Here is a 140,467-nt window from a genome sequence, read left to right as displayed (position 1 = left end):
TGAACTGAACTGACTGAGATGGGCACTGGATGCTAGGAACTCAACTCTCTTGCAACTATGCTTGTTGCCACCTCTGCCTTAGGTATTTGACATCATATCCCCAAAGCAAGAAGACTAGGCTGCCAGCAGCACCAGTAAAACAATACCTGGTGCAGAGCTTTGCATTTGCTACTGAGTGGATGTCTCATGTAGGTTCTCCTGACTGGTGCAGCCCGAGTCACACACCTGGCCCCAGCTACAAGGGGAACTAAAAACCCCAGTTCTCTGGGTTCTGCCATGGGAACTCCAACAAGCCTTAGAACAGTATTCAACAGGCATCAATCTGTCAGACAACCTGACAAATGTACCTGGAAGCTCAAATCCTGGAGCATGGCTGCTGTCCAGAGCCCAGGCTCCACCCTGCATTCCTGCTCCAAGTTCCCAGGAGGGGAACCTGATTGGCTGACATTGGATGGGATGCTTTCCCCAGGCTCGACCTGCCCGGCCAGGGCTGTGGGGTCAGCCAGTGCTCCTGGGGTGCAGCCGCCTGAGTCACCCAGTGTCTGAGCCTCTGCCAGGGGTGATCTCAGACTGCCTCATGCTGGAAATTCACATCCTCCTGGGGCATCTCTTAGTCACTGAGTGACCATACGAGGAGTAGGCATCCTGCTGCCTCCTCCCCGATAAAGACAGTCCCCAAGGTGAGACCTACACTGTACACAGTGTCTCTGGGACTTGTGCTCTGCTCCCTTCTCTTCCCCATCCACTTCCTGGCGCCCTTACTGATTTTTTCCTGGGGACGCTTCCTAATGCTTTCCTAACACTTTTACACAAACCCTCATCTCAGGGTCTGCTTCTGCTGAGCCCAGACTGAGACAGACAAACATGGCTGCCAAAGGTCAACAGTGGGAAAGAAGGAGCAATGAGAAAGCCCTGAAGTGTCCACCTGCCTCCTGATTTGACCCTTTCCAGTCAACCCTGGTTCTGCTTTCTCTCTCTCTTCCCAGTTTTGCTGCATAGTTTGCCAGATCTTAGTTTCCCAACCAGGGATTGTACCTGCCCCCTCAGCAGTGAAAGCACGGAGTTCTAACCACTGGACCACCAGAGAATTCCCCCATCCCGGCTCTGAAAGTGAGGGCATAATCTCCAAACATCTGCCCCAGCCCTGCCCTAGTCCAGGACCAGAGCTGGGGCTCACAACCAACTCTCTTAAAGACACACACATCTTCTCGTAATCCTGGGGTGAGAACATACCAGCCCATACGCTGTGACTTCCAGAACCTTCTTTTCCACTTTTTGAATGTCAAGAGCACATATGCCCATCTCTTGTCTTTGAGTACAAATCTCCTCCTCTATAATTTATCAAAGATGAATGACAGCAGCTCCGAAGTCGCTTGTCAGGTCCCTCCAGGAAGACAGGACATAATTCACCAGGCTCAGAGCCCCGAGTTCATTACAGCTGCTGTGCCTGGCTCCCCTGCCTCCTCACCTGCCCTTGACTTCAATCACCTCTTTGCAATGCTTTTCCCATCCTCTCCAGTGGAAGACCACTTTCCCCTCTGGAGAAGAAGGAGGTAAAACAGTAATTAAGCAGCACTGCCCTCACTTTGTCTTCAGCCCCGAACATTAAATCATTTTCTCTAAGCAATGCCTGCCCTTAATCTTTGCATGCTCAACAAAGATAAATAGGATTCTTCCTTAGAGTTCATAACTCTTAGCTCATTCAAGGCATCAGACTTCCTACCTTGGTTCTTACAGATGGGGATGCACTGGTGAATTCAGCTTAGCTTATGTCATTCATTCAGGGCCCTTTTGCACAAACCTAACCTCCATGGCCACATCTGAATCCCAGGCCAACTGTTTGGGGACCCAGCCTGCTGCTTGTTTTGCTGACAGCTGTTCCTCCTTCTTTATTCTTTGTCATCTCCCTCCTTAGGAGCCTGACTAAAGAGTTCCCAGTCATCTTCCTTGGTCCATACTTTCAATATTCTTTGCTTTTATTCCTGAGGGCAGAGCTCATGAAATCACCCTCTTCCATCACTTTGAGAGGGGCCCACATGACCTGTCCCCAGGAAACACTCTTTCCTGCAAGTTTGGCCCCCAGGCAATTGCCTTTAGGGTCCTCCGAATGCTTGAGATGCTCTAGCCCTAGTGACCCTCCCTGGTTCCCAGCTTCTGCCTTAAATGTCCCCCTATTTCCTGCTACTATTTTTCTTTCCTTTTTTTTTTTTTTTTTTTTTTTTTTTGCCACACCAAGTCTTAGTTGCAGCATGTGGAAACTTAGCTCCCCAACCAAGGATCGAACCTGTGCTCCCTCCGATGGAAATGCAGAACCTTAACCACTGGACCACCAGGGAAGTATTTTTCCTTCCATTTTTGTACTATTCTCTTTTAAACCTAGACCCTACGAGATTGGGGGCTTCCCAGCTGGCTCAGTGGTAAAGAATTCACCTGCAAATGTAAAAGATGCAGGAGACTAGAGTTCAATCCCTGGGTCGGTGAGTTTGATCCCTGGGTCAGGTAGGTCCCCTGGACTAGAGTAGGGAATGGCCAGTATTTTTGCCTGGAAGAGTCAGTGGACAAAGGGGCCTGGCAGGCTGCAGTCCACGGACTTGCAAAGAGTCATGACTAAGCAACTGAGCACACACAAACACTAAGAGATTCACCTCCTTCTTTGGCTAAAGTCCCTTTTTCCTCTTCAGCTGGATCAATGCCATTTTAAAACAACAATGATGCCAGGAAGCGTAAATGAGAATCTAATGAAAATAGTTAGTTGCAGGAAGTGGGTAGAAATGCAGTGGAAGCGGTAAGGATGAGACAGCCACATTTATACCTTTCTATGTATTTTTTATTTTACAATCATTTAGATGTTTTACTTGTTTCAAAAATTAAAATTAAATCAACAGCTAGCTCTGTATTAAGACATACGGGAGAAAAACAAACAAATTATTTTGGACACTATTTCCTGACTATACATATTTAGTGGATATAATCTAAAGAAAAAGAACTACACAGACACCTCAGACCTGATTTGATAGGTCTGCTGTTAGTAGTATTTCAGCTGTAGTAACTCTAAAATGACTTGCTTGTATTTTAGGATAGAGAAAATAAGTAAATATATTGACATTGCTTAGAAGCGGCTCTTATTGTGAGAGAAAGGAAGCATCAATATGGAATGTGAGGAGGGGAGGAAGAGCCTGTGGTGTTGGATTTGATTGGAAATATCAAAGTGAATTCAAGATTTGTTTTATTTGAAAAGAGCATTTCTTAGCTCTGTCCACTGAAAACAGCTAGAAGTAACAATACTCCAACAATAATGAGCATACCAAGTCGCCAGATTTTGGTTATTAAATACCATTCTCCATTAAAAGGAGGCAGGCAGGGTCCCTTGGAGAAATGACTTAATTCAATTCTGCAGCAGAGAAAGTACAAGGTGAGCCCAGGATATCAGATTATACTAAAAATCAAGAAAGTGCTTAAATTCTAATTTAAGATGTGTCACAGGAACACAAGAACCAATCTGAAGGGGCTCCCACTGGCCAAATTTGGGACAATTTGAGCTTTAATATTTGTAATGAATTATGACACATTGAATCTTTTTTTTTTAGGTCCTTGAGTTCATGGTGACATTCAAAAGAGTAGAGAAACTCTACAGAAGAAAGTCTGTTAATGAAGTAGAAGGAATGATAGAATTAGGGAAATTACCATGTACCATATTACAATGTACTAATCCCCTCCACTAAGGATAATCAGTGTACTCTCTTACAATTAGGTAAGAATTGGTAGGATATTCAGACAATCCAAGTTTAATCCACCCAGATTACTTATTAATTAGACAGGTACAATGGAGAAATATGGTGGCCACCCCTTGACCAAAGGATCATCTAAGCATGACGAAGAGCAGGTTCAACTGGCATGAAATGGCCCCAATGTGCTACAGTGGGGAGCACGCCTCACCAGTGCAGTGTTCTTACCCAAGTTTTTGCCTGAATTCAATCAGAGGCAACAATCGCAGAGACCCAGACTGTGGAAAACTCCACAATAGAAATTATGTGGATTCTTCAAAAATGTCCACGTCAAGAAAGACCAGAAAGTTGAAGGAAACTAATTCTCTATTAGAAAAAGAGCATGATCTTAAAGAAAGGATTTCCCTTTGGGCAGAAAAGCCCAGAGGCAAAAGATCAAAGAAGAGAGAGAACGAGGGAAGGAAGACAGTCTTTTACAGAGAGCCAGGTCACACTCGCTCACACCAGGGCTTTTTAGGTACAGGTGCTACAACTGTGCTGTACCCACCGTATCTCAGGAAACCCACCCAACGGCCCCCACCACACATAAGGCAAGTACTACTTCCCTCCTCATTTTATGCCATGAAATATGAGGCTCAGTTAATCTTTTGTTGATTAACTCGTCCAGCACTACACAGCTTCACCCCTAGTAATCCAGGACCAAACTCCACAGCCTTAACCACTGTGCTGTCCCTTACCGCCTACATGGGGGGTTGAAGGTAAGGGAAGAAGAGCTGATATTTATCAAGCAGCTGCAAACATAATATCTTGTCGACTTCTCTCTACAGCCCCATGAAGTAGGTCTCATCTCCTTCTATTAAGGAAGCTCAGCAAATGGACTCTGAGATAAAGTTGATTCTGTTCCCTCATGTTGTTCAAGCCTAAAAGGTGCCAGCGTCTGCAATGGGTTCTCTGTGTGAATAGCACCCAGAATCTGCTGAGGCCCAGACATCTCCTCCCTGGGAGCTGCGCAATGCAGGACCGGAAGTGACGTGTCGAGGGTTACGTGTCCAGGATGTGATAGCCTCAGGATGTGATAGCCTCAGGATTTGAAACCAAGGACTCTCCGACCCGAGCCGTCTTCCCCTGCACTGCCTCCGTGGGAAAGCCCTGCTGCCCCTCATCCTCCAAGGCAGCCAGACATCTCCTGCCAAGGATCAGAGCCCCACTTTGTGCCGGGAGAGCGGTGTGAGAGGCCCGAGCTCTTCCACGCGGGTCTCTGCTGCAGAGGCAGAGGCTTCCGGAAGTAACTCCTGGCCTTGTCAGCGGCGCCTTAGCCAAGCTTCTCATGGTGGCGGCTGCTCAGTGTGATTTCAGAGGATGGGAAACACACACAATCTCAAAATGACCTCTTCCCCCACTGGCTCACCTCAGCCAGGGAAGTTTCCCCCGCTTTGGTCCAGTGGAGATCTATGTAGTTGCTATTGTTTTTTAGTATACACATGGCCCCTCCGGAAAGCTGGGAATTAACCACTGGGGGTCTGGGACAAAGAGATCAGCTGTGCTGGGGGAGGGAGAGGGAGGCAGGAAGCTGAGTCATGTCAGAGAAGAGGCAGCCTTGGTGGAGGAGTCGGGGCGGGGGGGGGCAGGGGGGGCGGCGGGGCGGGGGGCGTCTCTGGAAAAGACAAAAGAAACTAATCACAAACAGGGAAGGACTCAAAAAGGCCACCCTCTGCTCTCCCACACTGTGGTCTGGTGCAGTGATTGAGTGTGAAAGCAAACAACCAGGGCTGAAACCACAGCGGTGTCATTGCTGACTATGTGGTCTTGGGAAACTTACTCAATGTCACTATCTTCATTTGCTGTGTGCTTTGCTGTGCTCAATCATGTCTCACTCTTTTGCAACCCCACAAGGCTCTTGTGTCCATGGAATTTTCCAGTCAAGAACACTGAAATGGGTTGCTATTTCCTACTCCAGGGGAATCTTCCTGACCCAGGGATCGAACTTGTGTCTCTTGAGTCTCCTGCATTGGCAGCTGGATCCTTTACCACTGCACCACCAGGGAAGCCCACAACAACTTTGGAGATGTTTGGAAATCCAGGGAACAAACCCGGAACCTCACATGCCCCAGTCATTATCTCCATTTATTTATCCTTAAACAGAGATAATGACAGTACCATCTTACAGGGTTTTCTGGAGGCTTCAATGAGGTAATCCATGTGAAGTGTTTAACCACAGTTCCCAGCCCTGAATAAAGGCACAGTAAATGTTTAATATTATTATTAATGTTTAAGCCTGTAGCCTGTCTCCACCACCAGTATCTCCAGCCGTGAGCTTCCTTTGGAGTCTGCCAAAGGTCCTAGGGTTCACTGATGCTCTTGGTGTGAATTGCTTGTAAACTGCAACTGCAGGAAAATAAGAAATGTCTATAAATTGATTGTGAAGAGATCTCAAGATCCATTGTCAAGTGGAAAAAAAGCAGAGCACAAAAGAATACAGGGAAAGTGAAAAAAAGTAATATACTCCCCTATGTAGTTAATATGCTTAGAATTAACTCTGAAAGAAAACTCGAGAAATTGTAATATTTTCTCTAAGGAAGCAAAACCAAGGGGCCAAAAGACAAGACAGTCACTGAGTTGTCTTTTATACATTTTGAATTTTAAACTGTTAAAAATGTATAGACTTTTCTTTAAGAGCACTGGACTTGGAATCGAACAGACCTATGTTCAAAACCCAAAGCCACTGGTTGTGATGTTGGGCAGGTCACTTCGATCTCTGAGCCTTGGTTTCCACATATGTAAAACAAGGGTAAGACTCACAACTGTATGGCAGAGTTATTGTGAGAACTCACCGAGACTGTGCTAAAGAACAACCAAATAAACAAAAACATGTGGAAGTGGCTCCAACTAAGATGGCTTTCGATCACATAAGCTGAATCTGAATGCATTTCCTCCCATGTGCCTAGGAGAGCACTGTAGACTAGATTAAGGACAGTAGATGGAATAAAAGATGTAAAAGTGTAGGAAGTGTCTCTCCTACAAGATCTAGAGGACGGTAGGTCCCTTCACGCATGTGTGCTATTCACAGCAGTGGGCCATCTCCAACACCAGTCACTGGAGCCTAAGGGTCCTGTGACATAAACAGAGATGCATAGCACCATTTTACAAGCTCCACTATCCCATGGAGCTGCATAGGGAGTTTCATGTTATTATTCAAGCAGACAGGGAGAGAGAGGCAGCCTGTCAAAACTGAGAGTGCGTTGGTTCTAGGGAACAAAACAGAACAAGTTCTGGCTGGTCATCTAATCATACTGAGCCTCAGCTTCTGCACCCACAGAATGGAAATTATCCCAATACCTACTTTGCAGGATGTTAACTGAATTAGATACAAAATGCCAGGCTGGATGAAGCACAAGCTGGCATCAAGATTGCTGAAGTCAATTGTTGAGAAATATCAACAACTTCAGATATACAGATGATACCACTCTAGTGGCAAAAAAGTGAAGAGGAACATAAGAGACTTGATAAAGGTAAAGGAGGAGAGTTGAAAAGCTGACTTAAAACTCAACATTCAGAAAACTAAGGTCATGGTATACGGTCCCATCATTTCATGGCAAATTGATGGGGAAAAAGTGGAAACAGTGACAGATTTTATTTTCTTGGGCTCCAAAATCACTGCAGATGGTGACTGTAGCCATAAAATTAAAAGACACTTACTCCTTGAAAGAAAAGCTATGACAAACCTAGACAGCATATTAAAAATCAGAGACATCACTTTGCCAACAAAGGTTTGTATATTCAAAGCTATGGTTTTCCAGTAGTCATGTACGGATGTGAGGGTTGGACCTTAAAGAAGGCTGAGCACCAAAGAACTGATGCTTTTGAACTGTGGTGCCGGAGAAGACTCTTGAGAGTCCCTGGTACTGCAAGGAGATCAAGCCAGTCAATCCTAAAGGAAATCAACGCTGAGTATTCACTGGAAGGACTGATGCTGAAGCTGAAGCTCCAATACATTGGCCACCTGCTGCAAAGAGTTGACTCACTGGCTCACTGGAAAAGACCCTGATGCTGGGAAAGATTGAAGGCAAAAGGAGAAAGGGGTGGCAGAGGATGAAATGGTAGATAGCATCACCGACTCAATGTACATGAACAAACTCCCGGAGATGGTAAAGGACAGGAGAGCCTCGCATGCTGCAGTCCATGGGGTTACAAAGATTCGGACACAACCTAGCAACTGAAAAACAAAGTGACTTAGAGATTTAAGCACCATGACAAAAACATGGTTGCAGTTCAATCAAAAAGTGAAAGTGAAAGTTGCATCCAACTCTCCATGGACTGTACATGGACTGTACTCCAGGCCAGAATACTGGAGTGGGTAGCCTTTCCTTTCGCCAAGCGATCTTCCCAACCCAGGGATTGAACCCAGGTCTCCCGCTTTGCAGGTGGATTCTTTACCTGCTGAGCCACAAGGGAAGCCCAAGAATACTGAAGTGGGTAGCCTATCCCTTCTCCAGGGGATCTTCCCAACCCAGGGATCAAACCAGGGTCTCCTGCGTTGCAGGCAGATTCTTTACCAACTGAACTATCAGGGAAGCCCTGAAATCCCACCGTTATTTGTGTGGGATTTTTTTTAACTTTTTATTTTACGTTAGAGTATAGCCAATTAACAATGCTGTGGCAGTTTCAGGTGGACAGCAAAGGGACTCAGCCATACATATGCATGTTTCCATCCTCTCTCAAACTCTTCTGCCATCCAGGCTGCCACATAACATTGAACAGAGTTCCCTGTGCTATACACTAGGTCCTTGTTGGTTATTCATTTTAAATATAGTGGTGTTACATTTCAATCCCAAACTCCCTAACTACCCTTCTCCCCATCCATCCCCCCTGGCAACCATAAATTCATTCTCTAAGTCTGTGAGTCTGTTTCTGTTTCGTACATAAGTTCATTTGTACCATTTCTTTTTAGATTGTGCAAATAAGGGATTTGTGTGGGATTATTATTAGGAAGGTTTGTGTTCATAGGCACCAGAAATGGGCCTAAGCAACTCAAAGAATCTTTGCCTTCAAAGAGCTCACAGTCTAATGAGAATAAGAGAGAGAGAAAAGAATAGGTGTCGATATGCGTATAGTCATCTCTCTCCATCCAATTTCCCCTTAAATAAAGTTCTAGTTTGCACGTGTGTATTTCTATATGTGATGGTCTCATAAGTGCCATGTGAGTTGCTCCCATTGGCCATGATTTTGAAATAAGAGGGTGAGGGTAAGGAGCGGTGAAAGGTGGTGAGGCAAGCGCAAAACAGACAAGAGGTTTTGCAAAGATACTTGGGAAGATAAAGGAAGGTTGGGATGAGTCAGACAGGGCCTCTGAGGAGCTACCCTTATAGGGCATCTGTGAGGAGGAGGTACAAAGGGGTGTGTGATCAGGGACCCTGGCATAGGCTTGTCACAGGGCATCGTCTTGAGAAGGGGGGCTGACAAGTGTAGCCCCAGTGGGCTGAGTATGTCACATGCAAGTTCTCCTTTTTTTTTCTTTCTTATGAACCTTATTATTATAGAAGCTGAGTCAGCAACCCTGAGTCATAAAGTCAAAAGACAGTAACAGTAGGGTACTGATAATACAGAACACCGCTCACGTGTTCTGCTGGGAATGATATCATTTCATCTTTGAGACAATCCAGAGAGCACATACTATTTCTATCATCCCCATTCTACAGATGGGGAAACAGCCTCGGGGAAACTGAGTTATCTTCCCTATCCAAGGTCCCACAGCTGCCCAGTGGAGAAGCCCGGATTCGGAGCCATGTCTATCTGTTGACAAGACTCCTGCTCTTCCTCCCCGCACTGTAGGTTTTTAACATACTCCTGCTGTGAACAAAAAGGTACTTAGATGTGGCGATGGTGGTCTATACATGTGATAAATGAGCCTAGAATTATGCCCAAAGACATACCCCAAAAATGAGCACCTGCAAAAGCCAGTGAAATCTGAGTAAGGTCTGTTATCTAATCCACCTGTTGACTGTATTGTGCCAATGGTATTTTTCTAATTTTCATGATTCCTGATAATGAGTAACATGCCAGCACTGTGGGGAGTGGGTGATGAGTTTATTGTAGTTTCTGGATTCTTTCTGCAACTTCAGATAAGTCTATGATTTGTTAACAGTGAAAATTTGAAGAAAAAAAAAATGTGTGTATGAACATCCTGGGACTTCCCTAGTGGTCCAGTGGTTAAGACTTCTCCTTCGAAGGGAGGGAGTGTGGGTTCGATCCCTGGTCAGGAAGCTAAGATCCCACATGCCTTGAGGCCACAAAACCAAAACACAAAAGGGGAGCAATATTGTAACGAAGTCAATAAAGACCATTTAAAAATGGTCCACATCAAAAAAAAAAAAATCTTTTAAAAAAAGAAAGGAAAGAAATATCCTGTTGAAAATATAGGGCCGGGGTGGGGGTAGGGAGATTCTAAATAATTACTAGCAAGGAAAGAACAGCCCAAGAATTTTAAGAGTGCAGTAGTTTTGACACCATGCAGACAAAGTTTGAAAAAAAAAAAAAAAGAGTGCAGTAGTGGCCCTGATTCTAAACACAAGTATAAAACACGACAGCTCTCCCTTGACTGAGCAGACTCTTTTATTTTACGGTAACTTTATTTTAGGGTAATCCAAGTTTTCCCATCTTACCTGTCTACACAGGGGCTCACGTTTACATATGTCACCCATGTTTCGCCAGCTTTCGCCCCTACCTGCTCTTTCAGAGCTTCTGCTCCAACCCACATCTCACCCGGTTACCGCTGGGGACTTCGGAAGGCTCTCCCACGAGCCCACTGCTCTGGCACTGGCCTTTGCTGCCCTCATCCCATCTGCAGGTGCCTTCTGCCCTCAGACACTCCAGAGAAGAGCCTCATCAGGGCCCCCCTCGCAGGTGGAGGTCACCAGGGCCAAGGCTCAAGAAGCTGCCTCCTGGGCTTCCCTGGTGTGTAAAGCGACTAAGCGCGTGCACCACCGCTGATGAGCCTGTGCTCTGGAGCCACAAGTACTGAACCCCGTGCCACAACTGCTGAAGCCCACACACCCTAGCATCCTTGCTCCACAAGAGGAGCCAAGGCAGTGAGAAGCCTGGGAACCACAGCTAGAGAGTAGCCCCTGCTCACCACGACTAGAGAAAAGCCCATGCAGCGATGAAGACCCAGCACGGCCAAAAATAAAAATAAACAAAATTATTCTTAAAAAAAAAGAAGAAGGAGAAAAAGAAGAAGTTACCTCCTGATACCGGCAAACCCAACTAAATCCACTGGTCTCCCGTAGCCTGAAGCCTCTCAGTGGTCCATGTGGCAGGTGCGCAGATGCCCGCTCCAGGCCAGGCTTGGTCACCTGGGCCCTAGCACAGGGCAGCCCGGGTCCAACAGAGCCCTTGCGAAAAACTGCTCCTGAATTCTCCACTGAGAGACTCAGAGATAAATGCAAAGATCTGACACCCAAATAGTGTCAAAGAGCTAGCATTTACTACGTTCCAGGCCCCATGCCAACCAGTTCATGTGGGTAAACTCATTTAATTCTGACAGATAGGTAGGCTGCTGTGACAAAGACATTCAACAATAACTCAGTGGCTTAGAAACGTTAGAAGTTTATTTCTCCTTCATGTAACAGCTGAGGGAGTTTTCCTGGTCAGCGGGATGCTCTGTTTCAGGCAGAGAGTCAGTGACCCTGGCTCTTTCCATCATGTTTCTCTGTCGTCCCCCAAGATGGGGTCCTTGTCCTCCCAGGGGAAGCTGGGTCACCATCGGGTGTGTCTGCAGCCAGCGGGGAAGAGAAAGGGGGTGTGGGGGAGGCATGCTGATTCCCCAAAGGCCCCAGGCCTGGGAGTCTCCTGCCGCAGCCCCTACTCACAGTCTGCTGGTGAGAACTTTGTCACCTGGCCTCACCTAACTGCAGGGAGGCTGAGGAGTGTATGCCCAGTGCAATTCTTTCACCTCAAAGAAGAGGGAAACGTGTTCTGAGCGACAGCTGTCAACCACCTCATCTCAGTGACACTCAGAGATGCTCATGTGGAGAAACGTTCACCCCTGGTAACAGCCATCCCATCTGACAAACTACTTTTAGCCATTGAGGTGGAGCTGGATCCCCTTCAGAGAAAATGTGTGTTTTGTGTGTTTTATTAACAAAGATCTAATGGTGATGCAAGACTTAACCCAGAAGTATAGCTCTAACGGGAGGTGGGGATTTGGGCAGACTTTTTTGAGCAGTATTATAATCCAGGTTTTAGAATGAAGAGGCTTGGGTTTGAGTCCAGGACTTTCACTGAGGAAAGTCACTGGGAACTTCCCTGGCGGTCATGTGGTTAAGACTCGCACTTCCACTGCAGGGGGCGTGGGTTCGATCCCTGGTCAGGGAACTAAGATCTCACATGCCACTTGGCATGGCCAAATAAATAATAAATACATTTTTTAAAAAAGAAAAGAAAATCACTGAACCTCTCAGCCCTCAGTTCTCTGTAGAAGACAATCCAGGAATACCACAGATGTCACACAGCTATTAAGCTGAGAGGTACTGTCACGCATCTGGGATTATTTTTGGTCGGAGGGGACCTGTGCATTCTACCACGAAAGCTGCCCTTGGGAAACCCTGTCCAAGCTCTGGGCTTCAGGTGAGTAGATTTCCAAAGGGGAGCCTGGAGAAATGTGGCAGGAACGCCTCTGCCTGTGTGTGTGAGTGTGTGAGTGTGTGTGTGAGTGTGTGTGTATGAGAATGTGTGTGAGTGTGTGTGAGTGTGTGAGTGAGTGTGTGGGGGAGAGTGTGTGTGTGAATGAGTGTGAGTGTGTGGGGGAGAGTGTGAGTGTGTGGGAGAGTGTGTGTATGAGAATGTGTGTGAGTGTGTGTGTATGAGTGTATGTGAGTGTGAGTGTGTGTGTGAGTGTGTGTGTATGAGAATGTGTGTGAGTGTGTGTGAGTGTGTGAATGAGTGTGTGGGGGAGAGTGTGTGTGTGAATGAGTGTGAGTGTGTGGGGGAGAGTGTGAGTGTGTGGGAGAGTGTGTGTATGAGAATGTGTGTGAGTGTGTGTGTATGAGTGTATGTGAGTGTGAGTGTGTGTGTGAGTGTGTGAGAGTGTGTGTGTGTGAGTGTGTATGTGTGTGACTGTGTGAGTGTGTGTGAGTGTGTGTATGTGTGAGCGAGAGTGTGTGACTGTGTGAGTGAATGTGTGAGGGTGTGTGTATGAGAATGTGTGAGTGTGTGTGTGTGTGTGTGTGTGCACATGCATGCATGCTGCTTCAGTCACCTGGGCAGCTAGTCGTTTATCCACATGGATGACTTCATTTTTGATTGAGTTAACAAGTACTTATTGAACACAGTTTCCTGAAAGCCTGCTGTAAATTGGATGCTATACAGGAACCCTATAAATTTTTACAACCCTGCATTCTTCAAGAATTGGAATAGTACAAGCGATAACTGAGGAAGAAGGGGAGGACACAGCAGACACTAGAGAAGCAACAGTCTTCTTGCTTCCAAGCGCCAATGAGTGTGTTCACAATGAGACAAACCAATCCACTATACAAGTTTCTAAAATATATAATCTGTTTAGTCGGAGCTGATGCTTATTACAACAGCTCCCATTCGGTGAGAGCTTACTGGGTGCCAGACACAAAGCTGAGTGTTTTCAAGACACGATCTCATTCAGCCCTGACAAGCCTGCAGACTGGAGTTCTTACTGTGGCACTGCCCTTAGCCCCATTTCACAGGTGCAGAAATGGAGGCAGACAGACGTTAATCACCTCACTCAAGGGCACACAACTTGTAAACGGCAGGCTCAGGTCGTATTGCCAGGCTTCCAAGATTGGGCCTCAAGGGAATGGAACCACATTCTGCTTTGATAAAATTTGATCAATGTAAAGGCTCATCAAGGGAGAGAAACAAAGACTGCAGTAAAGAGAGCACCTGATCTGCTCCCAGGGATGGAATCCATCATCTCTGTCTAGCTTGGCCCAGAAAGAAGAGGCAGTCGTGGGAAGAAAGGACGATACAGGCACACAGAAAAGGAGAGCTTCCGGAAACTGAAACTTCCCAAGGGCTCAGGTGTGGTGCTGAAAGTGGTCTGCTTCTGCCATCTAGCCACATGTGGCCTCTTCAGCCAGAACTCAAGAGGACCCAAGCAAGACATGAAGGTTTTCCTGGCAGATCTTCAAGATGACCAGTGCCACTGAACGCCCTTCTCTGTCACACTCTCTCCTTACATTTTTCTTGAATTCCCAGGGGCAGGATGGCCAGCTACCCCCCCTGGATCAAGTGTTAGACTCTTTGCTATTTCCATCTCCCTCTTTACCTAACTAAGGAATTTTCTTAAAATCCCATTGATACTCACTTCAGATTATTGTAATTTTCAGATGGCACCTTTCCTAGTAAATAAAGGAGATGTTTTCCAAATAAGGAAAGCAAATCAATTCCCACTTGAGGGTTGAAGCTTATATAAAGTACACTCCTGTCCTCAGGCTAACGTCTTTATGACTTTACCACACTAACCAGTTAGTATTGATGACAGATTTTTTCTGGCCAACAGCCATAACATTCTACCTACAAGAAACTAGCATTGATTAGAACAAAGCCAGTGTGAGAAAGAGTACCTGAAGATAGGAAAATAAATGAAGGATTCTAAGCACATGATAAGTAGCCAAATATGTGCTGAGTAGATGAATAAACATACCTGTGTAAGGCTTTAAAAAGGATGAACGAGGATGATAGTTCTCATAAAAGAATGTTCCCTGGCTTTTGAATATCAAAGACCAATAAATTTATTTGTTTTGTTTTTTTAAATTGGTAAGGGGAAAATCAACATAGGATCACTACCTTTTTATTTTGCCAGGTAAGGACATTTTAATAAAACTATCATCTCCACTATTATCCTTTCATGAGATAATAGGCCCTTTGACACCAGCAAAGTAAAAAGGATATGAACACAGAATAAAAGGCAGTCTTTACAGAGAAAAAATCATGGGCACTTTGGATAGGGGTCCTAGCTGTACATGATAGAGTCTCCCTCGAGCTAGTTTAAGTGGAAAGCAATAGATTATGGAGTCTAGAGAGTCCATGGAATCATTGGAAGGGCTGAAGGAATAGACTATAAGTAGGACTTCTAGTCCTAAGTCCCCAAACCCCATCACAGCATCAGGCCACTGGGAGAGCTGCCAAGTCAGGAAGGTGTAGCCACAGCTGCTGGTTCCCGGACCAGTTCCACTCCTCAAAATAATCACCACCCTTTTGCTCCATCAACACCCTACATTATATTATTCAACACCAAGTCAAAGCCCCACCTGAGTTCAGCTGATTGGCAGAACTTAAGCATATCTAAATGACTTCCCTTTTGCTCAGTGAATCTGTAATAAATCTGCCTACAATGCAGGAGACCTGGGTTCAATCCCTGGGTCAGGAAGATCCCCTGGAGAAAGTAACGGCAACCCACTCCAGTATTCTTGCCTGGAGAATTCCATGGACGAGGAGCCTAGCCGGCTACAGTCCGTGGAGTTGCAAAGAGTGGAGCATGGCTGAGCAACTAACATTCACATACAAGCACATCTAGATCCCTATTTGCCAGCGAATGTGGGAAGTGTAAGTTTAGTTTTCAGCCTCTGCACTACAGGAAGGCAAGTGGGGCTGGAGAAGGTGCTGAGTAGATCAGTTCCCTCTTGCTGGCGAACTTTTGCTGCATGCTCATGAACCGTGTCCAGTCTGATCCTGGATTGTGCAGGAATCAGAGAGATGCCCCGAGGGATGTGTGCAGTTGTGCTTTATTGAGAAGATTCTGCAAGTCAGGGAATAAGGCTAACACCTGTTGAGGGCATGATTCTTTTCATGAGGAGAGTTTGCTCCCTGGAGCCAAAGCATTAACCACACCCTGGCTATTGTGGACACCTGTCAGATTCACAGTTTCCATCAACTTTGAGTAGCTTTTTCCGTATTTGGGGATATCTGCATACAAGGAGTGCCTTCTTCCCAAGAGGAAAGTCAGAATTCAAATTTCCAAGGTCCTTTGTAGCTAGGATTCACCATGTGATCTGGGCTCTGACTCCCTGATGCCCCCCCCCCCCACACACACACACATATACACACACACACTTGAGATCTGATTCAGAAATGGGTAGCAAGAAAAAGTGGGCAATGCATGGAGCTTCCACTTTTGCTGACATGGATGGCAACAGAAGCCTCAGCTTTCAGAGGTGATGGTAAGATCTGGTTCCTGACTCAGAAGTAGAAGTGGTGGCAGAAGTAGTTGCATAAAGTTGAAATTCTGCTCTCTAGCACTCAGTAGCAGCAGCCACAGTAATATCAGTTTCCTCCCCTTGGGCTGACGCTTCCGCACAGTTTAGGGCAACAGTCTGGAGGCTTCACTTCAATTATATTTCTAAGTCCTTCAACTGATTGTTTACTCTTCAGGTTAATGCCCCATCTGTAATCCCCAGTAAGAGTGGATTCTGTTGTTGGCAACTGAGAACCAATCTGATGTGCTGGAGATGGTGAGCCAGGAATACCTGACTGTGAATCCATCCCTCAGTACCACACTGCCATCTGAGGCATCCTTACAGCACAGAGTGTCTGCCTAGACCTCATCTCCTACTGCCCTCTTGAGTCAAGTGCAAGAGAGATAGAAGGCAAGTGCTCGTCTCTGACTCCCACCGTCCCAGGAGCTTCTAACAAACAAAGAGTACTCTTCTTCATTGATTTTTTTATAACCAACACTTTGTACAGGGCAGGTGTTCAAAAAATGTTTGATGAATTAATGAATAGGCAAGTATACTATAAAGTTATGCCCAGATGGATCCATAATCCAGATCTTCACTGTCCATCACAGCACCCACTAGCCAGAGCCCTAGAGCCTACGAAGCCCTTAAAATGTGAATAGTGCAGCTGAGGAACTGAATTTTCATTTTAATTGTTTGAAAATTTTTAGTTCATACCTTATTTCATTTTTGGAAAACTTTCAGCTCACTTAACTTATATATGTAAATGCACTTTTTCAGCTGTAATTTTATGAAAGCTAAATACAGATCATATATTTCCGATGAAAATGTAGTACATTTTATATAAAATATACACCAGTCTCCAAATACTTTATGAAAACAGAATGCAAAATATACTATTAATAATTTTCATATTGATTACACATGGAAATTATACTATCCTAGATATATTAGGTTAAATGAAGTGAAGTGAAAGTCACTCAGTTGTGTCTGACTCTTTGTGACTCCATGGACTGTAGCCCACCAGGCTCCTCTGCCCATAGGATTCTCCAGGCAAGAATACTGAAGTCGGTTGCCATTCCCTTTTCCCGGGGATCTTCCCGACCCAAAGATTGAACCCAGGTGTCCTGCATTGCAGTCACATTGTTTACCATATGAGCTACCAGGGAAGACCAGGTTTAACAAAATATACTATTACAACCTGACTTCATCAGGTTTTTTTTTTACATTTTTTGATATGACTACTAGAAAATGAAAGCTTCACAGTATGTGGCTTTCACAGTGTTCTGAGGGACATCTTGAATCTGACCTTGGCATGAATGTCATTCCGCAGGCAGACAGGGAGCCAATGATGCGTGTTACCTCTGGGCACTGCAGCCTCTCACCCTGCAGACCTGGACCTGACCTTTACTGTTCATTCCCCTCCTGACTCTTAACCCAGCAGGTGAAAGTTCAGGCATGGGCTTCTACAACATGCATAAGAGAAGTCACATTTTGCTAAAAATTTGCTATTTTTAGAGACCAGAGAGGTAAGCTACCTGGGAAAGGGCCAGAGATAAGGCCACAAGTGGTGACCAACCGCTCTACTTAAAGGCAATACACAAAGAAAAATCCCCAAGTGGATATTCCCTGGGCCTCCCATGTGCCATTCAGCACAGGACCATAAAATCCAAAGAGGCCCTTGGAGAGCCTTGAACATGGTTGCTTCATCCCAGTGTAGAGACTGAAGCCAGAGAAGGAAGAGCCAAGCTAATTAGCACTAGAATTGCTAAGTGTCCCAACGCCATCGGAACATGCCTTCTCTTGGCTTTAGGTACTGGTAAATATGTGCCAACTGGGTTTGATTTGAGAAAGGAAAGATCCACCCTACAGGCATCAGGCAGCTTGCCACCTACCTCAAGATTTCCAAGACTCGTTTTCCCAGCACTGTGAGCCCATCCTGATGGATTAAGGCTGCGGCCAGAAGGCAGCCTCTCCCATCCTAGAACCACCCTTCCCCACGTCCCCCATGGCTTTTATTCACAATTCCACAAGACCTAAAACCCCTAAGTGATTTGTTCCAGTGTAGGGAGTAACACAAAGATGACTTCGGCTGGTGTGGAAAACAAAGGGAAACAATAGGAGCTAAGAGGGAAAGTGTACCAGACTCCAGGTGAGAAAGATGCTCTTAGTAGTCAATCCTGAGCCAAATGAAGAGGGAGAAGGCCAAGGTACCAGCCTGGAGTAGCTGGCAGCCCCCAGTGGGGTGGGAGGACTAACAGGATGGATGGGGTTAGGGGAGGAGGAAGGGGGAGGCAGTGGGAGGGTCCCACCCTGAAGGCTTGCTTCTAACAGAATGGAAAGCGAACCTCCCTAATCTACCTTTCTGGACCCAGACGACATCCATACTAGCAGTACAATCTATAAAACATGTCTCTCCAGCCTGCTCCCGTCGGTACAGCCTTACCACATAAAATCATTCATATCCACATCTGAATTTACCAATCTGAGCAAAATACAGTTAGTAACAAAGAAAGGCAATTTTCATATTTTATTATACAATATTGTTCATCATAGAAAAAGCTTTAATATTTTTTAATTAAATACACAAGCAAATTGTTAGTGTTGCCAGAGAGATCATTTGCCTGCTCTTGAAAAATTTAACAACACCTATTTGCCAACAAAAGAACTGCTTGAATAGAGTCAAATCCTTTGTTCTCCTTTCAGGACCCAGCCTACTGATTTATTTTCTATACAGCGTCTAACACACAGTAGGTGCTGAATAAATAGTTGACTAAATGGGATGTTCTTTAATCCCTATCCTCTCTCTCCTCATCCTAAACTGGATCCTGACTCACACAATAAAGGACTTTCCTGGTGGCTCAGACAGTGAAGAATCCGATTGTAATGTGGGAGATCTGGGTTCGATCCCTGAGTCTGGAAGATCCCGTGGAAAAGAGAATGGCAGGATTCTGGCGTGGAAAGTTCCATGGACATAGGAGCCTGGTGGCCTACAGTCCATAGGGTTGCAAAGAGTCAGACACACGACCGAGTGACTAACACTTTCTTCTTTCACAAGATAAAATCCCTACCCATCCATTCCTAGGGTAGTCTGGTGTCTTTCAGTAGCCTTGATACTTAACCATGGTTTAGAGACACTTGCCTGAGGGGAATGACTGTGGGTTTCAGAGAGAAGAAGAAACACACAAGAGCAACCATGGGAGTGACAGATTCAGGGATGGAGACGCTGCAGGGCCAGTGACAGCAACAGGAGGCCAGAGAGACTTAAAATGCACAGTTCGAGATAAAGAGATTAAAAGGTTGGGCAACAATAATAATCTTGAAAGTTTCTGTCCAGTTTTGATGTTTCATGACAGAGATAATGGCAGAGAAAGAGGAAGACAAGGCAAGAATGAGAGGAAAGAGACGAAGTCAGGGGAGACAGGCGGATCAGCAGCTGTGACTGCCCATCTCTAGATTTGGCCTTGAACTCTGGTCCTGCCCTGCCTCACACTCACCGTGCTGGGCTCCTTGAGGCCTCTGCACCCCGTGAGCATTTGGCTCCTACTGTAAGTCCAGTCATCTCCCCGCCTTTCTCCACCTGAAGATCTCTGAGCCACTCTGCAAACCATCTCTCCAACATCCTCCACAAGGCTTTCTCACTGCTCCAGCCCATACTCAGCGCCCTCCCTTCCCAACTCCTTATGCTGGTACAATTCATATGACATTCATATCCCTAACAACAGGGCAAGTGCTGGGAGTTTGCCCTCTGCTCCTACATCTGCTCCTACAAGAGGGCATCTTGGTTTCCTCAAGAGGGGTTTCAGTACAGTTCAGTTCATTTCAGCAGCTCAGTCGTGTCCGACTCTTTGCGACCCCATGGACTGCAGCACGCCAGGCCTCCCCGTCCATCACCAACTCCTGGAGTTCACCCAAACTCATGTCCATTGAGTCGGTGATGCCATTCAACCATCTCATCCTCTGTCGTCCCCTTCTCCTCCTGGGCTTCAATCTTTCCCAGAGGGGTTTTGCAAGAGTCCAAACCCGACCTCATTTATTCCAGGAGTTCCCATGATACCCAGTCCAATGCTGAGTATCATTTAAGTGCTCGGGGAATTCTCTGCGAACTAACCAGTCCCCAAGGAGTGCCGACAGGGCAGTCTAACAGCCAACTGGTCTATTAAACAGCTTCCCGGAGGCCCGCCAGGCTGGGGCCATCTCCTGGGCTCCTGCGCCCCCTGCCGGCCAGGAAGGGCTCTGCACACAGGATGAAGCGGGCGCGAAGGGTGGTCCGGAAAGGCGGGGGCTCACAGTGGCGTCCAGCCTCGCTGTGGCCCCGGGGGAACCACCCGAGGGTCCTGATGAGGTCGGTGAGTTCAGCCATGAAGAGCAGCTGTTTTGCTTCCTGGGGGTCGGGGCACATCATCCACGGCCTCCCGGGGGACAGAGCCACACCCTGCGCCGTGGCGGGGCGCTCAGAGCTTCTCGTCCAGCTCCAGGCCCTGGTTCTCCTGGGCGCCCGCGCGCAGCCGGGGTGGGCTGCCGCTTTGCGGCCCGTTCAGGTAGTTCTGGATGACGGAGGCGCAGTCCAGCCGCTCCATGACGGTCATGAGGTAGTGCAGCTCCTGGAGGCTGCCATTCTGCTCCTCAAATAGCTCCAGGATGGCTGCCGCGGGGCTGCGCTGACAGGACATGAACCTGGCCGGGAGGTGGGTGAGGGGGGAGCGGTGAGAGGAGGGAGGGGACCCTGCGTCGAGATCCACCACCCACCTCCCCCCAGCTCTGGCCCTCATCCTGCTCCTGCCTGCTTCCGGGGCATTCTAGATGGTGGAAGGACCCAGGACTTTGAAATCAGAGATTGCCTGGGCCACATCTGAGATTGCCCGGGCCACATCTGAGATTGCACTGGCTCAAAGTCTGCTCCTCTCTAGGCTTCAGTTTCCTCTTTTTCTCACACTAGGGCTTGGATGAGAAGACCTCTGAGGATGCAGAATATCCAGCTGTGATATTGTTTGCCTTCTCTGCGCCCTACCCCCACCCCAAACACTCCCCACCCTCCCTCTCTCCCAGGCCACATCCTGCCCACCACCACAGAAATAGTTCTTCCTACCCATGACCTTCCCCTGCTCCAAAACCCCTCCAGAGTCTCTTTCACCTGCTAACCAAGCCCACTCTCCTGACTTCCCTGCCCACCCACCACTTGGCCTTGCTGTGTTTTTCTGACCTTTTCTCCCGGCTCCCATCCTGAACCTTCCTTCCCACCTTAAGCATACCAGACCCTCTGCCCCCCTCCCCTACAAGATGATCCCCTACTTCCCTACCACCTGAAGCCCTTGTTCCCACCTCAGGTGGAGGAGACCATTCTGCACCCCTTAGTCCAGACTCCCATTAGGTTTTATTATTCTTTTTTATTTAATTGAGATATATAGTTGACTCTTGAACATCACCACTTTGAGCTGTGTGAGTCCACTTACATGCAGATTTTTTCCAACTGTAAATATTACAGTGCTACATGGTCCCTGGTTGGTTGAATCTGTGGAGGCTGAACTGTGGACGTGGAGGGCAGCTGTAAGTTATACCAGGATTTCAACTACATGGAGGGTCACCCCTCTAACCTCCATGTTGTGCAGGTCAACTGTAATTAATGTAAGTCTTTATTATTCTTGCTTTAGCCATTTCATGCCTGTTTTCAACTTGCCTCACAATATTGGGTACATAAAAATAATGTCAAAGGAACACATCCCTTGATTTTTTTAAGCTCTCTGTATCCCTTAGTACAGAGTGACCTCCCTGGTGTTGGGACCATATTTTGTTCTTTCTGTATCCCAATGCTTAGTATAGTTTTTCCAGGACTTAGTAGGTCTTTGATAAATGTTTACTAAAAGAGTGGTTTTATTTTTTTGCTTTTGAGGGAGCATTTTTATTTATTTATTTATGCCACACCCTATGGCATGCAGAATCTTAATTCCCTAGCCAGGGGTTGAACCCACACCCCCTGCAGTGGAAGCACAGAGTCTTAACCACTGAACCACCAGGGAAGTCTTTTAAGTGGGTGATTTTAAAATCTACCTTGTTTTAAGGATCTAGCTCTCATCCTATCTCCTGGATATGGACTTTGACCACTGTTGTCATCTTCTGAGTGCTGAGGCTCAGCTCAGAATGGGTCTACTCATCTCTCTTCACAGAGACCATAGCTGCACTGCCTGTTTTGCCGATGTTTATTGAATTAACATGTGCCAGGCACTCAGCTACAGGCTTTACACACATTATCCTGTAGTCTTCCATTCTTCCCCGCAGGGCACAGCATGTCAAGCACTCAGTATGTACCAGCGACTTACATGTGAACTGATTCATTGTTAAATATTTACTGAGCCAATATTTATGTGCTGAACACTGGCCGTGAACCAGGCATCGCTCTAGGTACCAAGAATACGGTGATGAACAGAAAGATGTCCAACACCTTCCTGCGGAGTCCCTTTGACTTCCCCTGGTCCTCTCCCCTGGCTTTCTCCTCTCTCACCTGTCATGTCCTCTTCTCTTTGAAGCCATGAGAACAAGGACAGGTTGGACCCAAACCAATGAGATCACTGCCAATGAAATCAATTCTCTTCTGGGAAGTAGGGTGGGGAGTAGCCATGCCCTGACTTTTAAGTCACTCTCTTGTGAATGGTCCAGTCTCCAAGGGGTCCTGAGAACCGCCCCCAGTCCACCCTCCGCTCCCACGCGCAGACCTTATCCGTCTTACCGGATTTTCATACCGCAGAGCCCCAGGTGGGAGGCCAGTCGCCGCCAGTCATTGCCAGTGATGCTGTTTGGCTCCAACAACATCTGCAGCTGCTCAAAGAGCTCTGGGGGCAGCCTGCGGTGGAGGAAAGGGTGTCCTTGAAGGGGAGGATGGAGAGACCCAGCCTGGTTCCGCAGACAGTTCAATGCCGTGCTCGCTCTGCAAGCCCAGGGACAGCAATCGCAAACATCCCCCATCCCGCACAGCAGCCCAGGCAACCCCCACCTCACCTATTGCAGGGGGGTGGCTGGGTGACGGGGGGTGGGGCTGCCCAGGATTCCTCCTCTGATGCCTGGAACCTGAGGATTTCCATGTACTTGGTCTCTAAGCCCTGAGCCAACAGGGGGACAGGGAACACACTTAGGGATCATGAGACGTCCCTTGAGCAAAAAGCCAGGGCACCCACCTCTGTTCCTCCCATCTCTCCTTCAGCCAGGAGACACAGCCCCACCTTAACCAATACCCTCTACCCTCTGCTTCCCCGACCCTGGAGCCTTCAGCCTTGAGTTTGCTCACTGAGCTCTTTGGGACCTGGGACATGAAGACCAAACAAAGTACATCCTAGGGCACCAGGAGAAGTGCTGAGTGGGGTCAAGGGCAGGGGAGGTCATCTGATAATAGAGACGCTGAACTCAGGCATACGTGCCCCCTTCCTCCATTGCTCCTCTCCTTGGTTCCTCCCCGAAGGATACCTCGAGGGGTATCTGCCTAGTCTCCAATAAGATGCCACATGATTCCCCAAAGATTCCCCAATCCTGATTTCTTCCTGTCTTCTTGCAGGAGGGCAGGATCTCTAACTTCCATCCCACCTACTCAAGCCCCTCCTCCTCCTGGGCCACTCTCCAGCTGAAGATACACAGCACCGTCTCCCAGAGGCAGACAATCTGTGCAGAAGGAAAGCATTTCTCTTTGATGCCCAAGTTCCTCCAGGTTGGAAGAAACCCCTAAAGCGTTCATGTAGGGTCTGGTTCTTTTACCCTCCTGCTGGATTCTCCCATGGATGGACAGGAAAGTCAAAGATGGAGCGTCACTTGGAGGCCAGACAGTCTCTGCCCCTGGAAGAATGCCCTCTTCACCTCTTGAATGTGTGATCAGAATCATACTTGCTGGGCACCAGACCCTGACCTACCTCGTCCACCACTCCCCCAGCCCTGCCCTTCGGCTGCAACTCACATCCTGGAAGGTGTGCATGGTGACAATGATCTCATTGGTCAGCGCCGAGCAGTCCTCGTTCTCATTGGCTACAAAAAAGGAGACGTAGCAGGTGAGGGAGGGACAGACCCAGGAGAGGAGAGCAGGACAGCAAAATAGACTTCCACAGAAAGACGGAACTCAGAAGCTGCTGTGCCGGCCACCCCATCCATCTCTGCGAAGATCTGCTGTGGCCCCTGTCTTTAAAGAGAAGGTCTGCACGCGTGGCCGAACGAGGCGCTGCAGGGCTCCAGGGTGACCAGGAGCGGAGCGGGGAGGGGAGGAGGGGGACACGGGGCTCCTGGGCTACCTGCTTTTCTCCGGAAGCAGAAGGAGCGGAAGGGGCACTTCCCGTGCCAGATGTGCAGGTGCGGCACCAGCTGACAACTGCTGTCGTCCACGTTCTCCCAACCTGCAGAGGGCAGCGGGCCTCAGGAGGGTGACCTTCGTGTAAGGTCACCCTGGGTCAGGCCCCGTGCAGAGCGCCGAGGGGAGGGGCAGGGCAGGAGCAAAGGCAGGAGGGTGACTCCAGTGGGTGGCAGGTCCCACGGGCTGGGCGGGGACCCTGTGAGGGCTCTTCCTTCTACCAGCACATGGACCTACCCCTCCGCCCTTCCACCTTCGCATCCAACCCCCACCCTCCCAGCCTCTAGAAGCGGCACGCATGCGCACCCTCCACACCCCACACAACAACACCCTTGGCCCCATCAACAATTCCCACAGCCAACCCACAAAGGAGCGGGGACAGAGAAGACTGGGCCTTCTCCTGTGACGTGGGCTTCAACCAAGCAGGACCATAGAAGCCTCCTCCTCCCTCCCTGCCCCTGCGAAGGCAGCACCTCTCCTCCCGCTGCACAGCAGCATCATCCGTCCTCCCACGGAAGGGCCAGGGCTGAGTGCAGCAGAGGAAGGAACTGAGCAAAGCCTGGGGCTCCGGGAGGCAGCAGGAGGAGCCAGAAGCCCCCCACCAGCCCCCCGAAGCTGCTGCATGCCCAGGAGCCTCAAAAAGAAACTTGAGGCACCCAGATTTCCACCTCAGGGGAGGCCTGGACCCCTCCCTCCACGGGGCTCCCCGATGCGCTGTCCCCCGGCCCGGCCTCCCTCACCCTCTGAGATGTATTTGAGTTTCAGGTATTGGTCCCCTCGGGCCCCGGTGAAGTCGAAGAGCTGGCAGGGCCCGCGCAGGCGCCCGCCGTGCGGCTGCTCGTTGGTCACGGCCCACTGCAGGGCGCAGGGCGTGTTGTTGAGGAAGTAGACGCGCAGCTGCAGGTGGGACTGCCCCGGGGCCAGCGGCGAGCAGAACACGGCCAGCTGCAGCCACTTTCGGGCTTCCCGGCCCGCCGGCGCCTCCAGCACACAGGTGTAGAGGCTGCGGAGAGAGATGGTGGCGGGGACCACATGCGATGGGGCCGGGCAGGCCAGGACACCAGCCCACCAGCCACCCAGCTCCCACTGCACCAGGGGCCTCTGGGGAGGAAAGGAGAACATTCCAGGCCATGTAGGGAAGAACTAGGGTGGAGGGGTTGACTAGAGGGATGGAATGTGTGTCATGTCAGTGAGTCCCGGGGTCAGTGTAGGAAAGATGGAAGGTGAGCTTAGGGCCACCATGCATGGCCCTGCTCTGGTCATGGGTGGCAAGGAGACTGGGAGGCAGAGGGTCCAAGATCCTGGAAGGACAGAGCTAAGGACAGACATGACGTGGGATGGAGTCTTAGAGAACTGGAGGGGAGCAACGTGCCCTAGACAGCGGGGGACAGTCCTGAACCAGGGCACAGGGAAGAGACAGACAATAATGGAGACAGAGGTGGAGGCGGGACAGGCCCCTCTAGACAGAGGACCGGGGTTGAGCCAGACCTTTCTAGACAGACAGAGGGATCATGGGGGGATGCACAGTCCTGGATGGGGTGGGAGCAAGATAAGCAGCCGTAGGCACTAGGACAGAGGGACTAGGGAATGACAGGGGGATACGGGCTTTGCAGGCCAGCTTGGACAGAATAAGGGGCAGTCCCCTCAGAGAGGTGAGGACAAGGCAGGCAGAGAGAGGGGACGGGAAGTCCAGGCCGACGGGCCGGCGCCCACCTGAAGTGGGAGAGGTGGATGCGACATTCATCTCGGGAAGTGTGGTCTCCCGGCCGCCCCAGCGGCTTCCAGGCCTTGGCGTCCAGCAGGGCGGTGTTGCTGCTATAGGTGCGGGCCTGGCTGGGCTGCTGGGCACAGTGCTTGAAGGTGAGGGTGCAGGGCTTCAGGAAGGAGGCCCCATGGGGGCCGCATGCCACCACGGGGCTCACCAGCCCCTGAGCCCGGGACAGCGAGGGGGCATCCGTCAGGTCCCACACCAAGGTCAGCGACACCCGCTCCTGGCGGCCCACAGACACAGCACCTGGGGAGGACGGAGCGCTGAGGGGGGCCTGGCAGGCAGGCACACCCCTGCCGCAGAGGAGGCCAGGCCAGAGCTGCAGAGGAGACGAGCCGGGAGCCCTGGAGAGAGGGCACCACAGGGCACATGGGGCTGGGGGCAGTGTGGAGGAGAACAAGAGGGTGGTGACTGACTTGGGATGAAACCACGAGCAAGTCATCCCCCTCCTCCAAGGGATGCTGCGAGCTCATTCAGGCCCTTGTGTGAATGTGCAAAGGGTGCTCTTCCTCCAGACACTTTACTTCCCTTTTTGGGAGAATTGTCATAACAGACTGTTCATTAGAACAAGGCCCTTTGCCTCCACCTGCCATGAAACTGTCATAAAGATGTGTAGTATATCCATCTTTGGAGTCAAGAAAGACTTACACGAAACATACAATTTTCAAAATTATGAAGGTGTCTCTGAATGGTGCTCCCTCGGGGTTGGCGCCCCTGTCTAATATGTAACACGAACAGCTATAGGCTGAGAAAGGAGCTGGGTGCTGTTACCTGGCGGAATGAGCAGGGAAATGCCCGTATCCTGGAGCATCAGGCAGCCTCCGCGGTGGTCCACCTCTCGAGCAGAAAACACCAACAGTTTGTGCATCAGCTGCCGGATGACAGTCTGGCCTTGGGTGGGCGTGTGCAGTTCCTGATAGAAGGTGGCCACCTCCTGCAGCGTGGCTGGCGGGCCTGCCCTGGAGGACTCATCTTCCGGTGGGGGAGTGGAATGGGACTCTGGCTCCTCTTGGTTCTCCAGCTTCCAGCAGGCCCCCAGCAGCCGGCGAGGACAGCGCCATCGAAGGCACTGGACCAGGAGCACGGCGCTCGCCACCGGAACTCCCACCAGCAGTAGGAACTGGGCGGGCTGGAAGGAACTCTCATAGGAGCACATCCGCCTGGTCCCCTGATGCTGCCGGTTGCCCTGCTCCCCTGTCCCAGCCGAAGCCAAGGGCCTAGGGTAAAGAGTCAGTGTCAGGTGAGCCTTTGGACACTAGGACCTGGCTTCTAAGTGGCTGCAATGAGGAGGGAGCAAACTGTCTTCATCCCAGCATACCCCATGCACCCCAGTCAGATCAATTTCCTTAACAGAACTTCACCTATCTCTTCCTCCCTCCCTCTGTCTCTCTCTTTCCCTCTGTCCCTCAAGAACCTGCTGTGACTCCCTGTGACCTAATTAATTTCACCTCTCACTCGACAGGAAGAGCTTAGGTTTGGAGTTAGAGGATGTGAGTTCACAAGCCACCTTGGTCATGTCACCTTGAGCTTGTCCTATTGTTTAATGCACCTCAGTTTCTACCTCTGTCTAAATAGCACCCCTGATCTCCGTGGGCCGACCGAGGAAAGTCTTAAAATAGAAAAGCAAGGACTTCGCTGGTGGTACAGTGGATAAGAATCTGCCTGCCAATACAGGGGACATGGGTTTGATCCCTGGTCCAAGAAGATCCTGAACCCAAGCTCTAGGGCCCTCAAGTTGCCACAAATGAGCCCTTGTGCCATACGCCTAGAGCCTGTGCTCAGAAACCAGAGAAGTCACCGCAGTGAGAAGCCTGTGCTCAGTGACTGGAGCGTCTCCCGCGCTCCACAGCTAGCGAGAGCCCAAGCACAGCAACGAAGACCCAGCACAGCCAAAAATAAATACATGAACAAATTAAAAATAAATAGAGCAGTGTGTCCAAAAAGGCATATATGTGCAAAAAAAAATTTTTTTTAATAGAAAATGAAGTCACAAAGGACTAGACATCCTCTGATCTCATTAACGTAGATAGCAAAACTAGATGAAGTGTAGATCTATATTTATGAGTGTATATATGTAACTGATGGGCTTCCCAGGTGGTAAAGAACCTGCCTGCCAATGCAGGAGACATAAGAGACACAAGTTTGATCCCTGGGTCGGGAAGATCCCCTGGAAGAGGGCATGGAAACCCACTCCAGGGCTCTTGCCTGAAGAACCCCATGGACAGAAGAGTGTAGCGGGCTACAGGCCATAGGGTCTCACAGAGTTGGACACGACTGAAGTGACTTAGCATGCACACATATAAGTGATAGAGAAAGGTCTGAAGCAGAGCTGTGTAATAAAAAATATAATGTGAGCCACAGATGTGCTTTTACACTTCCTAGAGTCTACATTAAAGTGAAAAGAACCAGGAGAAATTAATTTTTAATATATTTTATGTAACCCAATATATTCAAAATAATATCATGTTGACAGGTAATCAATGTAAATTTATTACAATATTTTACATTCTTTTTTCATTACAAGTCTTTGAAGTCCATGTGTATTTTACACTCACAGCACATTGCAATTGGTATTCTGTCTACTTCAAGGACTCAACGGCAACATGTTCTAGTGATTCCTGCCTTGGACATGCAAGTCTGGGAGGACACCCTCCAGACTATTCCTGTTGGTTGTCACTGAAAGAGATGAGAAATTGGGGGAGCTGGAAGGTGTGAGAGAGGACTTTCTATTTTCTTAAACTCTTTTTTCTGTAGTATTTGAACTTTTCACATTCAAGCATCTTTCTATTAATCTTGTAATTCTTTTTAAAAACTATTAAAAGTGAAAAAAAATAGCCTCTCAGACTGATGATGAGGATGGCATGAGATTATGTGAAAATCACTTTTAGATGATAAACCCTGTCCAAATATGTGTGTTTTATTTATGCCCCTCCTTCTGCTAGAAAGGTCAGAGGGTAACTCACAGGGATATATATATACATTCTACAAGAGTGACAAAAGTTAAAAGTGGAAGCGAAAAGAGAAAGAAAACCCAAAGTGAGGGTCTCCAGGTGAGGTCCACCAGGTTCCCAGGGTCAGATGGGGGCCTGCACTGTCCAGCAGAATCCTCCGAAAGATGCCAGCTCTTGGGACTTCCCTGGTGGTCCAGTGGTTAAGAATCTGCCTTGCACTGCACCGTGGGTTCGATCCCTTGTTGGGGAAACTAAAATCCCACATGCCACTGAGCAACTAGGCCTGCATGCCCCAACTGGAGAGTGTTGAGTGCCCCAAATACGGAGGCCACTTGCCACAACTAAGACATGATGCAGCCAAATAAACAAATAATTTTTTTTAAAGATGCCAGCTCTTCCCCAGGTCTTCTCCTCCAACTTATCCTCTTCCTCCCTTAATTTCCACCCTCAGCAAGACTGGGCTCTGTGCAGCTGGTTAAGTCTAACCTTTGGCCTTTGTTCCTGCTATTCTCTGCTTCACGCTGTCCTCCTCTGCCTCCTTCACTCGCCTGGACCATTCTTGCCTAGTAGTGCCCCCTGCCAGCCCCCACTCACCAGCCCTTAACTGTTGCACCCTCCCTGACCACTGTCCTCCCATCATACTAAGTAACTGTTTATTTTTTATTTTTTCTTGGCCACACCACATAGCATGTGGTATCTTAGTTCCCTGTCCAGGGATCAAATACGCGTCCCCTGCATTGAAAGCTCGGAGACTTAACCACTGGCCCACCAGGAAAGTCCATGCTGAGTAATTCTTGATCGCATGCTCTCCTGTGTGGATTTCCACTCAAACGAGCTATTTCTGAGCACCCACTGTGGCCCAGGCGTTGTCCTGACACAATGACATCTTACTCGGCTCTCAAGGAGCTTCTGAGAGCATGGGATTCATTTACTCTGAGGTTGAGTTCTGTGAGACACCACATCCTCCTTCTGAGTCCCCAGGGTCCCCATGGTTGACCCACTAGGATCTGCACTGGTGAATATTCCCCTCACTCACACCTCACGGCTCAGCCTGCAATGCGGAGACCTGGGTTCAATCCCTGGGTTGGGAAGATCCCCTGGAAAAGGGAAAGGCTGCCCACTCCAGTATTCTGGCCTGGAGAATTCTCAGGCCCTGGACTATACAGTCCATGGGGTCACAAAGAGTCAGACACAACTGAAAGACTTTCACTTTCACTTCACACCCCTAACCCCAACCTGAGGCCGCACCCCCAAGCACCTGCTCCACCCTTGCCCACCTTCTTTCTTCCTTCTCAAGACCCATGAAACCTAAGCCCCCTTCCCAGCTCCTCCTGGCCAGGGGCTAAAGCTCCCCTGCATCCTCAGGATGGAGCCCTGGGGCGGGATCTATTTTCCCATGTCTTCATTAAAAACATAGACAAGAAGGGAAGGCATGACATTGCTCCCTCAGCGCTAACATCTAACCCTTCAGACAGTGCCCCTGGCAGAGCACACAAGTGGAGTTAAGTGAGCTGGCGATGCCTGAATCTGGCGGAGATGGGGATCAGAGCCACAGGCTTCCCTTTACGTCCCGTTCAATCCTTGCAGTCCTTCCACAGTAAAGATAATTGGAATTATAACTGTAATAATAATAGCGAACATCCACAGAGCCAGGGTGTTACAGCGCTCTACGTGGCCCAGCTCATTTGATCCTCACAGCAGCTTTATGAGCTAGCTGTTATTTTTATCTCATTTCCCAGATAAGGAAGCCAAGTTTCCTCCCCCAGTGAGGGCAGAGGATGGATTATTAAGCTACAACTGAAGGCAGAAGGGAAGGATGAGCAAGGATGACAAGAGCTTCCAGAAACACTCCCTTTCTCTCCCTGCCCCTTCTTTTTCCCCGAGGTCTCTTCCTTTTCACTTCTGGAGGAATTGAAGTTGAAAGAGAAAGAAATGAAAATAAATAAAAGGAAAAACAAACATAAGGAACTATAGGCACATCCTTGGTGCCACAGCGAATGACACTCTCGCCTACCCCCTGCCCACCGAGGCACCAGCAGCAGGAGATGGGCCAGCTGTAGGGAAAGAAAGGAGGGGCTCACTCTGTTTCTATAGCAACAGCTATTCCAGGGCCTCCAAAGACCAGAGTCCAAATCCCCTCCACACCATTGGATGGTGCAGCAGAGTCCCCTTGTCCTACCTTCCAACCTGGAGGGCCTCTCACAGGAGCCCATTCATTACCTGGCCTGGAGCAGGTAACGCCTCCCTCCTCTCAGCTCCCTTTCTCCCAGGCTGACAGCTCTCCAGGCTGTGTTGGCCCTCACCCCATCCTTCTCTTTGCCTCCAGGAAGGGGAAGGGTCCCGAATACATAGCGTTAACAGCCTGGTACCTGCAGACTGGACCCTCCCAACCCCATGGCTGACCCTTTGGTACCCAGCTCTCCAGTATGTCCTGCCCCAGACTCTGGATCATCCTGGGTGGCACTTTCACAAGATGAGAGTCTTTTAGGATGCACCATCACCTGTCCCCAGGGAGTTGCTTCCTCCAGCACAAGGATCCAGGCTCCTGCTGCAAAGTTCTGCTCATATTCTTTAAGGAAACTCTCAACCATTCTCCCACATCACTGCTTCTTATTGGGTCTAGTGCTGAATGATCTCCAATTATACATGAAACGTGTATCAGGATATTGAGTCCCAGGCTAGGTCATGGGCTGCATTCACCGAGTACCTCCCCCGGTCCTCACCCCCACTAGGCTGTGACCCTCTGCCAAGCCTCTTCCTTCTCCCTCCTCCAGCACCGGGTCTCTACACCTGCCAGACTCACCTGAGCAGGCCTGGCTCCTCCCCGGGGCCCCAGGTGGCCCCATCTTAATGCTCAGACCACCCCCAGCCGCCCCGGGGGGTGCTCACCTTACCGTGTAGGTGACCCAGAGGCGGCCGCCTTGTCCAGGAACAGCAGCTCCTTCTCTGAGAAACAGAGAAGTCAGCCAGACTCGGTCACCAAGCCAGCAGACAAGTGGAGGTGGGCGGGGAATTCAGGCAGGAGTGGCCTGGCGCTTCCCGCTTCCCGGCAGAGTCCTGCCTCCCAGCCACCCCAAAGAGGGGTGGGGAGTCTGTCCTGTATGCTGGCAAAGTCCAGACGAGGTGAGGGAGGCTCCTAGAAGTCCATGAACTTACCCGTCTAGACCGGGAAGGGAGGGACAGAGGGAGACAACCTGGGCACAGGTGAGGCCTCCCTAGAGTGCCCTCTGCTGGTCAGTGGTTACTGCAGCAGGGCAAGGTAGGAGGAACCTTAACCAGGGCTTCTCAAACTGTAATGGGCACATGAACCGTCTGAGGGACCTTGTTAGAAAGCAGGTCCTGATCTCATTGGTCTAAGGTGGGGCCTGAGGTTCTATATCTTAGAAGCCCCCAGGTCATGGCACTGTGGGCCTGTCCAGGGAGCTTGGTAGTGGTTTAGTTGCTGAGTCATGCCCAACTCTTGTGACCCCATGGCCCACTAGGTTCCTCTGTCCATGGGATTTCCCAGGCAAGAATACTGGAGTGGGTTGCCACTTCCTTCTCCAGGGGAATCTTACCAACCTGGGGATCGAACCCACATCTCCTGCATTGCAGGTGGATTCTTTACTGCCGAGCTTAGACAAGACCTAGTTCTACCCACTTTCTGCACAGATATGACAGGGAAGACACTGGGCTAATGGCCCACGAGTTGCTGGTGGCATTGGGGCACAACCACATCCGCTCCCTACCGAGGGCTCTTTCCACTGCCTACAGGGTTGCTGCCACTCTGGATGTTTGCCAGCCTGGTCCTTCCTCTGTCACTCTGCCACTGGGATGAACGCTCCCTTCACAGAGGGATGTTTTTCCAGCCATCTGCTCCGTATCTTCAGCTCTAGGTAGAGCCCGATCAATCCAAAGTAGGTGTTTAATAAAGACTGGGACGAAAGACTGGGCCAGCTGAGAGGAAAGAGGAAGCATTTTTGGATCCAGACTGCCAACGTTGAACCTGGTGACCCACTTGCTGACTGTGTAATCATAGGTTAGTTGTTCAACCTTTCTGAGCCTCACTTCCTGGCCTGTCAAAGGCACATGATAATATTTACCTTGAGAGGGATAAGGACGGCCATTATTGAGCTAATAAATATAAAGTGCACACCACGGAATGGTTACGCAGAAGTGGTAACTTGTCGCCGTGGTCTGGCCTCCTGCAGCGCAGGTCTCTCCTCCAGCCCCACACTGATCATCACCCATAGAAAATGAGTAAGTGCTGCTGCTTTCATCCTAGTTAATGATTCTCTACCTTCTTGTCCCAAATTGCAACCCCTGCCCCTGCGCTGCCTTCCCTGGGAGGAGGGGATAAATACCTCCCAGGGGTGCCCAGGTCCCCAGAGAGGAGAGATGGGGTGAAGGAAGGGTGGAGAGTAGCCAACCTGGGGAGAGGACCTCCTGTCTAAAGCACAAGCAGGAAAGAGGTGCTCAGGACTTTGGGGGATGGAGAGGGGAGTGGTCAGTCTTTGGGGACAAAGCTCTGAGACACACAGAGCCATCAGATTCTCTGAGTCATCAGATTCCAGGGGCTTGTGAAACATCTGTCAAGTTCTATTCCAAGCCAGGATGGGCCATGCGAGCTAGCAGTCAATAACGAGGGGCTACGTCTTATGAGATCATTTCCAAAGCTTGTTTCACTGAGGACAGCCCCGGTTACATCTGAGGGTCCCTGCCACCCCTACGGACACAAAGCTGGTTCGTGTGATGCAGAGACCACGATGCCAGGCATCAGAAGCCTGGCAGCCTAGGGCTCAGCTGTCTCAGGAGGTTCGGGTTACACAGCACCAACACCTCAATAGTTCCATCAAGGGCGCGGGCCCCTCCAGAGACTGGGTCTAGTAGACAAGGGGACCCTCTGCTGAGAGGAACCCTTCCAGGCCATGCAGGCAGCAACCTGGACTCCCCAGCCAATGCCATCACCCTAGTCACTGGAGAGAGGCAGTTCAGCTGGGAGCCCTGCTCCACCCTTCTCCCCGTCCCCACCCTTCTCTGCCTTCCACCCATCGCACATCACTGGCACTCAGTCTGGGAGGTGTGCTGCCTGAGGCAAGGGGAACACAGGCCTGGAAATAAATAAGAAGGCACCAGCAGTTGGGGGAGAATAGGAAAAAAGCATTGGGGGTGGTGGGAGTAGGGAGACCTCCAATACTGCATAGAAAAATAGAAATGATAGAGAGACAGGAAAGCAGAAGGTGAAGAAACAGACAGTGAGAAGCAGAGAATAAATAGAAAGATGCACAGGCCAACAGGCTGGTCAGCCTGGTCCCCAGAACCTCCAGGACATGTTCATGGGCCCTTGACAGGAGAGGATGGTGTAGACTGTCACTCCAGACACTGAGGAAAATCACCTTTTTTCCACTTCAAATTCTGTCAATCATGGGGATGAGGCTGAAATCTCATGGGCAAATGAGAAGCATGATATTGGGTGGGGGATCTTGGTTGGAGGGGCTACCTGGGTGGCTCAGTGGTAAAGAATCCACCTGCAATGCAGAAGGCTCGGGTTCCAATTCTGGGTTGAGAAGATCCCCTGGAGAAGAGTGTGGCTACCCGCTCCAGCACTCTTGCCTGGGAAATCCCATGGACAGAGGAGCCTGGTGGGCTACAGTCCATGGGTTTACAAGAGTAAGGCACGACTTAGCAACTAAACAATAACTTTTGTTGGAGGACGGTCTGTGCCTCACCCCATTCACAAAGGAAGATGCGCGGAACAAAATACAAGTGAGCATGGCAGTGTTTTAATCAGAGACCAAGCGGTTGTTCCCTTGAGAGGTCAGGCCACAAGACATCTGGGTACGTGTGTTTGTGACCCCGACCCTCTGAAAGTGGAGAGGTGCAGGGGGAACCTCCCGCAGCCCCTCTGCGTAGATGAAAACTTCAGAGAAAGGAGCCCATAGTGTCACTCAGCTGAGTCTGAATTTGGGTGGGAGCTCTGGCAGAGTGGGCCCCTGGGGTTTTCCAGTCTGGTATAGAGAGATAAGCCTGGGGCAGAGGGGCTGGCTGGTTCTGGACTGGAAAGGAAGTCCAGGGTTCTCTGGCTCCTGTCTTCCAAACGTGGTTCTTCCAGGTTGGTTACCTTGGCTTGGTTGAGTTCAGTCTCAGACACTACCCTCCCTCAAGGGCCTGCTATGTACCTGGCCAAGTGCCATCCATTGTGGGAGGGAGAAAAGATGGGCGATCCTGGACCTGAGATCCAGGAGTCAGACACATACTGGGGGAGAGGAGTCTTTCACTGAAAAGGAGTTGTCAGTCCTAGACGGGACACTCTTGAGTGCCACATGAGTGGTGTGAAGAAAGTAAGTCCATGGAATGTGGAAAGGGGGGAAGCCAGGGTAGGCTCAGAGGAGGGGGCTGGGAGCAGACCCCAGGGGGTGTCCAGGACTAGACCTCCTATGAGAAGCTCAGGCCGGGGAAGAGTGTCAGGTAGGAGGAGACAGACAGGCAGATGCGGGGAAGGGACAAGGGGAAGGCTACCATCAGCGTGTTCTCTGCCTCCCCAGATCGCACCTCCTCCAGGAGAATGTGGCCTCAAGGGGCCATCTTCGTGGTCCTGCCCCTCCTGGGGCCCACCCTTGTCTGGCTGCTCATCCATCACTCGATGCCCGACTGGTGTGAAGCCTGAGAAAGCTGCCCTGGTGCCCACCCCAGAGTCTTGTTGCTGGTGTGTACAACCATCTACTCCATCATGGGCTGAGCACCCGCATCTCATGCCCTGGGCTGGGAGCAAGTCTCCCATCCCTGAATTGCCGCCGCACACTGATCTCTAAAGGGATGGAACCTCATCTTGCCTCTTTCGGGGTGTCTCCTCTGTACCCACCTAGGATTCCAGCCCACCCTCCCTTACCTCCCCCCTGCCCTCAAAGGATGCCTAGACCCACTTACCCCCCATTTCACCCCACAAAGGATTCCCTCTTGGCAATCACAAGACCCCATTTACCATGAATCAGCCTCCTCTGAGCGTTTCTGCCACCGTCTGTCCACAGCTATGGCTCCCACCTGGTGTGGAAGGACCTGGGAGGGGGCTTTGGACAGCCGCTGGCCGCTGCCCCTCGGTCTCTAGGCCATCAGCTGGTGTCCTGATCCTCGTGTTGGCAGCCCACACCTCGGCCAGGTAAGGCACCAGAGCTCAGCAGTGGGCAGGGGAGGGGGCGGGGAGGCCGCCCGCCTCCGAAGCAGGGAGCGCAGCACGGCCGGCAGGTGCCGGCAGGTAGCGGCGGGGCGGCGGGGCAGGCTGCCCTGAGCTTCCGCGGGGCGCACAGAACACCCGGAACTTGGCTCGCTGGCTCCAGGGTGCTGCAGAAAGGTCAAGCGCAATTCCCAGCAGCCCGCCTGACCGCCCTGCCCCTGCCCAGGCCCAGCTGCACCTGCTGCTGCTCTTCGGGCTGGTGATGCGCACGGCTCTGCTCTGGCATCCCCATCAACAAGCTGCCACCCTGCTGCTGCTGCCCTACCTGGCCTGGCGCACCGTGGCCGTTGCCATCACCCACCACCTGTGGAGGGACAGCCTTTGTCCGAGGACCATCCCTGGGCGGGGAGAGGAGTGACTGAGGCCGGGATCAGGGGAGAGGAGGGAGGCCGGGGTAGGGGCAGAGGAGACCACAGCCAGGCTGTGGAGGGGAGGGTGGTGGCCAGAGGTTGCTGAGCCCTGAAGGTGACTTGATCCAATGTGGCCACTGTCCTGGGTCCCCTGGTGCCACTTCCCATCAGGATTCAGAGACATGGGACAGGGAGGAAACAGTTCACAGTTAATACAAAGTAATAAGTCCTGTATTAATAAGAATTAGTTTAGTATTAATAGCATCAATGAATAAAATCCTAACTAACTTTCCAGGTATGACGTGACATGTGTGAGGTTCAGGATAGCTGGGTGGGAATGGACATGTCTCTGTGTGTGTGTGTGTGTGTGTGTGTGTGCGTGTGTATGCACACACACACATGAATGAAGGTGTGAATGCCCTGCCAAACCTCACTCAAAATTTGGGACTTAGATTTTTAATTATTTGAAAAACAAAGTTTCTGAAAAGCCACAGAAAGATAAAGTAAGAAAGGATACCAATTATCTTGTCGAACTATATATTGTTTATTTTATATTATGTATCATAATAGATAAATGTATATTATATACCACCTATAAAATAATATATTCTATATTATATTAATCTTAATTATTTTATTTTAATTTTTTATATTGGCATGTAGTTGATTAACAGTATTGTATTAGTTTTGAGTGTGCAGCAAAGTGGCTCACTTATATGTGTATCTACTCTTTCAATTTCTATAATTAATTTATTTTAATTAATCATATTAATTACACCTATAATATATAATAGTTATATGATACGTTATGCATTATATATGTCATACTAGTCTTTTTCAATTTCTATAATTAATCTTAATTATATTAATTACACTGATATTGAAAAAAGATGTAAGCCTCAGTGCTGACCAGTGAATTGAGGAGGAGTTTTTGTCCAGCCTTCTCTCTTATTTCCCTTTCTAAACCTTCCTAATGGCTTTTTTTAATTTTCCTCTCTTCCGTCCTCTTGCTTTCTTCTCCTGTTGTCTCAAGGCCCTAATGGTGGCAAGAAGTGACGGCCCCAGGGCTGCCTCCCTAAATCCTAAACAAGGCCAGCTGGAAGGCCCAGGTGCCTTGTGGAAGCAGCTTTTAAAAATATCAACCAGACTCTCTAGGGATGCGCCTGGGCATTGGTGTTTTTAAAACTGCCAGGACTTCCTCATGTGTAGCCCACCTGAGAACCACCACTGAGGGTGTTCCAGAGCCATCCGGAAGCTAATTAAAAATGCATAGGGACTTCCCTGGTGGTCCAGTGGTTAAGACTCCATGCTCCCAGTGCAGGGGGCATGGGTTCAACCCCTGGTCAGGGAAATAAGATCCCACATGCAGCCAAAAAAATAAATAAATAAAAATTCGTGTTCCTCGTACCCTACCCAAGACCTAAGAATCAGAACTTTGGGGGTGAGCTTAGGCACTTTGGATTTAACAAGCGCTCAGCGCTTCTCTCAGCTGCTCACTGAAATTAGAGAGCTCCAAGCACAGATGGTCTTTCAGGGCTCCCTTTGCTGTGACAACCTTTGATTCTGTGAGTTGAGTTCTGGGTCTGGGGCCAAATATACCCCTTGCGGGGGGTGGGGGGGGTGGGGAAGGACCACACAGGGGCAACAGCCAGAGGACATTACATTTGAGAAGGAGACGGGCTGTTCCTGGAACTCATCAAGGAAGGGCAAGCTAGAAGGGATCTCCTCCTCCCCGCCTCCTCTGGGCATGCTCTGCCCAGCGGGGCCCATGAGTCGCCTGTGTTCCACCTGCCCTTGTGGCCCCAGCCCCAGGGCGGCACAGGGCACAGGGAAGGTGTTCATTTATCTTTGACTGATTAACTGATTAAGTAAATGAACACATTGTCCCATTAAAAGATATTGCTGATCAACCCCCCACCAACACCTGCCCTGACACTGGGTCAACCGAAAAAGCCTCTCTTTGAGGGGAGGGAATGGCATTCATTGGAGAAGGGCATGGCAATCTACTCCAGTATTCTTGCCTGGAGAACCCCATGGATAGAGGAGCCTCACAGGCTATGGTCTATAGGGTCACAAAGAATCAGACACGACTAAAGCAACTTAGCACGAACAAGGGCATTCATAGCTGTTGAAACTTCTCAGGTGGTTCTAATGTGCAAGCAGATTGAGAATAGCTGCTGTGGGGGTGTTGCCTCTCAAAGTGCAGCCTAGTGACCTGGAGCCCTGGTGGATGACCTGGACTCCAGCCTTGCTCCAGACTCACGGAATCAGATCAACTTGAGGAATGGGGGCCCATAGATAGGGTGCAGTGGTTTGCAGTTCCGACCTTGGAGACAGATCAACTTGGGCTTGGAGACTGACTCTGTCATTCATTAACTGATAATCCAGTACAATTTACTTCATTGTCTATGCTTCATTTTCGTCATCTGTAATACGGGGACCTCAGAGAATCTGAGGAAAGAGTGAATGCATCTGGCACAGAGGAAGTGCTCAATCAATGTTAGCTGTCCTAAGAGGAGACCCCAGGAGGCCACCTGTTTAATGAGTGCCCATGGTTCTGACTCACATGGCAATGGAGATCCACTCTGCCCTGAGTCTCTAGAAGTACTTTCCAGACTTCCTAAGTGCCGAGAGGCTAAGTGACCTTCCCCACGGGTCTGTGGGCCAGCCTGACCGGTGCCACAGGCACAAAATGGTGAACGCTTTATTGCACACATTCACATGGATTTTGACTCCACCTCAAACAGATTTTTTTTAAAGCTGCTTTTAGTTGAACTGAAAACTCCATTGATCCAGGTAACTATTTAAATTTATAAATGATAAAGGACATGCTTAGGAGTCACACTGCATGGGTTCTTATCCAATTCAGCATATGGACCTTCCAGAGATATTTATCATTGTCTCTACCATCACCATCTCATGTAGGCATTATAGATACTTGCTACCAATTGTATTGATGTTGCCAACTAATTCTAGAAATTAAACTGGATCTCCAAGAAGATGCACCGTGCCGCTCATGTGACTCTGACTGCCCCAGAACAAGTGGACACCGCAAGCCCAGAGTTTTACATGCCCCTAGTTTTGGATATTGGTCCTAGAAGGAAGCTTGATTTGGGCAGTGTCCCAAGCCCTGGAATAGTCTGACTGCCTGGCAAGGCATGAGCCAAATAAAGGGCTTCCTGGCTTTGTGCAAAAACAGCCAGAAAGGGCAGGATCCCCAACCTCAAACTTATCCTCTGACCCCAAAATTGTTCCTTAATATCTCTCTCAGCAGTAGCTCCCTGGTTCCTGAGCGGGAGTTCTAATCCCCGCGCCCCCTCACCTCCCCACCTGCCTGGCCTCTCGCCCTTCCTCTACCCGGCCTTCCAGTTCTGAGACCAGCCTGGAATACACACTGCCCTTGGTCCCTCCTCTCTCATTACCTAGAGCTGTGCCTAAATAGAGTCAGAGCTGTTTCCTCCGTTTGCCAGATGTGTCCCGGGATTCCACCATCCGAGCCACGTGTGTGTGCTTCTGTGTCCTCGGGCAGTGTTTTTCCATTTGCCTCTGAGCGGACACATGGTGTCTGAATATGATTCACTCGGTGGGTGGGGGAGAGACAAGCCCTTCACCAATGTCTGGAGAGGTGGGGAGCAGCTCCTGGCGAAGTGGCAACCCCAGGAGGCAGGGCGACCTCTCACTCTGCTGTATCTTCATCCTGTCTTTGCTCCCCAGTCCCTTTCTCCTTCCTGCTTTTGCCAGTGTCTGCAGAATGGGGACACACAGCAGCAGGTGAGGTGGGCAGGCTGGTAGGTGTATGTCCGGTGGACAAACGTTGGTCCTGTCCTACGGGCAGGTAGAGGCGATGCTCTAGTGGAGGCGTAAAGCCCTCGAGTACAGTCACGACCAAGCCAGGGCTCCAAAGTCTTGCTTCCTTTGTGCTCCACCCATTCTATCTCCCGGGGTTCCCCTGTTTCAACGTCTTTCCCGAGTTCCCTTTTCTTGTAGCTTCAGAAAACAATCACAAGATATTTTTGTTTTAAAGCTTTCTTGCTGATCTTCATCAGTGATGAAGTTACCCGTCCAAACAAAGCCTGACTTTGGTGGGCATCCACTCAAATCTGGACTGCCCACCTCCACCCTCACGCAGAGTCTACCGAGGCCCCTTCCCCCAACCGAGCTTTCAAGGACCCCTCATAACAAAGGCCCCCTCTTCTAACCTGCAAGCTAGAAGAAGCCCTCTTTGTCACACCAGGAGCCACGGGGGTGTCTGATCAGCCTCGTTTGTCCCGCTGGTGTCTGTATCTCCGAGGTCCCCCCAGCCTGCCCGGAAATGACCTGGGCAGAGAAGCACCCAGGGAGCTCCTTCCCACTCCACCTGCACCTACTCCAGCACATTTCCAAGGGCTGAAAGTCTCCTCTGAGAAGTTGATTGTTAAGTTTATCGCTTTCTCCCAGTAGGTTCTTTGGCCCTGCAAACACCCCTTCAAAGGGGAATACTATTAGTCACCTAATGGGCATGATTCTAATCAGATCAAGCTCCTCAAAGACTCAAAGAGCCAGCCAGCCCTGGGGGCCGGGTGGTGCCGGGAGTGGCCGCTGGAATGGAAGACCAAGGTGACCAGGACTACAGTCCCAGTTGTCACCATTTTTCCCCGGGGCCGTGCGTCCTGCATGGCCAGCCAAGCACAGTGTCCTGCCCCGGAAAAGACTGGAAACTCCATTCCACCCTGCATGATTGGAGTTTCTCCTCCCTTCCCAGGGAGCCTCAGACTCTAGGAGCCCCGGGGCCCCCTCGCTGCACCCCGCCCAGGCTCTGGACACCCCTGTTGTTTATGTCAACAGAGTGGTTGCCAGCGGGCAGGCTCCTGCCCACCAGGGGGTGCCCGGTGCCCGCGGCCCGCTGTTTGTATTCCTCATCTCGGTGGTGACCGGGGGGCGGGCAGAGCTGGGCTGGGTCTCCGGGGCAACGCGTTGTTGGGGTGCCAGCTGTCCCTGCAGCCATTCCATCAGCGGGCTCCCGAGGTATCTGCTTTCACAGAGTGAGAATTTAAACCTTCCCCTGGCGAAGCAGCTATTTTCCATCGGCCCCCTCGAGGCCTCTCTACTCCCTTCCCGGTGAGGGCAGCTCGGCTTCTGGCCGAGACCCGAGGAAGAGCCATGCCTGACCCTGCCACCTCCTCCTCAGTACCTCCTAGGCCCTCGGAAGGTTTTCTGAAATGACCATGGGAAACAGGGCCGAGAGAGGCAGGCCCTGGGCCTCACCCAGCTCCTCCCAGACACAGAGGGGCTGGCTGGGTCCTAAGACAGTAGAATTCCCTTGTGGGTTCCCATTCCCACTCACCTGCTGTCTGCTGTCTCTATACCTATACCCCTTCACACACACACACCCCTCATACACAAGTTGCTCCCAGAGTTCAGTCTCCCTGCAAGAACACCTTCTCCCCTGGTCCCCTTCTTGCCCCTCCACCCTCAGAGCCTGGCCTCAGGGGTCCTGATAGCAGTCGGGACTGAAAGGTCAAGGACTGAAGACTCTAGAAGCCCAAAGCTCTGTTCTCACTAGCTGTGTGACTTTGGGCAAGTCACTTACCCTCTCTGATCTCAATTTCCCCCACCAATGAAATGAAGGAAATACTAGTACCTACCCCAACATCCTTATGAGGAGTAAATGAGTTCATTTATGTGACCTGCTTAGAACCCCATCAAGCCCCAGGGAGGGCTGGGCTGGTGTCAGTTCTCACATTACTGAATTCCAGGCAACATAACATAGTGGGAAAATCATGGACCTTGGAGGCTGACAGACTTGAGTTCAAGTCCCAGCACCCCACTGACACCACTGAAATAAATACTTGTCTCTCCTTTTCCTCCTCTACAGAAGCAGTTTATTGATAGAAACATACCCAAGAGTGCTAACACAGGGCAGTGGGCGGGTGCCCACACTAAAAAGAGGACAGTGGCAGCTGCAAGGGGAGGGGTCCAGCTCCTGGCACCCGACCCCCCAGATTAACTGCTGCATTCTGGGGCCAGCCAGGGAAACTGGACTAGCTTGCAAAGGAAAGCCAGGGACAAGGCAGGAATTTGGGCCCCTAGGAGATGCCATAAATAGCCAGAGGGAGTCAGAGGGCCTCCAGGGAAGGGGGTGGGGGGGAAGGAGCAGTGGGAAAGGAAACTGTCAGTCATCAGTCCAGGGAAATCCAGGGCACTCTCCCCAGTGTATGGATGTGGCAGGGGTGAAGGATAGCGTCTTCAGAGAGGAACACGCTGGGTCCTCTGCAGAGGACCACGTCTGTACCATCTCCCAACATCACTCAGAAAATTTCCACCACACTGTTCATCCCCACTCTACAGGTCTTCGGGAGCTGGCCCTGATTCCACATTTTCATCCCTTTGGCCATCCTGGAATACGAGCAATAACTCAGCCTGTGTCACAGGCGGGGACACTGAGGACCATCCAGAGATGCTAAGTAATTTGGCCAACATCATCACACAGCGAATCGAGGTCTGAGATGGGAATATAAACACGGATCTTTCCCCACTTCCAATCTAGGACATACATGTGTGTGTGCGTGTGTGCTAAGTCGGTTCAGACGTGTCCGACTCTTTGCAACCCTATGGACTGTAGCCCACCAGGTTCCTCTGTCCATGGGATTCTCCAAGCAAGCATACTGGAGTGGCTTGCCATGCCCTCCTCCAGGGGATCTTCCCAACCCAGGGATTGAACCTGTCTCTTAGGCCTCCTGTATTGACAGGCAGGTTCTTTACCACTAGTGCCACCTGGGAAGCCCCTAGGGCATACACTACAGCCAAAATATAAGATGATAGCTTATCAGGTGGTAAAGAATCCACCTGCAATGCCTGAGACCCCAGTTCGATTCCTGGGTTGGGAAGATCTGCTGGGAAAGGGATAGGCTACCCTCTCCAGTATTCTTGGGCTTTCCTTGTGGCTCAGCTGGTAAAGAATCCTCCTGCAGTGCTTGAGACCTGGGTTTGATCCCTGGGTTGGGAAGATTCCCTGGAGAAGGGTAAAGGCTACCCACTCCAGTGTTCTGGCCTGGAGAATTCATGAACTATACAGTCTATGGGGTCTCAAAGAGTCAAACACAACTGAGTGATTTTACTTTCACTTTCACCCTCAGGAAGGAAGTCTTTCCCACAAGAGAACAGCGAGCTGAAAGGATCCCCCTCCCCACTGCAAAACATTTTACTCTTCTTAGTCCAGTAGCTGCAGCCGGAAGTGGGAGATAATGCTTTAGAGATGCATCCATCAAAGCTAGCTGGGCATTGCCCTGAAAGTAGAATATAAGCTCAGAAGACCTGGACTTAAATCCTCATGTGATCTTATACAAATCACCTTTCTGAGCTGCAGGGCTCTAACCTGAAAAAGGAAGACAATAATACATACCCCTGTGAGACGGTTGTGAGGACCAAAGGTGATAATGAGAGCCTGAGTGCCCGAATGCCCCCCAAAGCTATTAAGACTGGGAGCTGCTCCTGGTGGGGCAGCACTCGAGTCCGTATTCTTAGTGTTTACTCCAGGAGTGTCTGGCTCTTAGAAGCCCTCAATAAATGCTGATCAAATGAAAAGACGAAGTAAACTCTTTGCATTTAAATGTTGGTTGTTTGTGAGATGCTAATTATAATAATAACATGTGTTTGTTATTTATCAGCTATCACTGCCTTTTCTTTGAGGACACAGGCACTACTACCACTATCCTGTGCCTTATATCCCTGGAAAAATGCCTGAAAAAAACAAATAACTTCTGGATAAGAATGCCAGAATTAGTAACAAGCCTAATAAGGAAGGTGACCATATAGTTTGTCTGTACTGGGGCACTTTGGGAGTGACCAGGGAGCCAGTAACAATTATACCTGGACAACAGATATAAACTATGACAGATCAAAATGCTTGGGCATCTTACTCATAGGGTGCCATGCTGCCCAGAACTCTCTGGAGGAGAGAGCCCCAAATCCTCCCAACCATGCTGACTCCTATTCTCTAATTAGACCATGGAAAGGGTCCCCTACCTTCTCATCACCACCCCCCACTAGCTCTGGGAGCTATGTTCAGACTAGTTCCCCAACATTCTTAGGCTCCTCATTTTCAGCCTCTTGGTGACTCTGACCCCCACCTTCTGTTGCCCTAGGAATATTTGCACTGCCCTAGACACAAAAACTCATGGCCCCAGCTCAGCACCCACCATGTGAAGAACAAAATTCATCCAGCCCCTCCTGAGACTGTTCCAGCTCAGGGGTTGCTCCAAGGGCCCCCGTCATCTCTCGTTAGTTTCAATAGGCTTCTACCCAGGCCTTCTGCTTCTGCTGTTTCTCACCTTCACTCTGTTCTCAGCAAAGCTGCCTGAGCGATCCCACAAACATATGTCAGACCACGTGACTCATCTGTTCAAAGACAGTGTCTTCCTATCTCACTCAGAGAAAAAGCCAAGGTCCTTAGAACAGCCCCTAAGGCCCCAGCGTACTTGTTAAGTCGCTAAGTTGTATCTGACTCTTTGCAACCCCAAGGACTGCAGTACACCAGGCTTCCCTGTCCTTCACTATCTCCTGGAGCTTGCTCAAATTCCTGTCCATTGAGTCGGTGATGCCAGCCTACTTAGCCTTTGTTTATCTCTCTGGCCTCACCTCCTAAGACTCCCAAGCCACACAAATGTCCCTGCTTGGTCTTCAAACACACCAGGAATGCTCCCACCTCAGGACCTTTGCACCTGCTCTTCTGCTCCTTGGAACACTTTCCCCTTAGATATCCCTAGGATTATGTCCCTCAGCTTTTTCAGATCTTTTCTTCATTATTTCCTTTTCAAAGTTCTTCTCTGGCCACCCTATAAAAAATGTGTCACTCTGTCCCCCTTCTCTGCCTTTTCTCCTTAGCACTACCAAACAGACCATGTATATTACTTACCCTCTGTATTGCCCAACCCTTGATAATACTGTATATTGTCAAGCTCCATGAGGGCAAAGATTTTCATTTGTTCTGTTCTTTGCCATGCCCCAGTAACTGAATCAGCCCTTGGCATATAATAGATGCTCAATAAATATTTATTAAACAAATAAAGGGCAAAATGAGAGGGAACACACACAGCAGTTGAATGTTTGACCTCAGGAATAAAAAGTCCTCGTTTTAATCCTGGTCCTGCCACTTTGGGGCTGATGACCCTAAACTGGGGCCTTAACCTTTCTGTGTAAAATGGGGATAATCCACATGACCTCCCAGGATGGTTGAGAGCATTAAGTCCGATTTCACACATAAAACACTAAACTCACTGCCTGGCCTATTTCCAAAACTCTAAGCTTAGTCAATGGCAAAATAGTTACTTCTGGAGGCTCCCAGTGGATGTGATGTTGCATTAGGTATCATTATAGGCAAATCAGCATGCACTCCCTTTGAGTAACAACTCAATGTCTTCCCCATTGGCAGTACTTATGCCCCTCACCCCATCTCAGGACCCTTCTTCCCTGAACCCAAGTCCCCCCAGTCAGGCTGGCCTGGGTCCCGTTCAACACAAGCCTTGTCCCGCTTAAACCTCTGAGAGAGCTCCCCTCCGAAAACTCACCCACCCTAGGTCCCTTCCGAAATCTCGCCAGGCGAGCTGGGTGGGGGGAAAAGAAAAGAAAAAAAGGTTAGGGAGGAAGAGAAAGAGAATGTGAAGACCTGTGTAACCCGGTGCAGGGGGCAGGGGTGCAGGCCAAGCCATCCCCACCTGCCAGCTTCCTGTCTCTGCTTCTGATAAATAGGGGACACCGATGGCCAGATTTTCCATTCCCCCCATCCCCGCACCCGCCGTCACTCAATTAAAAAAAGATAGAACGAGAGAAGCTGGGGGAGGGGCCTCTGGCTATAAAGCCTGCGGGCCAGGGGCTGAGCGCACTCGCCTGGCCTGCCCCATCCTCCTCCCGTCATCCCAGGCAGATTTAGCTGCTGACAGCTGCTTGGGACTCTGCCGCCAGGCCTTGGCCCAGACCTGCCGCCTCTCCCCTCTTTCTCATTGACTCCAGAGCCTCAGCCCCTCCATGGCTCAGAAAGAAGAGGCCGCGGCCGCGGCGGCCACGGCGGCCGCGGAGCCCGCCTCCCAGAATGGCGAGGACCTGGAGAACCTGGACGACCCCGAGAAGCTGAAGGAGCTGATTGAGCTGCCGCCCTTTGAGATCGTCACCGGGTGAGAGCTGGGCGTGGGCTGGGCTCCCCCTCCCCAGCACGAAGCAGCGGGGAGAGGCTGGGGGACTTGGGATGGGAATAGTAGGGGTCAGGGTCACCACCGACAGAGCGAGAGCGCACAGGTGTGCACCACTTGGGAGGCAGCAGCAGATCTCTCCGGGCTTCTCAGAGTGACAACTCCGATCAGCCGAGGTAGGGGCAACTCTGGGGAATTGAGGACCCTGAGACGGAAACCAGCCCTGGGGCTTCCTGGTGTTGGGGCGTCACCTGCCCCTCTGGGTAAAAGCAGTTTAGTCCCAGGGAATTTGGTGAGAACACGGGATATCGCCAGCACGTTTCAGTACAGTCCCAGAGTCCCTCCTCCTGCAACTTCTGTCCCTGCTTCTGAGTGGCCTCTCCTCTGCCCGTAGGCCTCCCTCTCTTTCTTTAGAGCTTCTCCCTGCAGTAACAGAGCCTAAGACAGGAAAGACAGATCCATCCTTTCCCAAGCTAGTGAGAAGCAGTCTGTTTTTCTTGCTGCATCATCTCTGAATCTCCCCAGGGGCTGAGATTCACATCGACCCCCAGGGAAAAAGAGAGGTTACAGGCCAGGTAACACAGGCCAGGGCCGGGGCTTCTGGACAGAGGAGGTGTTCCTTCACCCTCCACCACATCCTGGAGGAAGCAGGACCTAGAGCAGAGAATGCTGAGGCTCCAAACGGGGTCCCCCTGTCGTGTCTAGATTATGCCACCTCCAGGAATAAAACAAGGCAGTCATCCTCCTCTTCTCTCTCTGTCCCTTTGGCAGAAGATTCTGCTAAATTCCTAAATGAAGAATAAGAAGGGAATTTGTTGTTGTTTAGTCGTGAAGTCATGCCCGAGTCTTTGTGACCCCATGGACTGTAGCCCGCCCAGGCTCTTCTGTCCATGGGATTCTCCCGGCAAGAAGACTGGAGTGGGTTGCCATTTCCTCCTCCAGGGGATCTTCCCCACCCAGGGACTGAGTATGTGGGGACGTAAGGATTCCTTGGGAGTCTCCAGCAATGCCCACAGGCAGCGGAGGGGCCACAGGAAGAGAAATTCTGGGAAGAATGGAGGCTTGATGCCTTCAAGGGCAGAGGAGCCCTGGGAGGTGATTGGGACTTGCTGTTTGAAGCTGGGCAAGTGTTTTCTTCCAGTCCTGGCCTGGCTGCAATCTTTTCACTTGCAACCTTAGGAAGTTGTGTTAGTTGATTCCCAAGGTTCCTTCCGGCTGAGACATTTTCCGGTTTCTAAGAGGACCTGAAGGAAATGTATCCTAGTTCTTGAGGCAAGGCTTCAGGGAAGAGCCCCTGAACTTGCACTTCTCCGTGGCCAACCGAGTAACGTCACCCTCATCCCAGGATTAAAGGAGCAACAGGGCACAGATTAATATAGACACAGGGAGAGCCTAGGGCCGCCAGGCTGGGAGAGTCCTCCATTCCAGTGGCTTTTTATAGAAAGAGATCCTTTTTCTGACAGCTAAGTACGCCGGCCCATGCTGGCCTTGGTCTCCCTCTCACACACACAGGCACACCCACTTGTGCTGTGTCGTAATCTCCCCGGCACACGGGCAGGGTCAGTTCAGAAGAGAATTAGAATGTTTGCTGAGTTGAACATGCTTTGGGGGCTCAGGGTGGTGGGTTTTGAAAGATTAAATCCTCTGATGTCACAGACACGCGTCCGGGGCTTTCTGATGCCGGCACACTTTCACACGACTGAGCTCATTCCAGCCTCACCATGAGGCTGAGAGAGGAGCTATATCACGGCCACACCCCACACAGATGGGGAAACAGAGTCAGGGAGGTCCAGTCACGCTCCTAGGCCACAGAACCAGTAAGAGGCACGCTTTCTGACTCCAGCCTCGCGTCCGTCTCACTCGTCTCCCAAACAGGGCTCCCACCTGTCTCCATCCTCCAGGTGGTGAGGTGCACAGGCTTCCCTGAGCCAAGGCTCCCCAATGAGGCACAGGAGGGCCAGTTTCCGGACGCTCTGAGAGCGGTTCAGGAGGGAGGGGGAGCCCGTCGTATTTCCCGGCCACAAGGAACAGCTGTGGAGATCTGTCTCCCCGGCCCCTGCGGGTAAACAGACAACTTAAAATAGCCTCGAGGTGCGGCTGCGTCTGTGAGGGGACAGGCCCAGGGAAAGCTTTCCTCTCCTCCGCTCTCCAGGTGTCCTGGCATCCAAGGGCCATCAGAGCCTGGCCTCCCCGGGGGAGGGTCTCATCACACTGCTCCTGGAACAGGGCCCCACACTAGAGCAGCAGACAGCTTTTGAGCAAACAGTCTGAAGGAAGGGGGACTACCAGGTATGAATAAGGAGAAACGTGCCCACTTGTTGTGATTCTGGTTTGAATAGGGACTCGGGATAGAAAGCAGGGAATTCCCTGGTGGTCCAGGGGTTAGGGCTGGGCACTTTCCCTCCCAAGGGCCCAGGTTTAATCCATGGTCAGGGAACTAAGATCCTACAGGCTGCGCGACACGGTCAGAAAAAAAAAAAACAAAGCAGACTTAAGAACATTAAAAATGATGTGGTAGAAAATGCTAGCAAAAGGTCTATAGTAGCAGTGGTGTGCCCAGGCCTGTTCACGCCTCTCAGCTGAGAATCCATTGGATGCATCTCTTACCATGTCTGTGTTCACTGACTTCCTGTTGGTTTCTTGAAATCTCCATAGTGGGTGTGTAGACGGGAAAGCAGCAAATGTTAGAAATCAGGGCTTTTACCGGAAAAAAAAGGGACAGAAAGGGAGAGCCCTCTGAACAGGAATGGAAGAGCAGAGGAGGGATGTGCTTAAAAGGGTAAGACCTGAGGCCCAGAGAAGGCACCATCCATCAGTACCAGGTTTAATTTTCGAAAGTCGACCATTGTCCAAAGAGAGGTTAGATTACTCAATCTGTCTTTTGGATGAGGAAACCAAGCCTCGGAGAAATAATTTGCCCAAAGCTAGTGGATGAAGTCAGGTTTCCCAGATGGCGCTAATGGTAAAGAACCCGCCTGCCAATGCAGGAGATGCAAGAGACTTGGGTTCAATCCCTAGGTTGAGAAGATCCCCTGGAGGAGGGCATGGCAACCCACTCCAGTGTTCTTGCCTGGAGAATCCCCGTGGACTGAGGAGCCTGGAGGGCTACAGTTTATAGGGTCACAAAGAGTCAGACACGACAGAGCGACTAAGAACACAAACACGAAGTGGATGGAGTAGGATGTGAATCCCAAGACTGGCTGACTCCAAATCACCACACTGCATCCAGAAAAAGCCATAAAGAGAAATCTTGTATGCAAATTCAACAAAAAGTTTCTGAACAGGAGTCATTTTACTCACTGCCTGTTTTCCCCAGAAGTATTTAATCTCCATGATGACAAGGATTCTGCCTTTTAGGTGTTTTCTCCCCAGCACCAAGAGTGGTACCCAGCTCCTAACTGGTGCTCAATAATTATTTGTTGAATAAATGAGTGAACTCATGATTGAGTGCCTATTGTGTGGTAGGCTCTCTGTCAGACATCGGAGTAGGGAATTAATGGGGAGAGGGCTACTTTTTTGTAACTTTTTATTTTATATTGGAGGACTTCCCCTGTGGCTCAGATGGTAAAGACTCTGCCTGCAATGCAGGAGACCCAGGTTCAACCCCTGAATCAGAAAGATCCCCCTGCAGAAGGGAATGGCAACCCACTCTAGTATTCTTGCCTGGAGAATTCCATGGACAGAGGAGGCAGGTGGGCTACAGTCCATGGATTGCAAAAAGTCGGACACAACTGAACGACTGTCACCTCATAACTGATTAACGATGGTGTGATAGTTTCAGGTGGACGGCAAAGGGACTCAACCATACATACACCTGCATCCGTGGTCCCTCAACCCCACTCCCATCCAGGCTGCCACATAACACTGAGCAGCGTTCCCTGTGCTATCCTTGGTTATCCACTTTAAATATAGCATTGTGTACACATCGACCCCAAACTCCCTAACAGTCAGGGAGGGCTTCTTGATGGGAGAAGTTCTGGATATATTATTAATATATATACAAAGATCCAGCAGCACTAGGCTCACAAGAGAATTCCTCTGGTTCTCGCTTGCTTCTGAACTCAGCTTGCTTGAGGGAAGCTCTGGGCACCAAAATGGGCTGACTCCCCATCCCTCCATCCCAGCTGCAGCTCTGCCTGGCACCACCCCTTGCTGTGTGTTTGTCTTTATCTCTAGTTGTTGTGTATGATTTTACATGAAGCTGAACCTGCTATCAAAGGGGTTATTCTGGAACAGAGATAAATGACACAGGCAGTGAGTCTCCTTTCAGCCACTTCTTTAGCCACCAGTAGTTTACTCCACCCATGTGAGGAGAAAGAGAGAGAAGCAGGGTTCAGAGAAGGGCTGGGCCAGGAGTCCGGGGCCTTCAAGGCCACTATTAATGCCGTGGCTGCTTGCCCCTCACCTGGACTCCTGAGCAGGTTGCGAAGGCTTGTTTCATAAAGGACAGAAGATGGTCACCGACTCTGGTCTCTGAGTGTCAGGGGAAGGTGGAAGCTTATGTGCAGGATGGTGTTCCCCCGAGAAACAGAGCGGGCCCAGGGCTTGCGGAATCCCATCCAGAACTGCCAGTCAGGAGCCAGCAGCCCATCAAACACCTTCTTAGCTCTAGGAAGTTTGGCTGTTAGAACTCTGTTTCCCCATATTCCTCCTTCTGATGATGCCCACTATGTAGCATCCACTTCGAAAAGTGGTCTGAGAAAGGGGAAAGGAAACTCAGACTGGCAATTCTGCCTCTTTCAAGTAGGTCATGAAAAGGTCTAGTGAGCAAAGCGGAAATGAGTCATCACTCAATTACCTTTGAGTCAGTTTTCTGCTCCATGGATTATTCGGGGGACAAATGTCTAATCTCAGACAAGTTTCCACTGCCCTCCAAGTTGCTTGCCTTCACTGTCTAGATTTATGCTTAGGAAATGCAAATGCTTTTTAATGTGAAAGTGAGGGGGGGAAAGAAATACACACACACACACACACACACACACACATATATATTACATTGAGTCACATCTCTTCTCCCTCCATCAAGCAGAGAGTTGTCCCTCTTTTTCTAGATATAAGGATTCTTGGTTTCCTGCCTAGAGAACTACAATGTCCAGAAACCCAGGTCTAAGGAGATGAAGTGTGAATGGCCTTGTTTGCAGAAAGTATGAGGAAATGGTTCCTAAGGAGGTGCCAATGTTGGCAGGAGCGGGTAGGAGTTATGCTGTTGGTTTCTGTGCTTGAAGAAGGGACTGGGTCCAGGTGAAAAAATCTATCATCAGCATCTCTCTCCTGGCCACCACTCCAACATACACTCACATACACATACTCAATCACACACACAGACATACACACACACTCACACTTAAGCAGGAAAATATCTGCTGGGGTTGAGAGCAAAGGGCTATACGTAAATATGGTACTGGAGCATGTCATTCTACGAGAAAATAAAAGATGTGTGTGATTATCTACAAAATCACTGTCACTATTTCTGTCTCTCCACTAGTGGGCATAATGTTATTTAGTCGCTCTTTCATCTCCGACTCTTTTGCAACCCCATGGACTGCAGCCCACCAAGCTCCTCTGTCCATCGGCTTTTCCAGGCAAGAATACTGGAGTGAGTTGCCATTTCCTTCTCCAGGGGATCTTCCCAACCCAGGGATCAAACCCATGTCTCCTGCATTGGCAGGTGGATTCTTTACTATCGAGCCACCAGGGAAGCCGAGTGGGCATAATAGTGTTGACTTACTTCGTGATTCTATAGAATGACCCAAGATGACCACGTTGGCTAGCTCTCTGGATAAATTTCAGGCCACCTCTGTTCTCCTGGTGACCCTCCAGGACCTGGCTGTTTCAGTCTGTGAGAACCACAAAGAACCTCATTCAACCTGTATGCTCCTTCTAGAAAGACCAAGAATCCCACTGAGAAGCCAAGCAGGCTCGGTCTCTGAGCAAACCCAAAGAAAGACTGGGAGCCCAAACCTTCCATGACTTTCCTTTGCCCCTTGAATGCACTTCCCTTTCTGAGGTACCAGGTCCAGAAGGCCCTGCTGAGGGATAGGGCAGACCGTGAGGCTGCTGGCCCCAGGGGATGGAAACCGATATTTAGGGAGAGGTGAACGTTCTTCCTCTCCATTGGGCTTCCTGTTTCTCTGGGTCCTTTCCTCTTGCCTAAAGAAGAGGACAGACTGAGAGAAGCATCAGTTGTAGACCATCCAGCCAACATGCAACCTCACACTGGGCCACACATGTCTTCTCGGTTGGGCTCTACTCGGCAAAGTTGGAGCAATACTTTTCAGTTTCAGAAAGGAAACCTGAGGGACCACATAGGAAGCTACTGCTGAAGCCCCCAAGCCAACCAAGCAGCTATGAATCCTTCCAAAAACTTTACTGCAAATCCATCCTACAGGTGGCTCTTGATTGGACTTGGGGATGGTTGGGAGGGCGGGGTGCTGGGATTGGGGGTGGTCTGGCACTGATCAGAGAGGGGGGAAAAAAGGTTTCAGCAAGAAGGGTAGGCTCCGTGCTTCTCGGGAGGAAAAAAAGCCACTCGAGGAAGTGAAAGGATCATTTAGCAACTGGCTGAGTTGAGGAGTGGTCTTCTGGGGTGTGTTTAATGGGGGAGAGCTCAGTGTAAGTGACTTCCCAGCAGGGAATTAAAGAGGAGAGGTGAATCATCAGGCCATCCTTTCTCCCCAAATGTTAAGTAAATAATAAACACATTCAACCAGGGACAGAGGGACTTAGAGAGCTAAAGATAGTACTCGAAGGAATCCCAGGGCTGGGGCCCCAAACACATCCATCTCCACAGTGGAAACTTAACCTGACAGCAAGGGACATGGAAACCTGGGAGGAGAAAATTTGGTGATGGGGAAGGGGACGACTCAAGTTTACTCAGCTCTTTGGCACCTGCTACTTATCCCTAAGAAGCCAAGGCCCTGGGATACCAGGGATCCCCCTGCAGCCCAGGGAGTTGGGTGACCTCTCTGGCAGGAGGGAAGGGGTATGGAGAAGAAAGAGAAGAGCTACTAGTTGGGGATCTTCTGGGGCAACCACAGAGATCACCTTTTTTAAAGTTTTTTTGTTTTATTTTTGTCTGCACTGGGCTTCATCGATGCACGTGGGCTTTCTCTAGTTGTGGCAAGCAGGGCCTTCTCACTTCAGAGGCTTTTCTTGTTGTGGAGCACAGGATCTAGGGGGCGGGGCACAGTAGTCGCCTTATGAGGGCTTAGTTGCCCCTCGGCATGTGGAATCTTCCTGGAGCAGGGATCGAATGCGTGTCCTCTGCATCGGCAGGCTGATTCTTAACCACTAGACCATCAGGGAGATCTGAGATTACATTTTAAAAAAGAAAACAGTCAGCCTCTCCAGCTGGTACTCATCCCTTCCTCTCCTTCTGACCTTTTCAGTCTCTCTTCTTACAGCCTCTTCATTCTCTTTGGCCTTCAAACCTGCACAAATATTCCCTATTTTAGAAAAACATGCCCATACAAACAAGACAATCTTCAACACTGACGCTTGCTTCTTTAGTTTTTTTTTCTTACCTTATTCCTACCAAACTTTTTGAAACAACTGGCCTTTTTCTGCTGCTTTCATTTCCTAATCATCCACCTCCCCTGGAAGCCACTGGACATATTCATCACCAAGTCTGGTGTCCCAAGACACCAACTGGGCTTCCCAAATGTCAGAATTTTCCCCAGCTTCGCTCTCTCTGCCTAAAGTCACCCCTGTAACTCTTCCATGGACCTGTTTCATTATACTTTTCTTTCCTCAGGAACCTGTAACAATTCTCTATTGACTCCTGGTCAAGGCTAAACTTTCAAGAAACTTCACCGTGGGTCCTTACTCCACCTCCACCTCGTCATTTCCAGCCATCTTCTACTCTTCTCAGCTGTCTTATTTACATCTTTTCTTTCCAGCCAGAATCTAGCTGGTAGATCATAAGCATCTAAAGGACAGAGGCTAAGTCTTTTATGGTTTTGAACTGTGTCAATACCACACAAGTTAATTCATATCAAAGTACACTGAGGTAGCCTAACTTCAAAAATAAACCTTCCTGGACACTTACATGACAACCATTCTTTCACCTGAGGGAAAAGATGACATGAGAAAGTCCTTGGGAGAGCCTGGGACTGCACATTTTAGGCCACCCCTTACCTAAGATGCCCACTCCAGTACTCTTGCCTGGAAAATCCCATGGACGGAGGAGCCTGGTAGGCTGCAGTCCATGGGGTCGCTGAGTCAGACATGACTGAGCAACTCCACTTTCACTTTTCACTTTCATGCATTGGAGAAGGAAATGGCAACCCACTCCAGTGTTCTTGCCTGGCGAATCCCAGGGACGGCGGAGCCTGGTGGGCTGCCGTCTATGCGGTTGCACAGAGTCAGACACAACTGACACAACTTAGCAGCAGAGCAGCAGCAGTACCTAAAATGCAATATCTGAGTGACAGAGATTATGAAAGCGTGAAGTATTCTGCACAATCTTTGCCTTGCTCTGTCATAAGAATGTTTACATGCTTGCTACTTTGTAACACTATTTGGACACTGTTCAAACCTGGCTACTTATTTGAATCATCTGGAGCATTTTTTTTAATACCGATCCCCAGGCCTCCTCCAAATGTTCTGATTTACTTGGTGTGGGGCACCAGCAGGAACATTTGTAGCTCCTCCAGCAGATTCTAACGTACAGTCAGGTTAAAGAGTCACTGATTTAGAAATCTGAGTGTGTGCCATGTGTTGGGAGTGAAGGAGTGTTTGAAGATCTGTGCTAATGTGGTGTCCAGGATGCACACCTCACTCCAGATTGTCTCCTCTCCTTTAGATACGTTTGAGTTCCTTCATGCCTTTGTCACCACCATTAGCATATAGGCAAGGCCTGTTTCAGTAGACAGAATGAATCTGTCTCCGGGGGAATTGATCTTGGAAAGCCACCTACTCCAGGCGAGTCCTAAAATAAGAACTCATCACCCGATCTCCTTCCCTGTGCCTTTGTCTCCTTGACCCATAGGGAGCGACTGCCTGCCCACTACTTTAAGTTTCAGTTCCGGAACGTGGAGTACAGCTCTGGGAGGAACAAGACCTTCCTCTGCTATGTGGTGGAAGCACAGAACAAGGGAGGCCAAGTGCAGGCCTCTCGAGGGTACCTGGAGGACGAGCACGCTGCTGCCCACGCGGAAGAAGCCTTCTTCAACAGCATCATGCCGACCTTCGACCCCGCCCTGCGCTACTTGGTCACCTGGTACGTGTCCTCCAGCCCCTGCGCGGCCTGCGCGGACCGCATCGTCAAGACCCTCAACAAGACCAAGAACCTGCGCCTGCTCATCCTGGTGGGGCGGCTGTTCATGTGGGAGGAGCCCGAGGTCCAGGCGGCTCTCAGGAAGCTGAAGGAGGCCGGCTGCAGACTTCGCATCATGAAGCCCCAGGACTTCGAGTTCATCTGGCAGAATTTTGTGGAGCAAGAAGAGGGTGAATCCAAGGCCTTTGAGCCCTGGGAGGACATTCAGGAGAACTTCCTGTACTACGAGGAGAAGTTGGCAGACATCCTGAAGTAGGCAGCTAGGTTCAGCCTCACGTGAGTCTGTTCACTGTCAACTTGGATAGAAGGGCAGGTGGAATGAGTGGTCTCTCAGATTTTCCTTTGAAAAGATTTCATCTCTTCTTTTCTGGTTAGTGGTAACAACATTCTTAGATCCTGCCTTTTCTCTTTCCTCTGAATTCCTCTCCCTAAATCCTCTCTCCTACCCTTTTATATCAAACTGACTTTCTCCATAACTTAGAGTGCTCAAGGGTGATAGAAATCCAGAAGCTCTGATGAGACCGAATAACATTTTCATAAGATGAGGATGGTACAAGGACCTGTTGCGCATGCACACGTGTGTGTGTGTCTATGTGTCTGTGTACACGTGAGCGCACTCAGTTGCTTGGTCATGTCCAACTCTTTGTGACCCCATGGACTGTAGCCCAGGACCAGGATCCTCTGTGCATGGAATTTTCAGGTAAAAATACTGGAGCCAATTGCCATTTCCTACTCCAGGGGATCTTTCCAACACAGGGATCGAACCCTCAACAACTCTTGCATCTCCTGTATTTGGCAGGTGGATTCTTTACAACTACACCAGCTGGGATGCCCACAAGGACCTGCTACTGAACAGCAGATATTTCAGTCCTCTAACAAGTCCCCATGTCCACCTGTCCAAACTTACTAACTTTAGACACCTTCTAGACACTCTGCCCCCACCCCATCTACAATCTTACCATTGTTTTTCCTTTAATGCTGGTTTTTCATTCCTACATGGGCATATTGTCCCCCTCATTTTTGGTAATTTTGAATGTCCCTGAATGGATTTGTATTCAACTCTTTGTGGGGACGAGGGAGACTGAGAAATTCATGTTTTCAAACAAATGGTTCTGCTTTGAGGGAGACCAGGAATTGCTGTGTGAACGTACAATGCAAAAACACTTCTCTCATGTTAAGACCTCAGCAAAACTTGCACAAAAACTATGAGTTCAGGAATGGGGATAATAAAGCAGCAAGTTCTGCTATAAAGGAATGTTTTGGAAAAGGAAATGGCAACCCACTCCAGTACCCTTGCCTGGAAAATTCTATGGATGGAGAAGCCTGGTAGCCTACAGTCCATGGGGTCGCAAAGAGTCAGACACGACTGAGCGACTTTACTTCAATACTTCAAGGGTTAAAAAGATGTTTGCAAATTAGGCAACAGCTCAGAAGTAGCCTCCTAACAGGTATCAATATGGGATAGGAGAACTGGAAGTAAAGATTAGCTACTTAAGCAAACAATTAGGACACAATTAAGGTCAATTCGACCTCTTGCTGAGGGTAAATCAGACTCTTAGAGAAACAGGCCAATTGCCCTCAGGAAAGAGGGTACAGGATCTCCTACTGTCTCTTTTTGAATTTGGTTTGATGTAGTTTGCTTCCACAGAAGTGCTATGTATAACTAAGTCCCTTTACAAGACCTGAGTTACTGATCAAAACTTTCCATTACCAGAGAAAGGGTCTTCACACCCTCTTATCCAACTTTAATTCTGTAACACCTCACAGATTAGTAAAACATGAAAGCAGTATGCTTCCATGATGTTAAATTTATTTTTGGTGCCTCTCAGTCTTCATACTCTGAAGAGATGCTGCTTCATGGACATGTTCTGGAAACATCGATGTTCCAGAGCCTGATACTGGCAGGTCTGTGCACACAGGGTGTTGGATCGTCCTCCAGCTGAGCATCTGTCAATCCATCAAGTCACAGTTCTCAGCCATTTCTTACAAAAAAGCAAGACCTATTCACTGAATTCAGTGAGACCAGGGTCAGACAGTGCTGTGAGATACCTTGCTCACCTAAAATAAGACACCACTCAAGAGCGATGATGAGTAGTAATACAGATTTCTAAAGGTGACCTCTGAAAATACAGAAATTCCTTGAAGATTTTATTAGTGTAGAAACTAGCACCCATAAACCCTACATAAATTCTGTAGAATGATGACTGGCAGCCTAATTTTAACTCTAGTATACTTTCTTCTTAAACATTTTGTAGTCACAGGCCACTTTTTCCAGCTGCCAAACTAGCAAGACCTCAGAGATGAGTGTGTTTTACCTATTAAGTCAAATAATTAAATAGCTAAATCTGCTATAAAAATTAAGCATTTCAAGGATTAAAAAGCTTTTAACTTTGGATAATTGAGAGTTGCCTTTTACGCTGATCTAAATCAACATAAACAAACAGATAAATCAGCTTGAGAGAAAAGTCCACTTCTAAGTCAATTTTTTAATAAAATATTATCGAACAAGTTCCACATTCTAAGTCTCTTTCCATTAGTGTACATAATCGTATTATCTGGACCCATTAACATGCTTCCCTGTACTCTATTTGAGTTGCTCATATTCCTGAAGGGAGAGGTTAAAATGTACCAAATTAAAAAAAAAAAAAACTGGCATGAAATCAAGTTGTAATCTAAAAGCCCCAAAGAACTCTGCTTAATTAAAATACTCTCAAGCAATGAGCATTTGTTAAAGAAATGTGTCTCATAATATCTTCTTCCATCTTTTGAAAAAATGACAGAATAGGATTTAACCATACAGTTAAAGCAAGATAACATAGTTAAGCTTCCTAGTTGGCTCAGTGGTAAAGAAAACGCCCACCAAGCAGGAGATATGGGTTCAATCCCTGGGTCGGGAAGATCCCCTGGAGAAGCAAATGGTAACCCACTCCAGGATTCTTGCCTGGGAAATCCCATGGACAGAGCACCCTAGCTGGCTAGTCCATGGAGTTGCAAAGAATCAGACACGACTTAGTGACTTGATAGCAGCAGCGGCAACACAGTTGAAGATCTCTTCTGGGGCTCTCTCTGTGTGAACCACACCAAAATATGAATGAAACAAATCCAATCCTGAATAAAACAGAAACCACAGATGGCTATGGAGAAATTCAGGCATTCATTGAGAAAGGCACAAAGAAACCCTAACTCAAAAAGAAAACTCTTCTTTGTTTGGGGCCAGCAGGGCTCTCAGTAACATTGCTTTCTGTTTTCTCACAAAGGTCTGCCTGCTGCCACCAAGAGACAGCAATGACACGTGGTCATCTGGGATATGCCTGACTTCTTAATACCGCTTGGAGCTGGACGACATCCGACACCCACCAACCCTTCTGCCCAAGGCCCTCTGAGGACTCAAAATACTTATGCTGTAAATCACTTAAGCTGTGTCTCTCTAAGGCTGCTCTTGGGAAACAGGAAAGTGAGCCGTGAAGAGAAATGGCACCAGGCTCTGTGGGACTGAAGGTCCGTATTATTTCCCCAATTGGGCTTGGGGCAAACAGCCTCAGACCCAAAGTCTGAACAGATCTTTGAAACATGTCTAGAAATGCATCTCATGTTAAGTTGGGATTTTTTTTTTTTTTTAAACAGCAACATTAATAAAAGAGGTGGCGTGGTCTTTCTGTGACCAGGTTTTTTAAGGAAAAAATTTTTCTATAATTTAGAAATTATAGACAGCAAATCCCAGAAACAGGGATGTCCCAGGCTATGAACCAAGCCACATTATATAAAGTGGAAGAAGCTTAAACCGGAACTTGCCAGGGCTACACAGGATGTACCAACTCCCATGCAGACTTCACACCTTGGTCTTGACCTTCAGAAAATACTGTCTCAAGATTATTTGTAAATGAGTGTCTTTTCTCTCCTCTGAAAACAAGGAGTATGGCAGAGGATGAAACAAAAGGCACAGGAAACCTGTTCCTAAGGAATATAAACATCCCAATTGCCAATCCATAAGCAATTAGCCGCCTGATTAAAAGAGGAAAGGGCGAGAAGTAGGATCTAAATGTTTGGATACACTTAATGTAGGGGTAGTCTGTGCATCATACTTGATGGCGAGGGCAGGATGGTGTCAAAAGTCTCATTTCTTAAAACGCTTGTTTGAGTCCTATGTAGAAGCAAAATTTCACATGTGAATTTCTGGGTGTTCGCCAAACTCTAACTAGGTTTCCAGGAATAATGTGCCCATTCTGATTATCAGGTCATGCCTCCTTTCCCCAGGCTTCAAGTGTGATAAGTCATCGGAATTTGACCCCAAGACTATCTGCAAATGACAGGGCACTTTATCACATCCCTGTGGAATTCCACTTACAGCCAGACCTTCACAAGACTAGGTTTTGTTAATAGAAATGTGAACAAGGCTCATACTCCATGAAACAAATTAACCCTAATCCATTAAAATGTAGCAGAAGCCTGGAAAACCAATGTTTTGACCCAGTGGTAAGATGTATTTGCAGAGTTAAGCGAGATACTTTAATTCTAGTTTCCTCTTACCACCCCACTCTCCTTTTCAGTTTTGTACACTCTTTCTTCCCTTTCAACCTCACTGTCTGTGGACAGAAACAAAGCTACAAGAAAAGCCTTAGTCTAAAAGTCTGACAATGAACTTGCTCCCAGCACTGCCCCTACCCCAACAACATGAAGAACTTGTCTGTTACACATAGAGATACAAAAGAAGTCAAATACTTTTTGAAACTGCTGCCTCATATCAGGCTGCCAGGTGATAAGAACACAAGTCTAAAGTACAAAGATTACATTTAACCAGTGCTCTCCTGGTGTTTCCACAAGCCCCTTCTAAAATCCAATTCTTTTACACTTGGGAAAGCAGCAGGTCCTATGACAGACCAAGAATTCATTCTATGGAGAAAATCAATAGCAGGCCTGTCTGATCTCAATACCACAGTAAGAGAACAGAGGGTGGAAATAGTCTCCTAAGTTTTCCCCACACCTCTGATACTGAACCACTGGCTAAAATCTATGAGCCTTATTCTTCCACCATGAAAACCAAGAGTGGACAAAGTGCTGCTCTGAGCTTAGAAGGGGACAAATTTACTCTTTTCCATCCCAGCTGGATAGATATCAGAATCTTCTGGAGCTCAAAAACACAAAACTGGCAACTCTCCCCCACCCCCAATTAAATTCCTATTTAAGAGGGAGTGGACCTTTATTTTAAAGAGATTTGTATGCATTTTGTTGAGAACTGCAGATTAAGTCATTTATTAGTTCACACTAAGAACCTTGCCAGGTATTTCACATATGTTGTTCTATGTTTTATGACTGAATTCAGACAGGTGCAGTTACAGAAACTACATGGTGGCCAGGACAGAGGAAGCATTCGCCAGGAGGAGACTCTGAAAGCCTGCTTCCCCAGTGTCCTTGCCCGTTCTGACGTCTTCTCACCTGGCCCTCTTCCAACTGGGCCCTCTGACGCGTGAACCCTCCATTAGCCAACACAGACATGTACACAGAACCTCATTGGAGCACCCCCCCCCACAAAGATCTTTAGTTTTCCATTTTTGTCACCACAAATTCCTTGTAAACATAAAACTTTTGTAATTTAAACAAAAATCAAACTCATAATTCTCTCCTAGGATGAATTTGATGCCATAAGGATAATACCAAGTAGGTGCACAAATGACACAAGATGCAAAATTAATTGAAAACGGTCATCCTTCCTGAAATCTCTCTTAAAACAGAAGAGAAGTAAAAGCAATGCTGCCACCTAGTGGCAACCCAAACAAATCACATAGCATCCCCAGCAAAATAAGAGGTCCTAGGCCCAACATTTGGTCCCTTCCCCTTACCTTCCTGAAAAAGAAAAATTCCCAGCATCAAGCAACCCCTCCTCCAGAGTCTCATTCAATCCTGGGAATACAGCAACCCAGGTCTGGCCTGTGACACAGACTACTTCACAAGAAACGGTCCTCTGACCACTTTAAGGTCAGTTTGCTCAGTCCTGTGGCCCAGGTGATGCAGAAGGTAGACACATCCAAAATGCTCTTCTATTCAGAGTGTGTACACAGTAATTCTGATGTCTGTTGCCTCAAAGACCTCCTCAATTATTGCGGATACATTTTCCCATTGCAGACGATCAAGACCACATCCAATCCTGAAAAAGACAAAACATCTCCACTGGTTGTGATTGAGGAAAAGGCTCCTTCTGTCTTTCCCTAGGCTGCATCCACCCAAAGCCAAAGATAACATCTGGTTTCACACCTATAGGCAACCATGGTGGGAGTTTAGAAGTTAATTCCTATTGTGAGTCACCTAAGGCTGTTTCCTGAACAGCCCTAACATCCAATAGCTGTCACTTCTCTTTTGCCAAATAAAGTACCAATTCCCAGTTACCTCAGGGTACATTTAGAAATGTGTAACTGCCACAAGACAGAACAACTATTTCTACTAGTGAAAACAAGCGTGGGTGGATGGGAAAAAGTTGGTATTTTTAAAATGTGTTAGTCACTCAGTCATGTCTGATTCTTTGTGACCCCATGGACTATAACCTGCCAGGCTCCTCTGTCCATGGGGATTCTCCAGGTAAGAATATTGGAGTGGGTTGCCATGCCCTTCTCCAGAGGATCTTCCTGACCTAGGGATCGAATCTGGGTCTCCCGCACTGTAGACAGATTCTTTACCGACTGAGCCACCAGGGAAGCCCATTTTAAAAATAAACTTATGGTAACGGAATCTTAAGGAAGATAACTGGGAAATGCCAAGCTGATTGTATTCCAATCTTCCCAACACCCTGGTGAGAAACCTCAATCAGCCCACAAAACTCTTACTACCCGGCACCTTTCTTCCAAGATGTTACTTTACTGATCTTCAATATCCCCAGGGAAAAAAGAAAGGCTTAAAATTTATAATTTTATACTAATGAGTTAAGTACCTGAAAAAACTGTGATTAAAAAAAAAAACAGTTTCTGGTACATAAGTCATGAATATATTACAGACCAGTTTAAGACGAGGGACCAACTAGCCACATTTCTAACTCAGAGCTTGGAATAAACCTGCATGCATGGTCAGTACTGACTCAGAACTAGTCTGACAGGAAGAGAAGGGACCCCAAGCCTATTCCTGAAAAGGAAACAAAGAGGATACTGAACCCCCAACACATCAGTCCCTTAAGTTCCCAATATCTAGGGTCTAAGTCATTACATTAGCGACATATCCTCTGGCCACTATCCATGCTGAACATAAATAAGCATGCAGTTTACAAAGCAGTGATAAGCTACAACTTTGTTCACACAGAATGAACAGGTCTGGGACACCTGAAGTGGCCCAGAGAAAAATCACAATTGCTCAGTCTTGATTCTTTAGCTGTACTAGAGGATGCCTAGAATTCAACAAATAGTGGTGAACAATGGTTCCTCCCTACTAGGCAGGCTGAGGAAGATCTGTGTTTTCATCATCCTGATTCATTCAGCCCAAGCTAAAAGATGGGCATGCCTTGAGGGAAGATCTGACAACTGGTTTACTGATGATTTTTAAATGTTTTGATCTGTCCACCTTTAAGTCTACATTTTGGGTTAAGGAAAGCTTTTCAATCACTTGTCCTGGGTAGGACAGTAAGCCCCACAGTCAAGTCTTCACTCAGGGCCCCGGGTTTCCTTGCCTCGGCATGGAGAGTTCGGTGACTCCATTCCTCAGACAATGGGACTTCGTGGCCTCTAAACTCTTCCTCAAGTTTTCGTAAGTTGGCTTGTGTGATGCCCTTTTCTTTGTAATCTGAGTGCGAAGAATAAATTCAAATTTCCATTAGTCCAAAATGAGAGCCAAAGAAACATCATCATGTTCTCCCAACATCGTGATAATTAAAATAAGTACACTTTTATAGACTAGATAACAAATGTCATATGGTCTCTTCCAATTATGGGAATCCATTGAATAGAACCAGAGACCCAGACACTGCCGCATCTTTTCTTTTCCTAAGAAACCCAGATGAGCAGGTGTGCCTATTGTCTATTGTTTTTAAGCAGGCAGGTGAAAGCTCCTGTGCTACTTCCAAGAGATAAGCTATTATCTGTAACAAGGAAGAACTCACAGCACCTAAAAATTTCCTGTTAGGTTTATTTATTTAGAAACAGTGCTTGCTTTTTACTTCCCTATAAAAGAACAGAAAGAAACTGGTAGCATTCCAAACAAGATTTAAAGTCATAGTAGCCTTAAAAGACAGCATCCCCACTTTGTGTGCTACCCTAATCAAGCTTGTAGTGAGCTGGCTCTAAGTCATCCAGCAGCATCACCAAGAGGGTGCACTCCTTCACAGGTCAAAGACCATCGGGACAGTGGAAGAAATCCACATGGAGGAAGCAGGCAGGAGAGGAGCAGAGTATTAGCTGGCACTGCATTTGGTAAGGAAGATTGAGAGAAAACTCTTTAGAGCAATCCGTCTCTTGAGACTTTATTGTCTCTATTTCACTAGGACAATGAAGGAATTAAAGCAAGGGAAGCATCCCTAACTTTCGCACATCATGTAACAGGTCTCTGGTAAATATCACTACTTCTTCCCATGCAAGTTGGAATGCAGCCTCATGTTTTTAACCCAGTGCACCAAACAGCTACCACCTCTGGGTCTGAGTCAGCATGAGGTCAGCTTTTGACCATTTTTGGTTGTCTATAAAGAAACACTGTGATCAACACAAGTGCAGCACAGCCCATGTTTGCTAATACTTAAAACTTACTGCGAATTGGCCCCGTCTTACCAGGTAATATATATATCGTCCATCTCTCTTCAGAACAGCCACTTCTCCAGACTTTTTCTCTAAGAAAAACAGTTATTTAATAGTAAAAAAGAAAAACGAAAACACTGATCTTCATTCTTAGATTTTTAAAAGATCTTTATAGATCTGAGTCTACTTCAGAACTAGAATTAATTTTCAACACTGAAGAATCCTTTGATCCTTATCAGCCTTCCTAAACACCATGTTCCTTAACTTCCAGTTTTCCTGTTTTAGGAAATCATGTTTTCAATCACATTTTCCTCATACTCTGTCTTCAATCCTGCTGCGTTTTCAAATACCCTTTCCTATTCTCTTAAAAAATATTAATGTCTACTGCCCTGAAATGTTTTAGAATGTACAGCATTTTTTACTTGCCAAAAGTGTATTTAATAACTTAATCACTATCTTTTTACATACAAACAGCTAATGTGTTAAGCATTATGGGGAACACAGATGTATTAATATTAAAAACTTCTTATTTAACAGTTTCCAGTCAGAAGAATGTGTGGTGTTTTGAAACAAATATAACATAAAGCAGTAAAAAGTTGCTTTCTTTAGGCTGGGAGCGGAATCACCAGTGGAGACTGACTCAGTAAGCCCGCACTGTGGTCTAAGCAACTGTTTCAGAAGCTCCACCTGTGATTCTGGCACACATTCCTGCTTTACAATCACTGGGAGCAAGTGAGGTAAGTGTTTGTAAGGAAAAGTTCTAAACTCTTTGAAGTATAAGCACAGTATGGGCAAACAGAAAATCCTGAATGCCAGGCTAACAGCTGTGGACTTTGCTTAGCATGCCAGAGTTTTTAAAGGTTTCACACAAATGGAGTGATATTATTAAGAAAGGTTTACGAAAGAGGGAGAAAAAGTTTATTTATGAAAAAGTTTCATTTAAAACTTTTACAGGAACTCAGGTTTCGTGGGCCAATCCAAACTCTGTAGAGGAAAAACAATCTGCAGTGTTAAAAGGACTCGGTAGTTAGGAACCCGATCAGTGCATATATATCTTGTTTAAATTATTAAGCTTAACAGGAGCATCAAAAGATGGTCTAGTCAGGGCAGGTGAGTTCAACTGCTTTCAAAACTCACGTTGATTTAACAGTTCCTGCACCCCTCCAAATTTTTTCTTGAAGAGGACAGCTATCCCAGCGCCCATTCGACAGTCCTCACTGATACAGTGCACTAAAGAGTCTGTTTTGGGACATGCAAAAAGGTCGCCTTTCACATAAGTAATCTAAAATGTGCAAAGAGAAAGAAAACATTTATTAGATACAGAAAAATACTAAGCTACTTCTTTTCTTTTATTGTGCCCACCACAACCACTACCTCTCCCCGCTCATCCCTCCTTCATTTAAAAGACAAAATTTTCAGAATTTAACAAGTTATCTAAAGCGAATTAAAGCATGTGCAAAGTAAAGTAATGAGTGGGCGCTGCCTAAGACTGCATCAGCCTTTCTAAAATAAATCAACAGGAGAGAAAAAAAGACAATTCAATTACTAGTTTAATTAAAAAGCATTTGTGCTTTGACCTCAAGCATTCTGAATTTCAGTTCACCAGTAAGTTATTAGTTGTTACCCACTCGGCTTCCTTCTGAATCTTCATTAGGGCTGCCAGCCATGATACTGGGTCGCTATTTCTTCAGCTATAAAAAGGGGAAAGGAAGTCATGCTTAGGCAGCCACAATATATTACATTCAGACTTCCCTGACCACCCACGTACTAACTTTTCCATCCACCGTTTATCGCTGAATGTGACTTCTCTAGAAAGGAAAGCAAAAATCCTCTGGGCAAGGAGGGGAGGAATAATGGCTGGTTCAGACGCGGCCATGACCCGATTGCATTTCGCGCTTCCCACAAGCGGAAGAAAGGCAGTCCTAGGACCCGCCTCCTCCTTTTCCCGCGCCCGCGCCGAGCAAAGCTGATTTAGGACAGTCTTTTCTCTGAAAGATACAAAAGTACTTCCCCACTGGGTCTGGCCCAGGGACAAAAAGGTGGAGCTTGGCCACAGTCCCGCTAAGTCGCCAACTAGAGAGTGTACCGGTCAGGCGGACTGTACTGCCAAGGCGCGGGAAGGGGTGAGAGAGAAGGCGGCCCCTCAAGGAAGGCTCACTACCATCTTTTGCGGGGGGGAACTGAGGGAGAAAGTAAAGAGAGGCCTCCCATTCTCTGTCGCCTACCCTAGGGCTGATCAGCCAAGGCGTAGGGCCTGTCCCGGGATCCCGTGGGAGGAAGCGAGGAGGCTTGCTCAAAGCACCAACGTACCGCGGTTACCCTTCACCTGGAAAGGAGTTGGCCGTTACGAGGTCCCGCCCCGCGGGGAAGGGCTCTGGTAGGTGGGTAACAGCGGACGAACCCACGATACGAAGCCAATCCCACCACAGCCTTTAATTGCGCGCACCTAAGATGGCCGCCCACCATCCGGGGGCCGGGCGGAAACGAGCCCCTCTAGCTAGCTGGCCGAACCTGCACTCTTTGGTGATGGCCGCCGAACTTCCGGCGGTGAAGGCCGTAGAGCCCCCGACCGCCGCCGCCGCCCGGGCATGCGTAACGAGACAGCCGAATGCAAGTTGGGTAGAGCGGCGCCTGCGCATTAAGTCCCAGGGGGTGTGTCTCCAGGGGCCGCATAGAAAAGGGAGGGCAGTTGCCAAAGGAGTTACTTAGCGCCTGCGTGGTGCTAATGTTCAGGGCGGTGTTTGAGTGGAAGGGTCTGGCGCGCCTAGAAGGCGCCTGCGTATTCCTACGGTCGGGTGGGAACCAATCAGGAAAATGGGCGTGGCTGAGGCACACGCGTGCGCGGTGCTGCTTCTGCGGGGAGGTGGGGCGAGCCCAGAGCTCGGGGTAGGGGGCGTGGCCTAAGAGGCGCCTGCGCGGAGGCAGTTGGAGGGAGGCCCGATTCCCCTTTGTTCGACTTCGCCATTTTGCGAGGCAGCGGCAGTGGCGGCGGCAGCGGCGGCTGGAGCCTCTGATTGGGTTTCGGGGTCCGGTACTGGAGCCAATCAGCGCGGGCAGCGAACCGGGGGAGCGAGGCACGGTGAGTGTGAGGAGCCAATATCCAGCGGCCCAGAGCCGGCCCCAGCGCCCCGATTGGCGGGTCTCGCTGACCACTCAGGAGAGGCCCAGGCGCCTGTCGAGCCCCGGGAGTCGAGCTGAGCCTAGCCGAGCGGGGCCACCTGCTGCCCCGGACCGGAGCCTGCGAAGCTCTCCGGGGCACTCCCCACCGAGGCCTGCAGGGGGCCGCCCCGCGAGGGGATGGCGCCCTCGGGAGCAGGCATCTCGGGGCCCAGACCCGCGCAGGGTGCAAGGGCCAGTTGGGGATGCGTCGCCGTTCTCCCCGACCCTTTGGCCCAGTTTCTCGGACCCCAGATCCGGGGGTGTGGAGTTTGCCAGCCACAAGGCCCTTACGTTCAGGTATACACACACTCGGGCCTAGGCAGTGTCCTCCTGGTCTTTCTGGCCTCACAACTTAAACCTGCCCTTGCACTCAACACGCGGCGGCCCCCGGGACGGGAAGTCTCCACCCGCGGGGCCTGCGCACCCCTCTCCTCCGTGAGCGGGTTTGTCCTGTCTGCAGCCTTCCTAGGTGGGGAAGGAGGACCGGGGTAGACGCGCGCCGTGGCCACCGGGCCCCGCGTGCAGCGCGGAGAGGAGGCCGGCCCGCCCCCGCCTCGACACTCTGCGGGTCCGCCCCCGCCGTCCCTCTGCCGGGATGGGGGGGCGGGGAAGGGGTTCGTTAGTGCGCCCCCTCCTCTGACCCCGCTGCGCCCCTCCTCCTAACGCACTCCCAGGTCTCCGGTCCCGGCGCCGTTACCACCCCCTTTTGGCTCGTCATTTCCTCTCTTCCCCGCCCCGATCGCCGGGCAGAACCGCACACCTCCGTCCTGGAGCCCATCCAGGCAGTGTCCCTTCCTTGCCCGGGCTGTAAGCCTCTGTCCATTCGGTGCCTGGAACCTCGCTCTTGGAAGATTGCGAGCTCTGTGCATTCCTTTCCCCCGAGGCTGCACAATTTGCTTTCATTAGTCGTGTCTGTTGCTGCTCATCTCGTGGATTCTCGCCCCCTTAGGAATGTACAGTTTCTTTTCTTTCACGTTTCTGTGTCACTTCGAACATGTCAGACTTCACTCGTTAGCTTGATTCACAGCCATCTCTTGTTTTGGTTTTTCCCAGTATGTTGACGTTTTCTTGGATATTTATAGAAACTTAACAGTCTTCTGGGGTTTTCGTTAGGGTGAGAGATCATCTCCTTTGACAGCCAAGTATCGAACAGTTAGTGTGAACCAGGCGTCCATCTGCTGGGCGGAGAGTGATTAGAGGTCGATGAGAACCTTCCCAGCCTGGTGGAGATTGACAGGTGAGCAGGTAATTCATATCTCAGGGTTAGTGCTGTAACGGGGCCAAGTTCAATTCTGTGATGTGTGAGCTACCGACAGCCTCGGAGGAAGGCCAGCATTGCCACACTTTTAATTGGCCTCGAAGGATAATGGGATTTCTTTGGGTAGGAAAGAACGGAAGAGCGTTGTTCACAAAGAGAAGAGCATGTGCTGAGGCGCCAAACTTTGCTGTCTGTTAGGGTAAAGAAGAAAGTATAGGGCAGTGGGCATCTGTAACAGTTTAGTAGGTTGGGAAACGCAGTTGGTAAAACCACTTGTATATTTTGCTAAGGGATTTTTCGGAAGCAGTTATTTTGTGGAAATTTCAGAAGTCTAGAAGCAGATTTTTTATTTTTCAAGTTTGGAAAAATAAGTTACTGGTTTATGAGATTCTCCTCCACAGTAACAGCTGACTTTGGGTGGGAGGAAGGGAGATTTTTCTCCTATGACTTTAAAATTTTTTACTCAGGTGAAGCACAGTACAAGCAGTCCTTGTTACATACAGTCAGCCTTTAGTATATGAGGCCTATTTTTATAATCACATTTACTAAAGTCATAGAACTGGTAAGTTTCAGAAAGCTACTCTAGTGGTCTTTCCGCTACTAAAAAATTGGGGACAGTTTTGTTTTCATTTTTTGCCATGAGTTTTTTATTGTTGAAATCATTTACAAAATTGATTTGGAAAATATCTGATAGATGGGGCACTGTGATTTAGATTTTTTTTAGAATGTTTACATTTGCCTTTGGAGAGGATAAATACTTTGGGACTTAAAAATGGTAGTATGTGTCACTTTAAAACCAGCAAACATTTTTGCTAGACTTCTTTCTAATAGACAGTTATTGTCTAGTCACATTATTGCTAAACCCCTCTAGAAACTCTGCCTATTTGCAAACGAGCTTCCTTGCCTGAAATTTCAAGTACAGTAATCTGACCTTTAGCTTTCTCTTGACATGTGGCCTTTTAGCCTGCTGTTTTATATGTGGAAATTTTTCTTTGTTTTTATGCTATGTCTTCATTTGGAGCACTCCATTCCCTTCCACTTTGTCACATGTAAATCGTCCTTATGCTTAAGACCAGGTCAGATGCCACATTTTCTTCTGGAGACTTCATGTCTATCCCCAATTTCTGTCCTTCAAACTCTTTTGTTTGTTTTTTTCCGTTAGGGATTCAGTACAGATTTTTACTCCTTTACTAAATTTAAAGATTCTCTGAAGTTAAAAACTTATAGTTTTCCTTTTATTTCTAAAACCTTCAAGACAGTGTTTGACCGGTGGTCCATCATTAGTGGAGATTATGCAAATTAGGAACTGCAGTCCAGAAACCTTTTGGATGATGGGGATACAGGACAGCCCTTTGTTCTCTATAGTCTTCTATCAAACATAGATCAGGACCTGTTTGTTGAGTTGTGAAGTCAATTTAGTGGGCCAATTCTGGTAATTTTTTACAGTAGAATAGAGAATACCACCATTCATCTTAAGTTATACTTACAAAGATCAGTCATGAAACTTTTAGTTACTTTTTAAAATATATTCTAAGTGCATTTGTGATATGAAATGTGTTTCTTGCTGTGAACTGTCAAAAAGTTTAAAAACTGCTGTTCTAGTCTTTGCCTGGTAGTGATGGTCAAATATGATAATTCTGCAGGATTTTTCACTTGTTTATTAAGGTTGAGTTTCTGGTTGAGTTTAAATGTGTGTTGGTCCAAAACAAATGGATTTCTAAGTAGTTAGCTGCATTTCAGGTTCTGTACCTTGAAGTGAGGAGGAAGAAATTTTCTTGCTAACCAAAATAAATATATGTTCTTGCTGTCTTTGAGGAAAAGACATTCAAACTTTGAGTTAGGAACAAGAACTAGACAGACTAAATCCAGCTGACTTAATTCTGTCAGAATGTAAGCAGAAAAGCACTTGAAGAAAGACGATGTCAGATTATATTGCAGTTCTGCTAACTGAAGCTCAGTTCTGCTAACTGAAGTGGGAACATATGGCTTCACAGAAGCTGGTGGCGACCGTTCTTCACCATTAGCAGTCTAAATATCATGCGCCACGCTGAATCACTCCCTCATTAATATATGACAGGAAATTGCTGTTAAACTTGAGACCCCTTCTGTTTTGACCCATCAAAGTATAGTGGATTTAAATGTTTTTAAGTGGTAGCATTTGTCTTACAAGGATAAACTAGTTAAAAAGAAAACCTGCATGAGATTTTTATCAGTCATTTCTCTGCACTTCCAGTATGATGTAAATTTCTGGAAATTAGGGGTCAAGGAAAAAAATCTCACACAGGAAGGGGATTGGAGGTGGAGTGGGTTTTTAAAATACAGAGGACATTCCTTGTTTAGACATAAAGGATAATCATTTTAAGTGTATGTTTTGATGGCTTTTGATAAATTTATTCACAAATGCAACCACCACCATAATGAAAATATAAAACATTTTATCACCCCAGAAAGTTCCAGATGCTCTATCCCAGTCAACTTCTCTCTTCTCCTGTTTTCCATTTCCAGGAAACCACTGATCTGCCTTCTGTCTCTGGATTACTGTTACCTTCTCAGGGTTTCCTATAAATGAAATCACACTACTCATGACCTTTAATTTGTAATTTTATTAGCTTAGAAACATAAATGCATTGGGTGTATTGCAGTTAGAGACAAGATGGAATTTAGGAAAGACCATTCACTTCCCTGGAAGAGCCACTTAGTCTGACCGAAAATCTGGTTTTCTCAGAGATTTTGTTCCCAGAATCTCTGAGGAGCCAACTCAGTCAACCAGTTTAGAAGAGACGTATAAAAATCAGAAGGCCGATTTGTCAGTATGCAATGAGAAATAACTGTTAGGTTTTCTTGTGTTACTGATCATCCCTGCTTCCTGTTGGCTACTGTATATGTGAATCCAAATTATAGCTCGATGCGTGTTTGGTGAGCATTCTGTCAGAGCAAGGGTGGTGAGTTGAAGAGCCACATGACCATATATACCATCACACTCGGTGCCATAGTCATCCTGTCACTCATTTGTGGCTCTTATACTGTGTACCGATTTGGTTATAAGTAATAGACTTGATTGAGTTTTATTAGATTTTCCTCCAAACATTTAGTATAAAATTTTTAGTATACAGTAGAGTTTTATAATAAATACCTGTGTACCCGTCATCTAGAGTCTGCTCGTAATGTACTGTACTTGCCTCTAATTTTAGAGAGGAATCTGTATGTATCTATGTCTAAACTTCACCCATCAGTGCACTTATTCCTGAATATTTGGGCATTCACTAATACTGAGACACTTTACAATCATGGTGGGTAATTCATCTCATCTACCATGTGTGGATTTGTGAGGAGAGGTACATTGCTTTGCTGCTATGATGTGCAGCTCATGTAATTCAATGTAACTCAGATGTAACTGTCACTCAAATTTTAGAATTTATGGAGGCCTGGAAAAAGTTTGGATTCAGAGTTCTCATTATTATTTCAGTTTATCTAATCGTGTCCTTATTTCAAAAAGGAGCTTTCAGCTGTTAAAGTGTATGAGAAGAGTAAATTTGGGCCCTGACTTCATATTTAATGATATTTATTGTTGTTGTTCAGTCGCTAAGTCATTTCTGACTCTTTGCGACCCCATGAACTGCAGCATGCCAGGCTTCCCTGACCCTCACTATCTCCCTGAGTTTGCTCAGCTCCTGTCCAGTGATGTCAGTGATGCCATCCAACCATCTCATCGTCTGTTGCCACCTTCTCCTCTTGCCCTCAATCTTTCCCAGCATCAGTCTTTTCCAGTGAGTCATTTCTTCACATGAGGTGGCCAAAGTATTGGAGCTTCAGCTTTAGCACCAGTCCTTCCAGTGAATATTCAGGGTTGATCTTAAGGATTGACTGGTTGGATCTCCTTGCAGTCCAAGGGACTCTCAAGAATCTTCTCAAACACCACAATTCAAAAGCATCAATTCTTCAGTGCTCAGCCTGCCTTATGGTCCAACTCTCACATACATACATGACTACTGGAAAACCCATAACTGACTCTATGGACCTTTGTCGGCAAAGTGATGTCTCTGCTTTTTAATTCACTGTTTCGGTTTGTCATAGCTGTTATTCCCAGGAGCAGGTGTCTTTCAATTTTGTGGCTGCGGTCACTGTCCACAGTGATTGTGGAGCCCAAGAAAATGAAACATGACACTGTTCCATATTATCCCCGTCTGTTTGCTATAAAGTGGTAGGACTGGATGCCATGATCTTTCTTTTTTGAATGTTGAGTTTTAAGCCAGCTTTTTCACTCTCTTCTTTCACCTTTATCAAGAGGCTCTTTAGATCCTATTCACTTTCTGCCATTAACGTGGTATCATGGGCATATTGGAGATTGTTAATGTTTCTCCTGGCAATCTTGATTCCAGCTTGTGCTTCATCCAGTTGAGCATTTCATGTGATAAATACTCTGTATATAAGTTAAAGAAGCAGGGTGACAATACACAGCCTTGACATACTCCTTTCCTAATTTTGAACCAGTCTGTTTTTCCATGTCCAGTTCTAAATGTTGCTGCTTGTCCTGCACACAGGTTTCTCAGGAGGCAGGTAATGTGGTCTGGTATTCCTGTCTCATTAAGAATATTCCACAGTTGTGATCCAAACAAAGGCTCTAGCTTGGTTGATAAAGCAGAAGTAGATTTTTAGGGGGGGTAGGAATTCCCTTGCCTTTTTTTTTTCTTAATGATATTAAAAACTTACAAAATTTTTAATGTTTGAAGCAATTGTAGAGACAGTATCATTGTGATAAAATAATAAAGACAAAAGAATCCTTACTCTTTGGAGGCAGATGCTGAAGTATTTATGGAGCTATGGAGTAATAAGGTGTCTGGGATTTGCTTCAAAATAATGCAGTCCAAGGGGTCACAAAGAGTCAGACCCTCGACTTGGCGACTGAACAACAGCAATGCAGGGGGAGGGTGGATGGGAAAATGGATGAGATATATGTGAAATAAGATTAACCATGGGTTGAGAATTGTTGAAGTTGGGTGATTGCTATGGGGATTAGGTGGAACATTAGTGTTCTCACTATTGGGGGTTTATATATGAAAATTGTCATTTAAAAAAGTTAAAATTAATAAAGGGTGGGGTATTATTAGGTATTCAGATTCATGACTGAGGGGAATGTAGATTCTTTTCAAAGAAAATAATAGCCTTGATAACGTAAAATTTTTTTCTTATATCTAATCTGCAAAGAGCATTTATGCCGTTTCTGTAATTCCTTTTTATTTCTTGCTCTGGATTAAAACCCAAACTCCTAAACCTTCACTGTGTCTTTCTTACTTAACACTGATAAGCAATCTGTTGGACTTCAGAGCTGGGTAATTCTATACTAAATAATAAAACCTAAAATTATTGCATATCACATATAGTACAAATGTGTTACAAACTAAAGGCACAGTTCTCTAAAGTACATGTGCAGGCCTGAAAATCTGTGTTAAATGGGCTTTGTAAGAAAGTGATGCTGTAGCTTAATGAGAATTTCTAAGGTGCAAGCGTTGCTCTAGTAGTACCGAAAGGGAAAGCTGCTGATGAGAAATGACTAAGCATTTTTAAATGTTAAATGGCATTATCAAGATGCTCTTTAACATTAAATGTTAATGCATATCAACAATGAATTAAATATCTGGTGAGGCCTTAACTTTACTTTCTTTTCCTCCGTCTCTCATAGGAGTGTATCTTGCAGTCTTCTAGGATCTCCAGAGTGAAACTGACTGGACAGGATTCTGACTTGGACAGACCATGGAACAGTATACAGCAAACAGCAATAGTTCAACGGAGCAAATTGTTGTACAGGCTGGACAGATTCAGCAGCAGGTATGGAAGTAAAGCTGCTTTAAACATCCCAGCAGTGGAGGTGATGATAGCACTACTCAGTTCTGGATTCGGGAAGCATCAGATCTTATGGTGGGTCTGGTGACTTGTGCTGAAGTACTTTTTGAAGATTGGATTTATTGTGATTTCTCTGATTTTCTCTGTTCAGAAGTCTATCCAGTCCATGACTACTTAGAATTTGATTTCATGGGTGCCCGGTTTAGTAAACTGCCCCCTTTTATCTTAGTAGAAATCAAAAATACCTTGTCTGTTTTCAGATGGACCTTTAAAGGGTGATTTTGTTTTCCTGGATTAAATTTGGTTGTTTCTCTTATTGATTAAGCCATCTTGTGGTCTGGTAAGGCTTTGGCCACAATAGACAAACCAAGATAGCTTCTAAGAAATCCACTATTTAATTTGATCCATCACAGTGTTTATTTTGAAAAGCTCTAGTGTAATATGAGGATAGTAGGTATCCACACTGAGGGATAAGCACATATTAGAAAGGATTTCTGCTGCTGGTTTATTCTTAATTAAGATAGGTTGCCTTCTTGAATTTATACACAGATTACATTTCCTGATGATTTATACCTGGGTTTGTTTTAGGAAAACTTCGCTTGTTTTTTCTCGCTAGAAGAAAATAAATTCATTGTGCATTGATTTGGCCTGTAGGCGAAAATTGGAAATGTTTTGTTTCCAAAATGGGACCTAGATAATGTAGAAAAGTCATTAGTGGAGGGGTGGCGGGTGGACAGTGGGTGTTTTGATGGTGAGTTGTTATATCTAATGACCAAAGGAAGGAGCTACTTTTTATTAAGAGATTAATTGTCAAAATTCCTTTGCTGGCTTTTCCTTCCACACAACTACAACTTCTTTCAGCTGCCTTGATAGAAAGGGAGATTCCACAGAAGACCCTCCATTCATTCATACCAGTGCCCTAGTGAGTGAATTCTTGCTGTGTCTGAAGTTACTACTAGGGGTAATAAAAATTAAGTTGAGTCTATGAATACATTGTTTCTAAGGTAGTCCAACTGAGTAGTATTAATCCTAGTTTGGGGACATGAGAGCAGTGACCACATGAAGATGTCTTTGGCTCATAGTGATTGCTTTATTCTTCCTTTCTGGTGATTGCATTCAAGTTCCAGAAGTTCTTCATTTTAGCTTCTAGGCTGCTAAAACCTGATGAACTATTGTTCTTGTGAAATCATTTAAGGAAATAAAAAGAACATTAAAATAACTGCATGCAGAAGGATCAAATGCTTACTTTTGGAAGGAAGGGCTGCATTAAAAATTTTTTGTTAATGATGTCAGCTACATCGATGTTTTTGAGTCATGGAAGTGTATTTCAAGTTCTGCTCTGTAGACAAAAGGCCAATGTCTGTAATCTGTTAACCTTCAACAAAAAACTTCAGTATAGGGAGTCTCCAGTTTGAAAGTCCTGTGTAGGGTGGGGCTGTTGAAAGAAGACCCTTCCTCTCCCACAAGAGGTAAGGTGATCTCATGTCTTGAACTCTCCATTTCCTTCCTGACACATTTCAAGCTCTTCCTGTTCCTGTTCTCAGCAGCAGGGTGGTGTCACTGCTGTCCAGTTGCAGACTGAGGCCCAGGTGGCATCGGCCTCAGGCCAGCAAGTCCAGACCCTCCAGGTAGTGGTGCTCTCTCTGACTCTGTAAGCACTGCATGAATTTCTCTTTTCCTGGCTGGTGCTGTTTGTGGTAGGATCTCACGGAGGGACGCCAAAGCCAGCTGCATGACTTTGATGCTGCTAACTTGTCTTTGAGGCTTATAAGATACCAGTTTCCTAATGCTTTGTGCTTATCATGTAGTGATGCTGTATCAGTTTTCTGAAAAGTGCCATTTGGCTAGTATGTTTTTTGGGGAATACCTGAGAACAAATCAGTGAAGAAATTCTTACAAGTGGCATTAGAACCTATTTAGAGCTCAGATTCTGTAATAAGATTGCACAGTAAATTTTCTTGAACTTTGTATTATGATAATAGAGAAGAAAATGTATACATTTTACTAGGCTAGATTGTGCTTTATTAAAAGGACAACCCAGATATAAAATAATGATCGCATTTAACAAGATTGATCTACTCACTGAATCTTGTTAATCTCTGCTATCCTCTCACTACTTTTCTTGCAGAAGTAATGACCTTATTATTGAATCTGCAGAGATTGCCCCGTAGCTCTTGGTTGGACAAAAGTGAGATATGCTGTCTGTAAATCTTAGGTATTATAGCCACTATAAGAATTCCTACTTAAACAATGCAGTTTCTTAACATTAGGTATGACCAAGTTAAATACCTAAATTAGGGTTATATTTGGGCCAGTTCCTGTGTAAACAGAAGAAGCAAGAGTCTTTTCTGTATTAGGTTACTTTAACTAAAATGACCATATTTTTGAGAAATGGGCAAAGTTCAAGTAGCCTGCCTTTTTCCCTCCTCTGAATGGAAATGAGTAGGACCTAGAGTGTAGAACTGGCATCTCACTTCACTGTTAGTACTGCTGAGCAAGCAGCCTGCAGTGAACTGTCCCTTATTGAAGTCATTTCACTTTACCCTTTCAGCCCACCTCCCATACCTGCCACTCATAATGTTTGATAATATACAGCCAATTCTGAACATAAATTAACCTGAAATAAGCTGAGTTTGTAGGTACTCCCAAACTGTATTCAGATCTCAGAGTTCAGCAGCTTGATACTCATGTTTTTCATGCTTGCTTCATCTTATTGATAAATAAAAGAGTATTGTCATTAACCACTTGTGGAATGGGAATGTAACATGCTCTTAACTGTATGGCTTCTTGTCTGATGCATGTATCCTTGTATCATCATATGTTGTAAAAACAGCAGGTTCCTTGGAGTCTCAAATGGTTCATCATGTGTATATATAGCCTGTCAGCAAAAGGAAAAGTTAAGATGATGGATAGCCAGAAAATTACAAAAACAGTTGCCTTAAAACTTGTTTACTTCTTATGCAGATTTTACTTAAAGAAATGGAAGCACTTTATGGAGCTAATGGAAACCTTCTAGGGCTGTGATTATTTGTGGAGAATTTTAAATACTTCTTTCAGTTAGTCATGCAATAAATATTTTTAAAAATCTTTCCTAATAGAGCATGTAGAAGCATTAGTATAGCAAAGGGAATTTGATTTGGGATGGGGAAATGAGAGGAGAAAAGCAGAGCAGAATCAGACTGTAAAGTCTTTAAAAAGTAAAGTGGAATTTGTCAATGAACAGTTTAACAATAAACACAGAATTTGAATGTTCCTAAAGATTCCAATATGCTCATAGGGGTGGGGAGAGCTTAATATCTAATCTACTAATCTAGGACAGATTGATCTTTTAACTAATTACTTTATTTGAACATACTTTCACTGGCATTGAGAATGATTATCTCAGATAAACAAGTTTTCTTTTGATCTGTTACAAATTATTCCTCAAAACAAGGATAGAATCTGAAAATGAAAGTTTTGGATTTTCAGCTATTTTGTTGAACATTTCAATTCTCGTCTAAAGTGGTTTGGTTTTTGGCTTTCAGAATGCATTCAGATAGCTAGACATTTTTATATTGGGACTCAAGATGTTAGAGCACTTTCAGTGCCCTGGGTTTTAGAGTGATCCATTTACTCATTGGAGATTGAAAGTTGAGAGTTTTTTGGTACTTTGAAAATTTGTATAATTTTTATGTTTGTTAAAGCTAAAAGAACTATGCAGATACTGCAGGGTGCAGTGTGAGCAGTCCCACCGCAAAAATTGTAAATTGACCAGTATATTTCTAGGCATTTTTATTAATGGGCTCCTTAAACAACCACAGGACAAGAATTCTCAGTGGTGAGGTAGAGGGTAAAAGGTACGTGTTTCATTTATGCTTGAGAAACTGTAGGGAGGAAGGGTATTCTATATAAGCTTTTGGAGCTGCTTGATACCTCACCTGAAGTCATTGCCAGGTACAGTTTGATTTACTCCTTCCAAGTTATTTAGAATTTGCACTCCAACCACCATCCCCACCATCAGCCCTCCCTCTCATTGCCTACTCTCCGATCTTTACCCGAGACTATTCCTGGATATTGGACTAAAAAGGCAAATAGTCTTGATGATTTGATTAAATACTTATCATGAGTTTAGCCTGTATTTGATGATAAACACCTTGTATCTATTGAGACTTCCCAAAGACTCTGCTTATACCCCATTTTATCTGACTTTCAAGTATTCAGTTTGGCATTTAGTTACAGATACTGTATTTTTGAAGATGACTACTTGAGGATGAGAACCTGAAATTATTTTCTTAGTGTCTCTCCTACTTTTTCCTCCTCTAGCAAGACAGCAGAGTAGTTGCAATGATTGTCTTTAGGTAGAAACCATTTTGTGTCTTAAGTTATTTCATTGTTCTCATTTTACTTTATTCTAGGTCCAGGGGCAGCCATTAATGGTACAGGTCAGTGGAGGTCAGTTAATCACATCAACTGGCCAACCCATCATGGTCCAGGCTGTTCCTGGAGGACAAGGTCAAACCATCATGCAAGTACCTGTATCTGGGACACAGGGTTTGCAGCAGGTGAGTGGTATTAAAAAAAAGAAAAAAAGAATATTAGAATATCAGGATAGAAGTTTTAAGAAATAAGTTGTTACAAATTGAAAATTGATATTGTATTTAATTGCATCTTACCTTCCTTTTGCATTTAGTTGCGTTTAGTCAGTTTCCCACCTTTGTAGTGTCAGTGATAGAAAGCAGAGCTATAGAGAAATTGGACATCTCTGATAAGGACTAAGGTATTAGACATGATCTTGAATCAGTGTAAATAATATAAAAAGAGAGCTTGCTAAGTAATTTCAGTCATGTCCAGCTCTGCGACCCTACGGACTATAGCCCGCCAGACGACTCTGTCCATGGGATTCTCCAGGCATCAATACTGGGGTGTGTCTGTTACCAAAAGAGTGTGGAGGATCTGGCTGCTCAGTACTCAAAAGCCAATAAACAGGCCAGGTTGGTGAAAGAGAGACAGGGAAGTTTGCTTTGTTTCAGATGCTGGCACCTAGAGAGGGAAGGGTGGTAGACATCTGTCCAAAGGCCGACTTTCTCCCCACCTCCCCGCCAGTGGCAACCAGTGAGGCAAGAGCTTTTATAAACAGAAGGAGGGGGCTACATACAGGAACAGCACAGCCAGCTCTGACAGTCTCTTCAAATTGCTCTTCAGTGGCCTAACCAGCATCATCTTAGTTGTTTTAGGTGTAGTTAATCTTCAGTTCCAGGGTCTGTGTGTTCCCATTTCTTTGTGGCCATTTCTTGGAACTGTGGCAGCCAGTGTCCTGGGTGCAGTCTGGTCATAGTGTAGTTAACTTCTCCACCTGGTGTTTTAGTATCTGTAAGACAGCTCACAGGATATAGCTCAGGGTATTATCTGTAGACCTTGAGAAAGAACTAAAGGTCCTTGACTGTGCTTAATGACTGCATTAGTAGTAGTAGTAGTCTCTTTTGACTGTTTTCATTTGTTTCCACATTTCTCACTTCTGTGTTTAAATTTATTGTTTGACTAAAGTTTTCCACAGACAACAGGCAGGCAGAGGACGTGGTTAGGGGCATGGACTAGAGTCCTGTTCCATTTCAGGTTGCCATGCCCTCCTCTAGGGGATCTTCCCAACCCAGGGATCAAACCCACATCTCTTACATCTTCAGCATTGGCAGTCAGGACCTTTACTAGTGCCACCTGGGAAGCCCTTATAAAAAGAGCATATGGTTTAATAAAAGTCATCATCAGTGTGTCCTTTGTTGGCTCTTCTGGGCACGGAGGGGGGAAATTTATAGTCTGCTTTGGAGATTGTTTTGGGTCAGAAATGTTATGCTTTTCATTTCCTTCCATGTTATTTATACCTTATCTAGCAAGTGATGAAAGTATTTCAGCTCATGCCTATCACACACACTTCGAGCTATACTTAGAGCAAAATTTATAACCTTGAATATTTTAAAAGAACTGAAAATAAATAATAGTTTTTTTTTTTTTTTTTTAGGAAGTTAGGACAAGAAGAAAATGAGCAAAAGATATGTTAAAATTAATGAAGTAGAAGACTAACAAAAATGTAGAAAACTCAATAAAAGCTGATTCTTTAAACAGACATGTAAAGTAGTTAGGTAAATTCACTGGAAAGACTGATTCAGAAACCGAAAACAAAAGTAAAATTACAGGCATTTTTATCTTGTTGGCAGAAATTTAAAACACTGATTATATCCAGTGCTAGAATGGGTGTAAAGAAAATGAGGCACATTATTTTTGTTGATTTTCGAATTGTAAAGTCCTTTTGGAAGGTATATCGCTCTTGAATACTTAGGCCTTTTGATGTACCTGTCCCACTTCTGAGAATCTATTCTATAGGAAGAAAAGATAAATATGTAGGGAGAAATATACAAAGACATTTATTGCAGCATCGTACTAGCAAAAAAAAAAAAAAAAATTGTAACCTGAGTGTTTATTGGTAAAGAATCGATTGAATACATCATACTATATTCATAATGGTGTATTATGTCCTTGGACTTCCTCAGTGGCTCAGCAGTAAAGAATCTGTCTCTAATGTAGGAGATGCAGTAGATTCAAGTTCGATCCCTGGGTTGGGAAGATCCCCTGGAGAAGGGAATGGCTATCCACTCCAGTATTCTTGCCTGGAGAATCCCATGGACAGAGGAGCCTGGTGGGCTACAGTCCATGAGGGTCACAAAGAGTCAGACACGACTGAAGTGACTCAGCACACATTATGTCCTTGTTAAAAAGGATGAACTGCTGACTTTGAGGGAAGGGTTAATAATGAAGTTTTTTCAGTGAGAAATAATTTACAGAGAAGTATATGCTTAAGTCATCTCACCTTTGTATTAATAACTAATAACCAGATCCCACAGTGAGTGAGTGTGTGTGTGTGTGTGTATATATATATATATATATATATATATGTTTATGAACTTTTTACTAAAATTTTCTAAAGCTACTTACATCTTCTGTGATTTCATTAATATCTTCATTTTTCTGGAGTAATGTAATATGAAGTGAAGTGAAGTCACTCAGTCGTGTCCCTCTTTGCAACCCCATGGACTGTAGCCTACCAGGCTTCTCCATCCATGGGATTTTCCAGGCAAGAGTACTGGAGTGGGTTTCCATTTCCTTCTCCAGAGGATCTTCCCCACCCAGGGATCGAACCCAGGTCTCCCACATTATAGGCAGACGCTTTAGTGTCTAAGCCACCAGTTGAAAGAAAATTCAGCCATGCTCAATAATCAAACTTTGAAGTTTTGCGTGTTCCCTTGTAGTTTTGCGCACATCTCTTGGACGTAGTTGTACACAAGCATATAGTTTTATTGTTGTGTGTGTGGTGGTTTTGTTTTACTTCCTTTATTTTTAAATTCCTTCATAATAGTCAATTTGATGAATCAGAATTTCTAATACTATGTTCTTAGACATTTTGTTTGTTTTTTTTTCTTGTTTTTGCTTTTATAGGTAAGGTTACTATAAATGTATTTGAATTTTATAGTTTTATTTTTTCACTTGAATTTAATCTTAGGGGAATATTTCTGGGAGTGGAGGAATTGGTTGGGCAAAGGGTAAGGTCATTTTTAAGGCTATCAGCATATTTTTGCCAAGATAGAGTTGTAGTCAGAATCAAAAATAGTTTCTACATTTTTCCATGCATAAATGTATGAGTCTTTAAATATACTTCAGTGTGTGTACTTGCCTCAGTTTCACACTGCTATTTCATTTCTGTCCTTCCTCTCATTGCCTCCTCTCCAATCCCCCCACTTGGCATGCCCTCTTCTCTGTTGAATAGAAACGTGTGATACAGAGCTAGGAAGACTGTATCAGGAATGCAATGACCTGAATTCATTTGCAGGTCTGCCATTAAACAGACTTTTTGATCTTGGCCAACTTCTTTGATTGTTGGTTTTCTCATTTGAAAAATGCAGTTTATATCAGGTGATTGCTAGCGTTCATTTCAGCTGTAAATTCTGTGGATTTTGTAGGATTTCTCTTTTTGGGGGGCCTTTAAGAGAAAACATTGAAAAGGTTATCTTATTCCCCTCACTCCAAGAAGCACTGTAACTAATCAAACCATCTTGGAAAAATTATTTTCTGTTAATGTTGCATGACATGGCTCTAGGTATGATTCCATAGCCTCCCATAGAGCACTTAAAATTTCAATCCATTTTTATTAGAGGTTACTTTAGTGTGTGTGTGTTTTTTTAATAACCATGTCTTTTAGAAGTGTACTTCACCTTTTTCTGGATTGTACCTTCTGTTTTAGAATTCCAATGAAACCTATGCTCTCTCCTTAGATTAAGATCCATGGCTTGATACAGACAATGGAACTAAAGTAGAGAGCCAAAAAATAGATGTAGGAATATTGGAAATTGGTACATAACAAAAAATAGTATAAAGTATCAGTGAAGAAATGGTTCAAGAATGGTATCAAAAAGGAAAATTGATCTCTACCTCATACTGTATCAAAAACACTTGCTAGATATTTTACAGATCTAACTATAAAAAAAGCATACTTGCAAACTTTTATACTCTGTTCATAGGAATATTTTCTTTGTGACGTGGGAGGATTTTAAGAGAAGGATTCTTAAAAACCAAAAAAAAACCCAAGAAACAATTTTATAACTTTAAAAATTTGGTGTATGTCAAAATATATCATAAAAATAAAGGTAGAAGACATAATTTGGAGAAGATATTTTTAACATTTAATGGGGTTTGTGTCCAGAATACATTTTTAAAAATTCTCTATATGTGTTGATAATAAAGTAACAGTCGAATAGAAAAATGGGCAAAGAATATGAATAGATAGAAGAGGAAACCCTATTGACCAATAACAGGTATTCCTTGCTATCCAAAAACAGGTAGAAATAGATCCAGGTAACCAGATAAATTTCTTGTTTGTTTACCAACACTTTCTAATTTAATTTGTTAAATTTCAGTGTTGACTTCAGGGGTATCTAATATGGTAATACCCCTTTCTGTACAAAATCTTTTAAGGATTTTGTGTGTGTGTGTGTATGTGTGTGTATTTATATAGAATTCCATATATATATGTGTGTGTGTATATATATATATATATATATATATATATATATATAGAATTCATCTGGAAAATGTAGAAATTACTTAGTAATTTTTTTCAATATTTTGTTATAAAAAACTTCAAACATAGACAAAAGCAAAGAGAATGAAACGGCAAATCCTCATCACCCATTTTAACATGCAGACTAGTATTTTAATGTTTAAATCTATTTTCATCTATTTTCCCTGACTCAAGGATTATTGTGAATATATACACCACCATTTCACCTATCAAAAATACTTCAGGGTATATTTTTAAGTGAATAAGCTTTTAGAAATTATTCCCGATGCCAGCAATATCATCCTTAATATCATCCAGTATCCAGACAGTGATCAAAATTGCCCAGTTACATAAATGGAAAACAAGCTGTCTCTAATTCATAAGAGAGCAGAACAGGACTTGTGTTTTTCTCCCTCTCCAGAGCATTTCCTGCCTGCTAGAGGAGTTTGAGTAACTAACACTCCAGGACCAATGGAGACCAGTGTCAGCGGGGCGCTAATCTCAGTGTTCTCTTCTGCAGATACAGTTGGTCCCACCGGGACAGATCCAGATCCAGGGTGGGCAGGCCGTGCAGGTGCAGGGCCAGCAGGGCCAGACCCAGCAGATCATCATCCAGCAGCCCCAGACGGCCGTCACTGCTGGCCAGACGCAGGTAACGCCACTGTCTCTCCACAGCGTCCACAGGAGCACAGCTGCTTTGGGAGGGTCAGAACCGGGCAGAGCATTTCACATGTAGTAGAAATGCAGAAGAAAACTATCGCCAACATGCCTTTTGCCTAAAAAGGACTGCGTGGTCCTTTTTTCTTGTGGTGCCTTTGGAATGTATTAAATCGTGTCATGATTTGTGTCTTACAGACACAGCAGCAGATTGCTGTCCAGGGGCAGCAAGTGGCACAGACCGCCGAAGGGCAGACCATTGTCTATCAGCCAGTTAATGCCGATGGCACCATCCTCCAGCAAGGTACGAGTGCCGGCATTTCTGTGGGACTTTGGGGGGCATCCTGTTCATCTTGAGCAAATGACTACTTTAGAAATTGTCTGGTGACCTCTATACAATGTACTTTTAAAACAACAACAAAAATGATTTCCTTTAAGTCTCCATTGATTGATTGTTCTTTGTCACTAATATGTGACCAGTGTTGATTCCATTTGTAGGAGAACTACAGTAGTTGTTAGAGACAACCACTATGACCCTAGGGATTATATAAGCTTTTTATTCTTTCAGAGAACTGTTCTCTAAATGGAAGATTAGAAATACAGAGTTTCTTTAATGGTAGAGAAATATATCACTGCTGCTTTTTTTTCTTTTTCCCCCGAGCCACTTCATTATTAATCTATTCCAAAAGACTTATATGACCACTGTGTATGCAGCACAGTACTGAAAACAGTTTTCGTCTCAAAGACACTCTAGTCTAGTAAGCAAGATGTGAATGTGACCAAATAAATACCACCTTATTAGTGGTATGTATTCTGTGACTGAAGGTTTGTCTTGTGATTAAAATTTGGCAATACACAAGATCCAGTGAGTGCAGGCAGCGTGCTCTCCTATGACTCAGGAGAGAGCCAGAACAGGCATAGCTCAGAGAATGATGAACAAATCCTCAAGTGCTGCTGTTGAAGTTTGGGAGCTTGGCATGCCTGGTTTAATTTTAAGATTTAGTCCTGTAGCTGTCTCATTGTCAGTTTAAACAGTTTTTTAAGAATCTTCATCCGAAGCAGGTCATTTATATAAAAACAGTGGCTATAGCTGAAGTCAGAGTGACTCATAGAAGGGGAAGCCTCCAAAATATTTGGTCACCCATTGAAAACTTTTTCAACTCAGTATGGGTAGTTTTATTCAGAACTAGATCCCATGTAGTTATTAGCATGTCTAAACTTGTGATTACTTGGATTATATACAGCAGGCAAGACAGAGAATGGAAGAGTGCTTTTTCTCCCCTTGTGCTAAAAGGGCATGTTTTTCCAGGATTAATAAGTATGTGCCAGATAGAAGAGGGACTAACTGTGTTCCCTTCTTTCTGTATACCTGTTTTTTTGTTTGTTTTATGTTTTATTTTCTTAAAGTTACAGTCCCTGTTTCAGGCATGATCACCATCCCCGCAGCCAGTCTGGCAGGAGCGCAGATTGTTCAGACGGGAGCCAACACCAACACAACCAGCAGTGGGCAAGGGACTGTCACTGTGACACTACCAGTGGCAGGCAATGTGGTCAATTCAGGCGGGATGGTCATGGTAAGAAAACTGATTTTTCATTTCATTGTTCTTCTCTATAGTTTATTTTTCTATATATCTTTGTCTTCGAAAATTTCTTCAGCTTGTGTTTTTGAAATCTCTTATGAAGCTTGTGTATAATCCTGACCTCTTGAGACTGAGATTAATCCCTTAAGACACAGTGGTCCACTTTTACAATAAACATTACAGTAAGCCATAACTCATTCTGTGTACCTGCTGTGTGCCAGAGACTAAGTGCTAGAGATATAGCAGAAGAAAAGCAGATGTAAATATTCACTTTTCTGGAAACTTATTCATAATTCATTTGGAGAAGGAAATGGCAACCCACTCCAGTACTCTTGCCTGGAGAATCCCACGGACAAAGGAGCCTGGTGGGTTACAGTCTATGGGGTCTCAAAGAGTTGGACACAGCTGAGCGACTAACACACACACACATTCATAATTCCAATGAAGAGAGTTATAGACTACTAATTTGGGAAGTAGAAAGTATACGGCCCAAAGTGGGGTGAAACAAAAGTGTTCAGAATTAGAAAGGTTGTAGTCAATAGAGAAACCAAAAAAAATGTGTGATGTAAATATATTGGGAAGAGGGGAAGGAGAGTTGACTGTAAACTCATATGTCAAAATAGGGTGTCAGTGGACAATACCTAAAATGGGTAAGCTAAGAAAGAACAGGTATTAGAAACCTACACAGCAGTGGAGGAGTCCACTGGAAGAAACAATATAACCATCTAAAGTTGTTATTATTGGGAAGGTAGTGGAATCGGGTTTGTTCCTGAAAATATGGGTTGAATTGTATAGTAAGTTAACAATTATGTAACTAAACGCAGTTAGCAGCACTTGGTCCATTTGAACCTTTGTTTCCCTTGTGCTCTTTTTCTGCCTGTGATTACCGTTCATGACCATTAGATGGCAGCAGACATTCTTAGAAAATGGAGCTTTGCTTGGACAAAAACCTAGACATGGTTATGTTGTTTCTCAGTGTGGGTCCTTGACCCCCTATTACAGAATCATCTGGAAAATTTGTTTAAAATGCAGGCCTTAAGTGTAAATGTTCTCCAGGAATCTGCATTCAACAAATGTCCTATAAAGCTATTCGTCTTAGCATTCAGAAGAACAGGGACCAAGAAATTGTTTCCCATGTCCATACTCATGTCACTACTTAATAAGCTCTGATTTTTCTCTTCACACAGATGGTACCTGGTGCTGGCTCTGTGCCTGCAATCCAGAGAATCCCTCTCCCTGGGGCGGAGATGCTTGAAGAAGAGCCTCTCTATGTCAATGCCAAACAGTACCACCGTATACTTAAGAGGAGACAAGCCCGGGCTAAATTAGAGGCAGAAGGGAAAATTCCAAAAGAAAGAAGGGTATGTATAACACTGGGACGGATACAGGATGAGAACAGCAGGGTTCTACTTCTGAAATAACCTTTTATGTGGTTAGTTTCCTTGAGTACCTTCCAGACTTTGAAGTTAGACAGCTGTTACCTTTTGTAGTGGTACTTATTATTGCTGTATGGAGCTGCAACTATAATATTTAAAAAATAACTGCAACATAAATAGCGTTTGCTGCTGTTGTTTTTTGTCTTTAAATCTTCCATAAAGTTCAGAGGTGGGCTTCCCTGGTGGCTCAGACAGTAAAGAATCCACCTCCAGTACAGGATACCCAGGTTTGACCTCTGGGTTGGGAAGATCCCCTGGAGAAGGGAAAAGTGGTTACCCACTCCAGTATTCTTGCCTGGAGAATCCATAGACAGAGGAGCCTGGTGGGCTACAGTCAATGAGGTTGCAAAGAGTCAGACACGACTGAGCAACTAACAGAAAGTGCAAAGATGTATTGTCTTAGGCTGTGATAATCCTCAAGACTGTTTTCATCCTCTTACTGTCCTGATTTCTTGGTATGCTGTCCATAGTCCAAGATGACTGCCTGGGCTCTAGCCAAGGTGCAAAGGGAGTAAGGGAACTTTCTTTCAAGGAAACATCCAAAAAGTTCCATAATCACATTAGCCAAAATTTAATTACATGGCCACACTTACCTGCAAATAAGGCTAGGACATGCCATCTCTTTAATGAGACTGTACCAGCTAAAATTAGGTTTGTTACCAAAGCAAAAGAGAGGATATATATTGGGAGGTTGGTGGTGATCTCTGCTATATCTTTGGGGAATCTGTATGTAGTTATTATTCATTTGGCATTTACATTGTTATGATAGATAGATACGGTTGGTTTGCTGCTGTTTGTGTTTTCTCTAAGATTTCTCCATAATACAAGGTCATAATGGCCCCTGGTGGCTTTGATCACAGCCGTCCTAAACTTTTGAGCATTGGAGAGAGCTGTGCTGGTTTCAGCTAGTAACTTGGTTTCTCTTGTTTTATTTTTTATTTATTTATTTTTTGTTTTCTCTTGTTTTAGAAATACTTGCATGAATCTCGGCACCGTCATGCCATGGCACGGAAGCGTGGTGAAGGTGGACGATTTTTCTCTCCAAAGGAAAAAGATAGTCCTCATATGCAGGTAAGAGGATTTATACCTTTTATTCTTAGCTTTATTGCCTTGAATCTTCTTGGGTGGAAGCCTTCACAGTGTCTCCTTGCTATTTTCACACTAGGAACTAATCAGTCTGTAAACTGAATGCAACATTGTGTATCTTGGAGTCTCTTTCTTCTTAAAAGAACTAAGGTCTTTGATCTAGTGGCCTTTTTTCCTCAGTCTTTTCCAGTTACTACTATTAATTCCTTCTTGAAATTCTCACTTTTTTTGATTTTCAGAGAACAAGTTTATTCCCTAGTTTAGTAGTAGCAGCAGCCTAACATTAACTGCTGTGTGCCAGCCATTACGTTAAGCACTTTCATAAGCATTTTATCACTGAATCTTTACAACAGCCTCGACCCCCATGAGGTAAGAATTATAGTTTCCATTTTACATTTGAATCTGCTGTTTAGAGGGGTTAACTCATTTGCCTACAGTAAAATATCTAATAAAATGGTATAATTGAAATTCATACCCAGGCTGTGTAATTCCAGAACTTAGTCTATAACCATACTGGTTCTTAAACATCTAATTTCACTGATTATATCTTACTGGCATTTCTAGTCAATGTGTCCAAAGTAAAACTCTTGGTTTTTATTTTATTTTTAAACCTAAACCAGACACTCATCTCAATAAGTCACATGTCCCTTCACCCAGTTATTAAAGCTAGAGTTGCCCAGTTTTTGAAGTCCTCTTGGTTTTAACTCTAAACTATACTCTGCATCAGCTTACTTTTCCCCTCCCACTGCTGTCAGGCTAGACTAACCCTCTCTTCTTTGCTTCAGTTAAGGCAACAGCTGCCCAGTCTCCCTACTTCCCCTCTTGTGCCCCTCCAGTTCACTCTCTGCATCTTAGTGTGTGTATCATATCACATCACTAGCCTGCTCCCTTCCACTCCTGCCCTTTTGCATTTGCACGTAGACTAAAATCGAAAGCGCTTACATGGCCAGCAGGGCCCTGTAGCATCTAGCTCCTGTCCGCCTTTGGCTTTATTTCCTCCTGCTTCTCAGTCTTTATGCTCTTGCTCTACTGCTCAAGAACCTCTCTCTTTAAAATAGTTTGTCTGTAAAGCTTTTCATGCCATCCTTTTGCATAACTGTCTCCATATCTTCTAGGTCTTGGTTTCAATCTGAGAGGCCATATCCAGAGGTCTCTTCTACTCCATTATTGTCTCACATCTTCCTTTTGAGTGCAGTAATAATTGTTTTATTTGTGTGATTGTGCAGTGGTTGTCTACTCTAGACTATAAGCTGTATAGAGTCAAAAATTGTTGTTCCCCGTTGTATTTAGCATAATACCCGTTCAAAAACGAGCATCAGTAAATTTTTGTTGAATAGGTTCCTCCCATTATTCTGTTCCTCCCATACAGAAGCTTTATTCTGAAGACCTATCACATTCTAGCTTCACTGTTGTCCAATCCATCTTTATAAGATAGTGCTTTTTTAATTGCAGTGCTTAGTGTATGGTGAGAACTCAGTAAATGTTGGTTATTGGTCTTCCTCTTTGATCAAGACTCAGCCTCTTGTCCTACCACCCCTAGAAATGTTTCAGCTTTTTCTTAGATCATGCCAATTGAGGCTTCAGAGCCTTGGTGTGGAGGAACTGAAGGTGGTTGTTATGTAGTGGGGTTTTGTGTGTATGGTAGCACTACATGGCTTGCAGGATCTTAGTTCCCCGACCAGGGAGTGAATGGAAGCCACAGCAGTGGGAGCAACAGACCCACCACTGGATTGCCAGGGAACTCCCAAGGACTGATCTTCATCTTAACAGTGCAGGTTTTTTGTAAAAGGCAGGCAGCAGGCAGAGTTTAGTGGAAAGAAGATTAAGTCAGAGCCAAGAGATTTCAGAAGTAATTTTTGCTGGGCTTGTCACTAACTTTGATTCTAGTCCAGGCTTCAGGTATATCTGCAAAATGAGTGCATTAAGTAAATAAAATCCAGTGTCCTTCCCAGCCCTGCCAAGTGCTCAGTATTTAAATAATGAAAATATACAACATGACTTGGTTTCTCTAGGTCTTTTTTTAGCCACCTAGGGATCCTTAATCCCTAAGTGTAGAGCACAGCACGGGTGTTAAAAAAGGGAGTTACTCTCAACTCTGGAGTGTTCAGTCATGGAGTGCCAGGCCAGACTTGAAATGTTTTTCTAAGAATAAAGTTTATTGTCTCTTCTTTCCTAATGGAATTGCATTGCAGTTCATGTATGCAGACATAGTTTTTGTGTACTTCCCTTGGTGATAAGTAGTGAGAGCCATGAATTCCCAGTTGCTTTTGCAAAGGACTTTAATTGTTACTGTGCTTTCTTTGTAGGATCCAAATCAAGCAGATGAAGAGGCTATGACACAGATCATCCGAGTGTCCTAACCCCAGGCCATGTGATGGAGCTGATCAAGGCCATATTCCTCACACTGTTTCCCACTGTTCCAGGGAAATTGATCAACTCTTCCAATGGGACACTGACGATCACATTCTGCCCTTTTCTACAGGACAGAAACCACTTAGTTTTTAATAAGTGGCTCAGTATTATAATTGCAAGGATGTCTGGCAAACTGAAGTTGCAAGCCTTTGTCTCACCCTTTCAGTCAGGACTTATCTCAGACTGTTGCTGACATTGACATTTCATGGATTGGGATGATGCAAGGGACTCATGCCAGCCCAGCAGTACACACATAGCACTTGTGTTGACTGGTGATGCCAGCCATCTGAGCAGAGGAGAACAACCTTCTCAACCTAAACTTTGGTTGGGGAAGCTGCAGCCCATTACTTCCCACGGATTCTGAACAGCACCCATCCCTCTAATGGGAGATCTCAGACTGACTGATGGACCTTTTGCATTCAGAGGTGGTTTCCAGGCAAGGAAGCTCCATCTCATGATATGGAAACAATAAATTCTCTGAGATACATTCATCTAATCTGTGGTAATAAGAATCTCTTCTACTCAGATGATAGGTTGGGATTTTTGGACTCCAGCCAAGAAAAAGCTAACTCTGGGGATAGAATGATAAAAGATTCAAGCGCTAAAAACATAAATTGCTGGATCTCTCAGCTTTCACAAGGTGTGGTCTACTTGTCTGTCTGGTGACAGGTCATATGGACCATAGTTCTTGCTGAGGCTACTTGTAAGATGATTTAGAGGGTACTGGACCTTGAAACTGCCTTTCCTTAGTAGAAAACAAAATTATACAACTTCTGTGCTGAAGTCCTGAGGACATGTATAGTAACTCCAAAAACAGCAAAACTAGAAATTTTCAATCATAGGCTTTGTGACAGCATTTGGGGAATAGAAAGGTTCGTGTGTGTTGCAGTCCAGAAGGACAAAGAATAGTATATATACCCTTGTGATGTCATATAGCATGATTTGCCAGTGGATGGATGTCTGGGATGGATCATTATGATGAAGAGAAGAATTTACATTTATACTCTAACCTTTTAACAAGCATGGAAAGGAAGTCTGAGATTTGACCCTTGACAGTTTCTGGAAAGCACTGTTCAGTCAAGCTGGCCGGGAACGAATCCAGGTTGCCTGCTGGAGTGTGAGGTGGATGCTGGCTTCAGTCCTGCTGTGCTGTGTGCTGGCCCCAGAGAGTGAACATTCTCATTCTTCCATGGCAGCTGATTCTTTGGTACCAGTTTCTGTTCGTTTCCCTTTTTCTCCATAGGTCTTGTGCAGAAAGGCTTTCACTTTGCATCCGTGTTCTGGGGATAAAGTGCAGACTGGAGATAAGAGATTCCTGCAGGGTCAGGAGCAGGGCGGAAGCCCCCAGAGTGGACTGTGCCTCAGACAACCTCAGAAAAAAAAAAAAAAATGTTTCTTTTCTAGATGTGGAACCCTGGGAGAACTAAGGTGATTTCAGAAGAGCTGCTGTTTTTTTCTTTTTTTAGAAACAAGGAAAACTTTGTAATACTTTCAAAGAACATTTGGTTTTGATTTCAGTACCAAGACTAGAGATTGGCTCTTCCTTTGATATCACTCTGGCTGTATTAAGAGGAAAAAGAAATTAAACCCACCAAAGAAAACATCACAAAAGGAAATCAATGTAATGGTACAAAATAGAGGTACAGAGCTGTGCAGAGAAAGCAGGAAGTGAAGTATCTCCCTACTCCCTTGAGTCTACTCATCTGTCCTGGCTTCCAGATGTCAGAAGGGGTTGACCCTTTGGTGTTGACTTTATTTGGTAAGCCCCAGGTTCTTCAGATGACAGATGACTAAAAACAATGAGGAGTTTTTATCCTTTGGTTTTGTTTAGGAGTCTTCAAGATGCAGAGTTCAGAAATTCCTCAGAACTAATTTCTAGTACTTAAGCCAACAGCAACAGTTCTAAAATGCTATTTATTTGTGTCTGTAAGATTGTACATATACTACCAACCTCATACTGTTGTGGATTTTTTTCTCACAAGTTTGGGTTTTTTTTTTAATGAAATGCTTAAGTTGTCATTTTGTCATTGCATTTCAGATAGCTCATGACCCTTTTATTGTGGTCATTTTAGCACATAATAATCCACAAAGTGGGGGTGAGGTTTGGATTTTTTTCTTTGTAGCTCTTTTATTCATTTGTCCTTGTGACTGTAGTGATGCAAAAAGAGTAAATGGATGAGTGAATAATTGGTTTAATACATAGTTATTTTACTTAAGTGCTTTTTTTGGCAGAATAATTGTAAATGTATATATTTTAATTGCACTGGTACATTGAACATGTCAGTATCTATACCACTGGACCAACAGAGCATTTTTAGAGCATTTTTCTGGCTAATGGATGTCTGGTAATAATGTCTTGATTTTCCTTCGGGACTCAACTACATAGAAGGGTTTGGGTTTTTTTCCCCCCTCAGCAGTGGAAGAAGCACAGGTGATGGATCATTGATGTCATTTCAATTGTTATTTTTTAAAATAAATAGAAAAATGCTAAAAAGTGTCTTGGATTTTGAGGAGTCCACATCCCATGGGTTCTGGATTGTGTTTCTTATGTATTGCCATCTTTGTAAACACATGTGCTCTATGGACAGTGTCAAACTTGGAGCTGTGTGTTGCCCCTTCACCTCTTTTTCTGCCGTTTTGACCCTCCCACTCTACTGAGGAAATACTACTGTCACCTGTGGGTTGATCATACATTTATTTGATATTCTCACTGGACGTGTTCATTAAGAGGCAATGATTCCATGAGTAAAAGTAGCCCTTTAGTTATCACCAAAACAGCATCGACACATGTAGAACTAAACACAGTGAAGATGTGATTTTTAATTTCTTATGCAGAAAACACGCATTTCTGTGATTTTTTAAATTCCATAATATACTCATCCTTTTACTGCTTAGTGTTTTAACAAATAACCACAGACCGGCCACCTCAAATAGTACCTTTTCACACAAAAGTGCGAGAAAAATGGCTCGGGAAATACTCCCGATACCGAATGACCTCCTGGCAGACAACAAAATTGGAAGAAAAGGACTGCCTGTGTTAAACAGCCTTAGTCTAACAATATTAAATTTAAAAACCATTCTAAGTTTGCTTTTGTCAGATGCCTAATGGAATTCGTCCTTAGAAACTAAGATGACCCAACTTTCAATGTCGGTGAAATGAAAAGGACCGCCCCTTCGATACGTTTCCCAGTTGATCAGTTTCATTGTAGAAGCATTTTCTTGTTTCAAACATTTAAAATGTCAAGTTTTGCTCCTTTGAAGACACCGCCCAGGCCGCCTTCAGCTCCGTCTCCCCGCCCACCGGAAGCCGGAGCTAGCGCTAAAGCGCTGAAAAACAAGGGAGCGGCCCCAAGGGAGTCCGCACGGATTGGTTGGTGGGAGGGACCAGTCAGGGCCGTCGTTAAGGATTGGCTGCGACGCGGTAGGAACCCCGTTTCCGGTAACTCGACAGGCGAGCCCGCTGCCGCCGCCGCCGCCATGGCAACCGCCAAGCGGCTGGCGGCGCCGCCTCTGTGGCCAGTAGAGGCCAGATTGGCGGCGCTGCTTCCCGACCTGCTGGTCTTCAGGAAGCCCAGGGGATCCGAACCCGAGCTCGCCACGGCCCAGGGCGTCCTCCTTGGCGTCCACGTGACGGGTGAGGGCGAAGGGAGACGCGTCGCTCTCCCGACCCGCTGGAGGGCTTCTGCTCGTCTGGGCCGCGGCGGTTACGGGCGTGGCCCCGGGGTGAGCTAAGGCGGAGTGTGTCTGCACTTTGCGCCGCCTCCGCCGAAAACTAGAGGGCCGTTTGCAGAACAGGAGGACGCCTTTTCGGACCACCTGGCGTAGCCCTGGAATTCACTTCAGCGACGATGTAATCGAGACACAGGGGAAAGGATTTTTCAGGGTCATATGGCAGGCTTTGAACCCAAGTTTTTCCCAACCTTGAGCGTTTTCCATTAAATATTCTGCTTCAGTGATTCTATTTGCTCAGTTAATTCCTATTTGGGGTCTGTAAAGAGCCCGCCATTGTTCTAGTTGAGACCTAGCAGAGGGGCTTCGCAGGTGGCGTTAGTGGTACTGCTTGCCAGTGCAGGAGATGTAAGAGACCTTGGTTTGATCCCTGGGTGGGAAAGATCCTTAAGAGGAGGGCACGGCAACCCACTCCATTATTGTTGCCTGGAGAAGCCCATGGACAGAGGAGCCTGGCGGGCTGTAGCCCATAGGGTAATAAAGAACTGGAAAGGACTGAAGTGATTTCACATGCATGCACGACTGCTATGAGTAACAGATATTTATGGAGCTGAGTGTGTCACGGATATGAAAATGAGTGATTCAGGTGTCTGTCCTCGAAAAGCTCTCCATAAGTTTTCCATAAGGCGTTAATCCATTCTCCTTGTCAGTAGTTTCTCTATCCCTCACGTGGGGCAGGAGGGATCCCACAGTATCCTTGGGCCAGGAAGCCTTAAGAAGGTGTAATGGGAAAGCAGTAGCTGGATTCCAAAGAAGAAGGGCTGTCGTGGATGAATCGTCTTCACCGTGGGTGGCTCCTGGAAACGGGGGAGGGTGACCCTCTGGACTCCCAGAGGGAGCAGCAACCAGTCTGGCCCTGAGTCCTTGCTCAGTAACATCATGTTAAATGATAATGAAATGACTCATCTTGAAGAGATCTTTGGTTTTACTGGCCTGCTGTGTGGAGGGAATAGAGCCTGAAGTTTAGGATTTGCAGCTAACATAGTGATTTTTGCTTTGGTGGTCAGGGTTTACAGCATTAATGGACAGGTTCAGCCTGAGCTGCAAGTTGGAACATGACATGGACAGACTGGCCCGCATCTTCAGTTATTACATTAGTGACATCGTGGAGCGTGAGTGACTATTGGGGGGGGGGGAGGATGCTGGGCCCCTGAGGATTTGTAACAGAAGGGGGTCTGCGGTACTTTAAAATGTACGCTAAAGTGACATTCTTTTAGTGTCACTCATCCTGAATATCTTTTGATGAATATCTTAATACCTTTTTGCCACTGATGAGCTAGATCTTTGCCTGTATCTGCCATTATACCCAGTTTCACATCCTGTTGACTCATCCTGTTCAGAAAGGGGAAGAAAGTACTGCTTTTTACTTTATATATTTGTATTTTATTTCAAAATAAAGTATTCCTCAGGTTGTCTCTTCTAACAGTAATATGTATCTCATGTGTATATCAGATAAAACATACAGAACACCTTCCCATTCTGTTATTGCATTTTGATCTGTTGAAGTAGGAATGAGTGTTTACTTTCTGTCATGTATTAAGCTTGTGGATATTTGCCTAATCTGCAGCAGGGGGACTTTTCATTTGTACAATAAACATGTTTTGGGTACCATCTCTGTGACATACGTTGTAGTATAACATTGCCTTCCTTTACTGACAGTATCCTGTTGAGTTATGTCATTATTCAGAGATTCACCAGAATAATTACTTCATGGCATTTAAGTGACTATTTGACTGCCCCTGTACCGCTGAGGAACAAGAGAATTCCCTGGTAGTCCAGTGGTTAGGACTCCATGCTTCCAATATTGGAGTCCAGGTTCAATCCCTGGTCCAGGAACTAAGATCCTTTAAGCTGTGGGGTGTGGCCAAAATTTTTTTTAATTTAAAAATAAAAAGTCTTTCAATTGATCTCTTCAAGTTTAGATGAAAGGGGGAGATGAACATCATGTATCATGTATGTATTATAAGCAAGAACCACTGGGTATTGGAAACAGATGGGAAAATAAAATAGATGCAGTACCTACCTACCCCCATGAAGATTGTATTATTGGGAACTGATGGAGGATAGGTGTTAAGAATGGAAGCTGGAAGAGGCATTTGGAGCAGTTGCAGCAAGATAATGGAGATCTTATCTAGGTTAGTGGTTCTCAACCTTGGCAGCACATTGGATAACCACTTAGAAAGCTTTTAAAAATCCTTTGTAGACTTTACCCCAGACCAGTTATATTAGAACGTCTTGGGTGAGGCCCAAGAATGAGGATTTTTAAAGTTTCACAGGCAATTTCAGTGTGCAGTAAAAGTTGAAACCATTGATCTAGATATATGGCAATGAAGGGAGCTATATGGAGATGACTTGATTTGAAATATAAATATTTCACAGTTCAGCAGGCAGGATTTTCTAATGTATCAGATTTCAGTGGGAAGCAGTGAGGAAAGGAATTCTCAAGTTTTCTGGCTTTTGTGACTGAGTTTATGGTGGTATCACTTAATCGTGATGGGATAGATGGCTTTGAGAAGGAAAATTAAGGGTTCTATTTTAATAGATTGAGTTTAAAGATGTTAATAAGTCAGTCATTCAAGGGGAGAAATGAAGTTAGTAGCTGTGATTGAGATGGAGTTCAGAGAATAGATCTGTTAGAGTTGAAAAGTGAGTTGATGGCATGAAGATGTTAAAGTTAATAAACGATTGAGTCCACGTGGGGCGAGTATAAATAAAGAGCCTAAGACTAAGCCTTAAGGAATTCCAGGGGAGGATTTTGATTAGGGAGAAAGAGCCTACAAAAGAGACTGTAAATCAGCCAGTCAGGTAGGATTTTGTGGTATTTCTGAAGCCTAAGTGGAAGTAATGTCTCTAGAAGAGGGCCATTCTAGCTGGGTTGAAAATGAAAGGGTATCAAATGCAGTGATGTCAGAAAAATAGTGAATTTAGCAAGATTAATGCTGTTGATGACAATTTTAGTGAATTGGTGGAAATGGCCAAATTGGAATAAACTGAGAAGAGAATGGTAAAGAAAATAAGCATGATTAGGATAGGCAGGGAAACTTGTATATCACCAGTCTCTTGAGAATTGTTTTGCTGGGAATGTAACAAAAATGAGCTAATAACTAGAGAAGAAAACAGTCAAGAATACATGGGCTAATTTTGTTGTGCTTTGGTTTTGTTTTTTTAAAAATATATATTAATGGGAATGATAGAGTAGAGAGAAGATAAGAAAGCGAGTGAAGTTTTTAAGAGGGTGAAAGGGACTAGGATCCAGAGAACAAATAGGATGGCCTTGAAGATAACTTCAAAGGGTTTTTGAGGAGGACATTCCCATTTTTAGAGAATACGGATATAGGAACCACAGATTTGGGGGCCAATTTAGGGGAAAGAAAGAAGGAATCTGAGCTTTAGAGAGAATAAATTAACCAGAAAAAAAATAGGAGGAAAAACTCAGTAGGCCATTCTTTTCATCATATATGACCCTGCCCATGATCTGGCATATCTCTGATTTTTGACTCGTTTTCCTCTCTCTCCCTTACTTGATTTCAGATGTGCTCTGTTTTGGAGGAGATATCCTAAATATCACAGGTATTTTTCGGTTGTTTTTTTTAATATTTACAGCACTGTAAGTTAGGAAGACTATATTTAGATGAAATTTGGCATATTTGTTTATTCAGCATTGTTTGGTTATTTAACATGTACTGGGCCCTGGGAAAGCAAAGATGAGGAAAGCACAGTCTCTGCCTCAGAGGATCTCTCAATTTAATGGAAAAGCCATGTCTGTAGTAAGCTCCCATGTACTTTACATTTTGTTCAGATTGAATGACAGGAAAATAAGTACCTATAAAGCATTCATGAGAAAACTAACAAGAAACTTGGTCACTAATAGCAGAAGCTAAGTATACGATAGGGAGAGAAGTCTAGCTTGTCTCTCCTTTCTGAAGAACTCTTAGGATCATTAACAGCTATCTGCCACAGAGTTGGCCTATCCTTTCATTTAAATTTAATAAAACCACTTAAAATCTTAAAATTAAACTTGAATGTAATCCTACATTTTGTGAACTTCTTAACTAGTACCTCTCCGCTTTCTGTTAATATACTGATGGAAAAAAGAGAAAGGATTACCAGAAATAGCCTTAGTTTTAGGAACATTTCAGCTTCTACCTAGTAATGTTTTTATATGCTGAATAGTTTTGAGGATCTAAAGCAGTATTTTAACCTAGCATGATAAATAGGGCCAAGAAACCTTTTCTGACACCTTGCATGACATCTGCATTACTATGGGTTTGCCCTGGCAGGTGAATTCAGATATTTGATCTCTGTCGGCCTGTCTTTTATCTCTGCAGGGAATGTACTCCTAGCACTCTGGACAGTGGAACAAAATCAACTGAGTGACATCATTACTCTGGTGGCAAAATGCAGTCTCGAGATACAGGAGAAATTTGGGATCTACCATACCAGAGAAGGCCAGGACCTGCAGCTAAAGATAGGTATTAGCTACTAAAAGAGTGATCAATTGAAAAACTAATAATAAACCACTATAAAAATTCAAAAGATAAATGACAACCTAGAAAAAAAAACGTTTGCAACTTTTGTAGACAGCGGGTGAATTTTTCTAATAAAGAACACCTAGAAATCAAGGAAAGACTAACATTCTAAGAGAAAAATGAGCAAAGAACAAGTAGCACATAAAGAAAACATCCCTTGTAACTTGTAGAAAACTGGTCAACTTCATAATAAGAAAAATACTAGTTGAAAGTACCAATTTATATCATTTCTTATCTATAGATACGGAAAAATTCAGATGCTGAGCATGCTGTTGATGAGGTTGTGAAGAATAAGCCTCACACAGTGCTGAGGAGAGTCAGTGGTACAGCTTCTATGGAGGGTGATTCAGTAATCTCTATAAAGATTACAAATGCATTTTTTCTTCAACCCAGCAATGCTAACATTTATCTTTCAACCATAACATTTATCCTATAGGTACATCTGAATATTTATAAAATATATGTACTAAAATTATTGATTGCAATATAGATTGTGATAAAAGGTTGAAAACCATACATCTATGGTAGACTAGTCAAATAAGCAATAACATGTCTACCTAATGAGATTCTCTGCAACTTTAAAAAAGGATGTTTTGCTATAGCAATAGCTCCAAAATGTAGGGGAGAAATAGCAAGATGCAAAGCACTGTGTTTAGTATGCTACCTTTTGAGTAAGGAGGAAAAGTAAAAATTTTTATTTGTTTATATTTGTATAAAGAAACACCAGAAAGATATATAAGAAACTAACAAAAGTTACCTATTGGGGGAAAATAGTGTAGATAGATATGTAAGTTGGAATCAAGACTTTTTAATGTATAGTCTTTATGTGGTTTGGTTTTTGAACTATGTTACTGTATTACATTATCAAAAATATAATACAATGCCATAGAAATTTAAAAACTGTACACAGGCCACAGTTGGAACAGTGGCAGAGTCAAGGTTGAAGGGGAAGTGCTATACAAAAAACTGCTTCACAGGCATCCACAACCTCCAGGGGTTTCTGAAGTAAGGGCAAAAGTTGGCTCCAGCTATTCATTGGTATTTTGAGGAGCAGAAGTGAAGAGTCATATTCTGAGTTATATGGCATCTCTCCTACCATCCTTTTTTTTTGTTCTTCTGGGTTTTGTTTTATTGGTAGATAATTCATAATTGATACTGTACATAGACATATGTATATACTTTTGAAACCATCACCACAATCAAAATAATGAACATATTCAACACTCACTAAACTTTTCCCTTTATAAACTTTCCCTCCCTTCCCTTCCTATCCCCTAACAACCACAGATCTCCTTTCTATCTTAGAGTTTATTTTTAATTTTTAAATAATGTTATATAAATGGTATCATACAGTATGTACTTTTTGGCTACTTCAATTCAGCATAATTTGAGATTCATCATTCATTGTTATCCATTTTGGGCTATTACAAATAAAGCTGCCATGAACATCTGTGTACAAGTCTTTGTATAGACATTTGCATTTACTTCTCTTGGTTAAATACCTAGGAGTGAAAGGGCTGGATCATGATGGTAGATGCATGTTTACCTTTTTCAGAAATTGTTAATTTTTTTTTTTACCAAAGTGGTTGTACCATTTTACATTTCCACCAGCGATGTATGAAGGTTCCAATTTCTCCATGTCCTAATCAACATTTTTTATTGTCTGTTTGAGGTTGAAGAACTTCCTTTAACATTTCTCATAGTATGGGTTTGCTGGAGATATGGTTTTTTGTGTCTGCAAAAAAAAAAAAAAAAACATATTTCACCTCTGTTTTTGAAGGGTGTTTCCCCTGGGTATAGAATTCTAGATTGACAGAGTTTTCCCCTCTTACATGAAAGCTGTTCTGTTGTCTTCTAGCTTGCAGTGTTTCCAACAAAAAAGCTTTATTTTTGTTTCTTTGTATATATTGTCTCTTCTCTTCCACTTCAGCTGCTTTTAATATATTTTCTTTATCACTTGTTTTAGGTAATCTGATAATGATGCACCTTGGTACAGTTTTCTTAATTTTTCTTATGCTTGAGAATCTTTGAGATTCTTGGTTCTACATGTTTCTAGTTTTTGTAACATTCAGAAAATGTTCTGCCGTTATTTCTTTAAATAACTTTTAACTCTTCCTCTGTTCAGTTATATACCTACTAGACTACTTGAAATTGTCCCACAGCTTGCTGTTGCTATGTTCATTGTTTTTTTTTCCTCCCTGTATTTCATTTTATATGGTTTACATTGCTGTGTTTTCAAATTTACAGACATTTGTAAAAACCAAAATTGTATACCAAAAGTATATACCCCTGTCATTCTTTTAAAATTGATTTTCCCTTGTTGTTGGATTGGGTGGATTGGGTGACTTACCTAAGGGCATACTTCTCCTTGTTATTGTCATGTCTTTCCCAGAAAGCAAGCCAGTTTTTCAGCTGTTATTAACAATAAAAAATCCTCCAGAGCAAGAAAAACAGGAGGCCGAAAAAATGGGTATGGCAAAGCCCATTCGTGGTAAACTACTGATTGTCTACTCTCTCAGTCCTGGTTACGTATGAGGAGAGCTGGTATGGTTACAGAGTGGCAGAGTTCCTTAGCCTAACCATTTGGTCTCTGCCATCAGGACCTAGCTATCTTTTAGAAGAGCAATTTAGAGAGAAGACTCTTGGATGCCTAGGATCCAAGAGTTTCTTCCCTCATACAACACAGGCTTGTTTGAATGTCTGCCTCTAGGTATATTTAACACAGAAGGAGATCTGGAGCAAGGTATTATTTTTGAGGGTGAGCTCACCTAATACTTCTGCAGCTGTGGGCAATGAGTTTGGTATGATGCATAAAGCAATGTAGGGATTCCAACCCCGCCCACCCCCCCACCCTTTGCATAGTTTGCCAGCCGAGTTTGTCTAGTCATCACTTGTCTTCTTTTCTCTGGATAGGTCTGTCTGCAGGTCGGATTTCCCAGGTTATTGTTGGAGATGAGCAGCGACAGTACCTCTTGGTGATTGGGCGGGATGTTGATGGTGTCCGGTTAGCTCAACGGTTGGCTCAAGCAAATGAGATTGTCCTGTCCTGGAACTGCTGGAAGCTCTGTGAGCAGTACATGTTTGAAGTGGAAATCATGAGGGAGGATGAAGCTGTGAAGGTAGGAGGCTGGTCGCATCCACTGGAAGTCCTGAAAGTACTTCCTGCTACACAGGGCAGTACTCTGGCAGTGCTCAACACCAGACCAAACCAGTAACCACTGGAACTTTATTTTGGAGGGAGGTGGGGGATACTCTCCCAGGAATATAAGGCAGAATAGTAAGGTGGAAAAAAGAAGCAATAAACAAGGGAAATGCCATCCTCAGCCCTCTATTAAAGGACCAAAGGTAATCCGGTTGGTGGGTGGACACCGAATTGAGCAGTTCCCTTTCTATAGTTAAGAGATATGCGGATCATTGACCCATTTGATTTTGATGAGCATTTTTACAAGTGCCTCGATTATCTGCCACATTACCGGACAAGTGCTGGTAAGTTACTTTGTCCTTTATTATACTACCCATGCCCATTTCAGATATTAATTTTCTGCATGGCTGGAGACATTTTGTTTGCTTTCCTTCTCTCAGACATTCTAAGAACCGCCCTGGAGTTGGATCCAGATTCTGCACTTGAGCAAACCCTGCGGAAGCACATAATGAAAAACCTTTTGAAGAAGGTTGTTTCCTAGTTCTTGAGTCATTGTGTGTAGGCAGTGTGTGTTTATATAAATGAGTGTACATGTACATATGTGACAACCATTCATATTGATCCAGTTCATCTCCTCCCCATTGTAATAACCAGCAGATTTTTCCATCTACACCAATTACTGACATGTCTTATAAGTTTAGATTTCTCAGTCCTAGAAAGTAGAAACCATATTTGGTTTTTGTTTGTCCCTCTGGAAACTAATACTCTATAAATAGCGTATAGAGTGTATGCTTGGTAAATATGTGTTGATTGATTCTGTATATGTGAATCCTGTAGTAAGTGATATAATGACTAATAGAATTAGATATATCAAACTATGTCTTAGAGAGGAAAATAGAAAAGCTTGGCAAATTTCATCAGTAGGTTAGATTTAAAGTCAAATGATTTTGACTCCAAGTGCACTAGTTGATACATGTTCTGTGTCTCTTAAACCTGAATTTTAAGTTTTTTGTCTAATATCCAAAAGTTATTTTCTCGTGTTTACCATGGAATATAGAATTTAAATGCCTAAACATGATACTGAAATTGAAGATACAGCAAGGTGACTCACTGTGTCTTTGTAGATTGATGAAGGCCAGCCTATGGAGTATATATCTGAATTCCGTACTGTGACTATAGTTTTGGTCAACCTCGAGTTCCACAAGACAGCGTGGATATTGCATTTGTGTCATCTTATCCAGGAGGCTGCGTTGTACATCTCCACAGTGATAGAGAAAGGGGGTGGCCAGCTGAGCCGGATCTTTATGTTTGAGACAGTAAGTACAAGGGAACTTGACATGTTAACATTAAAGGTGAGTAAGGAATAATAATCTTATGACCAGTTTCTCTCTCACTGATAGATGCTCTCTCTCAAAGATAGACACTAGAAATTGAATTTTTGAAAGTTCTTAACATATTTCTCTTGGGTTTTAAATTTCAGTTCTTTATATAGTTAAATGAAGTTTTTCTCTTCTTCTTTAAAAATTTCCATGTTGATGTGGCCTAGGATTCAATTTCATGAATCTTATAGACTCCTTCATGTCTAATAGAAAACCCAGCCAGGAAGGGGTCTGGCTTCAATCAGGGAAGCTAGTTCAGTTGAGGCAAGCTGTATTTCTTCCCCAGGTCAACTTCCCTCTTCTTTCTTTGTCCCCTGTCTCAGGGCTGCATGTTCCTTTGTGTTTTCGGCCTTCCTGGGGACAAGAAGCCAGACGAGTGTGCACACGCCCTGGAAAGCTCCTTCAACATCTTCAGCTTCTGCTGGGAGAATCTTGCTGAGACAAAGTGAGGAGGAAGGTGGGGCAGAGAGGAGCTTCTCAGACCCAGTGGGGTTCTGCAGGCAGGGGAGGAGGTGGTCACAAGTAGCAGGGGTCGAGAGCATCCAGAGTCTGCCTAAGGGGAGGGAACATGCTAAGGGAAGTCAGGAGACAAGATATGTTAAGAAATCACTAGATACAAAACCATGTGCTAGATTGCCAGGGGAAATGGGTATAAGCTTTCATCCAGTGGGGTAGGAGAGGGGAAGGTACAGAGCATGCATGGCAAGATGCTAGAACGCTTCAAAGGAACAACCAGTATGTAAATCAATATACAACTAACATATCTGTACGTGAAGAGATGGCTGCCTGTCTTTGGGGAGGGGAGGGGAAGAAACGAAAGTTGTGGAGCAATTACCTCAATAGGAAGGGACCACAGCTGGTTAACATTCTTCTTCTTGGCTTTCACTCTTGGTCTTTCCCAGTCCTGTTTATTTTTCTGGAATTCACACTGAACTGATCTCCTGCCTCCGTATCCACACCACTCTCCCACCTACAAAAGCCTAGTCCTAATGAAGTTGTGCAACTATGACATGATTGGTTGGAATTTTTCAAATGACCGTTTTTTGTGTTTTGTTTTTCACTAGAAAGCTATAAGGAAAGTGTGTACATGAATAGATTTGAAAAACAGTCATTCCTAATGTCAACGTTGAGTCAAAGATTTGTTTGCTTGCCATACTTATTCAAGATGAATAAAAATTATATCATGTACTTTCATAATACTTTAACATTTTTGAAATATGTTAGTATATGCTGCCAGTGTGAACATTTATATCCTCTTACACATGAGGAAACTAAGGCCACAGAAGAGAAATTACTAGCATGTAGCAGAACTGGTAATGACACCCAAATCTTCTGTCCTCAAACCTGTGTTATTTTCATTACCTCATAGCTGCCTGTTACAAAATACAAATATTCCCTTTTCATACTGAAACTTAGAGATTGTCTCATCCAACTTCTTACTGGGTTAGCCAAAAGGTTTGTTCAGGCTTATCAATAAGATGTAACAGAAAAACCCAGACAAACCTTTTGGCCAACATGGTATCTTATAGATAAGATGCTACAGTTGCTTCATAGATACTCAGTGAAAAGTGAAAGTGAAACTGTTAGCCACTCAGTTGTGTCCAATTCTTTGGGACCCCATGGACTGTAGCCCACCAGGCTCCTCTGTCCATGGAATTCTCAAAGCAAGAATACTGGAGTAGGTAGCCATTCCCTTCTCCAGGGGATCTTCCTGACCCAGGGATTGAACCTGGGTCTCCTGATTGCAAGCAGATTCTTTACCATCTGAGCCACCAGGTATGTGATGGTTGTTCTTTCAGGCTTATTGAGATCCGCAGATACTACAGCCTACTTCCCAGTCGTACCTCCAGTATGAGTATGCTAAGCCATTCCTTCCAGCGCGGTCTATTCTGTTTCCAAATTTTGCACTGACTTCTGGTCTTGAAGGGTCCTGCTGTTAGCCCTTTCTTTGGTCATTAGAGACTATCTTACAATCCCTTTAAGCATGCCTTCTATGACTCTTAGACCATAACTTGGTCCTTCCAGTCTTTTTTAGTTTAGAATATTGTAGATGTTGAGATGAGCTCTCAAGATCTTGTCTAGCTCTTGGTTCAATCTTGGTTCAATCCTTGGTTTGATCCTTAGTTTGACCTGGGTTCGATCCCTGGGTTGGGAAGATCCACTGGAAAAGAGAAAGGCTCCCCACTCCAGTATTCTGGCCTGGAGAATTCCATGGACTGTATAGTCCATGGGATCACAAAGAGCCAGACACAACTGAGTGACTTTCACTTTCATTTTCATTGTAGATGTTAAGAGCTAGACAAGATCTTAGAGTTCATCTCACTTGGCCTCCTAACTTAAGTAAAAAGACCCATAGGTCATGTTGAAAACCCAAGTAATTTGACACTGATAAGTCTAAAATCTAGTTTCCAGGTCAGTGTTTTTTTCCCTCGAAGATAATTACTGATTCAGTAATTTCCTAAAGTGTGTTTGGTAGAACATTTGTCCCTTTAAAAATACTGAAAGAAAATATCTTCATGGTCATATATGTTTGGGAATTGATGCAACTATATTTCCTTCTTGAAGGTTCACAATATACATTAACATCAAAGTTTCTGAGTAGTCTTACAGTGAAGAAATTTGCTGTATTTTGTCTTATTCAACATTTCCCAAATTTACTTGATCACCAAACGCCAAGACATAAAAGCCCAGAAGGATGAATGTTCTAAGTAGCATATTTTGGGAAATGCTTCTATCAGCAGCCTGACATTCTGAGTATTCCTTTTCTCTCACATTCTAGCATTATTTAATCCATTAACCCTGTATAGTTCTATTGATCTACTTTTCAGTTTGGGATTTTATGTGAAGTAGCATGGTATAGTGGAAATAACATTGATCTAGGAGTCAGGAGGCCTGGATTCTCATTCTGGTTCTAGCATTAACTCGTACAACTCTAGGAAGTTAATTAATGGGTTCAGGTTTTTTTTTTTTTTTCTTCTGTCAAATGGATTTTAAATATTTGCCCTACATACCTCACATGTTTGTTGTTAATTATCCCTCAAAGGGTCAGGTGAGGTAATGAATTTGAAAGTACTTCAAAGAGCACACATAAGGTATTTTTAGTGTTTTCACTACTAATAGCTCTTCAACTGAAATTCCTAGAGAAGGAGAAACGTCTTGTTCCTTTTGACTGTTTCCCTAATATTCAGTACTTTGTACCCACCATGTGGTGCTGTCTGACAGCAGCTTCTGGCTGTGTGCATTCTGGACTCTAAAACTAGACTTCTGGATCTAGGGGAGTGGCAGTCTGGTGCCTGACTTAGAGGCTTCTGAGTACATAGTTACCAACTCTTATTTTTCTCACCCCCAGGCTTGTTTCCATCAGTATCACCAATGGGCCAGTATTCTGTGGCATGGTTGGGGCAGTTTCAAGACACGAATATACAGGTAGAATAGGATATTTGGACTGTTAGGTCTGTGATTTAGAGGGCAAAGATGGAGGAGGTGATCAAAAAGTCTCCATCCTTTTCTTTACTGTCTCTGTGATACAGTTATTGGCCCAAAAGTAAGCCTCGTGGCAAGAATGATAACTGCTTATCCGGGTTTGGTGTCCTGTGATGAGGTAACATATCTGAGATCTATGCTACCTGCTTACAACTTCAAGAAACTCCCAGAGAAAATGATGAAAAACATCTCTAACCCAGGGAAGATATATGAATACGTTGGCCATAGAAGATGTATGTGAGTGTCATTATGCGATAGTTCACTCCCATCTGTTTTATAGAATCAGGGCATAGAAATAATCAGTGCTTGATTGTATGAAATTAGAGCAATGCTTCTAATACGGGCCTGATGGAATAAGAGACGTAAGAGGAGGGTTTCATGCCTGAGATCTTTAGATTTTATGTTTAGCTCTTAGCTCATTCCTCAGTGAACTTCTTCTGTGCAACATGGAAGAGAATAGTAGTAGTAGGTCACTAGTCTAGATGTTCTTTTTTCTTTGTGTACTTTCACTATTTACTTCCCTGAGCCTGGAACAATTAATAGTTTTTCTCCCCTTCTCCCCTTGCAAATTTTTTTAGTTTTTTAAAAACTTTTATACAGAACTCTGGACCTCTTTGATTGTTTGAAAATATTTGTTTGTAAGGACAACTTGTCCTCTATTTAAAAATATGTTATTTATCCCAATCTATTTTTAATTAACACATTTCCCTTTTTCCTTTTCCCCAGAATGTTTGGGAAGAGACATTTAGCCACAGAGAGAAATAAAAATCACTCTTTGCTAGGTAAGTTTCCCTTTTTACCTTAAATCATAATTTTGTAGATTGTTGAATGTTATTTAAAAAGCAAAATGTGATTTAAAAGGCAAAAAGAGACTAAATGCATCTAAGGTTGTAATAGAAAATAGAGAGCAACCTTCTTAGTGAGTTTATGTTAAGTTTGAGGAGGACTTGCCATTTCTTTTCCACTTTGGATGTTTACATTTCAAGTTCCAACATTTAGTAAGAATCTTTGTAAGGATTCTCATCTTTAGAGAGAAATCTTTAGAGGGAAATTCCTCATCCTGAGAGAGTGACGATAGCACCGAGAGTGTTCCATGCACACTGTGTATTCCCGGTCTTTATATTTGCTTTATCTATATCCACTAGACCATTATTTTCACATAGCAGTGATAGACTCTGAACACTCAATAGTTATAATGGAATTTTTTTTTTTTAACAAAAAGCTTCAGATATAGCCCCCATGTCCATGTGTTGCCTAGTTGTCCTCAATATTATTACTTAGGCTCTGGAGCAAGCCTGCAAGCCCAACACACATTCATGTATAGTCCAGAGTTGATTTTCTGGAAAAAAAGATCTGAAGGTTTATCAAGTAACGGAATTCTGTCAGGGTTTCTGGGGGGAAAAGCCATTCTGAGAATTACCTTTACAAATTAATTCAAATAAATAAGTATTTGCTAAGAAGTACAGAAGTGTTATGTGCTCCTTGTCTCTTTAACAGACCGGGAGAAAGAACTGGAAGCTTTCCGAATGGCACAGCAGGAATGTTTGCACCAGAAGAAGGGACAGGCAGTTCTATATGAAGGTGGAAAAGGCTGTGGAAAAAGTCAGCTCTTGGCTGAAATAAACTTCCTGGCCCAGAAGGAAGGGCACAGGTAAAGACTCTTGCTTTCTGACTTAGCATGTATTTCTCTTGGGGCTCCTTTGCCTCACTGGTGAGATTCTTGTATCATTAGATTCGGCATCCTTGGGCTGCTGGAATGAGACCTCTCTGTGGATCAGGGGACTCCCAGTGACCATAGTAATGTTCACCAGGGTGTTGCCATTGAAGCTGAAGAAAGCAGATTCCAAGCAGTTCTTCTACGCCGTCCAGACCCTCATGGCCATCTTCTTTGAGATTGATACATGCCCAGCCCATTACCGGCAAGAGCGCCTCCACAAACAGCTCTGTGAGATAGTGGAAGAACCACTTCACTGCCTTTTTAATGACCTCTTCTTTGTGAAGGTAACGAAGGCAGTAGCTGCTTGAACTGGATTACTGATATTACTGATATTTTTGGTGGATAATGGGACCTACAGTTGTCTTCTAATCTAAAACCCTTTAGCCATATGTACATACATGTGCATATATCCTGAGGACACAGAGTTAGCAATGGCAGGATTGAGATTTGAAAAGTCTTTGACACCAGAACCCAGACTTTTTCCTTTTTGAGGAGAATGGATTCTAGGACCAACTCTGAAACTTGCTAGTTGTATATCTTGGCACAAGTCACTTAGCCTCTCTGAGCCTCGTTTTTTTTTCACCTGCAAAATGACAGTTGTAGTACTTTATGTGGTTTTTGTATGAATTTTAGAGGATGTAGGGTGCATCGTAAATGTGAAAGTGCTAAAGCAGTGATACTGACCAGTCAAGTATACCCAGCAGTTATATCCATGTGTTCTTGAGTTGGTTACAGCATCTTGTTCTTTAACCTTCTCTTTCCATTCCTGGGTCATGGAGTATGTCACCTGAACCAGCATCTGAATCTCAAAAGCTTCCAGTGATCTAGGATTTATGTAGTACCCAATAGCAAGTAGGCTAAGAATTCCCTGGTCCACAATTCCATTTATTCATCCTCTATCACTTCTCCTAATTTACCCAGCATGCAGGGCATTGTATCTAATGAAAACTAGAGAAAACAAAAATCTTTCCAGTCCCTCAGCATATTGCTGTCTTAAGACAAGCCTTACCTGAAGTCGTCAAGGAGCAGTCTCACTTGGCCCTCAGGTCCATGGTAGCTCACAATATTGGGAATGTCCATTGCAGTTCTTTCTCACAAGTCTCATGCTACATTCATTTAGGTATATTTAGAATATCTAGGGTACTAGAATTGTCCAGAATGACATTGCTAAGTCTGACCTGTCACTTTATTCCTCAGTCATGATCCTTTAAGGGTTTGCCAAAGTTCAGCATGGAAAGGAGGTGTCTCTCTCTAACCACCAGTGAACTTTCAGTCTCGCCCTCTGAACTATATATTGATGTTTGATTGGTATTTGTAACCCTGTGTCCACTCCTGTAGAAACCCATTCTCACTCAAAATAGAATCATTTTCTCTTTGCTTTTGAGAACCTGTATATTTTTATTAGATTGTCATTTTGAATGATAATATATGGTTAATTTTCCCGGTCAGTTTCCCTTATCCTTCAAAGTTTCACACATGGATGACCTGGCCAGACAACAGAAGATTAAAGCATGTTTTTTTGAAGTGCTTCAGAAGGTGGGTATTTTTGCTACATACCATTAATTCTTAATAGGTGGAAATGGTTTATGCTCATTTTAATCTATCCACATATTACCTGGACTTAGACATTTCTTGGCCTGCATATTTATTGATATCTTCATTGTTATATTTATCTTTAACCTTGAATCCATCCTACAGCACAGCATACAAGAAAAGGTCTTTGCTCTTTCCTGGTCCTGTTTCTTAATGAAATTTTAATAACTTAAAACAGTGATTTCTAGATGCAGGTGGATAACTTTTATCTTCTATTTATCAAAAATACATATACTCAGTCCCCATTCTAGGATTACAGAGTCAAGGATCTGTATAAGAAGAAACTGATGTAGCCATTCTGGAAAGCTATGTTGAAGTAACCAGTCAAATTTTTAATAAAATTCATCGTCCATACCCAGCAGTTCCACTCCTGGATATAAATCCCAGGTAGCTGGTTCATTGCAGTGTTTTGTTTGTGAAGGTTAGGGAGGTGTTGGCATGAATTTATAGATAAACACTTGGGGTATATATAGTGCCAGTATTAGAAGTAAGGCAGAAGGTGAAAACATAACAACACATACAACATAACACCATAATAACATAACCACTGATTTTATTTGATCTAGAAATAATCCTGAATATTTTATCTTTTCTTATGGCTGAGTGTGTATATATATATATACACACATATATATACACCACATATTCTTTATCCATTCATCCATTGGCCAGCACTTCAGTTGTTTCTGCATCTTAGCTATTGTATGTAATGATGCAGTGAACATAGGGATGCATGTATCTTTCAAAATTAGTGTTTGTATTTTCTTCAGATGAATATCCAGAAGTGGAATGGCTGAATAAAAAAGATGAAATCTTGCCATTTCTGACAACATGGGTGGAGCTTGAGGTCACCATAGTAAGTTAAATAAATCAGATGGAGAAAGACAAATACCATATAACTTCATTCATGTTGAATATTAATAAATAAGCAAACACAAGCACATAGATACAGAGAACTGAGTATTGGTTACCAGAGGCTAAAGGGGATCAACTATATGGTGATGGATGGAAACTATACCTTCAGTAGTAAGCATGATGTAGTATATACAGAAGTTAAAATACAATATTGTACACATAAAACATACAATGTTATAAACCAATTTTTGAAATCCTGAGTAAAAAGAGAAATAATGAGACCTGTAATACAGTACCATTTACATAAAAACATTTTACTTGACAAAACAGCAATGTGCATTTTATAGGAATGCAATACAAGCAGATGGTGGTATGATAAGTACACTAGCATGATTAGCTGTGGCAGTGAGGAATGGAATGTGGGTGGAGAATGTGGATAAAAGAGAATACTTTATTAAAGTCTACATGAGTGGAACATGATAATTGGTGGTTTTAGCTAGCACTCCCAGGTAATTCTGATGTGCAGCCTGGCTTGGAAGTTACTATATAAAAAATACTATGAATTCCCACACAGTTTGAAGCTTTTGCCAAAATGAAATATTTGAAAGCTTCAGGTTTGATTTGGAGAACATTTTGATGTTTGATATTTCAGTTAGAGTATTTTCATGTTCAAAGAAACTCAGTACATTTCTTTAGGAATTAGATATACAGGCTCTGTTTTATATTTATAAAGTAAAATATTAACTGAGCTTAGTTTACATTTTACTCTGAAAATACCAGCCTGTACTGACATTTAAGGTGTTGATGGGAAATTCATGGTAGATTTGAAAATCAGATGACTTCATTTCTAATCAGAGGTTGTCATTGTTTCTCTCCTGTTATTTCCAGGCAGTAAGGGAAACACCGCTGATTTTCCTCATTGACGAGGCCCAGTATATGGATGCAGCTTCCTGGGAGTTTTTGGGAACATTGCTCTCCGGTGTGCCCATCATCGTGGTGATGACATTGACCCCTCCCTCCACGCTGTGTGGCCAGGCCCAGGACTTCCTGCAGAGCCCTCCAGCTGTCCTGGTGCCCATTTCGAAGCTGGCAATGACCTCACTGTTGAGAATGGCATGTTGGGAACTGGGGGTGGTGAGCATCCCCCAAGAGCTGCAGATGTGAGTGGCTAGGACTAGCGGGGCACTTGATTAAGGGAGGAGCCAGTGCCATAATATAAGAGAAGGCTCAGGTCTCACACCAGAGTTGGGGGAGAGAAGTGCATTAGAAACCATGATGAAGCCCAGAAGTGGATTTAAGAGTAGACAGTCTTCTAGTAACCCAGTAAAAGGGCTGCCTCTCTGAACCATTCACCCAGGTTTTCACAGGACAGTTAGGACTTGGATGGCTTGCTTAATTTTTCCACTATGTGTGGCCAGGCCAGTTTCTTCCAGACCCTTCAGCAGGGGGATATTAGTTCCTTTTAACATCGACAGAAGCAAAATAGTTAAGAAAGAAAAGTTACTGCCAAAATACATTACAAAACCAGTCAGAAACTTCTTTTTACATTTCTGTGCTGCTGCTTCCATCTGTTAGTATATATCATCAGGAACTGACTTTAATAAAAGAAGTATTCCTCATTTTGAAATACCATTATGCTTGGTTCTCTTCAAGTGGGCCTCTTTAGTCAGCAATCCCCTGCTTACCTCTCTACAGTTACCTTCTCCGCAGGTGCTTTGGAAACCCCCTTTACTGTGAGGTCTTATGCCAGGATCTTCTCTCTAAAAACATATTGTGCTTTCATGACCTCCAAAAGGAGGAAGTGGAGAACAGCAAGTGGGAGACCCTCTCAGGTAAGCTGAGCTTCCCAAGGTTCTACACTGGTCCCGCTGCTGGAGTTGGTTTCTGAACATGGCTTCACCTGGTCCTTATTAGGCCTATGCCTATTCCCTGCTGACATTATAAGCTGGATTAAGCCTTCCTAGCTAAGTGAACTATACAAATAATATGCAGCTATGTTTACCGTCTGGTGGCTGAGACAGTAAAGAATCTGCCTGCAATGCAGGAGACTGGGTTCCATCCCCAAGTCAGGAAGAGCCCCTGGAAAAGGGAAAGGCTACCCACTGCAGTGTTCTTGCCTGAAAAACTCCATGGACAGAGGAACCTGGCAGGCTACAGTCCATGGGATCACAGAGTCAGATACAACTGAGCAACTAACACTTCTTTTACTTTTCATGTTGAAAACACTAAATGCCTCAGATAAAGTAATTGAGTCGATCTACTTAGTTCTTTTTTTGAGCAGCCCAAGAAGTAGGGATTTAAAAATAGGATTTAAAAACATCAAAAAGAATAGATAAACGAGAGTCTAGTATCGAATTGCACATTAGTGATGAAAAGGAAGACTTGAGGGTTTGAATGGAGAATGGAAGAAGGGAAAAAGAAAGAGGTAGAAGTATGTGTAAATCCAGAAAGGTATCCTCCTGGAGCTGTGATGCAGTAGCAGAGAGGGATGTTAGGAGGTAAACAGGAAAGGTAAGAGTGTTAGATACTGTGTGTTACAGAAAATGTTGTTAGCTTCTAAGAGAAAATGAGAGAACAGGCAGGATGGGTGGGGTAAACCACTTTAAAGGTGTATGCTCCAATTCACCTTAAACCTTCAGTTTCTTGAGTACATTCCTGTAATTTTCTGTCTAAAACTACAGCCACTGAGCATAGCAGTCAAAGTCTTCTTTCCCTACAGCCAATGCCATGAAATCCACAATGTACAGTATTTCTGCCAGCTCTGAAGACCAGGAACTTTATGTCTGCACAGTCAAGGATGATGTGAACTTGGATACAGTGCTTCTTCCACCATTATTAAAAGGCAGGTCCCTTGAAGACCTCATGTGAATCAATTGTGGATGTCATTGCACTTAGTAATTTGGTTGGTAATTGAGTATAGACCCCTTATTATCATGCTAGCTTTGTTTCTTCAAAAAAGAAACCTGCCTTTCAGAAATAAATTCTGGCACTGCCCAAAGAGTTGTTAAAGACTTGGAATGCTACTTGAGTTATGTTTTACATAACTGAGCCCACTGTTCTCTTTGAGGCTGACTTTAACAACAAAGAGTTGTTAAAGACTTGGAATGCTACTTGAGTTATGTTTTACATAACTGAGCCCACTGTTCTCTCTGAGGCTGACTTTGAGGCTGACTTGTAAAAGTTTTCTAGTTATTTAATAAAAATGTATGACCTGAGTTTCCCTTTGTGCATATTCCTGTGCTGGAGGAGACAGTAATCAAGGGAGAAAATGTTGCTGAGGTTTAAGAAAATCCATGGTGCTAGTGAAGAGACAGTGTTAGGGACCTAGCAGGAGTTTAACAAAAAGAGTGCAAAGTATAAGTTTATAATGACTGATGGGATGAAGAATAAAGCCCTCGGAATTGGGTAGGCATAATTAGACAGGGAGTGCTCTTTTTATACATGAAGGCTTTAATGTTCTATTCAAATGTATAGTGGCCAGGGTACTTTATTGACCCCTTCCAGGAATATTATGATTAAGCATACCTTCAAGTCAGCTATGGTCTTACTGAGAATATAGACATGTATGTGAAACAGCAATACACAATGCCTTAGTAATTAAGAACCAGGGCTCTGGCATCAGAAAAACCTGGGTACCATTGGTTCCCCCACTTACTGGATGTGAAATGTTAGATAAACTTATCTAAACCTTAGTCTTCTCATCAATCAAGTGAGGATAATAATAGTCCCAACCTCATGGGGTTAGTTGAAGATTAAATGAAATAAATCATGGTATATAATAAACAGTCAGTGAATATTAGCTAACATAAGCTGTTCACTCTGATGGTTTTAAGTTCATCTGGACAGTTCATATTCCTCCAACTGTGAGGCCACACTTAGCTTTGGCTTTACTAACTTAGAAGCATATAGGTCAGGAAACACAGCACTCTAGTAGAACATAGCCAGTGGTTTCCTTCAGTGGGGATCCTCACAGCAGTTCCTACTGCTATCCTCTGGAACCTTAAGTAATACCTTAGATATGATGGGATTAGACTATGATGGATTGGTGCTTAGATGCCCCATTTCCCAACGAGAAACTGATATCTCTTAGAATAGTCCTGTAGGCATAGCTTCTTGGCACTGTGACCTGTTACAGGAATCACTACGCCCAAGGAACCCCCACAAAGCTGTGGCTTACCACCAGGTAGCTGTAGCTTATTCACAGTTTTCCTAGTCCAAATTCAGTTTCCAGTCAAGGGTCACTCTTTGCATAAGCAGTATTACCTGGTAACTCAGCTGACATTCTAATTTTATGGGGATCCTAGGAAATGACTAGAAAGTTAACCCAAGGTCAGTATTGTCCACAGGGAAGGAAAAAAGAATTGTTAACTCATAAGCTAAAATGAATAGTTCAGTCAGTTAGTCTAAATGAAAAGCCAAAGCTGCGTTGTAAAAGGCCATATAAGTTATAAAAGTATTTGAGAAGGGGGCTGACATTATATTTGTACTTTAGGCAGGCGTACAGTTCTACCACTAGTTAATATGTTATTGGGATAAGAGGAGAGAAGACTGTGATGTTCAAAATGATAGTATAGTGATCCAGGTAAAAATGACTACTTAGACTAGAATTGTTTGGAAGGAAATACACTCAAGAACTTTCAGAAAGAGAATAAGTGGGTGGCCAGTTAGTTGGTTGTGAGAGAGAGGAAAAACTTTAGAATTATTCCAAGATTTGGGTTTTGGTAATATAGTTGATTTTATAGCAACTGCCTTAATATAAGATCAGAATTTGGAGAGATTTACTAAAATGCTTGGAGTTTTGAGCTCTTTACACTAATTAGAGTTCTGGGACCAGGAAGCCCAGCCTCCATGTTTAGTTGAGAAGGTAAGAAGAAAATGGGTCTACCAGCAAAAGGTTTTGGTGACTGCAAGAAATAGCTTCAGTGTCGTGGTGAAAACCTGGTTGTTTGATAAATAATGAGTGAGGAATGGGGACAAAAGAAGACATGGAGATAAGGTTCTTTTAAGAGATTTGGCTGAGTGGAGAACAGGTGAAATAAAAAGCAAGCCTTTTTTTTTTTCTAATGAGCAGATTATTAACATGGTGTATTCTATGTTGGTAGAAAACTTATTCATTGCTCATTTTTTTTTTCTTCAGAAATAGCAGTGAACCAACTAGATCAACTGAGCCCAGAGGAGCAGTCGCTGGTTAAATGTGCTGCAGTCATTGGTCACTCCTTCCACATAGATCTGCTGCAGCACCTCCTGCCTGGCTGGAGTAAAAATAAGCTACTTGAGGTACTGAAGGATCTTGTGGATATACACGTGCTCCGCTGGTGCAGTAAGGGCCAAGAGCTTCCTGCTGAGCCAATATTAGTGCCTTCCTCTGTTGAGACTGAGCATACCAAAAAGGAGACAAAGTCAGGTGAGCTGGTGCCTTGTTCTCAGGCCCAAATAGAGAGCTTTGGGTGAGGATGTATTTGTTCAGAAAGAACATCAGTATTATGTGTCATGGGCCCCAGTCTCTTAAAGCTTATGTCTAAAGAATTGGGGAGATTATTATTTTAATCACAAAAGAGCCATGTTTATAGTGAATGAATAGCTTTTATTTTTCAAAATTATCTTAATTTCAAGAATTCTCACTCCATGTTAAAACCCGTGCACTTAGTATTTGTATCTTGATTTTTGGTTTAGAAAATATTGCCCTAGTCTTTTATTGGCTTCTTGGAATAAAGAAGAAGAAAAGTGGGTAAATTATTTCTGATTTTAGAAATTCACAAGGGAGTTAAGTGTGATATTGAAACAGACATGAACAAAGCAAGATATGCATTAAATAGCTGCAGTCTCATAGTCTCCCCATGAAAGAATAAAATTGTGACATAGGCTACCCAAAGCACATATAATCCACAAATAGTTTCCCTTTGACTTTGAGTTGAGTCTTATATTTGAGCAGAGCCTTTCTGGTTACTTGATGTTTATAATAATTTATATTAATAGTAAAAAAAGCTCAATTTAGGAGGAGCAACTAAGAAATCTGTCTCCTGATCATTTCTTCCCTGTCGTACTTTATCCTAAATATGGTCAATATCACTGGTATACAATTCTTTATACAAAGGAAGCAATAATACAAAATAAGAATTATCAATAAAACTTTCTCTTAAACTAGTAGCATGTGCTTGGGAGTTTACTACCTTAAGGGAGGCTCTCATTTAGCGTTTCCTGTGTTTCAGATGCTGACTCTCCTCTAAGGCTACAAGAGGAACTATCCCTACCTCAGACAGAGGTGCTTGAATTTGGAGTGCCTCTTTTGCGGGAAGGGGCTTGGGAGCTGTGGCCCAAGGCACAGCAAACAGCCCTACACCTTGAATGTGCCTGCTTTCTGCGAGACCTGGCCTGCCGCTGTGGGAGCTGTCACGGGGGAGACTTTGTCCCCTTCCACCGTTTCGCCATCTGTTCCACTAAGAGCTCCAGCGGGCCCTCCCGATTCTGTAGCTACAAAGACACTGGCTCGATACTAACACAAGTCATCACAGACAGATTGCAGCCTCCTTCTCCCCAAGGTAAATCAGGGAGCAGAAAAAAGATATGTGGGCATCACTTCTCTTTATTCATGTACTTGGAATTCTTCATGCAAAAGATGAAATCAGATTAAGAGAGAAAAATAGGTGGAGAGAGTCATTTATCACTGAAGTACCAGAAGTTGTTTTTTTTTTTAAGTGTGATCTCAGAATTAAAAGGAAATTTAGTGATCATACTTGTTTTGGTTGGCGATATTGGGCAAGCTGTGTGTGTGTGCTCAGTTGCTCAATCGCGTCCGACCCTTTTGCGAACCCAGGGACTGTAGCCTGCTAGGCTCCTCTGTCCATGGGATTCTCCAGGCAAGAACACTGGAGTGGATTGCCATTTCCTTTGCCAGGGGATCTTCCTGACCCAAAGATCAAACTCAAGTCTCCTATGTCTCCTTGCATTGGCAGGAAGATTCTTTATCACTGAGCCACTTGGGGAAGCCCCTTGGGCAAGTTACTTAACCTCAATTAATTGAAAAAAATAACAGTACACACTTCATAGGGTAGTTGTGAGGATTAAATGAGTTAAAATATATAATGTGCTTTGAATAGTACCAGGCATATGGTTAGTGCTCAGTACATTTAATTATTGTTTTTATTATTATAAATTTTCAGTTTGGTACACATATATGGAGTCCTTATGTGTATCAGATGCTTCAAGTAGGTGTTAAGAATACGAAGTGAAATTATCAGGTTTTGGGGGGGCTGGTGATGGTACAGACATATAAATAGAGAATTCCAATATGGCCTTAAAGGTGATAAAATGGACTACCTAGGGATTTGGATAACTAGAGAAATGGCTATTAGCCCAGCCTGAGAAGTGAGTAAGATTTTTCCTTGAAGGAGATAATGCCAGAAGTGAGATCTGAGGGTTATGTAGGAGTTTAGCTACTTAAAGAAGCTTTAGTGGGTAGATGTTCCCCCAAACTTCTGGCCCTCTACCACAACCCAGGTAAGAGTTCACCCTTGGAATTCTCTGGTGGTCCAGTGGTTAGGACTCTGAGATTTCACTGCAGAGGGCCAACAGTTCACCCTCTTTGTTTTAACATTTTCGGTTAGCTTGCCTTGTAGGACAGCTCATTTCATTCTCAGTAGCTGTTAGAAAACTTCTTTCACCAAGGTGAACTCTACCTTCCTGCAAATTTTTCACTCATTTTTCAGCTTTGTGCGTTCTTTCATATTTGAAGACAGCTGTCAAGACCCAGGAATATCTTCTTTTTCTCTACTTTAATAAAGGAGAAGTTGGTGTTGGTGTTGGCGGGGGAAAGGGATATGGCAAATTGCTGGTGGTAAAAGACTAAAATGAAGATTTTGATCTATGATCTTAATACCTCCTCTGGCTGTAACATTCTTATGACTCTGTGAAGATGGACCAGTGACTTGGAGAAATTGGTCACTGGCTGATGTGGTCTATGGTAATTTGCACTTTTGTACTTTCTGAGGGGAAGAGGAAAGAAAACAGTGAATGTCCTGGTTGGTATTATGAAAAAATCACACTATCATTCATAATTCCTTTCAGCCTTTTGTCTTTGAGAGGTCAGTATTAGCTTTAGATGAGGCAGCTTGGTCAGTGTAGGTGTGAGGAAGGCTCAAGACCTTTCCAGCACAGTCGAACTCTTACGGAGGCTTCCCAGACCCTGGGTCTGTGTGCACAGACGTGCAGAACAAAGCATGCTGTTCTCTCAGCATGCGATGTGATGGTGCCTGAGAATTGTGCATCACAGTAGTGCTGCCAAATTCCAGTTTCCTTAGACCTACTTTACTTTATATGACATCATTAAATAATCAGCGAGCAGTCCTTTTACTTAACACAAACCCTCCCTATTTATAATGGTTCCTTTAGACTCCTTTTCAATCCCACCACCTGTGCTCCTGAGCCCAAATAGGTAACTCTCCACAGCATTTTCAAGTTTTTGCCTTTTGACCTGAAGACAGCTGCAGAGAAGAGGCAAATCTGGAGGACAGAGGTTATTTAGGATCAACCAGGTAAAGCTGAAAATCTCTTCTGGCTATTGTGACTCTGGTGGGATGTGACATCTTATGCCCTCATGTTTTTCTTCACTAGGTCACTTCTTCTGTGGTTCTCTCCCATCTAGTCATAAATCTGATCCAGATATGTTCATAGATTTCTACTATCAGAATTAGTCATCAAACCAGAGGGACATATTCTTTATTCATTTCTTTGGCAAACAGAATTAGGAATTGGTTTGGGAGATTTGAGAATGAAAGGAATTACTATTTAAATCACAAGTAATTGTGTTTAAGGAAAAAAGAATTAGTACCCTAATCTTGCATGTAAGATTACTTTTAAACCTAAATTTACCATTGTTATAATGGGGGAAGCAATTTTCATGAAAGGTAGTCAGGAATGTTTAAATGTTCTCAGTTAATACAAACACAGACAATTAAAGACAGTCATCTTTTTCTCCCTACAGACACTTTTCAGTTCCAGACAGAATCATCCAGAAGTCAGGAGGCCTTCACAAGGGAATACTGCAGGTAGGTGGAGATGCTGAGAGTGGATGTGGAGGGGGCCAGAAAGTAAGACACAGCTGATCATTAAACTAGGGCACTCACCTTACCTACAGACAAGGAAGGTATCTGACCACCCAGGAATAGTGACTTCTGTCACTCAGCCCAAAATGCAAGTTAACAGTGAATCAGAAAGGCTTTGTTTGATTGTTTATAGGGAAATTATTTCTTAGTAATTAAGAAAAACTTTATTTAATACCTCTCAAATGTATTATACACATAACAGATTTTTTTCAGCTATAAATTTACCTGCTCAATAACTTTTGAACCCAGATGACATTAAAATGATTTTATATTTCATAACCATGTACTTCCTGGCTTTCTAATGCGTATCTTACCAATTTTGCAAGTTCCTACCTTGAATTCACCAGCAACTCTCAAGTTTATCATTTATTCAACCTGATTTCCTACAGTTTTCAAACAAAAATCTATATTCTACACTAATCACCCCCATCCTTAATGTGTCTTTACTCACACAATTCTCCCTTTTAAAAGTACTCAGTGATGTCTACATCCTTCTACTTATCAGAATGTTCACTATCCAAAGCCGTCCTCAGTTCTCACTTTTTCAGTCATTCTATCTCAGAGAGATCAGACCTCTTTTGAACTTGTGGTGCCTGTGAAAAATGCACTGGACTAGTAGTTCAGAAACATGAACTCTAGTTTTGGTTTTACTCGGTAACTCAGAATCTGCCTGCACTGGGGGAGACCCCAGTTCAATTCCTAGATTGGGAAGATCGCTGGAGAAGGGATAGGCTATCCACTCCAGCATTCTTGAGCTTCTCTGGTGGCTCAGACGGTAAAGAAGCCACCTGCAATGTGGGACACCTGGGTTTGATCCCTGGGTTGGGAAGACCCCCTGGAGGAGGGCATGGCAACCCACTCCAGTATTCCTGCCTGGAGAGTCCCAGAGGATTCTGGGGGACTACAGTCCATGGGGTCACAGAGAGTTGGACATGACTGAGCGACTAAGCGCAGCACACCCAGCAGTAGCTGCAAGGTCATATGTAAGTCATTGAACCTCCCAGAGATTCAGTTTCTTCACCTGTAAAAGGGAGGCAATTTTGCCTACCTGAATGGCGGGGTTTTTGTAGAATAAGATGATGTTATTTCATAAAATAATATTCACTTGTGCCATGATGGAGTTCAAATGGGCTGATAGATCAATTTATTATTGCTTTGTATCATTTTTATGTTTTCATGTAGCACAGTTAGTTTACTCTTGAGATGTGGTCTTTTCCCCATTTAGTTTGTGAGGTACTTAGTTTGACTTTAGGTTTTTAAAACTCCCTAATAGGGCTTTGCCATTAAGAACAAAATCCCTGTCTTTCAAAACCTTGTGGATCAATGGAGGAGAAGGATAGATGTAGGATTAAAAAATCATAAAGGAAAGCTTCCCAGACAAAGTGGCTTTGGACCTGGTAATGCCTCAGCAAAAGTGGATGCTGTATGGCCACTGTTAGCTCTTCATCTTCTCTCCACAAAGAACAGAGGAAGAGTTCCTGGATAAAGTGAACAGGAAACTGGCTCAGACCAATCCCAAGAAAGGCATGTTGACCACGAAGCCCTGCCACTGTAGGGAAGTCCTGAAGCTCGTGCTCTCGCCCCTCACCCAGCACTGCCTGGTCATTGGAGAAACCACTTGTGCATTTTATTACCTGCTGGAATCTGCCGCTGCCTCCTTGGATCTGTCAGATAATTACATGGTAAGCAAGCTCTGCTCTCTGCCCCTGAGCTGAGCCCTATGACTTGGGGGGATTTGATTGGGCTTTCTTACCAACAAGTATGAAAAAACGGAGGAAAGTAGGAGAGAGGCAGGAGCTGTAAGGGGTCTAGGAGAGAGCGCTAAGTGGAAGTGTGGCAGTGAAGAGCCCGTGTGCTGCCGATGCTGCCCCGACTCCTTCCCGCACAGTCCAGCTCCCCATTTCCAGTTAAATCCTGTCACAGTTCAAATTCTCCATAACCTTGGTCCAGCCGTTGTCCTAATCACACGCTTAACAGCATCCGAATCCTAATCCAGTTTCTCCTCCCCTTCTCTTGTTTGAAGGCCTTCTTTTATTTGAGGAAGGCAAGCAGTCTTCTGGGCCAACCCTCCACATTCTCATTTTTTAAAAAGCGCAAGGTGAAGATCTGTCAGTTTGAAGAAGCCACTTTCTGTTGTCTCCAGGCGGAGGTGAGGGCAGGGGTTAACCTTGAATTTTGCATTATTTCTCCATAAGGATTACCCTGTTATTTCCTTTAAAGTCTCTTTGCTTTTTATGAGCAATTATAAATGTGATTTAAATTCAAAACATAGAAATACATGTAGAATGTGAAAGAGTACTTCCTAATCCCTTGTCACCCCCAGCATAGTTGATAAGTTGGTGAAAATGATCAAAAGATATAAACTTTCAGTTATAAGTCCTAAAAATGTGATGTCCAGCTTGTGATTGTAGTTAACAGTACTGTATTGTATATCTGAAAGTTGCTAAGAGAGTAAATCTTAAAAGTTCTCATCATAAGAAAAAATATTGTAATTATATGTGGTGATAGATGTTAACCTTGTAGTGATCATTTTCCAGTATGTACATATATTGAAACATTATACTGTACACCTAAAACTAACGCTATATGTCACTGTCCTTCAGTTAAAGAGATCATCACGTTGTACACCTCAAACTTACACAATGTTATGTATGTGTGAAAGATATCTCAATAAAACTAGAAGGAAAAGAGCATACTTTCCAAACTCTCCCCCCTCAACCCTATACCACTCAGCTGCTGTGTCCTCCCCCCAGTGTTATATATCTGTATGTATTTTGCCATAGGGGCTCAGCATACATAAATGTATATAATCTACCCACTTCCTTTGTTAAATACAAACAGGAGCTCTCTGTACTCCATTCCACATCTTGCTTTAACAGTAAATAAGACTTCCCTGGTGGTCCAGTGGTTAAGACTCCTCGCTTCCACTCCAGCAGCAAATGGGCGGGAGGGTTCAGTGCCTGGTCAGGACACTAAGATCTTTGGCTGCAGTGCAGCCAAAAAATAAATAAATCATGTACCCTGTAGATCATTCTGTATCATTTATGACAAATTTCCTGAAGGAATAAGATTTGTATGACAAATAAAAACTCTGGGGAAAGCACGGCATGAGACATTCCATTTTCAAATGACAGATAGACGTAAATTTATTCTGTATGAATAACTCAGGACAGCTCAGCAACTTCTCCCAGCCTCATTTCTATTACATCCAACAGAGCAAAATGTGTTGGAATGAGAATTATTATCAATTTATAAATAATGACTCCCTAAAACTATGGGGGATTTTTATTGGAGAGCCAAGGTTTAAACTTTTTTAAAAGTAAGTAAAAATTAATTTCAGTATAAACCTTAAGATACTTTGGCTAGGAGAATAAACCTAATGTGGATAAAGCCTTTGAACACCAAAGGGAATATTACAGTAGTCCACAGTGTTGTATTATTTGTGTTTCAACCAAAAGGTCTTTGAAAGTGTTAGTTGCTCAGTCGTGTCTGACTCTTTGTGACCCCAAGGACTGTAGCCTGCCAGGCTCCTCTGTCCATGGGATTCTCCAGGCAAGAATACTGGAGTGGGTTGCCGTGCCCTCCTCCAGGGGATCTTCCTGACCCAGGGATCAAACCCAGGTCTCCTGCACCACAGGCAGATTCTTTACCATCTGAGCCACCAGGGAAGCAAAGTTTTAAATAATTACTTCTTTCCATTTTAAAGAAAGAATTATTGGGCAGTCTTCCTAAGATTGTTCAGAAATTACCATAGACTTGATCCCTTTCTTGGAGGGTTTAGCCATAAAGCATGAAGGTATGTGATAACCTCAGGGTAGCTCCTCAGCTGCTATCTTCATACAGTGTGGTGGTACAACTTGTTTATGAAGAGAGTGATGAAATTTGGTGATATTTCAGATGCTTTCCATGGCATCTGAAGCTAAGGACAGTCCCATTTGAGTCTCTAGCATTGCTTTGTAAATCGCAGCCTTTCTCTACTGGTCACTGACAAACATGTGGGAGATGAGAAAGGAGAGTGCTTTCTCCATAATTACGTTTTCTCACTCCTTTACTTGCTCATGGCCCCACGGGTGCTTGTTGGTGTGGCCAGGTTCTGCTCTAACTCTGCTCCCTCTGGCACCTCGGGCCCAGGTACACATTCCAAAATAAGAGCCAGTGTGTTGTATCCAGAACCTTGTCCTTAGTACTCTTCTCACATTTACATTCTTGTTTTTCACTTGACTGTCTCCAGGTCTGTTTCAACATGGGACAGATCACCCTGGCCAAAAAGCTGGCTAGGCGAGCCCTTCATCTGCTGAAAAGGAGTTTTCCCTGGACCTGGCTTGGTGTCATTTTCCAGACATTTCTAGAAAAATGCTGGTATTCCTGTTCCCTGAGTCAACCTCGAAACAACCCTAGTGAGAAGTGAGAAGCTTTGCCAACTTGTCATGGTTCCATTTAGGGTCACAAAGAGCTAAAGTTGGACCTAGGCTGGGGTTTTGCCTATTTGACTCTCAAGGCTCCTCTTTTCAAGCATGTGAACAGTTCTCATTCATTTACCTTACTCTCTGGGCCAATTCAGTGTAGCAGAATGAGTACATCTTTTATCTTTGAAGTATGGTATTATCCTGTCTTTTTCAAATAAAGATACTGTGTGTACACATACACATATATGGAATGGAATGCTATTTCTCTGACAGATATACACATAATATTAAACACTACCTCGTTATTGAGCTGTAATAATTTATAGAAAATCTATTCAACCAAAAGAACAATTCAAAGAATGAACCTTTTTTTAAAAACCTCTCTGAAAACTTCTTTTTGGTCAAGAGGGATGAATTTAAAAAGCATATGAGGTTAGAAGTAGTGGGCTCCCGGGAATCTTTCTGAGTCTGGAAGTCTGTGGGCGAGTAGACTCCGATTTCTTCTGGGAAAGGATGGTGGGCACTGGTAAAGAATAAGGGCGTGCTGACCAGCCTTGGCCTCACACCAGGAAGAAGCAGCTGGCAGTCCTGCAGCAGCAGCTGCACTCTCTCTCTCTGCTCCGGCAGCTCTACAGCCTGGAGGCCACGGCCAGCAGCCGCAGGTTTGCCTGCCTGGCCACTCTCATGCAGAGGAATTCAGTCAAGGAGTTTCCTGGTGAAGCCCAGGTACGCAAGCCCTTGCTTTAGCTCTGGCCCTCACTCAGAAACCTAAAACGCTAGGGGGAGAGACCCTGTCAAGTCCCTGGTTAAGCATGGCTCCACGGTAACCCAGACCTAACAGGACATTGCTGATTGTGTGCTTGAGGAGGGTTCTCAGTTTGCAGTTTATAGGTGGGCTTTCATGTATGAGGCTATCTGTGTACCCTCTGAATTGAATGTTGACATTTGTGTGTATTTGTGTGCACAAAAAAATATTTAAAAAGTGATCAGAAGTAGGGAAGGGGTCATAGCTTCCATCAGATTCTCAAGCCAGTGCTCCAAAAAAAAAGGATAAGATTTGATATATATATATATATATATATATATATATATATATATATATCCATTTGCTCAACAAATATTTGATGAACACCTATTCTATACTGGGTTTCCCTGATAGCTCAGTTGGTAAAGAATTCGCCTGCAATGTGGGTTCGATCCCTGGGTTGGGAAGATCCCCTGGAGAAGGGAAAGGCTACCCACTCCAGTATTCTGGACTAGAGAATTCATGGACTGTATAGTCCTTGGGGTCACAAAGAGTCAAACTTTTACTTACAACTGAGCGACTTTTACTTACTCTGTACCAGACACTGGATCTTGGTTCCAGGGAAACATAAGTGAAATATATAGTATGTTAGGTGATAATAAATGCAATGAAATAAATTAAGCGGAAGCCAGAGGACATAGAGTTCTGGAACTAGGGGTGTAGTTTTAATAAGGTGGCAGGGAAAGCCTCACCGAGCAGGTAGCATTTGGGCAGCTATCTGAAGGAGATGAGAGAGTAGGCCACGGGGGAGAAGAGGCTACCTGGGAGAAGAGCGGGCAGGAGGAAGGCAGAGTGAATGCACAGGCCTGTCCTCTGTGTTGAGGAGTAGTGCAGAAGCCAGTGCGACTGGAGGGGAGTGAGAAGGAGAGAAAGAGCCAGCAGGTGAGTCAGAGAGTCTAGGGAGGGGGATGGCAGATGGTGCAGGCCTTGTGGCCACTTGGAAGTTTGGGCTTTTACTCCAAAGAAGATGAGAAGCTGTTGGAAAATTCTTAGAAGAGGAGTGACAGAGTCTACTTATATTGGAAATCTAACAAAGACAGAGTTTCAAGAGTGTCATCAAATGATGTCAATTGTACACACAACTGATGACAGAGATGGCAGCAGTTCTATAGAGTTCTAAGGAGCAACTAGAGGCTTCAGTTAGAGAAAACAGAAGAGGTGCAGTTTGGCCAGCATCTTGAAGGGGAAAGTTTCGGGTTGGGGAAAAGAAGAGGGGCAGGTGGAGGAAGCTGTTTGTTTAAAGAACAAGCAGTGAGAATGGTCAAATCAGAAACGTAGGGGTGAGAAGGAGTGTGTTTTCATAGCTGGAGTTGAGGTGAGCGGTGGCCCCCAGGAGTGCTACATAGAGTGAATGGCGGGCACGCGGGGGCTCTTACCCAGAAAGGGGGTGCGATGGCGCTGCAGCCTGACTGTGCAGCCTGGATGTTCACCCCGTGTTTGTTGTCCCACAGGCTGTCTCTACCTATGTGGCCCTCTCCCAGTTCTCTCAGAACGTGGGTGACAAGGACGAGTGGCTGCACCGTGAGCAGCTGGCCATTCAGAAAAGCAGCCTGTGTTGGTTCTCCAGGGAGGGGCTGTTGGCCACAGCCCAACTCATGCAGGCCTTGGCCTACACCAAACTCTGCCTTGGGCATCTCGACTTCTCCATCAAGCTGGGTAATGGGGCCTGGGGCTGGTGGGCCTGGGGCTTTTAGAGAGGCCAGGCGCACCTCTAGACCTCACGATGCTCTTTAACCTCCTTAGGTTTTCAAGCTCATGAGATATGCAGACACCTCAAGAAACCAGCTCTGGAGAATCTGGTTCTCTCAGTTCTCTTCAGATCTGCATTTCTGAAGAAGAAGTATTAAGATCCTTTTCTGTCCTTTGTATTTGTTGCCTCAGAGGGGAGAGTATGACCTTCCAGAGCAGTTTAGAGTGGAGAGAGAGAAGCTGTCCTGTCTCCACAGCCAGGACTATCTCCATTAGTCCTCCGGGAAACATCGTCTTAAGTTTGAGGGGTCAGGAGTAGAAAGGCAGAGTCTGGGCACTAGATATTTCCCACCTCTCCTCCACCCCCCCACCCCCCCACATGCTTTTTACTGCAGGGAAGTCGGTAATTGCAATAGCTCAAGCCCCTGGAAGTTGTCTCAGAGTCATTTTCCCACTTCCTTTGCTTAGAGACAGGTCTGATCCCAGGCACAGATGTTCTCTATATAAATAGAATTATGGAACGGAAGTCTAGGGGCTGTTAGGCCACCTTGAAGGTGTAGGGTCCCATCCTCTTCTGTACAGCCCTTCCCATTCTCCAGCTGGTCCCAGTGGCTCTGTCTCTTGGCAGATTTGATCTGTGTATCCATGTGCTGGAGAGTCAGTGGGCACTCATTTCCCAGAGTCATGATGTCCTTGGCCAGGCCTGCTTCTATTCTGCTTGCTTAGATCTGCTGCTTTACAGAAAAGGTAAATCTTGTGCAAGGCTCTGCTGTATTCCTGAGGGATTCAGACCTCAGGTGGGGCCCTAGGTTTGGAACACAGGCACTCATGGGCCTATCCTTTGGGCATGGCCTCTGCTCCTGGCCCTTGTTCCTTAAAGTGTAGGAACCACATTGTGATTCAGGGTGTCTGCTTTCCAGGTGGTGTCTCCTCCCCTGGACCACGCACCTTGTATACCACTTTATAGTTGACAACTTTTACTACTAGCCTGGTTACTTTCTCTGTCCACAGGATGGCTGTGTCGGCCCTTTGGGGAATGTCTGCATTTCATTCAACACTATGAGCACAGCTGCATTCTAAATTCTCAGAGCAATGTCATGCTGGGGGTCCACTCCTCTCTGGCCATGTGGTAATGTAGGGTATCAGAGTCTTACTCAGGGCTGTGGGAAAGGGTAAGTTTGAAGACACCATGAACTCATTTAAGCTATTGCCTTTTGCCCTCCAAGGCAGGATGGTTCCACTTCTCCAACCCATTTCTAAAGACCATTCACCTCCCATTTCCCCCCACGTTATTGGAAGGGTTCTTCTTGTCCCTTAAGAGGTTTGGGCTCATAGATTAATGGTTCAGTTTAGAGTTACATTTACGTGTGAGATAATCCATGGCAAAGCTGTATGTCATTGGTTTTCTTTTGAGCCTTCTTACACATGAGTTAGTAGCCTTGGCCCCTTACCAGAATCACAAATCTGACTGAAGGAAGTCTTAGAGCCTTAGAGTAGTGACGGTTCTGTGGAGGAGGCATAGTGGGCAGTTAGCAGAGAGAGCTGAGAGCTGTGGTTCTTTCCCTTCAGGTTTGCCCAGGACTCACAGTGGAATCAGTTTGAGTACCACTTCTCCAAGGCTTGTCAGTTGGTGAAAAGAACCAATGCCTCACTATTTGGTTCCCATGGCTTTGTCCGATTCTTAGAGTGCCATGTGCTGATGTTACAGAAAATGCCAGAGGATGTCTTCCTGCAAACTCTCGCAGAGACTCGCCGCCAAACCCTCACGGTACCTGTCTCCGTTATCCTGAACTAACACCTAAGGCATGGTACTCTTTCTGCCACCTGCCTCTCTCCCTTACTCTTCTCCTTGCTGACTCAGTCTCTTTTTCCTCCTTGAACCCATTTTTTTCCCTCCACCTACAGACTCTATCCACCTACCTCATGTATCCTCCCAGATATTCTTGCATGTAGATCAGGACTGGTTTTCTTAACTTTGCTGGATCTGCAAAAGCTACTACCCAATGCCATTAAAATGTTAATACTTAGCCCTCCTCTGTAGACCACTCTGGCTTTGGCTATAGTTTGACACATTTTCCTACATCCTTTACTTCTGAATCTAAAACATTCCAGTTCCTCTGTATCTGAGAACAGGCTTTCTGGGCCTCCTTGACCATAAGTAACTCCTTCCTGTTCCCCCAGCCCTGAGTGAGTGTGCTGAGTCGGAACTGTAGTAAGTTCTGATGGAGTGGAGTGGAGGAAAGAAAGTACTAATCCCTGAACTAATGTACTTTCCTTCCTTTCAGTACTTTAAGGAGTTCTTCTCTCGATGTGTGACCTGCCCTGTCTATCACCAGTGGGTCTCTGAGCTTAAAGCCTTTGTAATGAGAAATGGAAAGATGTCCTTGACCAACATCATCAGACCTTTTGACACCTGCCTGACCAGTATTTGGATAGAGGGAGAATTCCTGGAGGAAAATAACTCCTTTGAACAAAATTTGGAAATACAAAGTAAGCATTCCTTACTGGAACTCTTGTCTGACAGATATAAAGAACAGTCTCAGATTCTTACAAGCAGTTAAAGGCATGTCCAAATAAGAAGGGATATGGAGAAAAAAAGGATTAGTCCTTGCTTCAGAGGTAGTTGCCATTCTCTCACAGTGCCAGACTCGGCCTCAATAGAGACCCCTTTCTATAAGGGGTGGGAGAGCCTCTGTCAGCCCTTTGTTTCAGCATCTGTAAGTCTTAGGCATAGGAAATTCCCCCTTGGTCCCAGTGCAAACAAATAGATTGTTTCGGATGGTCACTAAGGGAGAAAGAAGGCCTTAGAAATCACAATGTAATGTCTGTGAAGGTGAATGATAAGACATGTGCAAGAAAAAGAGAGGAGAGAATATAGTTTCTTGCTTTAGGACCCAGCAAATCTCCTTTTTCCAGGCCATGAGTTAAATTTGTAATAGCAGAGGAAATTCTTTGTGTTTGTGTTACTCTTTATGTTCCTATTTTCAGGATTTGTCAGAGAGGCTGATGTCAACAAGAAGGATAAAGAAGAAATTCAAGAATGTATCTGTTAAAACAATCAAACAAAAATCCTCCGAAGGGACCATGATTCTTTTATTACATGTAACACAAAGCTGTGCCCCCAAGTCTCCTTTTTAAGATGCTGTATATATACATATTAAATATGCTAGCCTTTTACAGTCACCACTATCTGTATATCTTCATAAAAATAAAAGCATGTGTTTCTAAAGCATGAAATTTAGATCTTTAACTCTCTTCATTAATGCAGCTGTGGCAGAAATTATTACTAGAACCATAGCTAGACCAGAGGCCAGGGAGGCTTTGAGATTAAACTGACTCCATCTCATATAAGGTGAGATCTATTAACAGGTAATTCTTCCATGTTGTAGCATTTCCTTTTGTGACTGGATAACATTCCATTTTATGGATATGCCACATTTTGCTTATCCATTCATGCGCTAGTGGATATCTGGCTTAGTTCTGCTTTTTGGTTATTATGAATAATGCCATTATAAACATTTGTGTGCAGGTTTTTGTTTAAACATATCTTTCAGTTCTTTTCGGTATATACCCAGGAAAGGAATTTTTAGGTCATGCAGAAGCCCTTTAAGAAACTGTCATACTTTCTCCTAAGTTGCTGTACCACTTATATTCCCAGCAGCAATGTGTAAGAGGTCCAGTTTTCCAGCATCAGGGTCTTTTCAAATGAGTCAACTCTTTGCATCAAGTGGCCAAAGTATTGGAGTTTCAGCTTCAACAGCAGTCCTTCCAATGAACACCCAGGACTGATCTCCTTTAGGATGGACTGGTTGGATCTCCTTGCAGTCTAAGGGACTCTCAAGAGTCTTCTCCAACACCACAGTTCAAAAGCATCAATTCTTCAGCACTCAGCTTTCTCTATAGTCCAACTCATATCCATCCATGACCACTGGAAAAACCATAGCCTTGACTAGATGGACCTTTGTTGGCAAAGTAATGTCTCTGCTTTTTAATATGCTGTCTAGGTTGGTCATAACTTTCCTTCCAAGGAGTAAGCATCTTTTAATTTCATGGCTTCAGTCACCATCTGCAGTGATTTTGGAGCCCAGAAAAATAAAGTCAGCCACTGTTTCCACTTTTCCCCCATCTATCTGCCATGAAGTGATGGGACTGGATGCCATGATCTTAGTTTTCTGAATGTTGAGCTTTAAGCCAACTTTTTCACTCTCCTCTTTCACTTTTTTTTTCCTCTTTCACTTTCATCAAAAGACTCTTTAGTTCTTCTTTACTTTCTGCCATAAAGGTGGTGTCATCTGCATAGCTGAGGTTATTGATATTTCTCCCGGCAATCTTGATTCTAGCTTGTGCTTCCTCCAGCCCAGTGTTTCTCATGATGTACTCTGCATGTAAGTTAAATAAGCAGGGTGACAGTATACAGCCTTGACGTACTCCTTTTCCTATTTGGAACCAGTCTGTTGTTCCATGTCTAGTTCTAACTGTTGCTTCCTGACCTTCATACAGGTTTCTCAAGAGGCAGGTCAGGTGGTCTGATATGTCCATCTCTCAGAATTATCCACAGTTTATCGTGATCCTCACAGTCAAAGGCTTTGGCATAGTCAATAAAGCAGAAATAGATTTTTTTTTCTGGAACTCTCTTTTTTGATGATCCAGCGGATGTTGGCAATTTGATCTCTAGTTCCTCTGCCTTTTCTAAAACCAGCTTGAACATCTGAAGTTCACGGTTCACTTATTCTGAAGCCTGGCTTGGAGAAATTTAAGCATTACTTTACTAGCGTGTGAGATGAGTACAATTGTGCGGTAGTTTGAGTATTCTTTGGGATTGTCTTTCTTTGGGATTGGAACGAAAACTGACCTTTTCCAGTCCTGTGGCCACTGCTGAGTTTTCCATATTTGCTGGCACATTAAATGCAGCACTTTTATAGTGTCATCTTTCAGGATTTGAAATAGCTCAACTGGAATTCCATCACCTCCACTAGCTTTGTTAGTAGTGATGCTTCCTAAGGCCCACTTGACTTCACATTCCAGGATGTCTGGCTCCAGGTGAGTGATCACACCACTGTGATTATCTGGGTCATGAAGATCTTTTTTGTACAGTTCTGTGTATTCTTGCCACCTCTTCTTAATATCTTCTGCTTCTGTTAGGTCCCTACCATTTCTGTCCTTTATTGAGCCCATCTTTGCATGAAATGTTCCCTTGATATCTCTAATTTTCTTGAAGAGATCTCTAGTCTTTCCCATTCTATTGTTCTCCTCTATTTCTTTGCATTGATCGCTGAGGAAGGCTTTCTTATCTCTCCTTGCTATTCTTTGGAATTCTGCATTCAAATGGGTATACCTTTCCTTTTCTCCTTTGCTTTTCACTTCCCATCTTTTCACAGCTATTTGTAAGGCCTCCTCAGACAGCCATTTTGCTTTTTTGCATTTCTTTTTCTTGGGGATGGTCTTGATTCCTGTCTTCTGTACAATGTCATGAACCTCCATCCATAGTTCATCAGGCACTCTGTCTATCAGATCTAGTCCCTTAAATCTATTTCTCACTTCCACTGTATAGTCGTAAGGGATTTGATTTAGGTCATACCTGAATGGTCTAGTGGTTTTCTCCACTTTCTTCAATTTCAGTCTGTATTTAGCAATAAGGACTTCATGATCCGAGCCACAGTCAGCTCCCAGTCTTGTTTTTGCTGACTGTATAGAATTTCTCCATCTTTGGCTGCAAAGTATATAATCAATCTGATTTCGGTGTTGACCATCTGATGATGTCCATGTGTAGAGTCTTCTCTTGTGTTGTTGGAAGAGGGTGTTTGCTATGACCAGTGCATTCTCTTGGCAGAACTCTATTAGCCTTTGCCCTGCTTCATTCTGTACTCCAAGGCCAAATTTGCCTGTTACTCCAGGTGTTTCTTGACTTCCTACTTTTGCATTCCAGTCCCCTGTAATGAAAAGGACATCTTTTTTGGGTGTTAGTTCTAGAAGGTCTTGTAGGTCTTCATAGAACTGTTCAACTTCAGCTTCTTTTGTGTTACTGGTTGGGGCATAGACTTGGATTACCATGATACTGAATGGTTTGCCTTGGAAACGAACAGAGATCATTCTGTCGTTTTTGAGATTGCATCCAAGTACTGCATTTTGGACTCTTTTGTTGACTATGATGGCTACTCCATTTCTTCTAAGGGATTCCTGCCCACAGTAGTAGATATAATGGTAATCTGAGTTAAATTCACTCATTCCAGTCCATCTTAGTTCACTGATTCCTAGAATGTTGATGTTCACTCTTGCTGTCTCCTGTTTGACCACTTCCAATTTGCCTTGATTCATCTACCTAACATTCCAGGTTCCTATGCAATATTGCTCTTTACAGCATCGAATCTTGCTTCTATCACCAGTCCCATTCACAACTGGGTGTTGTTTTTGCTTTGGCCCCATCCCTTCATTCTTTCTGGAGTTATTTCTCCACTGACCTCCAGTAGCATTTTGGGCACCTACCGACCTGGGGAGTTCATCTTTCAGTATCCTATCATTTTGCCTTTTCATACTGTTCATGGGGTTCTCAAGGCAAGAATACTGAAGTGGTTTGCCATTCCCTTCTCCAGTGGACCACATTCTGTCAGATCTCTCCACCATGACCCATCCATCTTGGGTGGTCCCACATGGCATGGCTTAGTTTCACTGAGTTAGACAAGGCTGTGGTCCATGTGATCAGATTGCCTAGTTGTCTTTGACTGTAGTTTCAGCCTGTCTCCCCTCTGATCCCCTTTCTCAGTGCCTACCATCTTACCTGGGTTTCTCTTACCTTGGATGTGGGGTCTCTCTTCATGGCTGCTCCAGCAAAGCGCAGCCATGGCCCCTTACCTCGGACATGGGGTAGCTCCTCTCAGCCACCATCCCTGACCTCCAGCCCAGGGTAGCTCCTCTCGGCCGCATGTAGTAAGTTTTAAAATCAGGAAATGTGGGTCTTCCAACTTTATTATTCTTTTTCAAGATTGTTTTGATTGTTCTGGGTCCCTTGCATTTCCATATGACTGTCAGCTTGCCAGTTTCTACAAAAGGACAGCTGTAATTTTTATATAATATGTTGACTGTAAATCAATTTGCAGAGAACTGCTATCAGCATTATTAAGTTTTCTTTTTTTAAATTTATTTATTTAATTGGAAGATGATTACTTTGCAACATTGTGGTGGTTTTTGCCATACATCAACGTGAATCAGCCTTGGCTGCACATGTGTCCCCCCATTCTGAACCCCTCCTCCCTCTCCACCCCATCCCTCAGGTTGTCCCAGAGCACTGGCTTTGAGTGCCCTGCTTCATGCATCAAACGCACTGGTCATCTATTTCACATATGGTAATATACATGCTTCAATGCTATTCTCCCAAATCATCCCACCCTTGCCTTCTCCCACAGAGTTCAAAAGTCTCTTTACATCTGTGTCTCTTTTGTTGTCTTGCATATAGGATGATTGTCACCATCTTTCTAAATTCCATATATATGCATTAGTATACTGTATTGGTGTTTCTTTCTCTGGCTTACTTCACTCTGTATAATAGACTCCAGTTTCGTCCACCTCATTAGAACTGACTCAAATGTGTTCTTCTTTATAGCTGAGTAATATTCCATTGTGTATATGTACCACAGCTTTCTTATCCATTCATCTGCCAATGGATATCTAGGTTGCTACCATGTCCTAGCTATTGTAAACAGTACTGCAATGAACATTGGGCTACATGTGTCTCAATTCTGCTTTCCTTGGTGTGTATGCTCAGCAGTGGAATTCCTGGGTCCTATGGCAGTTCTATTTCCAGTTTTTTAAGGGATCTCCACACTGTTCTCCATTCCCACCAACAGTGTAAGAGGGTCCCCTTTTCGCCACACCCTCTCCAGTATTTATCGTTTACAGACTTTTTGATGGTGGCCATTCTGACCGGCGTGAAATGGTACCTCACTGTGTTTTTGATTTGCATTTCTCTGATAGTGATGTTGAGCATCTTTTCATGTGTTTATTAGCCATCTGTGTGTCTACTTTGGGGAAATGTCTGTTTAGTTCTTTGGCCAACTTTTTAGTTGGGTTCATTTTTCTGGTATTGAGCTGCTTGTATATTTTGGAGATTAATGCTTTGTCAGCTGTTTCACTTGCTATTATTTTCTCCCATTCTGAAGGCTGCCATTTTGCCTCGCTTATTGTTTCCTTCACTGTGCAAAAGCTTTTAAGTTTAATTATGTCCCATTTGTTTATTTTTGTTTTTATTTCCATTACTCTGGAAGGTGGATCATAGAGGGTCTTGCTGTGATTTATGTCAGAGAGTGTTCTGCCTATGTTTTCCTCTAAGAGTTTTATAATTTCTGGTCTTACACATAGATCCTTAATCCATTTTGAGTTTATTTTTGTGTATGGTGTTAGAAAATGTTCTAGTTTCATTCTTTTACATGTGGTTGACCAGTTTTTCCAGCACCACTTGCTAAAGAGATTGTCTTTTCTCCATTGTACGTTTTTGCCTCCTTTGTCAAAGATAAGGTGTCCATAGGTGCATGGATTTATCTCTGGGCTTTCTATTTTGTTCCATTGATCTATGTTTCTGTCTTTGTGCCAGTACCATACTGTCTGGATGACTGTAGCTTTGTAGTATAGTCTGAAGTCAGGAAGTTTGTTTCCTCCAGTTCCATTCTTCTTTCTCAAGATTGCTTTGGCTATTTGAGGATTTTTTATGTTTCCATACACACTGTGAAATGATTTGTTCTGGTTCTGTGAAAAATACCATTGGTAGCTTGATAGGGATTGCATTGAGTCTATAGATTGCTTTGGGTAGTATACTCATTTTCACTATATTGATTCTTCCAATCCACGAACATGGTGTGTTTCTCCATCTATTTGTGTCATCTTTGATTTCTTTCATCAGTGTTTTATAGTTTTCTCTATATATAGGTCTTTTGTTTCTTTAGGTAAATTTATTCCTAAGCATTTTATTCTTTTCATTGCAACAGTGAATGGTATTGTTTCCTTAATTTCTCTTTCTGTTTTTTCATTGTTAGTGTATAGGAATGCAAGGGATTTCTGTGTATTAATTTTATATCCTGCAACTTTACTATTATATTCATTAATTAGCTCTAGTAATTTTCTGGTAGTGTCTTTAGGGTTTTCTATGTAGAGGATCATGTCATCTGCAAACAGTTAGAGTTTTACTTCTTCTTTTCCAATCTGGATTCCTTTTAATATTTTATTTCTTCTCTAATTGCTGTGACTGGGACTTCCAAAACTATGTTGAATAGTAGTGGTGAGAGTGGGCACCAAGTTTTCTGATCCATGAAAGTGACATATCTTTTCCATATATTTGAGTCTTCTTTAATTTCTTTCCATGATGTTTTGTAGTTTTAATGCACCAGTCTTACTCCTATTTTGTTAAATTTATGCCTAAATAATTTTGTTTTTCTTGGTATTATTGTATATAGAGTTGTTTTCTTAATTTCATTTTGAGTTTTTCATTGCTAGAGTATAGAGATAAAACTGATTTTCACATATGGTTTTGTATCCTGAAACTTTGCTGAACTAATTTGTTAACTCTAATTTTTTTGGTGTGGGTGAATTTCTTAACCTTTTTTATATACAAGATCATGTCATCTGCAAATAGAGGTAATTTTACTTCTTCTTTCCAATCTCAATACCTTTTATTTTTCTTGTTTAATTGCACTTGCTAGAGCCTATAGTATAATGTTCAATAAAAGTGACAAGAGTGGACATCTTTGTCTTGTTCTCAACTATTGGGGAAAACTTTTTAGTTTTTCACCTTTAAGTATGATATTAGCTGTGAATTATTTATAGATGTTCTTTATCAGGTTGATGAAATCCTGTGGTATTCCTAGTTTGTTGAGTGTTTTTATCATGATAGAGTGTTGGGTTTTACCAAACACTTTCTGTCACCTACTGAAATGATCATGTGGTTTGGGGGGGAGGAATTTCTATTAATATGGTGTATCATACTGATTTTCAAATGTAGAACCAACCTTGCATTCCTAGACTAAGTCTTGCTTTGTCATGCTCTATAATCCTTTCTATTTGTTCCCAGGTCCTATTTGCCACTGTTTCATTGAAGATTTTTTGCATCTACATTTATAAAGAATGTTGGCCTATAGTTTTCTTGTGATCTCTGTCTGGTTTTTGTATCTAAGTAAAACTGCTCTCATAGGAATGAGTTGGTAAGTATTCCTTTCTCTTCTTCTTCTTCTTTTTTTTTTGAAGAGTTTGTGAAGGATTGGTTTTAAAATTCATTCAGTATTTGATTGAACTCACCAGAAAAGCCATCTGGTCCTAAGCATCTCTTTGTGGGAAGTTTTTGGATTACTAATTAAACCTCCTTACATGGTATAGATTTTCTGTTTTTCCTTAAGTCATTTTCAGTAGTTACATCTTTCTAGGAATTTGTCCATCTCATCTAAGTTACCTAAGGTATGCAATTGTTCATAATATTTCTTATAATGCTTTTTATTTCATAAGGTCAGTAGTTCTCCTTCACTTTTCATTTCTGATTTAGAAATTTGAGTCATCTTCGCTTTGTTTCTTGTCCAGTCTAGCCAATATCTGTCAATTTTGGTGATCTGGTCAAAGAACCAACTCTTGGTTTTGTTGATTTTTTTTTCTGTTGTTTTTCTGTTCTCTATTTCATTTATTTCTGCTCTAATTTTTATTATTTTCTTTCTTCTGCTTGCTTTGAGTTTAGTTTGCTCTTTTATTTCTAGTTTCTTCAGATGAAAATTAGGTTATTAATTTGAAATCTTCTCTTTTTTTTCTAACATAGGTGTTTATAGCTATAAATTTCTCTCTAAGCACTGACTCTGCTGAATCACCTAACTTTTGGTTTGTTGCATAATTATATTCATTCATTTCAAAGTATTCATTCATTTCTAACTTCTGTTGTGACTTCTTCTTTTTCCTATTTGTTATTTATGAGTGAGTTGTTTGATTTCCACATATTTGTGACTTTCCAAATTTTGCTTCTGTTATTGACTTCTAGTTTCATACCGTTACAGTCAGAAAAAATACTTTATATAATTTCAGTCATTCTAAATTTATTTAGACTTGATTATAGTCAAGCATATGATCTATCCTAGAGACTGTTGCATGTATATTTGAGAAGAATGTGTATTCAGCTTTGTTGGATGGTGTGTTCTGTAGATATCTGAGAGGTCTGTTGGTTTATAGTTATTCATGTCTACTCTTTTATTGTTGATCTTCCACCTCCTTGCTATATTGTTTTTGAAAGTAGAATATTGAAGTCTACAACCATTACAATTTATTTATCCCTTCAGTTCTGTCAGTTTTTGCCTCATGTATTTTGAAACTCTGTTGTTAGGTACACATATATTTATAATTGTTATATCTTCTTAGTGGATTTATTCTTTTATCCTTATAAAATGTCCTTTGTCACTAGTAACAATTTTTGTCCTAAAGCCTATTTTGTCTGATAGTATAGCTACTCCAGTGCTCTGTAACTAGTTTGCATGATATATGTTTTTCCATTCTTTTACTTTCAGCAGACTTGTGTTTTTCAATCTAACATTTGTCTTCTAGAAGCAGCATATAGTGGAATCATATTTTTTAAATCAATTTTGCTAATATCCACCTTTTAATTAGGATGTTTAATCTATTTACATTCAGTATAATTACCGATAAGGTAAGATTTATGTCTTCCAGCTTGTTATTTGTTTTCTACTAGTTTTATGTCTTTTTTCTCCTTTATTTTGCCATTGTCTTTTGTCATATTAGATAATTTAATTTCCTTGTCATTTCTTTTACTGTATAAGTTTGCAGTATTTTCTTACTATAGATATTATAGTTGGCATTTTAAAATAATCTAGTTCAGATTAATATAACTTAATTTTAATAATATATTAATACAAAAACTTTGATTCTATATAGCCCCATTCCTTCTTTCTCCCTCTTCATATTGTTACTGTCATAAAAGTTACATCTTAATAAATGATGTGCCCATCAGCACAGGTATATAATTATTGCTTTATAAAGTTGTCTCTTGAATAGGGGTGGGGGAAGTCATTTTTCTTGAGTTAACACTCCTTGGATTGATGGAAGCCACTGGTTAATTTCCAGAGTTCCAAAAAAGTTGACTGTATTTTTACCGGTTTTCTTGTTTCTTTTATGAAGGTGAAAATTTTCAGAGTTCTTTAACCATTTTCTTTTAAAACTACTCTCAATGTACTTTTAACTTGTATTTTCCTTAGATGAAGTTAAACATCTTTATTATGTCTACATTTCTTTTTGTGTGAGCTATAGGTGTATATCCTGTGACCATATTCTATTAAGTATTTGTTTTCTATTTGATATGTAGGAGTTAGAGAAATGAGCCATCTGCCTTTTTAGGGAAATGAGCCCCCTGCCTTTATATGGGTTGCAAAATTTTTCCTTATTTTGTCTTTTGACTTTAATTTATAGTGTTTTGTCATAGAGGGAAAAGTATCCGTCTTAATTTATCTTAATGTGTCAGTTGTAATGTAACTATGAATTCTTCTATGGCTTCTGAGTTTTGTATGATACTTTAAAGAGCTTTTTTCTCTAAGATTGTTCTAACTATTCCCCAATAGTTTCATATACTTTGTAAAATAAATTTTATCAAAATATAATTTAAATGCAGTAAGGTACGCCTATTGGATAGATTTTGACAAATGTATATACTGTGTAACTACCACAGTCATAATGGAGAACATTTAATTACACCCACAAGTTCTTTCAGGCCCCTTTAGTCATTCCCACTCCTCCACCACCATTAGCACAAAATATTCTTATTTTTTTGTTGTTGTCTTTTTATCTGTGACTATTTCCCCCTTGTTGTTTATTTCATCCATCTTCTTTAGTAAGT

At 44.2% G+C, this 140,467-nt stretch overlaps 6 protein-coding genes and 2 long non-coding RNA genes across 51 annotated transcripts; 6 read left to right on the top strand and 2 right to left on the bottom strand.

The window, feature by feature from the left end:
• Positions 1–18,445: 18,445 nt before the first annotated feature.
• UNC5CL (unc-5 family C-terminal like) lies at positions 18,446–36,162 on the bottom strand. Of its 3 annotated transcripts, none has more exons than XM_070456491.1 (10): positions 35,929–36,162; positions 31,857–32,903; positions 26,788–27,233; positions 25,962–26,262; positions 24,989–25,251; positions 24,193–24,294; positions 23,865–23,932; positions 22,922–23,022; positions 22,653–22,766; positions 18,446–20,605 (listed from the first exon to the last, which is right to left on the bottom strand). In XM_070456491.1, the coding sequence occupies exons 3-10, from the start codon at positions 27,170–27,172 to the stop codon at positions 20,383–20,385; spliced, it is 1,557 nt and encodes a 518-aa protein (XP_070312592.1). In that variant the 5' UTR covers positions 27,173–27,233; positions 31,857–32,903; positions 35,929–36,162; the 3' UTR covers positions 18,446–20,382. The 3 variants fall into 3 exon arrangements, with proteins under 3 accessions (XP_070312592.1, XP_070312596.1, XP_070312595.1); XM_070456495.1 differs by having other exon boundaries at positions 31,862–32,903; XM_070456494.1 differs by lacking the exon at positions 35,929–36,162 and having other exon boundaries at positions 31,857–33,920.
• On the top strand, positions 20,185–28,881 carry LOC139031441 (uncharacterized). The gene is made up of 2 exons (XR_011483927.1): positions 20,185–20,273; positions 23,472–28,881. It is a non-coding gene; the product is annotated as an uncharacterized lncRNA (long non-coding RNA).
• Positions 35,498–37,103, top strand: TSPO2 (translocator protein 2). The gene is given in 4 exon segments (XM_070456912.1): positions 35,498–35,680; positions 35,974–36,043; positions 36,087–36,198; positions 36,344–37,103. Coding segments are annotated over 4 exon segments (543 nt in total). The 5' UTR covers positions 35,498–35,511; the 3' UTR covers positions 36,536–37,103.
• Positions 37,104–41,372: 4,269 nt separating this feature from the next.
• Positions 41,373–44,066, top strand: LOC139031440 (uncharacterized). The gene is made up of 3 exons (XR_011483926.1): positions 41,373–41,531; positions 42,855–43,005; positions 43,643–44,066. It is a non-coding gene; the product is annotated as an uncharacterized lncRNA (long non-coding RNA).
• A 2,288-nt stretch (positions 44,067–46,354) lies between these two features.
• On the top strand, positions 46,355–59,619 carry APOBEC2 (apolipoprotein B mRNA editing enzyme catalytic subunit 2). The gene is made up of 3 exons (XM_020907737.2): positions 46,355–46,675; positions 55,680–56,243; positions 59,225–59,619. Exons 1-2 carry the CDS (start codon positions 46,530–46,532, stop codon positions 56,221–56,223), a joined length of 690 nt encoding a protein of 229 aa, XP_020763396.2. The 5' UTR covers positions 46,355–46,529; the 3' UTR covers positions 56,224–56,243; positions 59,225–59,619.
• Positions 59,620–61,188: 1,569 nt separating this feature from the next.
• OARD1 (O-acyl-ADP-ribose deacylase 1) lies at positions 61,189–67,398 on the bottom strand. 14 transcript variants are annotated; one of them, XM_020907741.2, is made up of 7 exons: positions 67,116–67,397; positions 66,895–66,995; positions 66,298–66,360; positions 65,807–65,951; positions 64,703–64,761; positions 63,613–63,725; positions 61,189–62,109 (listed from the first exon to the last, which is right to left on the bottom strand). In XM_020907741.2, the coding sequence occupies exons 3-7, from the start codon at positions 66,334–66,336 to the stop codon at positions 62,007–62,009; spliced, it is 459 nt and encodes a 152-aa protein (XP_020763400.1). In that variant the 5' UTR covers positions 66,337–66,360; positions 66,895–66,995; positions 67,116–67,397; the 3' UTR covers positions 61,189–62,006. The 14 variants fall into 14 exon arrangements, with proteins under 14 accessions (XP_020763400.1, XP_020763401.1, XP_020763405.1 ...); XM_020907742.2 differs by having other exon boundaries at positions 67,181–67,397; XM_020907746.2 differs by lacking the exon at positions 66,895–66,995 and having other exon boundaries at positions 67,181–67,398.
• Positions 67,399–67,600: 202 nt separating this feature from the next.
• On the top strand, positions 67,601–91,676 carry NFYA (nuclear transcription factor Y subunit alpha). 17 transcript variants are annotated; one of them, XM_020907720.2, is made up of 11 exons: positions 67,601–67,748; positions 68,942–69,073; positions 74,767–74,912; positions 76,450–76,558; positions 79,322–79,468; positions 84,530–84,661; positions 84,865–84,970; positions 86,074–86,240; positions 87,434–87,607; positions 88,652–88,753; positions 91,075–91,676. In XM_020907720.2, exons 2-11 carry the CDS (start codon positions 69,032–69,034, stop codon positions 91,126–91,128), a joined length of 1,179 nt encoding a protein of 392 aa, XP_020763379.2. In that variant the 5' UTR covers positions 67,601–67,748; positions 68,942–69,031; the 3' UTR covers positions 91,129–91,676. The 17 variants fall into 17 exon arrangements, with proteins under 17 accessions (XP_020763379.2, XP_020763388.1, XP_020763391.1 ...); XM_070456482.1 differs by lacking the exon at positions 67,601–67,748 and adding an exon at positions 68,036–68,125 and having other exon boundaries at positions 68,942–69,065; positions 74,782–74,912; positions 76,472–76,558; XM_070456480.1 differs by lacking the exon at positions 67,601–67,748 and adding an exon at positions 68,036–68,125 and having other exon boundaries at positions 68,942–69,065; positions 76,472–76,558.
• A 2,946-nt stretch (positions 91,677–94,622) lies between these two features.
• On the top strand, positions 94,623–130,845 carry LOC110146774 (adenylate cyclase type 10-like). 13 transcript variants are annotated; one of them, XM_070456465.1, is made up of 32 exons: positions 94,627–94,814; positions 95,917–96,021; positions 98,441–98,479; positions 99,238–99,381; positions 102,352–102,557; positions 102,834–102,924; positions 103,021–103,109; positions 103,705–103,896; positions 104,283–104,404; positions 107,309–107,385; positions 107,490–107,679; positions 108,169–108,224; positions 108,940–109,093; positions 109,254–109,443; positions 110,609–110,695; positions 112,496–112,767; positions 113,303–113,439; positions 114,327–114,449; positions 116,745–117,011; positions 117,817–118,146; positions 120,588–120,651; positions 122,171–122,390; positions 122,732–122,857; positions 124,940–125,112; positions 125,684–125,840; positions 127,371–127,575; positions 127,663–127,759; positions 128,237–128,355; positions 128,620–128,737; positions 129,178–129,376; positions 129,894–130,098; positions 130,597–130,845. In XM_070456465.1, exons 1-32 carry the CDS (start codon positions 94,658–94,660, stop codon positions 130,659–130,661), a joined length of 4,776 nt encoding a protein of 1,591 aa, XP_070312566.1. In that variant the 5' UTR covers positions 94,627–94,657; the 3' UTR covers positions 130,662–130,845. The 13 variants fall into 13 exon arrangements, 12 of the variants coding, with proteins under 12 accessions (XP_070312569.1, XP_070312573.1, XP_070312571.1 ...); XM_070456464.1 differs by having other exon boundaries at positions 94,626–94,814; positions 102,834–103,109; positions 113,318–113,439; XM_070456463.1 differs by having other exon boundaries at positions 102,834–103,109.
• Positions 130,846–140,467: the final 9,622 nt, after the last annotated feature.

This window comes from Odocoileus virginianus, chromosome 27, assembly GCF_023699985.2.
Source record: "Odocoileus virginianus isolate 20LAN1187 ecotype Illinois chromosome 27, Ovbor_1.2, whole genome shotgun sequence".
Lineage (NCBI taxonomy): Eukaryota > Metazoa > Chordata > Mammalia > Artiodactyla > Cervidae > Odocoileus > Odocoileus virginianus.
The sequence above is the reverse complement of the archived record's forward strand: the minus strand, read 5'-3'. Positions and strand labels throughout refer to the sequence as shown.

What these genes read in the sequence shown, in the direction of transcription:
- APOBEC2 (XM_020907737.2), top strand. Translation starts at nt 46,530, where the DNA reads ATGGCTCAGAAAGAAGAGGCCGCGGCCGCGGCGGCCACGGCGGCCGCG. An exon ending in CCCTTTGAGATCGTCACCGG is followed by an intron (nt 46,676 to 55,679) that starts GTGAGAGCTGGG and finishes CTTGACCCATAG; the next exon opens with GGAGCGACTGCCTGCCCACT.
- NFYA (XM_070456476.1), top strand. Translation starts at nt 67,967, where the DNA reads ATGGCGCCCTCGGGAGCAGGCATCTCGGGGCCCAGACCCGCGCAGGGT. An exon ending in CTGGACAGATTCAGCAGCAG is followed by an intron (nt 74,913 to 76,449) that starts GTATGGAAGTAA and finishes ACACATTTCAAG; the next exon opens with CTCTTCCTGTTCCTGTTCTC. An exon ending in AAATTCCAAAAGAAAGAAGG is followed by an intron (nt 87,608 to 88,651) that starts GTATGTATAACA and finishes CTCTTGTTTTAG; the next exon opens with AAATACTTGCATGAATCTCG.
- LOC110146774 (XM_070456463.1), top strand. Translation starts at nt 94,658, where the DNA reads ATGGCAACCGCCAAGCGGCTGGCGGCGCCGCCTCTGTGGCCAGTAGAG. An exon ending in GAGAATCTTGCTGAGACAAA is followed by an intron (nt 104,405 to 107,308) that starts GTGAGGAGGAAG and finishes TCTCACCCCCAG; the next exon opens with GCTTGTTTCCATCAGTATCA. An exon ending in TCTGTTGTCTCCAGGCGGAG is followed by an intron (nt 122,858 to 124,939) that starts GTGAGGGCAGGG and finishes GACTGTCTCCAG; the next exon opens with GTCTGTTTCAACATGGGACA.
- UNC5CL (XM_070456491.1), bottom strand. Translation starts at nt 27,172, where the DNA reads ATGTGCTCCTATGAGAGTTCCTTCCAGCCCGCCCAGTTCCTACTGCTG. An exon ending in TTCCCTGCTCATTCCGCCAG is followed by an intron (nt 26,263 to 26,787) that starts GTAACAGCACCC and finishes CGTCCTCCCCAG; the next exon opens with GTGCTGTGTCTGTGGGCCGC. An exon ending in CTCTGCGGTATGAAAATCCG is followed by an intron (nt 20,606 to 22,652) that starts GTAAGACGGATA and finishes CCTCCCGGCCAG; the next exon opens with GTTCATGTCCTGTCAGCGCA.
- OARD1 (XM_020907746.2), bottom strand. Translation starts at nt 66,336, where the DNA reads ATGGCTGGCAGCCCTAATGAAGATTCAGAAGGAAGCCGA. An exon ending in GCAGGAACTGTTAAATCAAC is followed by an intron (nt 64,762 to 65,806) that starts GTGAGTTTTGAA and finishes TGTTTTTCTTAG; the next exon opens with AGAAAAAGTCTGGAGAAGTG. An exon ending in GACGATATATATATTACCTG is followed by an intron (nt 63,726 to 64,702) that starts GTAAGACGGGGC and finishes CTTCGCACTCAG; the next exon opens with ATTACAAAGAAAAGGGCATC.